The following is a 144,179-nucleotide window of genomic DNA, read 5'->3' on the forward strand; positions in this document are numbered from 1 at the left end:
TTATCACAGTCTCTGAACTGATGGGAAAGACACACAGACACAATACGGATTACGAGCCCCTTTGATGAAGTCTTCCTGATTTGGACTTTGTTTCTCACTACTTCAAGGAACAAGAGATAATCTCCCTGAAATGAATATTTTCTCATTTGAAAAATGACTGAAAAAAAAGATAATTGGCTAGTGCAGGATTTATGAGAGAAATAATAATAAATAACAATTGTGATGTTTGTTAAACACTTACTTGGTGCTAGGCATTGCACTAAGCGTTGGGATAGATACAAAGACTTTTAGACTGTGACTAACTGTGACTGTGACTGTGACTTTTAGACTTTTTAGACTTTTAGACTTTTAGACTGTGAGCCCACTGTTGGGTAGGGACTGTCTCTATATGTTGCCAATTTGTACTTCCCAAGCGCTTAGTACAGTGCTCTGCACATAGTAAGCGCTCAATAAATACGATTGATGATGATGATACAAGCAAATCAGGTTGGACACAGTCCCTGTCCCACATGGGCTCACAGTCTTAATCCCCATTTTATAGATCAAGGAACTGGGTCACAAAGAAGTGCAGTGATTTGCCCAAGATCACACAGCAGACAAGTGGTAGAGCCGGGATTTGAACCCAGGTCCGTCTGATTCCCAGGCCCCAAACCACGGAGAGGAGACAATGATTATGTAACATTGCAACTCAATGAATTCCCAAACAGAATTTCAAAGTTCCAAAGAGACAGAAAGAGAAAAGGTAATGAGCGGAAAACTTCTTGTAATTAAAGTCTATTTCAGACAGATGGATCAATTATAAACTTTCTGGATAGGTTTGATGAGTTCATCTCCAAGTTAAAAACCTTCAAATTTTTGTCTGAGAAATGTAGGTGTTCTTTTACATTGCCATTGACTTCAACAAACTTCATTGGAATTATTTAATCATGCTGTTCATGTACTTTTCTAATTTAGTGTCTCGCCTAAGAACTCTTAAAGAGACATACAATTCATATGACATCCGTTAAACGATGAGAAACCCACGCTACAAAAATCCAACAACAAAAACTGAAATCTAGAGCTCATTTTTCTGCTTTGTCTGAATTTCTTATTGTCCCTTTCTTCTCCTACTGGTTCTAGAAGGGTAAAAACTGTCCCTTATACACATCTTGGCAATCTCAAAATTATTCTGATTTCCTTTTGGCTTTGCTCGTGGTCCCAACCTCACAAAGCTGACAAAGGATTTTCTCAGGTAGAGGCTAGAGAAATGAACTTTTCTTGTAAAAACAATGTGGTGTTTGTTATGGGACAGTAAATATATGAATATATATATATTCCTCGCTGTTGACCAAAAAAACAGTATCCCCAAATTTTGAGGCAATATCTTCTCAATTCAAAATATTAATATAAAAAGTGGCTATCAGGTAAGGCCAGGATATTTTTTATGAGCAGAGATAATGCTTCTCAAGTATGATGGGACCCTTAGTTTTCTCTGATAGGGAATTAATGTCACTTTTACCTCAGCAAGGCTTCCTGTTGCGGTTGAGGAGCCCATTCTTCAGAATGACACAGAGTCTTGTGGCTTAATGGCTAATGATGTCAAAGGGCCATTAATATGCTAAGCCATTCACTTGCTTGGGATAGCTCTATCCTTCCCTGCTCCCAATTGTTAAAAGTAGGATGTGTGGATGGCTGCTGATTTTAGGAGCAGCTTAGGGATTTCGGTAGGACCCCTGAAAAGTCTTCCTGGAGAGCCAATTTTGCCTTCTCAACCATTAAGACAATCTCTCTTTTCAATCCTCTGCCGAAAATTAGGAGCTGTTTCTAGCCAAGTTCCATTAGGTTAGAAGAGATTAAGTGAAGCGTCCGCCAAAATCGACACAGAATTTTCACGTTCTAAAGGAAAACTCTGAGTGGTTGGAAGGAGCTACAGAAAAGGGGATTTTTACCTATTTTCCAAAAACTAAGAATAAACAAGTGACCATTTTAAAAGACAAAAGGGGTCGAAAATCCGATCCAACACAATGAAACCATTTTATCCCAACTGGAGGTGTTTAATAAATAATTGCTGAAGATGGTTTATAAAATTAAATTGCCATTCATCGGACTTGACATTTTCTATTGGGCTATAGCTTTTCTATGTCGTTAGGGTGATCGGGGCCACGATAGAAGTTTTATGTTGCCTAGAATGACAACCTTCTGTGGAAATGCTTTCGAATATTATGAAGAATGTGAATACCTATAAAGCAGATTTGAGTGCCAGAACTCTCTGGAAAACAGGTATTCTAGATTTTTTTCTACTACTTTCCATTTTTGTGATGAGTTGAGTGTGTCACCTAAGAGGAGAAAAGACATAAACTTCCCCGTAACTACAGGATAAATATGCCTAACGGCTAGCGCCTGTCTCTCTTTTTCAACAATATCAGACTCCACCAAGGATACTTAAAAGCCCTTTGAACCCAAGAGTCTTTTAAAAGTCTTGTGAGTTAATGACCATTTCAACAGCAAGAGAGGTGTCTGTTTGCCCTGTTACAGAAACCCTGTAGCTCTGAGTTTCGAGTAGATTAACGGGAGAAACGTAATACCAGACTCTCCTCCGAATGCTAGACTGGTATTTCCACCAGGAATTTTATCTGGGAAAGAGGATTCATGGGGAAGCAGCAGGGGAAGAAAAACCCAGAAAATTAATCAAATAATTGCATTTATTGAGTGTTTACTGTGTGCAGAGCACTGTACTAAAGCGCTTGGGAGAGTGTAGTATTATAGAGTTGGTAGTACATTCCCTGCCCACGATGAGCTTACAGTTTTAGAGGGGGAGACAGTAGAAATAAAATACGGATTGAGAAATCATGAGCTCCAAATCTCCCAAGGAATAAATGGCAGGGAGGGGTAGGGAAATGAGAGAAAGGTAAATTGCTTCTGGCAAACTTCAACATGTGTGGAATCTTACCTAGGGGCAACCTTCGGGAAATTTTAAAAAAAGAAAGATCGGATTGCATGGAAAAATTTCAAAACATTTCTGTTTAGAAAAAACTCCAACAGATTAATCTGTCTTTTCTCAACTTTTTGTATTTATTGCTTGGCTTTATTTTACTATGATGTAGTAAGAATATTTGCAAGGAAGTAGGATCTTTTTTGTTTACTTAGTGCAATTTATTAAAGTTAACATCTCCGGAAAGTGGCATTGACAAATGCCTTCAATCGTGGCATATTGATGTCGCAATTTTACTGAGTGGAGACATCATCCTTATTTTGTTTAGTCGCTCAGAAATTTTTGCTAGGTATTTATTTTCTTTCTACATTTTACGTTTTAATAGAAAAAAAATTAAATAGAAATGAATTCTGAAACTGAGCAGGGAAAACCGTAAAATAACCACAAACTGTAACTTGTTTATTTCCATGTGTTTTATGGATTTCCTAGAAAGGTACTTATCATTCAGTGATATTTATTGAGTGCTTATTATGTGCAGAACACTGTACTAGGCGCTTATGTGAAAGAAGGGAAAATATGGACCAAACAAAAAGGAATGCAGAAATTATAGGAAGAAAAGTTGTGCCAATAGTATAAATGAATAAAATGGCATCACCCTGAAATGCCATAATCATATTTTCTGTCCATATCTGATTTATTTTTATGCTTCAATAAAAAAAATGCAGTCGGAATTTAATCATGAAAAAGATCCCTTCTCCTTATAGGGAGATGTTCTCTCTCCTGCTCCCTAAATCTCTGTTGCTGGGCTATTTGGGTGATGTGGATATCAAATTCATGTTTAAAGGTGATTACAGTTTAAATTCCAGTTTCTCATTTGAAAGAACAGTGAATGCAAAATCAAACTAGAGGGGCCTCGTGGAAAGAATACAGTCCTGGGCATCAGGGGACCTGGGTTCGGATCCTGCTCCACCACTTGCTCATGGTGTGACTTGGGCAAGTCACTTCACTTCTCCATGCCTCAGCTCCCTCATTAGCAAAATGGGGATTAAATACCTATTCTTCCTCTTAGACTGTGAGCCCCATTTGAGGCAGAGGCAGTTTCTCATCTAATTGCATTCCCTCTACCTGCTCAGTACAGTGCTTTGCACATAAATACTTCAGAAATATCACAATTATTATTGTTATTGAAATATAAAGAATTGCATCCCATATATGATACTGGATTTGCTGCATAGCTCTGGTGATTTCATGGGACGGGCATGATAACAGTGTTCTTTTTTCATTTGTTTTCTTTCATTGTATGGAAAACCTGGGTCCAAGGGATAAATTGACACCAGACAATTCGAGCATCTTTGAAAATCCAAATGCACATATGTCTACAAGCTCCTTGAGGGTATGGATCGTGTGTAATAATAATAATAATAATGACAGTATTTGCTAAGCACTTACTAAGTGCCAAGCACTGTTCTAAGCGCTGAAAAAATGTAAGTGCTTACTATGATAATAATAATGATGGTATTTGTTAAGCTCTTGGGTAAATACAAGGTAATCAGATTGTATCACATGGAGCTCACAATCTCAATCCCCATTTTACAGAAGAGGTAACTGAGGCACAGAGAAGTGAAGTGATTTGCCCAAGGTCACACAGCAGACAAGTGGCGAAACGAGGATTTGAACCCATGCCCTCTGACTCCCAAGCGCATTCTCTTGCCATTAGGCTATGCTCCTCCACCAATTCTATTGTACTGTCCTCTCCCAAGCACTTAGACCAGTGCTCTGCACATAGTAAGCGCTCAATAAATTCCGTTGATTGATTGATTGCCTGCTTATTCCATTGGATTGTAAACTCCTTGAGGGCAGCGATTCGTTTTTGAGGATGTTCACAAACATCCAATTTAGCGTTCTACATCCAGGAAGCAACCAGAACCGTGTCATGCCCACAAGAGGCAGAGTGGCCTAGTGGATACAGCACAGATCTGGAAGTTAGAAAGCCCTGGGTTCTAATCCCGGCTCCTCAACTCATCTGCTGTGTGACTTCGGGGAAGTCACTTAACTTCTCTGTGCCTCGGTTCCCTCATCTGTAAAATGGGGATGAGGACTGTGAGCCCCACGTGGGACGACCTTGATTACCTTGTATCCCCCCAGGGCTTAGAACAGTGCTTGGCACATTAGTAAGCGCTTAACAAATACCAACATTATTATTATTATTCTCTGTGCCTCGGTTACCTCATCTGTAAAATGGGGATGAAGACTGTGAGCCCCACGTGGGACATTGGACTGCGTCCAACTTGATTATCTTGGTTATACCTCAGTGCTCAATACAGTGCCTGGCACATAAGAAGTGCTTAGCAAATAGCATTAAAAAGTGCGTAAGCGCTTAATAGATATCCCAGCTCCACTGCTTGTCAGCTGTGTCACTTTGGGCAAGTCACTTCACTTCTCTGTGCCTCAGTTACCTCATCTGTAAAATGGGGATTAAGACTGTGAGCCCCACATGGGGCAACATGATCACTTTGCATCCTCCCCAGCGCTTAGAACAGTGCTTTGCATATAGTAAGCGCTTAACAAATACCAAAATTATTATTATTATTATTATTTCTTGATTAGTAGAGGGTATGAAGAGGGACTTAAGTGCTAACGGGGAGTTTGGAAACTTAGCTGCTTAAGTTTTCACAGTGTGGCCTAGTGGAAAAGTACAGAGCTGGGAGTCAGAGGACCTGGGTTCTAATCCCGGCTCCGCCACCTGCCTGTTCATTCATTCATTCATTCATTCATTCAATCAATCGTATTTATTGAGCGCTTACTGTGTGCAGAGCACCTGTTCTAAGCGCTTGGGAAGTACAATTCAGCAACAAAGAGAGACAATCCCTGCCCACAACGGGCTTCCAGTCTAGAAGGGGGGAGACAGATATCAAAACAAGTAAACAAGTAATAATAATTCTGGCATTTGTTAAGCACTCACTATATGCCAGGCACTGTACTAAGTGCTGGGGAGGATACAGACGAATCGAGCTGGATATAGTTCCTTTCCCATGGGGGGCTCACAGTCTTAATCCCCATTTTCCAGGTGAGGTAACTGAAGCACAGAGAATGAGTGACTTGCCCAAGGTCACACTGCAGACAGCTGTCGGAGCTTGGATTAGAACCCAGGACCTTCTGAATCCCAGGCCAATGCTCCATCCATTATACCATCTTGCTTCCCTGAAATAAATAAATAGAATTATTTATATATATATATATATATATATATATACATCATTAATAAAAAACACACAGAATTATAATTATAAATATGTACGTACATACGCAAGTGCTGTGGGGCAGGGAGGGGGGTTAGAGGAAAGGGAACGAGTTGAGGAGGGGGAGCAGAGGAAAAGGGGGGCTTTCTCTGGGAAGACCTCCTGGAGGAGGTGAGCTTTCAGTCTGTGTGTGACTTTGCGTAAGTCACTTCACTTCTCTGTGACTCATTTATCTCCTCTGTAAATTAGAGATTAAAACTGTGAGTCCCATATGGGACAGGGACTGTGTCCAACCTGATTAGCTTGTATCGACCTTAGCACATAGTACAGTGTTTGGCACAGAGTAAGCACTTAACAAATAAAGAAGCGGCGTGGCTCAATGGAAAGAGCACGGGCTTTGGAGTCAGAGGTCATGGGTTCAAATCCCGGCTCCCCCACTTGTCAGCTGTGGGACTTTGAGCAAGTCACTTCACTTCTCTGGGCCTCAGTTACCACATCTGTAAAACGGAGTTTAAGACTGTGAGCCCCCTTGGGACAAGCTGATCACCGTGTAACCTCCCCAGTGCTTAGAACAGTGCTTTGCACATGGTAAGTGCTTAATAAATGCCATTATTATTATTAATATTATTATTAAATACCATAAAAAATAGAAATAGTATGAAGTGACAGAGCTGGGCTGATGTGGTAGTTGGGGGAGATTTGAGATTCAATAGGGAAGGTCTTGAGATGATGGGATCTCAGGAGGACCTTCATTCATTCAATCGTATTTATTGAGCACTTACTATGTGCAGAGCACTGTACTAAGCGCTTGGGAAATACAAATTGGCTTTGAAGAGGGGGTGGGCAGTAGTCTGTTGGTTATTAAGGGAGAGGGAATTTCAGGCAAGAGGGAGGATGAGAGCAAGAGGTTGGCAGGTGGAGAGAACGAGGCACAGTGAGTAGGTTTTGCTTGAGGGCAATAAAGATTGCAGGTAGGGATGTAGCGGGGTGCCGTGATGTATAACTTGCATCAGCTTGGCTCAGTGGAAAGAACCCGGGCTTTGGAGTCAGAGGTCGTGGGTTCAAATCCCGGCTCTGCCAACTGTCAGCTGTGCGACTTTGGGCAAGTCACTTCCCTTCTCTGGGCCTCAGTTACCTCATCTGTAAAATGGGGATTAAGACTGTGAGCCCCCTGTGGGACAATCTGATCACCTTGTAACCTCCCCAGAGCTTAGAACAGTGCTTTGCACATAGTAAGCGGTTAATAAATGCCATTACTATTATTATTATTATTATTATTATTATCAGAGGTCATATGTTCTAATCCCAGCTCCAACGCTTGTCAGCTGTGTGACCTTGGGCAAGTCATTCAACTTCTCTGTGCCTCAGTTCCCTCATCTGTAAAATGGGGATTAAGTCTGTGAGTGCCAAATGGGACAATCTGATTATGTTGTTTCTCCCCCAGCACTTAGAACAGTGCTTGGCACATAGTGCTGAAAAAATATATCTATAATTCTATACATTCTATTGTGTATCTATAATTCTATTTAGCTATGTTTGATTCAGTCATCGATTCATTCATTCAATCATATTTATTGAGCGCTCACTGTGTGCAGAGTACTGTACTAAGCACTTAATGTTTTGATGCTAGTAATTAATTAATTAATTCATTCATTCAATCGTATTTATTGAGCGCTTACTGTGTGCAGTGCACTGTACTAAGCGCTTGGGAAGTACAATTTGGCAACATATAGAGACGGTCCCTACCCAACAGCGGGCTCACAGTCTAGAAGGGGGAGACAGACAACAAAACAAAACATATTAACAAAACAAAACAGAGTAAATATGTACAAATAAAATAGAGTAATAAATACGTACGAACATATATACATATATACAGGTGGTGATGCCTGTCTATTTGGTTTTTTTTTGTCATTTGTTTCCCCCTTCTAGACTGTGAGCCTGTTACTGGATAGGGACTGTCTCTATCTGTTGTCGAATTGTACTTCCCAAGCACTTAGTACGATGCTCTGCACACAGTAAGCGTTCAATAAATATGATTGAATGACTGAATGAATGAATGAATGACCAAACACCATCATGATTATTAAATGTACCCCAGCGCTTAGCACAGCGGTTGGCCCATAGTGAACGCTGAACAAACACCATCATGATTATTATATGTACCCCAGCGCTTAGCACAATGGTTGGCCCATATAGTGGGAGAAGCAGCGTGGCTCAGCCGAAACAGCCCGGACTTTGGAGTCAGAGGTCATGGGTTCAAATCCCGGCTCCTCCAACCGGCAGCTGTGTGACTTTGGGCAGGTCACTTCACTTCTCTGGGCCTCAGTTCCCTCATCTGGAAAATGGGGATGAAGACTGGGAGCCGCCCGTGGGACAAGCTGATCACCTTGTAACCTCCCCAGTGCTTAGAACAGTGCTTTGCACATAGTAAGCGCTTAATAAATGCCATTATTATTATTATTATTATTATAGTGAGCGCTGAACAAATACCATCATGATTATTATATGTACCCCAGCACTTAGCACAGCGGTTGGCCCATAGTGAGCGCTGAACAAACACCGTCATGATTATTATATGAATGAACCAATCATTATTAACTGTAATTCTTATTATGTCAAGAAATACGATTAAATGAATGGATGAACCGATCATTATTGAGTGTAATTCTTATAATGTCAATAAATATGATTAAATGTATGGATGAACCTATCATTATTAACTGTAATTCTTATTATGTCAATAAATATGATTAAATTAATAAATGAACCAATTATTATTGACTGTAATTCTTATTATGATGTCAATAAATACGATTAAATGAATGGATGAACCAGTCATTATTGACTGTAATTCTTATGTGAATAAATATGATTAAATGAATGGATGAACCAATCATTATTAACTGTAATTCTTATTATGTTAATAAATACGATTAAATGAATGAATGAACCAATTATTATTGACTGTCAGTCTTATTATGTCAGTACATTTGATTAAATGAATGATGAACCAATTACTACTATCTGTAATTCTTATTATGTCAGTAAATAGGATTAAATGAATGAACCAATGATTATTGACTGTAATTCTTATTATGTCAACAAATACGATTAAATGAATGAACCTATAGTGTTTGGTGCTTTACGAGCGCTTAGAACAGCGCTTGGCGCCCAGCAGCGTGGCTCAGTGGAAAGAGCCCGGGCTTTGGAGTCCGAGGTCATGGGTTCAAATCCCGACTCCGCCAATTGTCAGCTGTGTGACTTTGGGCAAGTCACTTCACGTCTCTGGGCCTCAGTTACCTCATCTGTAAAATGGGGATGACGCCTGTGAGCCCCCACCGTGGGACCACCTGATCACTTTGTAACCTCCCCAGCGCTTAGAACAGTGCTTTGTACATAGTAAGTGCTTAATAAATGCCATTATTATTATTATTATTTGGGCAAGTAGCTCAACTTCTCTGTGCCTCAGTTCCCTCATCTGTAAAATGGGGATTAAGATTGTGAGCCCCACGTGGGACAACCTGATCACCTTGTATCCCCCCAGCTCTTAGAACAGTGCTTTGCACATAGTAAGTGTTTAACAAACACCATTATTATTATTTTGTTGTCTGTCTCCCCTTTCTAGATTGTAAGCCCGCTGTTGGGTAGGGACCGTCTCTATATGTTGCCAACTTGTACTTCCCAAGCGCTTAGTACAGTGCTCTGCACACCGTAGGCGCTCAATAAATACGATTCAATGAATGAATGAACAACCCGATCATCATCATCAATCGTATTTATTGAGCGCTTACTATGTGCAGAGCACTGTACTAAGCGCTTGGGAAGTACAAATTGGCAACATATAGAGACAGCACTTGTTGGGTAGGGACCCTCCCTATATGAGGCTAACTTGTACTTCCCAAGCGCATAGTACAGTGCTCTGCACACAGTGAGCGCTCAATAAATATGATTGAATGAATAAATTAATGAATGGTAACCTCCCCAGCGCTTAGAACAGTGCTTGGCACATACTACGCGCTTACTAAATGCCATCATTATTAACAGATGTGAGCCCGTTGTTGGTTAGGGACCGTCTCTATATGTTGCCAACTTGTACTTCCTAAGCGCTTAGTACAGTGCTCTGCACACCGTAGGCGCTCAATAAATACGATTGAGTGAATGAATGAACAACCTGATCACTTGTTGGGTAGGGACTGTCTCTACATGAGGCTAACTTGTACTTCCCAAGCGCTTAGTACAGTGCTCTGCACAAAGTAAGCATCAATAAATACGATTGAATGAATGAATTAATGAATGTAACCTCCCCAGCGCTTAGAACAGTGCTTTACACATAGTAAGCGCTTACTAAATGCCATCATTATTAGCACATGTGAGCCCGTTGTTGGGTAGGGACCGTCTCTATATGTTGCCAACTTGTACTTCCCAAGCGCTTAGTACAGTGCTCTGCACACAGTAAGCGCTCAATAAATATGACTCAGTGAATGTATGAATGAATGAATGGTAACTTCCCCAGCGCTTAGAACAGTGCTTGGCACATAGTAAGCGCTTAATAAATGTCATCATTATTAGCACATGTGGGCCTGTTGTTGGGTAGGGTCCGTCTCTATACGTTGCCAACTTGCACTTCGGAAGCGCTTAGTACAGTGCTCTGCACACAGTAAGCTCTCAATAAATATGACTCAGTGAATGAATGAATGAATGTAAAACTTCCCAGCGCTTAGAACGGTGTTTGGCACATAGTAAACGCTTAATAAATGTCATCATTATTAGCACATGTGAGCCCGTTGTTGGGTAGGGACCGTCTCCATATGCTGCCAATTTGTACTTCCCCACGCTTAGTACAGTGCTCTGCACAGCGTAAGTGCTCAATAAATACGATTAAATGAATGAATGAACAACCTGATCACTTGTTGGGTAGGGACCGTCTCTATATGTGGCTAACTTGTACTTCCCAAGCGCTTAGTACAGTGCTCTGCACACAGTAAGCGCTCAATAAATACGATTGAATGAATGAATGGTAACCTCCCCAGCGCTTAGAACAGTGCTTGGCGCATAGTAGGCGCTTACTAAATGCCATCATTATTAACAGATGTGAGCCCGTTGTTGGGTAGGGACCGTCTCTATATGTTGCCAACTTGTACTTCCCAAGCGCTTAGTACAGTGCTCTGCACACCGTAGGCGCTCAATAAATACGATTGAATAAATGAATGAATGAACAACCTGATCAGTCAATCAATCGTATTTATTGAGCGCTTACTGTGTGCAGAGCACTGTAGGGACCGTCTCTATATGAGGCTAACTTGTACTTCCCAAGCGCTTAGTACAGTGCTCTGCACACAGTAAACGTCAATAAATCTGATTGAATGAATGAATTAATGAATGTAACCTCCCCAGCGCTTAGAACAGTGCTTTGCACATAGTAAGTGCTTACTAAATACCATCGTTATTAACACATGTGATCCCGCTGTAGGGTAGGGGCCGTCTCTATACGTTGCCAACTTGTACTTCCCAAGCGCTTAGTACAGTGCTCTGCACACAGTAAGTGCTCAATAAACACGACTGAATGAATGAATAACCTGATTACTTGGTAACCTCCCCAGCGCTTAGAACAGTGCTTGGCACATAGTAAGCGCTTACTAGATGCCATCATTATTAGCACATGTGAGCCCGTTGTTGGGTAGGGACCGTCTCTATACGTTGCCAACTTGTCCTTCCCAAGCGCTTAGTACAGTGCTCTGCACACAGTAAGCGCTCAATAAATACGATTCAATGAATGAATGAATGGTAACCTCCCCAGCACTTAGAACAGTGCTTTGCACATAGTGCTTAATAAACGTCATCATTATTAGCACATGTGAGCCCGTAGTTGGGTAGGGACCGTCTCTGTATGTTGCCAACTTGTACTTCCCAAGCGCTTAGTACAGTGCTCTGCACACAGTAAGCACTCAATAAATATGACTCAGTGAGTGAATGAATGAATGGTAACCTCCCCAGCGCTTAGAACAGTGCTTGGCACATAGTAAGTGCTTACTAAATGCCATCATTATTAACACATGTGAGCCGTTGTTGGGTAGGGACCGTCTCTATACGTTGTCAGCTTGTACTTCCCAAGCGCTTAGTACAGTGCTCTGCACATAGTAAGCGCTCAATAAATGCGATTGAATGAATGGTAATCTCCCCAGCGCTTAGAGCAGTGCTTTGCACATAGTAAGCGCTTAATAAATGCCATCATTATTAGCACATGTGAGCCCATTGTTGGGTAGGGACCGTCTCTATACATTGCCAACTTGTACTTCCCAAGCGCTTAGTACAGTGCTCTGCACACAGTAAGCGCTCAATAAATACGACTGAATAAATGAATGAATGAACAACCTGATCAATCAATCAATCGTATTTATTGAGCACTTACTGTGTGCAGAGCACTGTAGGGACCGTCTCTATATGAGGTTAACTTGTACTTCCCAAGCGCTTAGTATAGTGCTCTGCACACAGTAAGCGTCAATAAATACGACTGAATGAATGAATGTAACCTCCCCAGCGCTTAGAACAGTGCTTTGCACATAGTAAGCACCTACTAAATACCATCATTATTAACAGATGTGAGCCCGTTGTTGGGTAGGGACAGTCTCCATATGTTGCCAACTTGTACTTCCCAAGCGCTTAGTACAGTGTTCTGCACACAGTAAGCGCTCAATAAATATGACTCAGTGAATGAATGAATGAATGGTAACCTCCCCAGCGCTTAGAACAGTGCTTGGCACATAGTAAGCGCTTACTAAATGCCATCATTATTAACACATGTGAGCCCGTTGTTGGGTAGGGACCGTCCCTATACGTTGCCAACTTGTACTTCCCAAGCGCTTAGTACAGTGCTCTGCACATAGTAAGCGCTCAGTAAATACGATTGAATGAATGAATGAATTTATGGTAACCTCCCCAGCGCTTAGAACAGTGCTTGGCACATAGGAGAAGCAACCTGGCTCAGTGGAAAGAGCCCGGGCTTTGGAGTCAGAGGTCATGGGTTCAAATCCCGGCTCCACCACTTGTCAGCTGTGGGACTTTGGGCAAGTCACTTCACTTCTCTGCGCCTCAGTGACCTCATCTGTAAAATGGGGATTAAGACTGTGAGCCCCCCACGGGACAACCTGTTCACCTTGTACCGTCCCCAGCGCTTAGAACAGTGCTTTGCACATAGTAAGCGCTTAATAAATGCCATCATTATCATTATCATCATTAGTAAGTGTTTAATAAATGCCATCATTATTATCATTAGTAAGTGTTTAATAAATGTCATCATTATTAGCACATGTGAGCCCGTTGTTGGGTAGGGACCGCCTCTATACATTGCCAGCTTGTACTTCCCAAGCGCTTAGTCCAGCGCTCTGCACATAGTAAGCGCTCAATAAATACGATTGAATAAATGAATGAATGAACAACCTGATCAATCAATCTGTCGTATTTATTGAGCGCTTACTGTGTGCACAGCACTGTAGGGACCGTCTCTATATGAGGCTAACTTGTACTTCCCAAGCGCTTAGTACAGTGCTCTGCACACAGTAAGCGTCAATAAATACGACTGAATGAATGAATGTAACCTCCCCAGCGCTTAGAACAGTGCTTTGCACATAGTAAGCGCCTACTAAATACCATCATTATTAACAGATGTGAGCCCGTTGTTGGGTAGGGACCGTCTCCATACGTTGCCAACTTGTACTTCCCAAGCGCTTAGTACAGTGTTCTGCACACAGTAAGCGCTCAATAAATATGACTCAGTGAATGAATGAATGAATGGTAACCTCCCCAGCGCTTAGAACAGTGCTTGGCACATAGTAAGCGCTTACTAAATGCCATCATTATTAACACATGTGAGCCCGTTGTTGGGTAGGGACCGTCTCTATATGTTGCCAACTTGTACTTCCTAAGCGCTTAGTACAGTGGTCTGCACATAGTAAGCACTCAGTAAATACGATTGAATGAATGAATGGATGAATGGTAATCTCCCCAGCGCTTAGAACAGTGCTTGGCACATAGGAGAAGCAACCTGGCTCAGTGGAAAGAGCCCGGGCTTTGGAGTCAGAGGTCATGGGTTCAAATCCCGGCTCCGCCACTTGTCAGCTGTGGGACTTTGGGCGAGTCACTTCACTTCTCTGCGCTTCAGTGACCTCATCTGTAAAATGGGGATGAAGACTGTGAGCCCCCCATTGGGACAACCTGTTCACCTTGTACCGTCCACAGCGCTTAGAACAGTGCTTTGCACATAGTAAGCGCTTAATAAATGCCATCATTATCATTATTATCATTAGTAAGTGTTTCATAAATATCATTATTAGCACATGTGAGCCCGTTGTTGGGTAGGGACCGTCTCTATACGTTGCCAACTTGTACTTTCCAAGCGCTTAGTACAGTGCTCTGCACACAGTAAGCGCTCAATAAATACGATTGAATAAATGAATGAATGAACAACCTGATCAATCAATCAATCGTATTTATTGAGCGCTTACTGTGTGCAGAGCACTGTAGGGACCGTCTCTATATGAGGCTAACTTGTACTTCCCAAGCGCTTAGTACAGTGCTCTGCACACAGTAAGCGTCAATAAATACGATTGAATGAATGAATGTAACCTCCCCAGCGCTTAGAACAGTGCTTTGCACATAGTAAGCGCCTACTAAATACCATCATTATTAACAGATGTGAGCCCGTTGTTGGGTAGGGACCGTCTCCATACGTTGCCAACTTGTACTTCCCAAGCGCTTAATACAGTGCTCTGCACACAGTAAGCGCTCAATAAATATGACTCAGTGAATGAATGAATGAATGGTAACCTCCCCAGCGCTTAGAACAGTGCTTGGCACATAGTAAGCGCTTACTAAATGCCATCATTATTAACACATGTGAGCCCGTTGTTGGGTAGGGACCGTCTCTATATGTTGCCAACTTGTACTTCCTAAGCGCTTAGTACAGTGCTCTGCACATAGTAAGCGCTCAATAAATACGATTGAATGAATGAATGGATGAATGGATGAATGGTAATCTCCCCAGCGCTTAGAACAGTGCTTGGCACATAGGAGAAGCCACCTGGCTCAGTGGAAAGAGCCCGGGCTTTGGAGTCAGAGGTCATGGGTTCAAATCCCGGCTCCGCCACTTGTCAGCTGTGTGACTTTGGGCGCGTCACTTCACTTCTCTGCGCCTCAGTGACCTCATCTGTGAAATGGGGATGAAGACTGTGAGCCCCCCGTGGGACAACCTGTTCACCTTGTACCGTCCCCAGCGCTTAGAGCAGTGCTTTGCACATAGTAAGCGCTTAATAAATGCCATCATTATCATTATTATCATTAGTAAGTGTTTAATAAATGTCATCATTATTAGCACATGTGAGCCCGTTGTTGGGTAGGGACCGTCTCTATACGTTGTCAGCTTGTACTTCCCAAGCGCTTAGTACAGTGCTCTGCACATAGTAAGCGCTCAATAAATACGATTGAATGAATGGTAACCTCCCCAGTGCTTAGAACATTGCTTGGCTCTCCCCCTCGTCCCCCTCTCCATCCCCCCATCTTACCTCCTTCCCTTCCCCACAGCACCTGTATCTATGGATATATGGTTGTACATATTTATTACTCTATTTATTTATTTATTTATCTTACTTGTACATTTCTATCCTATTTTATTTTGTTGGTATGTTTGGTTCTGTTCTCTGTCTCCCCCTTTTAGACTGTGAGCCCACTGGTGGGTAGGGACCGTCTCTGTGTGTTGCCAATTTGTACTTCCCAAGCGCTCAGTACAGTGCTCTGCACATAGTAAGCGCTCAATAAATACGATTGATTGATTGATTGGCTCATAGTAAGCGCTTAATAAATGCGATCATTATTATTATTATCATTAGTAAGTGTTTAATAAATGCCATGATTATTAACAGATGTGAGCCCGTTGTTGGGCAGGGACCGCCTCTATACGAGGCTAACTTGTCCTTCCCGAGCGCTTAGTACAGTGCTCTGCACACGCCTGCCTGACTGACGGCCGCTGAGGAGGCTGACGAGGATGATTGACGGGGAGGCCCCGCCCCTCCGGGCCTCGCTTCCACTCGGCCGTCGTCCGGACGCGGCGGCGTGTCCCTCGCGGGGCGCCGTCGGGGCTGGCGCGCGCGCCCCCCCCCGCCCTCCTCCCTCCCCCCCCCCCCCCGCCGGGCCTGCGCCAACATGGCGGCGGCGGCGTCAATGTCAACGGCGGCGCTGAGGCGGCTGGCGTGGGGGCCCGCAGCCCGGCCGGCCCGCAGGTAACCGAGCCCGACCCGACCCGACCCGACCCTCCTCAGCCCAGCCCGGGGCCGCGGGACGACATCGCCGACGTCGCCGCCGTCGCCAACGCCATCGCCGCCCTTTTGGGGTTCCTCCCTCCTTGACCATGGCCAAGGCCCAGGCGCAGAGCATGCCGGGACGGGCCGGGCCGGGCAGGGCCCAGGAGGGTCGTCTGTCAGCCCTCAGGCCCAAGGCCACCCAGGCCGAGGGAGGGCCGAGGGAAGGCCGCCTCCCCCTCCTTCTCCTCCTTCTCCTCACCCCCTCACCTTTTCCCTTCTCCCCTGACCCGTTCCCTTCTCCCCTGCCCCGTCCCCTTCTCCCCTGCCCCATCCCCTTCTCCCCCGACCTGTCCTCTTCGCCCCCTGACCCATTCCCTCCTCTCCCTGATCAGTTCCCTTCTCCCCCTGACCTGTCCCCTTCACGCCCTGACCCACTCCCTTCTCCCCCGATCAGTCCCCTTCTCCCCTGACCCGTCCCCTTCTCCCCTGACCCGTCCCCTTCGCCCCCTGACCTGTCCCCTTCTCCCCCTGACCCGTCCCCTTCACCCCCTGACCTGTCCCCTTCGCCTCCTGACCCACTCCGTTTGCCCCTTGACCCGTTCCCTTTGCCCCCTGACCCGTCCCCTTTGCCCCCTGACCCGTCCCCTTTGCCCCCTGACCCGTCCCCTTCGCCCCCGACCCGTCCCCTTCGCCCCCTGACCTTCCCCTTCGCCTCCTGACCCACTCCGTTTGCCCCTTGACCCGTTCCCTTTGCCCCCTGACCCGTCCCCTTTGCCCCCCGACCCGTCCCCTTCGCCCCCGACCCGTCCCCTTCGCCCCCTGACCCGTCCCTTTCGCCCCCTGACCCGTTCCCTTCTCTCCCTGACCCGTCCCCTTCGCCCCCGTCCCGTCTCCTTCGCCCCTTGACCTCTCCCCTTCTCCCCCTGACCTGTCCCATTTTCTCCCTGATCAGTCCCTTTCCCCCCCAACCTGTCCCCTTCTCCCCCAACCCATCCCTTTTGCCCCTTGACCTTTTGCCCCTTTGCCCCCTGGCCTGTCCCCTTCTCCCCCTGACCCGTCCCCTTCTCCCCTTGACCTGTCCCCTCTGCCCCTTGGCCCGTCCCCTTCACCCCCTGATCAGTTCCCTTCTCCCCTTGACCTGTCCCCTCTGCCCCTTGGCCCGTCCCCTTCACCCCCTGATCAGTTCCCTCCACCCCCTGACCCGTCCCTATTGCCCTCTGACCCATCATCCTAGGGCCTGTCGTCCTCTCCCCATCACCCCCAACCCATCCTCGTTGCCCCCTGGTCTCCTCCATCCTCAGACCCGTCCTGTCCCTATCACCCTCTGACCCTGACCCTTCTCCCCCTTACCTGTCCCCATCTCCTCCTGACCCGTCCCCCAGCCCCAACTTATCCTTGTTGCCCCCATCCCATCCCTGTCACCCCCTGACCCTTCCTTTTTGCTCCCTGACCCATCCCCCCCAACCTATCCTCATCACTCTCATCTCGTCTCTGTAACCCCCGACCCTTCCTCTTTGCCCCCTGACCGATTCCCATCGCCCATGTACCATTCCTGTAGGCCCCTGCCCTGTCCCTTTCGCCCATGACCCGACCCCATCACCCCCAGTCCTGTCGTCCTCTCCCCTGCCCCCCTTCATCACCTGACCCATCCTGATCGCCTCCTATCCTGTCCCTTTCACTTCCTGACCCTTCCCCCCCGACCCTCCCTCCCATCTCTCCCTAGCCCCGTCGCTCCATCTCTCTCTCTCTCTCCGTGCACCTTCTTATTGTAGATTATCATTTTTGCAGCCATACGGAGAAGCAGTATGTTGTAGTGTAAAGAGTCAAAAGGTCATGGGTCCTAATTCCAGCTCCTCCACTTGTCTGCTGTGTGACCTTGGACAAGTCAGTTCACTTCTCTGAGCCTCAGTTACCTCATCTGGAAAGTGGGGATTGAGACTGTGATCCCAACATGGGACAGGGACCGTGCCCACCCCCATTTGCTTGTATCCACCCCAGTGCTTAGAAAAGTGCCTGGTATGTAGAAAGCGCTTAACAAATTCCATCATCATTATTATTATTATTATTATATTTCTGAGTAGGACAAGGGAAGGCCTTGGCACTCACCTTTAGAAAGGAAAAAAAAATGAGTATGTCACAGGCCAGAGTGTAACGCAAACACCTGGGAAAGATTCTAGAGTAAATTGTTGGGAGTGTGTTCATCATCTATGTAAAGTCTGGGGTGTAAAAAAATAATCATTTGAACAGAGACCATTTCCTGGGCCTGGCTTTCAAAAGTCAGCACTCAATCTTATTTATTGAGTGCTTACTGTGTGCAGAGCACTGTACTAAGTGCTTGGGAAATACAAGTTGGCAACATATAGAGACAATCCCTACCCAACAATGGGCTCACAGTCTAGAAACTAGAAACTGGTTGAGACCTGCAATCCAGACATGTACCCATCTAATAAAAATTATGGTATTTAAGCACTTACTACGTGCCAGGCGCTGTACTGAGCGCTGGGGTGGATACAGGCTAATCAGATTGGACCCAGTTCCTGTCCCACATGGGGCTCACAGTCTTAGTCCCCATTTTACAGATGGGGTAACTGATCCATGGGGAAGTGAAATGACTTTCCCAAGGTCACACAGCATACATATGGCAGCCTGGCATCGAAACCAAGTAAATGAGTCTGGCCCGGACATTTGCTTCATCAAGTTTATGTCGGTTGCTTCCTAGAATCGTTCCCCTTTGTGATTGAAAATAATTGTTGGGATTTTTGTTTAGGGACTCTGGATTTCTGTGTTAAACCTACCCGCCTATATTTACTCAGTTGTCTCGTTGGCCAACCATTATGTCATCAATTAGAGGTTTGGTAATTGAAACCACAGTTAAAACGTAAGCTAGAAAGGATCTGAAATTAACATCATCAGCATGTTCTTATGGCTATTTAATGTTCCAGATTGAAAATAGGGTCATTGTTCTCAATTTATTCACGAGGCAATAGACAAGATGAAAGAGTTCTCACTGGCTTGAATACCTGACAGACTGGCAAAGTCAATTTCCAAAGTCGTGTAACTTTCTGATTCATTCGTTCAATTCATTCCGTCCTACTTATGGAGCAATTACTGGGTGCAAATCACTGGACTAAGCACTTGGAAGAGTAGTGTGGCTTAGTGGAAAGAGCACGGGCTTGGGAGTCAGAGATCGTGGGTTCTAATCCCGCCTCCACCTCGATCAACCGTGTGACTCTGGGCAAGTCACTTGACTTCTCTGCGCCTCAGTTCCCTCATCTGTAAGATGGGAATGAAGACTGTGAGCCCCACGTGGGACAACCTGATTACCTTGTATCCCCTCCAGCGCTTAGAATAGTGCTCAGCACAAAGTAAGCGCTTAACAAATGCCATCATCATTATTATTATTACCACAACACTATAATAGACACATTCCCTGCCCACAATGAGCTTAAAGTCCAATTAGGGAGACACAGGCTTCTAAGGGGACTGCAAAGATACCAAATACTGAAAAAGATGCTAAAATAATCTCTGAGAGAAGCAGAATGGAGGCCTATCTATAGGAAGACTGAGGGGAGAAGGATATGTGCTCCTGGGAGTCAGGAGGGCCTGGGTTCTAATCCCGACTCCAGCACTTGTCTGCCGTGTGACCTTGGCCAAGTCACTTCATTTCTCTGGGCCTCATTGACCTCATCTGTATAACAGGGATTGAAACTGTGAACCCCATGTGGGACAGGGACTGCATCTAACCCAATTTGCTTGTATCCACCCCAGCACTTAGTACGGAGCCTGGCCTATAGTAAGTGCTTAACAAATACCACAATTATTATTATTATTATTATCATTGTTATTAATGCTGCTGCTTTGCCAATCAATCAATTGTATTGAGGGCTTACTGTGTGCAGAGCACTTTACTAAGCACTTGGGAGAGTACAGTAGAACAATATGGCAGAGAGTTGTTAGTGTTCCCTGCCCATAACAAGCTTACAGTCTAGAGAGGGAGAGAGACATTAATATCAGTCAGTGAATTAGTGGTATTTATTGAGTGCTTACTATGTGCAGAGCACTGTACTAAGCACTTGGGAGAGTACAGGACAACAAAATTAGCAGACACGGTCCCAGTGACGAGATTAGATTCTAGAGGGGGAGACGGACATTAATATGAATAAATAAGTAATTTATAATAACTAATTTAAAGGTGTTTATATAGGTGCTGTGGTGTTGGGATGAGGGTCGAGTGTCCAAAGGTCATAGACCGAAGTGCAGAGGTGACACACACAGAAGGGATAGCATGCTGGGGAAAAGAGGGCTTAATTGGGAAGGCCTCTTGGAGGAGATGTGACCCTAATGTTTTGAAGGTGGAGAGCGTGGTGGTCTGGTGCATATGGAGGGGGATGTGGGAAAAGGGTCTTCCGTGAGATAGATGAGATCGGGGCCCTGGGGATTAAACTGGCACTAGAGGAGCGGAGTGTGCTGGCTGGGCTGAAGTAGACGATCAGTTAGGTGAAAGTAGGGTGGTGTGAGCTGTTTAATCGCTTTAAAGCGGATGGTGAGTTTCTGCTTGATGTGGAGATGGATGGGCAGCCATTGGTGGTCCTTGAGGAGTGCGGAGACACGGACTGAACGTTTTTTGTTGAAAAATGATCCAGGCAGCAGAGTAAAGTATGGACTAGTAGGGAGGGAGGCCAGGAGGTCAGCAAAGAGACTTATGCATTGTCAAGGCAATATAAGTAAATAAATAGTGTACATAATAATAATAATAATCATGGTATTTGTTAAGCGCTTACTATGGGTCAAGCACTGTTCTAAGCGCCGGGGGAGATTCAAGGTAAAAAGGTTGTCCCACATGGGGTTCACAGTCTTAATCCCCATTTTACAGATGGGGTAACTGAGGCCCCAGAGAAGTGAAGTGACTTGCCCAAGGTCACACAGCTGACACGTGGCAGAGCCGGGATTAGAACCCATGACCTCTGACGCCTAAGCCCGGGCTCTTTCCACTAAGCCACGCTGCTTGCTGCTTCTCTGTACGTAAGTGCTGTGGGGCATGCAAAGTTAGTGCTCAATAAATACGATTGAATGAAGGAAGGAAGGAAGGGGAATCAGAGATGGGGTAGTTGTAGAGTGGTGGATGGATGGACAACAGCAAGTTTGCCATAGAGGTGGCTAGGCTTTTTTTTTCTTTATGGTGTTTGTTAATCCTATTCCATGTGCCAAGCATCGTACTAAGGGCTGGGGTAGATACACACTAATCAGGTTGAACACAGCCCATGTCCCACTTGGGGCTCTCAGTCTTAATCCCCATTTTACGGATGCGGGAACTAGGCACAGAGAAGTGAAGTGACTAGCCCAAGGTCACACAGCAGACAAGTTGGCAGAACGGGCAATCAAACCCAGGTCCTTCTGATTCCTAGACCTGTGCTCTTTCCATGGTTCTCCATGCGGGCAGTTTACTCTTTGGCATGTGGGAACCTTAACCTCCATCCGCCTCTAAATTCTCGCTTCTCAAGGTCACGGAGATGGGTTTTTTGCTGTCCCGGTCAAATGCTAACTGCAGGGCCCCCCTGAAACCTTTTTTATACTCAAGTCATTAAAGGAAATTCTACCTATGCGTGATTCGTCACAAATAGCTTGCGATGTAGAAAACTTTATAAGGGACTTGGGTATCCGCAGTGAAGTATTACACATTATGGATTGTCAGCTCATGGCCAGGGAGTGTGTCTGTTTATTGTGATATTGTACTTTCCTAAACATTTAATACAGTGCTGTGCACACAGTAAGTGCTCAATAAATACGATCGATTAAATGAATGAATGAAGTTGTCACTAGCAAAGTGATACTGATATGTTATTTAAATTAAAATGAGTTTGGGTTAACGGGTGGGGTAAGAATTCTTTTAGTGCCATCTGTGGCTACTGCAGGTGGATCATGAGCTCACTACAGCAAGGGATAAATAGGTTTTATCAGTGTTTTTGAATATTTCTATCATGCACTTGGCCTCGGTGAGTGACAAGGCAGAGCCTTCTATTATCAGGGGAATGGAGAAGCCAGACTAAAAAGTGGAATCTGAAGAGATCAAGGTTGCGTTGGAGCGTGATCAAAGTCTACAAAACCATGAAAGCTATGGACAGGGTAGATGCAGAAGTTGTTTCATAAATCCCCTATCAGATTGAGGAGATACCCATTGAAGCCGATAGCTGGTAGCTTCAAAACAAAAAGTCCTCCTTTCCCCTTCACCCACTCCCTTCTGCGTCATCCCATTATCCTATCCCCCTCCCAACCCCACAGCACTGTAATTTATTGCAACCCTGTAATTTATTTATATCGATAACTACCTCCCCCTCTAGGCTGTAAGCTTTTTGTGTGCAGGAAATGTGTCAGTTGATTGTTCACTCAGTTGTATTTATTGAGCACTTACTGTTTACAAAGCACTGTATCAAGCTCTTGGGAGAGTACAATATAACAGCAGACAGACACATTCCTTCCCACACCAATGTCACACTGTAGAGGGGGAGACAGACATTACTATGAATAAATAAATTGTTACATTGTACTCAAGGGCTTTGCACACAGTAAGCACTCACTAAATATGAAATGAATGAGTGAAAACAGAGGGAAGGAAACACATCTTTACCCAGTGGTTCGTGAGCTGTCGGCAGGCGTGAGAAGGGTTTGGCTAAGTTTTTGGACAGGTATACCTTTTTGTCTTCTTACAGGGGGAGATTAGGAATGTAGAAATGTTAGGTGGAATATCCGTGAACGGGAAGGTGGACGAAAAGAAGGGCAGTTATCCAACAGTCAGTGATATTTATCGAGCGCTTACCTGTTTGCAGAGCAAGCACTAAGCTCTTGGGAGAGTACAGGACACGATCCCTGCATTCAAGGAGCTTATAATCTAGGGGAGGAATTTACAATCTAATTATCCAAGCTTTCTGTCGGAGACAAGAATGCTGGACAGAGTGGACCATTGGTGTGCTCAGCGATAGCATCCCCTGTATTCTTACTCAGGTTTTGCTGGGAATTCTGTTTCTGCATTCATGTTCTTCAGACAACTCTTCTGCTTGGTCAAAAAACAGTTGTGAACCAGAATACTATTTTTTTTTTAAACATCAGTTTCTCTTTCTCTTCGTTTCATCCCTCCAAACCATCATGCTGTTCAAACGCATAAATCGTCTGAACACTAGGACCATCTCTGCATTTTGGGGGTTTCTCATGATGCTGCCAACAGTGGGGAAATGTTACGTTTTATGGAGTTAATAATAATAATAGTATTTTTTTAAGTGCTTAGTATGCGCCAGGCACTGTTCTAAATGCTGGGGTAGATAGGAGGCAATCAGGTTGGATGCAGTCCCTGTCTTATGTAGGGCTCGCGGTCTTTAATTCCCATTTTACAAATGAGGCATCTGGGATCCAGGGAAGTGAAGTGACTTGCCCGAGGTCACCCAGCAGATGTGGCAGGATTAAAACCCAAGTCCTTCTGACTCCCAGCCCTGTGCTCTAGCCACTAGACCATACTGCTTCTTCAGGCCTATTCTGCGTCTAACAGTTCTGGCCTCGCTCCCTCTGACCTTCCCTCCCACCCCAACATCTCTCCAATATATGCAGAAATGGCAGAGGCATTCCAAGACCTCTAATGGGTGGGAGGTGTTTGCGGACTGGCATAGTGTTCGCAGATGGTGGGGAGAGCGGGCAATTGTTTTGCTTAATGACAGGGGGAATGCTTTATGTCACCAACAGTCTCCGAGATGAAAGACACACATTGATGGGAAACCAAACTTGCATCTTGCCCGTTGACTTCATAAATAGGGACCGAAAATGTTCCCATCAAGCAACTTTCCCAACCATTGGCAATCGAAGAACCCTAATTAGAGACTCACACGTTAGAGCGGAGGCTCTCAAAGCGCCAGAGAGTCAGAGCTGTTTTGGCGGACAATAAGAGAAGCAGCGTGGCTCAGTGGAGAAGAGCACGGGCTTTGGAGTTAGAGGTCATGGGTTCAAACCCTGGCTCCGCCAGTTGTCAGCTGTGTGACTTTGGGCAAGTCACTTCTCTGGGCCTCAGTTACCTCATCTGTAAAATGGGGATTGAGACTGTGAGCCCCACATGGGACAACCTGATCACCTTGTAACCTCCCCAGCACTTAGAACAGTGCTTTGCACATAGTAAGTGCTTAATAAATGCCATTATTATTATTATTATTATTTATTAATAGAAACAGAACTCGGGGGAACTCGGGTCCGTCCAGCTAAAAGGAGGTGGTAGATGCAAGGGAGAAGAAAGTGCACTGCTCAGTAACCCAAGGCTATGGAAGACCTACTGGCCTGGCTTTTGCCACTCTGTTCTCCCTGAAGGTTTCATGGGTATTTCTGTGGCTAAGAGAGGAGGTTGGGATTGCTCCTTGAGGAGGGTAATCTTGAGTCCCGGCTATGCCCATTCTGCACGTTGGTACAATGTGTCCACCAACTCTGCCGACTCGTTGTATCGTACTCTCCAAGTGCTCTGCACACAGTAAGCGCTCAATAAATATGATGGATTGATTGATCGATGGCGCTGTACCGTTCTGGTCAGCCGTGTGCAACGGACACCCAATTTTCAGCGGGGATGTAGCTTCATCCGAGGCTTTGTTTTACCAAGTCTTTAAAAACGCTTCTCCTTGCTCTGTGTTTCCCCAAATCAGCTCTCCCAGCAGCAGCCGTTCGGGTGTCGTGCTGTCACTCATCCTCCTCTGGTGACCTACCCAGGTTCACTGTGTTGAGGTGAAAAGAAGTCCACTGTTGGGAAAATACAGCAGAAGCATGGGACACGTTCTTCGACCACAGGGTGCTTTCATTCTTAAATTGCAGGGGAAGGCAGACCCAGAAATAGGTACAAAAGGGCTAATTGGCATACATAAAAGTGTATAAATATGTAAAGGGTAGGATAGGTAAATAAATCTGTAAGTGCCAACTAGATGAATGGTTGGGGTGACTTAGGTTTTGGGAACAATTTTGCATTTTGGCCCAATCATTTGTGCCGTAATAAGAGTTTTCACTAGCCATTTTGGATCAGATGCGACAAAAGAACAGGAGAATATTCTTCCAGCGGCTCATAGCCACCCAGATACAAACCAGTGCAGTGTCGGGAGAAATAGTTGCGCATAAACCCGTGGTGTCAGACGCAGAATGTTTTTCTCAAAACTTGGGGTTCGGCAAGAATACAACCCCCGAGTTCTAAGGGAGAACTGACTATCATCTGTTTTTAAAAATTGAGTTTAAAATTTAGTATAGAGTCATCTAGGGAAGTGAAATGTCTTTAACATTTTATAAAATGTATTTTTTACCAAAGAAAGTTTCATGGTGGCATCGCTTCTGCTAGTCAGTATGGAATATATGGTGATGGTCCTTTAATGAGCTACTGCTAACTTCTGTAATTTGTGGCTGCCTAAATTTTCATTTGCTCTGTGATGATGTTGCAGAAAAATATTAAGTTTTGACTACTCCAGACAGGCTGTGGGCAGTCAGAGAATTCGTGTGGGCAAGCATTTCATGCAGCTGTTTATAACAATGAAATGGTAATGCATAAGGTTATTTTTATTCAGGACGTTTAGAAACTTAGTTTAGAATTTTTAAAAGTCACCAAGTTGAACCCAGGCTTTTTATACTTTGTTTTTGGTTTTTGAAAATGACAGTCTTAATGTTCACGTCGCTTCTGGTTTCAAATTGAAAGGTGAATTCCAAAATTGCCAACAAGGAAATTGCCAGCAAGCAGGGTCTGCAACTCAATCCATGACAGAAATCTCATTTTTAGACAAATCAGGTGGTCTTCAAGTTAATTACAGTTTTAAAGCAATCAATACAGTCAGTTCTCTTGTAATGTGAGAACTGTGTTCTTAAAGAGCCTCATGTTATGGAAAATTGTGCAAGAGGACTTATGCCCTGGCGTAAGCTACGTTCAAATACCCACTTTCTTTCTACACAGGCAGATGCGTGTTATTGGAATAATGGTTCCTTTAACAGAGATCTCTCCAAAGCGTGTACTGGAAACATGTATTCAGGCAGAATCGACTATATATTTGGTTCTTTTCAGATAATCCAATTTCTTCAATAGAGGAAAATGCTTTCAGAGACCTTGGAATAAGACAATTAAAAGAATCTTTTAAAATGGGTTGTCAACATGACCAATATTGGAAGCTAATTCGTTGTGTGTGTGTTTGTGTGTAGACACTTTGCCTTGCCGTTCTCACTGAATAATAATAATAATTGTGGTATTTGTTAATCATTTACAATGTGCCAAGCACTATACTAAGCTCTGGGAAAGATACAGGACAATCAAGTCCCACAGAGGGCTCACAGAATAAGTAGGAAAGAGAACAGGTATTGAACCCCCACTTTGCAGATGAGGGAAGTGAGGCCCAGAAAAGTGAAGTGACTTGCCCAAGGTCATGCAGCCAAGTGTGAGAAGTAGTGTGGCATAGTGGTTAGAGCCTGGGCTAGGGAGCCAGGTGGTCATGGATTCAAATCCAGGCTTCACCACTTGTCTGTTGTGGGCAAATCACTTCACTTCTCTGCGCCTCATCTGTAAAATGGGGCTTGAGGCCGTGAGCTCCAGTTGGGGCAGGGACTGTGTTCAACCCAATTTGCTTGTATCCCCCCCAGCACTTAATAATAATAATAATAATAATTATGTTTTTTGTTAAGCGCCTACTATGTGCCAAGCATACGGCACATAGTACAGAGCCTGGCACATAGTAAGGGCTGAACAAATACCACTCATAGTTGTGACCTCATCTGTAAAATGAGGATTAAGACTGTGAGCCCTATGTGGGACAACCTGATCACCTTGTATCCCCCCAACGCTTAGAACAGTGCTTTGCACATAGTAAGCACTAAACAAATGCCATCATTATTATCATTATTATTATCAGGCCACACTGCTTTTCCCAGAGAGCTGCGAACTGCCAGCTGACAAGGCAACCACTGGTTTAGGACCTGAGGGTCCCCGCCGCTGGGCTGCTTAGGGCCCAGTAGGAGATTTGGGACCGACTTGGCTTCTTCCTGAGCAGGCGTGGGAGTCGTGCAGCAGCGGGGGTGGCGGGAGGCTGGGAGAGATCTGGGAAAGAGTGTACTTCCTTTCCCCCCGGAGCCGGGCGGCATTCCTCAACCTACCCACATCGTTGTGGATTTGGGCCCTCGTCACGGCCCTTGGAGCAGAGGAGGGGATGCAGCCATGAGGAAGCTAATCGAAAACGCATCCGACCTTGGGCGCTAAGTGCTTTGGCACTGTCGACTGCCAGAGCGCCTCAGCTCTTTCCATTAGTCCTCAGAATATTTATGCTGAAAAATTCTGTCTACAACCCAGCACTCACGCTTCACTCCCCTTAATGCCATCCTACTCACTGTAACCATATCTTGTCCATCTCATCATCGACTACTGGCCCACGTCCTGCCTCTGATCTGGAACTCTCTCTTTCTTCATATTTGACAATGGCTCTACCTGCTTTCAAAGCCTTATTGAAGGCCCGTCTCCTCCAAGAAGCCTTCCCTCACTAAGCCCTCGTTTCCACTTTTCCCACTCCCTTCTACTTCACCCTGATTTGCTCCCTTTATTCACTCCCCCTCCCAGACCCAAAACACTTATGTACATATCTGTCATTTATTTATTTTTATTAATGTCTGTCTCCCCCCTCTAGCTCTCATTAGGGCAGGGAATGTGTCCACCAGCTCTGTTTTACCATACTCTCCCAAGCAGAAGAGCGCTCGATAAAAACGATTGATTGATTGTCCCATTTTATAGGTGACAAAACTTGGTGATCCATCAATCAGTGGTATAAAATCAGTTGATTAAAAATTTCTGTCATTGAGCCCCAGAGACCACCAATCTTTAGCGGAAATCTTGGGGTGGAAATTTCAGAATGTAGGGAGAACGTGGGCCTTACCACTACATCTTTACTTTTATAACATAATTGTTCACTATATTCTTTTTATCAGGGCTCAAGTGGTATGGTTTAGTTCATCAGACTAACCACATTACCTCTCATGAATTGCTGTCTCCTGTGTGTGTTATTTGTTTTTTTAATCTTTCTCCTCCAGTGCCTATATTTGATAATTACACATCATCATCGTTTCATCAACCTTGATTATTCCTATCACTATTATTATTATCACTTACTAGAAGACGAGTGCATTTGTTGAGTCCTAATTTTCATTATGGTCAGCCGGATGGACCCATTGCAAAATTGACTCCTAGAGTAAGCTCGGTATTTTGGAAAGGACTGAAAAGAAAGATTTCTTGGAGCAGGAGATCAAAAATTGGGGGAGAAAACTAAGGAGATTTAAAATGAAATTAAGTGGGAAAGAGCATTTGAAAGAAGTAGTTTTAGTGAAAAAAATATGAGTGTGTTTTGGTTTCCTCTGTACGGTATAATTTTGGAGAGCCGATTTCTTTATACTTGGTTAGTCTTTCATTATTAGTCATTCCCAGAATGAAAACACTTTCTATAATCATAATTCTAGTCCCTTTCTATGTGGTTATTTTTGCCAGGGGTTCGTTCGTACATGTATTCATTCAGTCATATTTATTGAGCGCTACTGTGTGCAGAGCACTGTACTAAGCACTTGGGAAAGTACAATATAGCAATAAAAAGAGACAGTCCCTGCTCACAGTTGTGTAGCATAATGCATACAATAGGCACTCAAATGCTGTTGGTAGTGATGCCTGTACCCCTTTTCTGGTTTGGGCTGCTGCAGGAAGCCTCTCTGGTACCCCCCACTTCCCTGGGTTTGAAATAGGTTCTATGCAGAACGCAGACTTCCTGAAGTTTTGGTCTCTGGGAGGGAGGTGAGCTAATTTTGATTTCCTCTGAGGCGGCCCCAGGAACAGAGTTGACCCAAGGTATTTGAGGTTGTGGATGTGTTTGCTTGTATGTAGAAGGGAAGAAGGTGGGGAGAAAGGTTAAGAAGAGGAGGAATGACACAGATTATTGTTATTTTATTATTTATGGTATTTGTTAAGCCTTACTGTGTGCCAGGCACTGTACTAAGCGCTGGGGTAGATGCAAGCTAATCAGGTTGGACAGAGTCCCTGTTCCACATGGGACTCACAGTTTTAATTCCCATTTTGCAGAAGAGGGAACTGAGGCAAAGAAGCAGCGTGGCTTAGTGGAAAGAGCCCGGGCTTGGCAGTCAGAGGTCGTGGGTTCTAGTCCCGGCTCCGTCACTTGTCAGCTGTGTGACTTTGAGCGAGTCACTCAGTTCCCTCATCTGGAAATTGGGGATTGAGACTGAGCCCCATGTGGGGCAGAGACTGTGTCCAACCTGACTAACCTGTATCTACCCCGGCGCTTAGAACAGTGCTTGGCTAAGTGTGAAACAAATACCCTGATTACTATTATGTAGGAAGCACTCAATACTGTCAAATGAATGACAGTTCAGGCAGATCCCAGGAGATGAACATCTTATTCAACCCTCCCAAGAGAGGAGGTACAATCATCATTGCTTGTTGCCTTTACCTCACGTTACAACCCTCCAACCATCCCCGGGATACAACCATCGTTGTGTGATGCCTCCTCACCCCAGGATACAGCTAATCAGCTCCCAATACAACCACCCCGAGGATACAGTCTGTGTTGTTCGATGCCGAGCCGCACACGGCCACCCAGCCGACCTCACCATTACAGCTGAACAGTCCAGGTAAGTAAATCCCGGCCCTTCCGCCCTTTCCCCGGGCTGAGATTAAACCATCAGCAATTCTTGGGTTTTGAAGGAAACTCGCCTCAGTCTGGGTCAGATTTTCATGGCCTAGGAAGAGAAGAGGTGTAGGAGCAGATAACCAAAAAAGCTGTGGAACTGGGGAGGTATTGAAAAATGCACAAGCCGAGGAATTCAAGTTCCACGAGGGCCTCGTTGAACTTGGACAGTCACGCACATCATTGCAGATGAAGAGCAGAAGAAGCAGCGACGGTTTCTCCACCGTCAACCAAAGTGTGGGGATTAAAGAGGCTTTGCATCAGTTTTCAAGAAGGCAGATGAATTTACGAATGCTACTGATGAAGACGCTGAAGAAGAGAGAAGTTCAGAGGTGTTTGGAAGGAATTAACTTGCTCCAAAGTGTTTTTAGAAGAAAAAAACCCTGTCGTTCAACCAGAATTGACCAGATTCTTCAGTGAAGTTGGAAAACCACCCATACTGTTGTCAGCGGGCCAAGCTTCTATGTCTGCAGCCTCTTGCAGTTTGAATCATTTCATCCTCATCTATATGTGACTCGATGCTTGGCATTACTGCAATAATGACTAAATAATAATTGAGTTACATTTATAATTACAGTATTTAGTATGAAAGGGGAATTTCGTATCCGTTTTCCAGAAGTCCTGGAATCTGTCGTAATTGATAACATGTAAATCTTCGGGAAAGCACATCATGACCCCACTATTTTCAAGGAGCAAATGCAGTTGCAGCAGGGGATATCTGTGGCTTATTAATTCCACTTGCGAGACTTATGGTATTTCTCACACTGTGCATGCTTTCCCCTTGTGATAATATCTCCAAAAATAGATGACCACCAGATTAGATCATTGGATGATGAACTTCGATTTAGCTGTGATTTCTTGATTATTTCTACTGGCAAATGAGAAGCAGCATGGCCTAGTGGCAAGAGCCCGGGCTTGGGAGTTAGAGGTCGTGGGTTCTAATGCTGCCTCTGCCACTTGTCTGCTGTGGGACCGTGGGGAAGTCACTTAACTTCTTTGGGCCTCAGTTACCTCATCTGTACAATGGGGATTGAGACTGTGAGCCCCATGTGGGACAGCCTGATCACCTCGTAAGTACTCCAGCGCTTAGGACAGTGCGTGGCACATAGTAAACACTTAGCAAATACCATCATTATTATTATTGAATGAGGTGGGGGTTTTCCGAGCGAGTTCTTTTTCAGAGGACCTGGGGTCTGATCCCAGCCCTGCCATTTGCCTGCTCTGTGACCTTAGGCAAGGCACCTAACTTCTCAGTGCCTCCGTTTCCTCATTTGTGAAAGGGGGATTCAACACTTGGTCTCCCTCCTACTAAGACTGTGAGTCCCACATGGGGCAGGGATCTAATTAAACCATTTCTACCCCACCATGGTATAGCGCTTGGCACATAGTAAGTGCTTAACATCATCATTATTATTAACAAATACCGGAGTTGTTATTAGCAAGTTCATAGCCCTTCTCTCTTTACCTTGTGTCTGTTCAGCCTGGGGCAGATGTCACTTTGTTTTGTGGTATTCGTTGGAAGCGCTTACTATGTATGAGGCACCATTTTAAGCGCTGGGGTAGATACCAGCTAATCAGGTTGGACACATTCCACGTCCCACCTGGGGCTCACAGTTTGGACACCTATTCTACAGATGAGGTAACTGAGGCACAGAGCAGTGAAGTGACTTGCCCAAGGTCACCCAGGAGACAAGCGGTGGAGCCGGGATTAGAACCCAGGTCCTTCTGCCTCCCAGCCCCGTGCTCTATCCACTAGGCCATGCTGCTTCCCGGTCACCCAGAAGAAACGTCGCCATCCTTCTTTCCCTATCATGTGAAAGTTGGGGCCATTCTTTCTAGCCTCCACCCTTTCCCTTCCCTCTAAGCTACCTCTGTCTGGGAGAGATGGGGTAATACAAGGTTCCTATTACTATGATTATTATTATTAATAATAATAATTTTTAAAACCATATCATCGTGGAGAGTCCGATGTTTGCCCTCAAACTTGTAATGCTCGCCAGAGCCCAGGTCTGCTGAAATAATAAAATGCTTTTGTAACATCTCCGGACTCCGTGAAGTGGCCGGAAAGTTTTGCCCATACTTCTGTATCTGAAATGCAGCAAAAAGCTAGAGCGACATATAGATGCTTTAGCGGGTACAGTTAATGATTTTCTCTAAAAGATGGTCTGGGAAGGCTCTTCTGTATCCACTCTCTTCTCCTATTGCACCACAGCTCGCACTCTTAGTTCCTCCCAGGATTACCTCACCATGTCTTGTTCTCAGTTCTCCCTCTTCTAACCCCAGGCTTCCAGCCTTCCTCGTGCCCGGAATACTCTCTCTCTCCCACGTCAAATCTCCCGGATGTCAGCTTCCCCCATCTTCTAAGCCCGTCTGAAACCCAACCTTTCGGAGACTTTTCTCCATTAGCTCGCTGTGGGCAGGGAGTGTTTCTACCAACTGTGTTGTATTGGACCCTCTCAAGCACTTAGTGCAGTGCTGTGCACACAAGAAGCGCTCAGTAAAGACCATTGATGATGATGATGATGATGAATTATCATTTAGGTATTGCCGCCTTCATGCTTATGCATTCTCGACCATCACTGAACTATTTAAGCACTTCTTCCCCCTCTCGGTAAATTATCTGTCTGACTACCCCATTAAATAGTAAGCTCCTTGAGGGCAGGATTCTTCTTTTCTACCGCTATGGGACTCTTCCAAGCTCTTAGTAAAGTGTTCTACCCTCATTAGGCACTCTGTAGATGCTGATGATTTAGCCAGGTTATTTATTAAACACTTACTCTGCGCCAAAGGTCTGTGCTAAAGGCTGGGGGTGACTAAAGATTGACAGATTGGAAAAAGACCCTGCCCCAGTTGGAGCTAACAGTCTAAGAGGTGGGAAGAAGCAGGTTTTTATCCCCATTGTATTTTTCAATTTTAGTCAGGATCTTTCCAGCAATGGAAAGCAGAGAGCTTCCACCTATTTTATGGCAGCTTTCCTGCCTTTTTCCTTTAAGATTGTGATGATAGGGCCATTTTTGCAATCCCTGGCATTTTTGTAGATGCTACAGACTTGAAGAAACAGTGTGACTTAGTGGAAAGAGCCCAGGCTTGGGAGTCAGAGGCTGTGGGTTCTAATCCTGCCTCCGCCACTTGTCAGCTTTGTGACTTCGGGCAAGTCGCTTCACTTCTCTGTGCCTCAGTGACCTCATCTGTAAAATGGGGATGAAGACTGTGAGCCCCACGTGGGACAACCTGGTTACCTTGTATCTACCCCAGCACCTAGAACAGTGCTTGGCACATAGTAAGCGCTTAATGAGCCCATTGTTGGGTAGGGGCCGTCTCTATATGTTGCCCACTTGTACTTCCTAAGTGCTTAGTACCGTGCTCTGCATGCAGTAAGCGCTCAATAAATATGATTGAATGAATGAATTATTATTATTATTAAACTGTAAACTTGCTATGGGCAGGGAAGCAGCGTGGCCTAGTGGATAGCACATGGTCCTGGGAGTCAGAAGGACCTGGCTTCTAATCCTGGCTCTGCCACATGTCCGCTGTGTGACCTTGGGCAAGTTGCTTAACTTCTCCGTGTCTATTACCTCATCTGCAAAATGGGGATTAAGATGACGAGCCCTATGTGGAACGGGGACTGTGTCCAACCTGATTAGCTTTTAACTACCCTAATGCTTAGTACAGCACCTTGAAATAAGCGCTTAACAAATCCCATAAGAACAAAACAAAAAACTTCATTGTATTGTCCTCTCCCAAGTGCTTAGTACGGTCCCTGGAACTAAGCCCTTAACAATTCCATAAGAACAAAACAAAAAAAACTTCATGGTAATGTCCTCTCCCAAGTGCTTAGTATAGTGCTCTGCACCTAGTGAGTGCCCAGTAAATACAATTGATTGGTTGATTTCCCAGTATTCCCTATGGGAAGAACCTGTGCAAGTGTCTGCATCGTGCTCTTTTTCCGTGCTTGTAACTGTGATAAGTATTCCGTCGAGTCTGGTAGCTTATAACTCTTGATGACTGAAGCTGTGGTGATGTTCAGCGTGGCTCAGTGGAAAGAGCCTGGGCTTGGGAGCCAGAGGTCGTGCGTTCTAATCCCGGCTCTGCCACTGGTCTGCTGTGTGACTTTGGGCAAGTCACTTAACTTCTCTGTGCCTCAGTTCCCTCATCTGTAAAATGGGGATTAAGACTGTGAGCCCCTTGTGGGACAAACTAATCACCTTCTATCCCCCCCAGCACTTAGAACAGTGCTTTGCACACAGTAAGCGCTTAACAAATGCCACCATTATTATTATTATCATTATGTTGTCTTCAGAGTGTGGCGTGAAGACTAGATTTTCAGGTTAGTATGCTCATTATTCATCTTAGTGCCATATCCTAGGTGGTGGTAAGGAGATCATTGAGGTAATAATAATAATAATAATAATAAAATACTGTTGGTACTTGTTAAGCACTTACTATGTGCCAAGCACTGTTCTAAATGCTGGGATAGATACAAGGTTATTAGGTTGTCCCACTTGGGGCTCACAGTCTTGATCCCCATTTTACAGATGAGGTAAGTGAGGCACAGAGAAGTTAAGTGACTTGCCTTATGTCACAGCGGACAAGTGGCAGAGGCGGGATTAGAACCCATGACCTCTGACTCCCAAGCTCGTGCTCTTTCCACTAAACCACGCCGTAATAATAATCATAATATAATGATGGTATTTGTTAAGCTCTTACTATGTGCCAAGCACCCTTCTAAGCACTGGGGTAGATACAGGGTAATGAGGTTGGCCCACATGGGGCTCACAGTCTTAGTCCCCATTTTACAGATGAGGTCACGGAGGCATCGAGAAGTTAAGTGATTTGCCCAACGTCACCCAGCAGACAACTGGCGACGTCGGGATTAGAACCCATGACCTCTGGTAGAGAGGCAGGGCTATCTAGTGAAAATAGCTCGGGCCCGGGAGTCAGACCTGGATGTTCATCTTAGCTCTGCCACTTGTTTGCTGTTTGGCATTGAACAAGTCACTTTATTACTACTTTCAGCGCTTAGAACAGTGCCTGGCACATAGTAAGCGCTTAACAAATGCCATCATTATTATTCTTACACTGTTCCGTAGTTCCCTCATCTGTAAAATGCATATTTAGACTCTGATCCCTCTGTGGGACAGAGACTGTGCCCCACCTGATTGTTGTATCTACCCCAGTGCTTAGTACAGTGCCTGACATGTAGTAAGCGCTTCCTCCACACTGTAAGCCCATTGTGGATCAGGAACGTGTCTACAACTCTGTTGTATGGTCCTCTCCCAAGCGCTTAGTACAGTGCTCTGCACACAGTAAGCATTCAATGAATACCTTTAATGGATTAATTAATTAACAGATACCATTAAAGCCATTTCATTTCATCAGAGAAGCAGCGTGGCTCAGTAGAAAGAGCCCGGGCTTTGGAGTCAGAGGTCATGAGTTCAAATCCTGGCTCTGCCAGTTGTCAGTTGTGTGACTCTGGGCAAGTCACTTCACTTCTCTGTGCCTCAGTTCCCTCATCTGTAAAATGGGGATTAAGACTGTGAGCCCCTCTTGGGACAACCTGATCTCTTTGTAACCTCCCCAGCGCTTAGAACAGTGCATTGCACATAGTAAGCACTTAATAAATGCCATTATTCTTATTATTATTATTATTATTATTATCAGGGAGGCTTCTTCGGAAGATCATAGAAGTCCTTGTTATGTTCTGCGCTGTCTTGAATCTTTTGAGACGTGGGACTTCGTTCCCTATCACACATGCTTCTTGTTTGCCTTGCAGTAAAAATGATTTCATTAAGATCAAAATTAGGGCTTGTAGTCTTCAAAGCTGGCTTAATGCTGTAATGTATTGTCTTCACTCTTTAGCTGATTTGTTAAGTGTATTTTTGATAAGTTTTGAGTTTTTTAATGAAACACTAAAATCTACATTACGATTAATTTTTGTCCATCCATTCACAAGTACAAATTGCCATATGGCATTTAACATTATTTACTGGCCGGGGGAAAATGGGTGATGTGTTAGTGTTGACTGAGAATGGAACTATTTATAAAGGGAGGCATCCTCCTCTCCAGAACTAAGCATTATTCATACATCCCGTGCCATAGGAGGTTGCACAGAGTCTATACATTTATGCTCTTTTAATATATTGTAAATAAAGTTGTGGTTTGACCCGTAAATGAAAAATACTCATTTGAGATTTTTTCCTGCTCCGATGTTCTCCTAAAGCCTTCTTGACACTTCAAGAGCCAACATAGAGAAATAGAAATCACAACCTTAATAATGTGACCCTTTTTCAACTTTTCCGGTTTTATTTGTTCAGTCGTATTTATTGAGCACTTACTGTGTGCAAAGCACTGTACTAAGCACTTGGGAGAGTATCTGTTTCCATATTAGCGCTGCCATTTGGTTGAAGACGGTTGGTTTTTGAGTTCTTACCTCATCTATTTGACCATTCTCTGTCACCATGAGATTTTTTTTTTCTGTTTTGAATTTTCTATTTATACTTCCCGCTTATATTGCCCTACCATCTGGGTTATGGTAGAAATCCAAGTCTTCCTCTTGTCATGCTAAGTTAATATGTATTTTACTCTATTGGCATGTTTCCATTTAATGGAATTCATCTGCAACTTCCATTTCTCGTCTGTCTTCCCTTCGATCAAATAGATAAAGCATGGTAAATACTCAATGTTTAATTAAAAGTAAATGTTTATTTCCTAAAAGGAATCATTTTCTGCAACATAGGCTTTTGTTTTATTTATGGTCTGGTTCATCTTTCCTGTCACGTAAGCTTTTTCCACCTCCTTCTCGGTGTGGTTTGAGGATCCAGATACGTAGGTTAAGGGAATACGTTTGAGGTGCGGTATTCCAATTTTCTTCTGTAGTTCATTAGTGATCAGATTGTGAGCTCGCCTTGTGAACCGTGAGCATGCTGTGGGCAGGGATTGTCACTCTTTATTGCTGTATGGTACTTTTCCAAGCGCTTAGTGCAGTGCACTATACACAGTGTGCTGAAAAAATACAATTGAATGAATCAGTTTATCCTGTTATCGTGACCCAGTCTCCCCTTTTTCAAAACACATCATTTCCCTCCAATTATTGACCAAGAGAGGGTGCTAGCTGATCAGTCAGATAGCTTTCCACTCTAAATATCGATTATAGCTCTTCTGAATTGTCTTCACTTTATTAATACCTGTATCAAAGCAGAGCAGAAGAATCCCTTCCCTTTGGACGGTCAACACAAGTAGAGTTGGTCTTCTGCATGCCAGGAAAGCTCAGCGGTTGGACCTAAGTGTGGACGTTTTGCTTTGCCCTGTGATCAATCAATCAATCAATCAATCGTATTTATTGAGCGCTTACTATGTGCAGAGCACTGTACTAAGCGCTTGGGAAGTACAAATTGGCAACATATAGAGACAGTCCCTACCCAACAGTGGGCTCACAGTCTGAAAGGGGGAGACAGAGAACAATGTGGTGAACAGGGAGTGTCTGTCTATTGTTATGTTGGATTCCCCCCAGTGCTTAGAGTAGTGCTCTGCCCGCAGGAAGCGTTCAATAAATACGATTGATTGAATGAATGCTTGAAAACCCAGCGGCCGTGACGATCACCTCTGCAACTACATCGCAGACCTCCTCGAGACTTTCCTTATTTCCGTGGCTGTTACCTCTTTTCAGGCATATAGTAATACTAATAACGTCATGACGATGGTATTTGTGAAGCGCTCACCATGTGTCAAGCACCGTTCTAAGCGCCGGGATAGATTATCGGGTTGGACACAGTCCCTGTCCCACACGGGGCTCACAGTCTTCATCCCCGTTCTCCAGTTGAGGTAACTGAGGCACAGAGAAGTGAAGTGACACGTCCCAGATTGCACAGCAGACAAGGGGCGGAGCCAGGATTAGATCCCAGGGCCTTCTGACTGCCAGGCTGCTTCCTGCGTGAACGAGGTGCTCCTTTTCTTTCGTTTGTTGGCTCCTTCTTTGTCCGTTAGGTCTGAACGTCCCTAACAGCCCTGGGAATCATCATCATCATCAATCGTATTTATTGAGCGCTTACTGTGTGCAGAGCACTGTACTAAGTGCTTGGGAAGTACAAGTTGGCAACATATAGAGACAGTCCCTACCCAACAGTGGGCTCACAGTCTAAAATCTGGGTTCTGTTTGAGCCTACCCTTAGGGGTCTCAAACTGGCTCCAACCCATGCCACCACAGCCCGGTGTTGATGGTGGCGGCATCCTCAAACCGCTAGTTTCTTGTTCTGTATTACTCTCCCAAGCGCTTAGTACACTGCTCTGCACATCGTAAGCACTCAGTAAACACCATTGAAGGAATGGTAATGTTCGGTATCAATCCGCGTTGACTGGGAACTCACGTCTAGGTGTTGTTTCTTGAAGTGTTTTCCTTTTTTAATGGTACTGGTTTAGTGCTTGGTACGTGCCAGGCACTTTACTAAGCGCTAAGGTAGATAGAAGCTCACCAAGTTGAACACAGTTCATGTCCCATGTGCGGCTCCCAGTTTTCATCCCCATTTTACAGATGGGGGAACTGAGACAGTGAAGTGACTTGCCCAAGGTCACCCAGCAGACAAGTGGCAGAGCCGGGATTAGACTCCAGGTCCTTCTGGCTCCCAGGCTCTTAATTGATTATGGAATTTATTAAGCACTTACTATGTGCCAGGCACTGTCTAAGCACTGGGGTGGATGCAAGCAAATCAGGTTGGACACGGTCCCTGTCCCACGTGGGGTTCACAGTCTCAATCCCCATTTTCCAGATGAGGTAACTGAGGCCCAGAAAAGTGGCATGACTTGCCCGAGGCCACACAGCAGAGGAGCGGGGGAGTGGGGATTAGAACCCAAGACCTTGTGACGCCCGGGCTCTATCCACAACGCTGTGCTGCTTCTCTTCTTAACAGTTGGCCATGCCGCATCTCATAAGTCTGTTTTGTGGAGTCTTTTACGTGCAAGTCCCAGGCTAGTACCATTCATTCATTCATTCAGTTGTATTTATTGAGCGCTTACTGTGTGCAGAGCACTGTACTAAGCGCTTGGAAAGTACAATTCGGCACCAAATAGAGACAGTCCCTACCCAGTGGCTTCAATCTCTGACTGAAACAGGGTCCAGAGACCTATCTGCCACTGTCCCTTGGCGGCACTTAACTTCTCTGTACCTCAGTTACCTCATCTGTAAAATGGGGATTAAAACTGTGAGCCCCCTGTGGGACAACCTGATCACCTTGTAACCTCCCCAGCTCTTAGAACAGTGCTTTGCACATAGTAAGCGCTTAGCAAATATCATCATTATTATTATTATTACCATCTCACTCCACCACAGTCCTTTCTCTGATTCAGATTCATTCTCGGGGTCGAAGACCCCGAGTTCTCAAGAGCATAAATCGAGAGCCTCTCAATGATGTTCTCCTCACCCCCCAACTCTCGCCTATCTCTCTAGGCAACACATACAGATCCTTGATTCTAAATCCGAATCAAACCAAAGCACCATTATTTTGTAGACAAATGTTTAGGCTAGATGCCATCCTCGAGATTCACTCTGAATTTAACCAAAATATTTACAGGATTTTGTCTCCCCAGTTTTCTTTTCTATTAACAAATAATTAGTTACTTGAGATTCCACCTATGTACGGCAGCTCTCGGATCTAGTCGTCGTAGAGTTTACCTCGGCGATGACAGAAAATTAAACTTCCATGAAACGAGTTGAGATATTCGCTGTTTAAAAAAATCCAAGCGAATACACTTAGTTTTAAACTGAGTTCAACCTTAATTTATAAAGACACATGATTTGGGCCAGTGTTTCCTGACTGCTAAGAATAAGGCACGTCTGCTGTAAAGAATGAAAACTTGAGATTATTTTTAGTGTTTTAGTCTTTAAAGCTATATTTTTTTTCTTTTTCGTTGTTTGTTGCAGAAGGAAAGCTAAAGCAGGATGTCTTCCTCATGTTAGTGAGCGCAGTTGTCTCAGGTCCTGCCGAAGTGCACTTCACTGGACCCTAAAGGTGTTGAAGTAGTATTTGTCCCTAATTTATTACCATTGAATGACTTTAGTTAGACAGGAAAACTGAGTTGGTGTGGTTTTTTTGTTGTTGTTGTTTAGCTAGAAAAGTGCAAGAAAATGTAGAGTAACTTTAAAAATAGTACTAAAATAATAAATTGTTCAACCAACCTTGTTTTAATTTACAGCTGAACCAAGGACCTTTTTCTGTGCTTAGAGAACAGATGTCTTGATCTTACTAAATAATAGAACTTGGAAGGGATCTTAAAAATAAAGCTCTTGATGTTAGTGTAGAATCATAATGTGAGCGTTGCGTACTCATTAAAAGGCTCCACAAATAATGCACCCGCAAAATGCTGTTGAAGACTATTTTTTCCAAAGTTGTGCATGACAGAGTATTTGGGGTAGCAAATAAGCCAATTCAGTGCTGCTATAGAAGAAATCATATGTTCTGTGTTGTGCTTAGTGGAATACTTTGGAGGTCTGTTTGAATGTTGCGGTCTGGGATTCGGAAAGCAACTCACCGATCAAGTTGTCGTATGTTGGAAGTCATTCATGATTCTAAAGTATTTTCTTAGTGGGCATAAAAAAGTCTAAATTAGGATTGAAACCTATTGGGGTTGAATTTTAAGGGGTTTTGGGGTAAAAGTGTTCCATTTCCCGTAATCCTCTGCAGTTATATTCAAGAAAAAGAAAATTGGGTTATGTTTGATTTCACAAAAGGAGAATTAGTGTCCATCAGTAAAAGCCTCACCAGTATTGAGTGCCTTCTTTGTGCAAAGTAATGCAAGGGATACTTGGAAAACATAAGGCAAAATCCTGTCTCTCTAGTCGCGTGCAGTTTAATAGGAGAGAAAGTAGCTAAGCTAAGAGAGGGTAGCTAAGAAATAGATGTCAATAACAATGTACAGGTAGAAAAAACCAAATGAAGAACAATTGGGTAAATTCATGAGCAGCGAGGTGATTGAGCTAGGATGATCAGATAGGTGGGGATTCATCAGAGAGATGCTTCTTGGTTGACTTTTTGACATGGCTTTGGTGGAGAAGAGGAACTTGAGTGGGAAAAGCCAATAAAAAATGGTGTAGCAGTGGATCTGAAAGAGGAATTGAAAACAAGGGACTAAACGGGTTTGCTTGGAAGGAGTGAGAAATACTAACTGAGTGTAGCAGGAGAGTCTGTCAGTCATATTTGAGCACTTACTGTGTACAGAGCCCTATACTAAGCACTTTTGAGAGTGGAATGTAACAGAGTTGGTAGACACATTCCCTGCCCACAGCGAGTTCCCATTCTAGAGGGGAAGACAGACATTAATTAAAAATAAATAAATTATGCATATAAATAAATTGGGGAGGAAATGGGAGTGGTGCAGAAGGGAGTGGGAAATGAGGAAATGAGGGCTTAGTCAGGGAAGGCCTCTTGGAGAACATGTGTCTTCAATAAAGCTTTGAAGGTGGAGAGAGTAATTACCGGTTATGAAGGGGAAGGGCATTTCAGGCTAGAAGCTGGCTGTGGGTGAGAGGTGGGCGATGAGATAGATGAGATCAAGGTACAGTGAGTAGGTTGGCATCAGAGAGGCGAACTGTGAGGGCTGGGTTATAATAGGAAATCAAGCTAAGATAGGAAGGGGCAATGTGATTGAGTGCTTGAAAGCGGACGGTAAGGGGTTTTTGTTTGATGTTTGATGTTTTGTTGTTTTGGAGGTTCTTGAGTGGGGAAACGTGTCCTGAACATTTTTTGTAGAAAGTCTGTCCAGGTAGCAGAGTGAACTATGCACTGGAATGGGGAGAGATGCAGCGTGGCTCAGTGGAAAGAGCCTGGGCTTTGGAGTCAGAGGTCATGGGTTTGAATCCCAGCCCTGCCACATGTCTGCTGCGTGACCTTGCGCAAGTCACTTCACTTCTCTGAGCCTCAGTTACCTTATCTGGAAAATGGGGATTAAGACTGTGAGCCCCACGTGGGACAACTTGATCGCCTTGTGTTCCCCCCCCCCCCAGCGCTTAGAACAGTGCTCTGCACATAGTAAGCGCTCAACAAATGCCATCATTATTATTATTAGATAAGAGGCAGGGAGGTCAGCAAGGAGGCTGATACAGTAATCCGGATGGTATAGAATTAGTGATTGGATATACGTGGTAGCAATTTGGCTGGAGAGGAATGGACCCGTTTTAGCAATATTGTGATGGTGGAACTGACAGGATTTAGTGAAGGGTTGAATGACAGAGTAGAGTCAAAGGTAACACCAGGGTTATGGGCTTGAGATACGGGAAGGATGGTGATGGTGTCTACAGCGTTGGAAAAATTGGGGAGAACAAGGTTTGGGTGGGAAGATCGGAAGTTATACCTTGGATATGATAAGTTGCAGCTAACGGCATGACCGTCCAAGAAAAGATGTCTTGAAGGTAGAAGGAAGTGTGAGTCTGCAGAGAGGGAGAGAAAGGAGGTCTGGAGACGTAGATTTGGGAATCATTTGCATAGAGTTGGTAGTTCATTCATTCAGTCGTATTTATTGAGCGCTTACTGTGTGCAGAGCAATGTACTAAGCTCTTGGGAAGCACAAGTTTGCAACATATAGAGACGGTCCCTACCCAACAGCGGGCTCGCAGTCTAGAAGGATGAACATACGATGGTGAAACAAATCACTGTTATAAGGTCATTCTCATCAGCACAGCCAGACAGTAAACTTTCACTGGGGTGTTTTCTGGTATCCCTTTCTAAAAAGGGAACCTTTTTTGGACTTTTTCACAATTATTTTTTTTTTATATTTTTAAATATAAGAGCAAGATTCAAATTTGAATTTGGGCTATCATTCTAGTTGGACTTTTTAAAGAACAAAACCAAGTTCCCACACAAATGTGTTGTGCTATAAATCCTTTGCTGCGGGAACAGACTTTCTATTTGATCAGAATCATAGAACCCATAGTTGAAGCCATGGAAGTGAATGAGTTCTCCAAGGGAGTGGGTGTAGATGAAGAATAGAAGGGGACCCAAAACTGGGCCTTGAGGGACCCTCACAGTTAGAGGATGGGTGGCTGAAGAGGAGCCCACGAAAGAGACTGAGAAGGAACGGCCAGAGAAGTAGGAGGGGAGAACCAGGAGAGGACAGTGTCAGTGAAACAGAGGGTGGATAATATTTCCAGGAGAAAGGGGTGGTCCACAGTGTCGAAGGCAGATGAGAGGTTGAGGAGGATTAGGATGGAGTAGAGACCTTTGGATTTGGCAAGAAGGAGATCTTTCGTGACCTTTGCGATGGCGATATCTGTGGAGTGAGGAGGACAGAAGCCAAATGGGAGGGGGGGGTAGGAGAGAATTGGAGGAGAGGAACTTGAGACAGACAGTGTAGACAACTTGCTCAAGGGGTTTGGATAGGTTACACAACTTCTCTGGGCCTCAGTTACCTCATCTGTAAAATAGTCATGGGGTCTGTTAAGCACTTATATGCCAAGCACTATTCTAAGCACTGGGGTAGATGTAAGGTATGGGGTTGGATACAGTCCCTGTCCCGCACGGGGCTCACATTCTAAGTAGGAGGGAGTGTGTTTTAATCCTCATTTTAAAGATGAAGGGATTGAGGCACAGAGAAGTTAAATGACATGCCCGAAGTCTCATAGCCGACATGTGGCAGAGCTGGGATTAGAGCCCCGGTCCTCTTAGTCCTATGTCTGTGATCTTTCCGTTAGGCCAGGCTGCTCTGTAAAACGGGGATTCAACACCTGTTCTCCCTCCTACATAACTATGAGCCCCATGTGGGACAGGGACTGTGTCCAACCTAACATGTATCTGCCTTAGTGCTTAGAACAGTGCTTGACACAGCACTTAACAAAAATTAGGAGTTTCTGCTTGTGGAGCGGCTTTTAAAGAGCAGGAAGACAAGTGGAGAACGACTTTCTAGAGTACAGTAGAGCAGTGTAACAGACACATTCCCTGCCCACAACGAGCATATAGTCTAGATGGGAAGACAGACTTTAATATAAATAAATTACAGATATGTACATAAATGTTGTGGTGAAGGAGAATAAAGGGAGGAAGTCAGGATGGCGCAGAAGGGAGTGGGAAAGAGGAAAGGAGGGTTAGTCTTGGAAGGCCTCAGAGGAGGTGTACCTTCAATGAGGTTTTAGTGATTATAATATATATATAAGTGAATAATATATTAGTGATTATAATATATCTAGCCTAGTGTGTGTTTTCCTGAACATAAAATAGACGGTCTCAATGAAAATACAAGTCTCAGAATGTGACTATAAAAGAGTAGGAATTAGGAACCCAGAAAGTACTGAAATTATTGGAGGTGATAATATTCTTGCCAGTGGGCTCCGAGAAATTCAGGGTAAAATTCATGATCCAGTTTCACTGGGCAGTAAATTGTCACAACACTGCAAGATTAAGAAATGAGCATGTGGAAATAATGAAGATGTTATCTTAGTGTAATCACTGTAAAATAAACAGTGCTGCAACTTCTCTACTTTTCAGCATTAATTTAAGAGAAAGTTTGAAAAGGATTCTTACACAGCCCTGGTTTTCTTAACATACTCTCCGGCTCAATAAAGATGTAGATTAGAAGCATAATGGATGATATCTGGCCGTTCCTCTGAAAACCCGGATTTTCTCAATTTAACTTTTGCTTTATACTATCCTCGACCTAGAGCCTTGGTAGTCTCTTCCTGTCAAGTCATTTTGTTCCCTCAGCCAAAAAGGAATAATACCGGGTTTGTTTTGTATTCTCTGAAATTATTAGGGGTCGGGACATCATTAAGGATTACCAGTTGGGCAAGGGGGAAGATCTTTCCCTCTATCACCTCATATTTTCATCTCTGAAAGTCAGAGGGTGCGTCTGTTCATTTTGCAAAGATTTCTTAAAGAATCAGAAAGACCTTGTGTAATATGAAACACTAGCAGTCTTTACCTCGGTGAGATCAGTGGCTCTCTTTAGACAATGAATTTGTAGAAAGAGCCCAGGCTGGGGGGGTCCGAGGATCTGGGTTCTAATCCGGGCTGTGCCGATGACCTGCTTTGTGACCCTGGGCAAGTCATTTCACCTCTCTGGGCCTCAATTCCCTCATTTGCTAAATGGAGATGCAATTCCTGTTCATTGTCATATTTATTGAGCACTTACGGTGTGCAGAACACTGTACTAAGCGCTTATTCTCCTTCCTACTTAGACTGTTAGACCCATGTGAAACCTGATGATCTTGCATCTACCCCAACGCTTAGTGTACAGTGCATGGCAAATAGTAAGGGCTTAATAATAGTAACAATGATAATAATAATCTTGAATGTCTCATTGTATCTGCAAGGGAGCACAGCACTGACCCCGTTGAAAGTGGGAAGGAAAAGAAAGGCTTTTCTTTCCTTCCGTTTTCCCCTAATGTTCTGGCTGAAACAGGAGTATCTCTTGGTCTTCAGCTAAATTGCAGTTCCCACAGGGCAGCTCCAGGAAATACATGAGAGGCCTGACTTCTCCCGTATTTAAAATCGGGTTAAGATCAATCAATCTATCAGTGGTATTCACTGAGAACTTACTGGGTGCAGTACTCGGAAGAGTACAATACAGCAGACTCATTAGACATGATATCTGCCCCCAGGGAGCTTTCAGTGAACTGAGGAATCAATCAGTGGTATGTACTGAGTGCTTACTGTGTGCAGAACACCGTAGAGATGTTACGGAGGCAAGAGGAGATGCAAGATTGTAGAGAAGGAGAGAGGTCAGGAATGGAGTTGTAGATTTGGGAATCTTCTGCATTGAGCCGGTAGTTGAAGCCGTGAGAGTGGGTGTTGATGGAGAATGGAAGGGGACTCAGAACTGAGCCTTGAAAGACGCCTACAGTTAGAAGATGAGACAGACGAAGTGCCTGTAAAAGTGACTCAAAAGAAGCTGTCAGGGTGGTAGAAGGAGAACCAGGAGAGGATCGCTTCGGTCAAGCAGAGGCTAGGTAATATTTCCTGGAGACGGAGGCAGCTGAACAGTTAGGGAGGAATAGAATAGAGTAGTGACCATTGGATTTGCCAAGGAGGAGATTGCTGCTGACTTTAAAGAGGAGTGATGGGGGGCAGGAGCCAGGTCAAGGAGAGAGCTAGAAGAGAGGAAGCCAAGTTAGTAAATGTAGAAAACTCCCTCAAGGACGCCCTTTTTATTGTTTTTATGTACTTTCTATTTATTAGAAATGTTCTAAGCTCTGGGGTAGACTGTGAAGATGGGGAGAACTTTATTATTATTATTGATTTGGAGAGCAATAGCCAGTTATTGAAGGTTTTTGCAGAGTGCGAACATGTATGAGAAATGAGGTTTGTTTCATTCATTCATTCATTCATTCATTCATTCATTCACTCACTCTAAATCATTTAGGAAAATGATCCAGGCAGCAGACTGAAGTATGTGACGGAGAGGGGATTGATTCCCAGAGGTTGATGAGTTCCTGCTAATTGATACTGATCCATGGCTTGAATTTGTAAAATAACATTTAAAAAGTAAAACATACTAATGTGCCCACTCAGTATTAGGTTTGATCTGTGAGCTGTTCGTTGCATACCAGAATGTGTTTGTTTCTGGAAAAGTGAACTTCTCAATCCATGGCATAGCTTCAAAGCTTTGCTGACTTTAAAATAATCAGTAATGTTAATAATAATAATAATCCACTACTGCTGTAATTATTATTACAGTATTTGTTAAACGCTTACCAATCTAGGCTCTGGGGTAGACGCAAGGTAATCCGGTTAGACACAGTCCCAATGCCACATGGGGTGTATAGTCTGTCGGAGGGAGGGGAACTTAATCCCCATTTTATGGATGAGGTAACTGAGGCACGGAGAAGTGAAGTGACTTGCCCAAGGTCACAGAGCAGACAACCGCCTCTCGGTACCCACTAGGCCACACTGCTTCCCACGCTGAAAAAATTACAAATCCACATAGTTTATTCATCCAGTCGTATTTATTGAGTGCTTACTGCATGCGGAGCACTGTACTAAGCGCTTGGGAGAGTACAGTATAACACCTTTGCACAGTTTAGAGTTGATCTTTGAAGTAAATCTGCTCAACGTATCTCCCTTTTGAAGAAGGCAAACTTAAAGCTTAAATATAAAAGAGCTTGTAAACCCCGCTAGGGACGAGGGACTATGCCTGATTCTCACCCATGTATTCTTTCCCAGTTCTTAGTACAGTGCTTCCCATACAAGAAGTGCTTAATAAATACCATTACTACTGCTAAGGTTTATGAGACTACGTGTTACACCTTGCTCATATTGGTGACTCTGTGTATGAAATACTATGCCTCTCGTTGTATCAAAAACATATACATCCCTCTAGACGTAGATGGTAAGCTCATTGTGGGCGAGGAACGTGTCTACCAGCTCTGTCCTGTTGTTCCGTTGTACACTTCCAAGCTCTTAGTGCAGTGCTTCACACAGTAAACACTCAATGGGTACAACAGGTGGATTGATTTAGCCTGTTTTCCTTAATACCCAAATGGTAGTTCAACTCATTTTAGACACGCGGAGGTGATCGGAATCCTTAAACGTCACTACCGTAATTTAGGTGGATTAAGGCGTAACCAGACCTGGTCCATCTTCGTTTTGGAATTCCTCCCAACGAAGCCATTTTGTCCCCCTGCCCATCCCGTCACCAAGTCCCCCGACAGAGGTTTGCCCCACGAAGACTATACTAGGGATTCTTTCCCACTGACGCCATAATTTAGGGATCAGAGTTCCCAAAGGGTTGCCGCGGCTTTGTATTTTCCGCCCGTTCGTGACAGACCGGCTACTGTCCATTGACACAGAGCCGTCCGGTCCGTGCCACCAGCCGTCCCTCTGTGAACGGCGGCCCGGAGGCCAACATAAAGTGCAGCCTGTTGTGAACGGCTGAGCGAGAGGGTGCCAGAAACGCAGCAGACAGAACTAATTGGGGGAGAAAGAGGGGTTTTGTGCCTCCATCTCCCCCTCGCTCCAATTTTTTTACAAGACGGATATTGTTAAAGTAACTTGTTTATGTAAGATCTGTCTGCCTCTCTTTTCTCGTGGCATGAATCATTTTTTCACTCGAAGTCTCGCCCGGCAGGTCGCTGACCACTTCCACATGGCTGCTGGCAGAAGATCAAGTAGGAGACACGCAACTCATCACGGTGGATGAAAAATTGGTAAGAGTTTTCTACTACCCACGGCTGGGATTCCGCCTTCGGGGTTATTGCTCCACAATGAGCATTCAGTTTGGCATTCCGGGCTCTGAGAAGAAGACCGGACAACTGCGCATTTTCAGATTGCTTGCTCATAAAAAATGCAACGAGATGCAAAGAGATGATTTGTACATGAAAGCTCTAGTCTCGCGCACACACACACACTCACACACACACACACACACACACACACACACGTATTAAATGAGAAATTGAGAATGACGAAGGGCCCCAAGTTTGTTGAAGAGTTTACTCTGTGGTTGTATTGCAAGTAGGAGTTCTCTTATTTTGGTTACACGTAATTCTATTTTGGAACTTCCCACTTCCTCGACTATTGAATTAAATCGAAAGATTTGCCAATTGTGTCTTAAAGTGTGACTAGCCTTTCCTCTTTCTGAGCCATTCGGTTTTAAAATGCCACCCGGAGTCCTTGCTCCTCTCCACTTCATTTCTGCCTTTGCATGAGAGTGGAGATGACAACTCTAAATAAATGCACAACATTTTTCTATTAATCAGTAGCAGGTTAAAATTCTGGCAACCCTTTTTTTTTTTTTTTTACCCACAAAATTGTGCAAACGTGTGTCCAAGACTTCCGGTGGGAAAGCATCATAGCCGAAGCGTCTTTTTGCTTGCTTTTTTAAGTGTCTGTTTGAAGAGTAAGTTCATTTTTTTTCTTCACTGTTCCACCACCTATTGCCCTAGAATCTTCTTTCGTTTAGATGTGAAAAGCACCTGAAGTCGGTAAAACTGACGGACCGTACTCTAAGTGTACATTATCATCATCACAGTTATTATTGTTTATTATTATTATGGTATATAAGTGCCATTTTTTCTTCACTATTCCACCACCTATTGCCCTAGAATCTTCTTTTGTTTAGACGTGAAAAGTACCTGAAGTCGCTAAAACTGACAGACTGCACTCAAAGTGTACATTATCATCATTATCATTATTATTATTTTTTATTATTATGGTATATAAGTGCTTACTATGTGTCAAGCACTGTTGTAGAACCAAGATAATAGGTCAGATGCAGTCCGTACCCTACATGGAGCTCACAGTCTTAAGTAGGAGGAAAAAGTGGCACTGGGAAACTAAGGCAAAGAGAAGTTAAGTGACTTGCCCAAGATCTCAGAGCAGGCTCATTTCTTTCAGAATTAACTTCAGTCGATTTATTAAATATTCCCAATGCTCAGCAGTCTGCCCAATGGAAGTCACGGAAAGTTCACGTTTCTGGTTCACGTGCCTCAACTGATGTCATCATCATCATCATCAATCGTATTTATTGAGCGCTTACTATGTGCAGAGCACTGTACTAAGCGCTTGGGAAGTACAAATTGGCAACATATAGAGACAGCCCCTACCCAACAGTGGGCTCACAGTCTAAAAGAATGTCTAAATGTCGTTCAGAAGCACACAACAGTCCCTTCAGAGGCGTGATGTCGTGCCCAGGTAGATGTACTTTGTCAGGAGAAGGTTCCCTAATTCCAATATGCATAAGAAATTCATTCAATATGGAAGAATTGTGTGGCCTAATGGGTAGCACACGAACCTGGAAGTCAGAAGGACCTGGGTCCTAATTCCAGCTCTGCAGCTGGTCTGCTGTGTGACCTAGGGCAAGTCACTTCACTTCTCTTTGCCTCCGTTCCCTCATCTGTAAAATGGGGACAACCGTGCCTCTTGTGGGACAATGGACTACATCTAACCTGATTAGCTTGTATTTACCCCAGTACTTAGTACAGTGTCTGGCACAGAGTAAGCACTTAAATACCATTAAAAAAAAAAAAAATTGGGTGTCCTAAAATTTCACAAGGCTACTGCACCCTCTAAGTTTTGACACCACGCCCAATGATTTAAAAAAATGATGATTATTAAATTAAAACCCAGTCTGTTATATTGGACTTTCCCAAGGACCTAGTACAGTATTCTGCACACAATAAGCGCTCAATAAATGTGATTGATTGGAGAGAGCACAGACCTAGGACATGGGTTCTAATTCGGGCTCTGCCAGATGTCAGCTGGGTGACCTTGGGCAAGTCACTTAACCTCTCTGTGCCTCAGTTATCTCATCTGTATAATGGGGATTAATGCTGTAAGTCCCATGCAGGACAGGGACTGTGTTCAACCTTAAGAGCTTGTCTCTAGCCTAGCGCTTGGAATAGTGCATGACACATAGTAAGCGTTTAACAAAAACCGTCATAATAATAATAATAATAATAATGGTCTTAAGTGCGTACTGTGAGCTAGGCACTGCTCTAAGTGCTGAACAGTGGTATTTGTTAAGGGCTCACTACGTGCCAGGCGCTATATTAAGCACTGGGGTGGGTATAAGCAAATCGGGTTGGACACAGTCCCCGTCCCACGTGGGTCTCACAGTCTCAGTCCCCATTTTTCAGATGAGGTAACTGCGGCCCAGAGAAGTGAAGTGACTTGCCCAGGGTCACACAGCAGACAAGTGGCAGAGCCGGGATTAGAACTCAGGGCCTTCTGACTCCGAGGCCTGGACTCTATCCACTTGACTCTGCTCATAGATACATGTGACAATGCAGGGATGTTGGCACAAATACATGTTTTGGGATTTGGAACCCCACCATTCGCGTTTTGGTGCTTCATCCTCCTGGGGAACCCTAAATTACCATTCTTGACCGTTTTAAAAATCTTATCCAGGGCTGATTGCCCAGATGGCGAACCTAGCCAAGGCCATGCCATAAAGTTTAATAGGGGTAGGAACAAAATATCATAGGTACTGAAAATAATCTTCCTTCCGCCCCCCGCCTCACGGTTTTTTCTGAAGCTTATTACTTGAAATGTAAAAATTCCAGGGAGTAGGAAATGGTGGACAGCACTACGAAATAATTAGTGTACATTTGTCCTCAATCTGAATATTTGTCTTCAGTTGGCAAATGGACTGCGCCTTCTAGAATCCTGTCAAAAGTAAGATCACAGAAATCAAAGACTGAGCAGATTTTGTAAAAATTTGTCTTACTTCCTCTACATCCAGCCGACCTGATTAACTTGTATCTACCCCAGTGCTTAGGACAATACTTGTCACATAATAACAAATGCCATAATGTAATTTCTCTTACAAAGAATCCAGACTGTGAAAAATTAGAGGGAAGTCATAGTTAATCGTATGATTAGAAAAAACTTGAAGTTAAGGCATTATTATAAGTATGCTCTAAAACGTTGTGTATAGCTTGGTCCTTTATGTGTTTTCTTGGAAAATAGTGGTTGTAAAAATGTTTAACAAAGTCAACAACTATTTGCTAAGAAAAATTTAAGATAATAGAACTTTATGTAGAATGGGAAATTGAAAGTAGCTTTTCAAATATTATTGGAAGCATAGTTACAGTTGAGTACCAAATCTAGATTGGCCTTCTGAAAAATATCCCAAATGATTAAAAAAAAGATTTCATTTTCCTTCAGGCACATTTTATTACATTGTCGAAGCATCACTTGCATAAATCTGAAAATTGATCAATATGTGTTCATCAAATTGAGGGCACTGTGGAATTGAAAATTCAAAAAATCCACTTAGATTTATGTGTTTTGATTCATAAGTTCCCCAGTGCCCAGGGTACTGCGTTCACAGGGTACCTAATTTTTTAAAATTTTCAGTTGAGACGGAAGAAAAAGAGGTAACAGGCCTATGTAACATCTAGCAATCTGATGGAGTTGGCCGGTAAAATGAATTCCTACCAACTCCATCCTTTTACACTATTTCAGGATCAGTCAGGGCATCTAGGATCAAGCTATCAGTGCGTGCATACTGTGTGCAGAGCACTGATCTAAGTGCTTGGAAGAGTACAATTCAAGAAGTGTTGGTAGACACATCCCTTGCCCACCAGGAGCTTACAGTCTAAAGAATCTGCACGTCAATTCATTCAGCCGTATTTATTAAGGAGAGCACTGTACTAAGTGCTTAGGAGAGTACAGTAGAACAGAGTTGTTAAATACGTTCCTGGTCCATAAGGAAGTTTCAGTCTAGAGGGGAAACAGACATTAATATTAATAAGTCGATTACGGCTACGTACAGAAGTGCTGTGGAAATGTTTGACTAATGATTAGCTCCAGAGTGGATCCAACATGATATAATTTTCAAGTTTCACAGAATAACAATAATAGTAATAATTATGGTTTTCGTTGAGTGCTTACTATGTGTCAGGCACAGAAGACTTCTTTGTTTCAGTCCGTATGTTTCCTTGGGTTTCACTTGAACTCCCAGGTTCGAACACATATGCAATAGCCCAACTTTAAGAATTGGACTTTTGGGTTATGGATAGAAATCATTCGAAGCCAGTAATTCATTTATTCATTTTTATGGGGTTTGTAAAGTGCTTACTATGTGCCAGGCACTGTACTAAGCGCTGGGTTAGATACAAGATAATCAGATTGGGGCTCACCGTCTTAATCCCCATTTTACAGTGGAGGTGACCGAGACACGGGGAAGTTAAATGACTTGCCCAAGGACACATAGCAGAGAGGTGGCAAAGCTGGGATTAGGATCCCTATCCATCTGATTCTTACCACTAGACCATGCGGCTTTGTTGTGGTTCCATCCGGAACTAGAACTTATTCATGATTTTGCCAAAAGATCACAAGTTCCCGAGGAGTTGAATTTATTTTGGGTAAGAAAACAACTGAGCTGAGCAGATGTAAACTTTGGAATTTGACATGAAAAGTATGTTCAGACTGTAATATCTTGTGGATGGAAAAATTGCGTACACTTGTTTTCATCACTCTTAGCTCCTGTTTTAAACTACGAAATTGACTTTTGAAAGGTGGCAATTTGGGTGACGTGTATGAAGGAATCAAATCTAAAAAAATGAGGTTGGGAAAATAAGGGTATTAGCTTTCAGGTAAAACCCCTTTCATCTTTATAACCTATGTTAATAGACAGTGATGAAATGGACATTGAAATCCCCAAATTTCAGTAAAATCATTTATTTCAGCCCTTTCCCACTGGCGGGTAGAAAAGTTCACAGATTTTTTGACACTAAAATTGAGAATTCTCAATGGAGTCTGACCTTCACTCCTTGCCCAACTTATGATGGAAATTCTAAGTGGTAATAAATTAGCCAGGATTCAGACAAGAGTTGAAAGTGAAGCTGTGTGGCCTAACGATTAGAGCACGGGCGTGGGAGTCAGAGGGAACTGGGTTCTAATCCCAGCTCCTCCACTTGTGTGCTGTGTGACCTTGAGCTAGTCACTTCACTTCTATGTGCCTCAGGTACCTGGATTGTGTCAAGCCTGATTAGCGTGGCCCTACCAGAGCACTTAGTACAGTGCCTGGCACAGAGGAAACACTTAACAAGTACCTTTTTAAAAAAAAAAAGTGGTAGGGATTTCTAGAATGAGATTAGAGGGCAAAGAAAGTTGCTTTTGGGAAGTGGGGAGTGAAAGGAAGCTGTTTATTGCTTTGACTGTTCATATTTGAATTGCAAGGATCCCAAAAGTCCCCACACCCAGATGTTAAAGAATGGTTCCAAATTAAAAGCGAGCATGTTTTGATAACGGTCCATAAATGAGTTGTAAACAAACTTAGTGAAAATAAGTTTTTTTTAAAAAAAGTAAGCACACAAGTGAAACAATGCCTAATCCCCATCTTCATGAGGTAGATCATATAGTCATGCCTAATCACTGGTGTGAATCTGTACTAATTTAAATTGTAGATGAGAAAATTAGGGTTTCTTCCACATTCCAAGGCATCATCTTCCTAAGAGAGACGCCAAATTTGAAATGGCATGAAATCCAGGTTTATAGCAAATGGGCATAGTTAGCAACTGTTCCAATACCAGATGTTATTTCTGGCCTTGATCAGTGCTGTTCCTGACTTTAAAATGCAGAATCACCCAAAAGTTATTTATTTGTTCATTTTTTTCCCCTCTTCTCCTTCCTTGTGTAGTACTCTCTTAAGTGCTTAGTATGGTGCTGTGCTCACAGTAAGTGCTCAGTCAATAACGTCGGTTGCTTCTAAAAAGTAAACCGGAGTCTCCAGCTGAATTAAAATTAATTTACCGCAGTTACTTTGGAGTTTAGTAGATTGCGGCGATATTAACAGCCTATGTGAAAGTCAGCCACCTGTTTCACTGGCAAAGGAAGTTGATTTTCTCCTTTTTGTATAGCGAGGCTTATGTTTAATAGCTTTATCCTTCCATCCTCTTTCTCAAATAGTAAAATATGATATAGCCACCATCCTTCCATTTATGGCAAGGACTTTTGCTGTGTTTCAGTGTGTGACTGATACTAAGACAAATTTGTAAAGAATGAAGTAAAATCAACTTACGCACCTGTTTTCCACACACACACATAAACATGCGGATGGTTAGATGTCCACATGTTCTTAAAATCTCCATTTTTCCCCCCATGTTATGTGAACTCTTGTCAATAGTCTCCTTGCCATTATTAAAAATCGTGTCTTTGCTTTGTTTCTGCACTTAATATATGTAAATCTTTTGTGTTTTCCATTCTCAAACCTAATGACCTCTATAAGAAGAGAATAAACCAGCAATAACCAGTCTTTTAAAGGAAATGTGAATTGACAGAGTTAAGTATTTTGCTGTACAACAGGTACGGTATCTCCAATTCCATGCAGCCATTCAAGTCATGCTTTTAAGTAGCTGTGTGTTTGGTTCCTGGTACTTGGAAATGGTGGAGACTTTGCTTTTGTGTTTTACTTGGAGGTTTAACAGTTTTTGTGTCTCTTTTCTCCTCCACCCATGTTTATTCCCCATTTGTTTGGTGAAACCAAATCCCCACATCTTGATGTCCTTTTATCGCCTAGCTTCTGAGAGTATTCAAATTGGAGATAACTTTAAAAAGAAAAGAATTATAAATGTCAAAGTTACAGAGATGTATGTTTAATCATTTGCCTTTTTAATTCTCTCGATTTTAGGCTTGGGTCCTTGTGTGTTGCTAACAGTTGCATTATTTGTTACTTTTAACCATCTTATTTAACCTTTGAATTCGAAAGATAATTTTCAAAACTTTTGCGAATACTCCCAAGCTAAATTCCTTTATTTCACCTGAGACACCTCGTGAATAGCTCTCCAAAATTTTCTCAAGCGGCATTGAAATAATGGTGCACGGTTATTTGGTTATTGCCTTACATGCTTAAATAGACGGTCTTGATTGTCACCGCTTCCAGTTGCTTTCAGTGTCATTTAAATTCCCAATTGTTTAAATTTCTCAATAGTATACGGGTAAAATAGCAAGCTTTTGGCTGTGCAATTTTCAGTAGACCTGCAACATAAATGCAGCTTATTGAAAACGAAACCGTGTGGTTTCGTATTTTTAATTTTCACATCCCTCCCACAGCTCCTAAAATCCGAACATTTTTAGTGGAAAAGGATTTCTTTTGTAGTAGTGAAACTTGGAATGTAAGCTTCCCATAAGGGCAGCGACTTGCTTCTAAAAGATAACCGCTGAGGGTCTTCTAAAAAAACACATGAAACATCCAGTGCCACGATCTCTTTTACTGATATTGCATTTTGTGTGTATTTAACTGTCCGGCAATTAAATCCTCTGTAATTAGAAGGATATGTCTTAGTTCAGGACTTGGTGCTTGTTTTAAAATTGCTTTTCTTAGTAATTACTGTTTGATTAAACAAATAGTCATGATAAACAGGCCAAGTTTATTGGGGAGCGCTTTATTTGTGGCCTGTCCTCAGGGTACAAGTTATCCAAAGATTTTCCTGTCCCCTCTAACAATTCAGGGAGGAAAATAAAAAGCAGTTTGCCTATTACTCGAAAACCTCTTTTTTATGAAGCTCGCTAAAGACCTTGATTTTTACCAGGCCTCCAGAAGAACCCAAAATCGTGAGAGCGCCTGGCGGAAAAGCACATTTGTATTTGGACGGCGTTCGTCTCCTAGTTTTGCAAATGTTTCCCAAGTCATTGAATTTGTTTTAGAAAATTCAGCTACGTGAGCACGGAGAGGTCGATTAGCGAGAGCCGGCTCCCCAAAGAATTCAGAACTAAGTAAATGAGCTACTTTGGCTTTGATGGCTATTTTTTAGGGGTCAGTTTTCTTTGAGTGAGATTGCTTTCTTTTGGTGTGTGGTAGCGCTATCTCTGCTAGGTTATTGGAAGAAGGAGTGTCTGCGATTGGGGTTATACAAACCTAGCATCTCAAGTGTCTGTTTTGTCTGGACTTCCCTCATGCAGCATTCTTGTGCAAAAATTTCAAGGCTTTAGTCTGGAGCACTAGGTCAAAGGATATGTCTCTTTGAAGGGTAGACAGGAGTTTTTTATGTTTTATTCACTAAGTAGTATTTCATTTTACATCAAAGAATAGCAGCTTTTGAGAACTAGCCGTGGTGGTGGTTTAGCCTGTGAGGGATGGGGGGTTTTTGTTGTTTTTTTTTTTTTCTTCCTCTGTATGACTGGCACTAAATATGGAAAAACATTGTTCCTTTTAGTGTTTTCAAACACTTGTTTGTTTCCCCGGCTTCACTGGAGGGAAGCACTATGCAACTAAAGGAAAAAGAAAATGTGGCATGATAAAGTCTTCCATAGACTAATCTACCGGCGAACTGGAATTAATTTTTTTTTTTTTTAGATGTCAGGATTTTTCTTCAAGGTCACAAATCTTTAACCACGCACTTTCTCTCAAAAGATTTCACAGCAAGCAGTTTTAAAGATTTCGACCAAATTTAAACCCTACTGCTTGAAATGCCAAGTAATAAAGTGATATTCCAGGGTGAAAAAATTATTAGTGAAATAAAGGAGGCTATGACTAATTAATTTGTGCCATTATCCTTCCGGGTTTCTTAATGACTGCCACCTTTTTTTTTTTTTTAACCGGGGGAGATTGTGTTAAATATCAAGTGGTTACCGATAAGAATGGTAAATTCCTTTTTTCCTACCCAATCATCCTTTCCTAGTCCATTCACCCCAAAGCGAGACGATATAATCCTAGTAAAAGTGACCGTATTTTCAAACAATTCTGGCAGACTATTGAATAAGAGGATTAGAAACTGAACTGCACATAGCACTTAATAACCAGTTGTAATTCAGAATGATGATTCTAGTTTGTATCACAGAAGTAATTTGAAGAGTAAATTAATTCTTGCGATGAAATGGATTTCCAAATATTTTCTCCTTTTTAAGGAACCCCGTTTCAGAATGAAAAGTAGGCAAATGTTAGTTCCTCATAGTTTACTTACTTTGAAATTTGACTCAATTGACCTTATAATATATTTTTGTGAAAAACATCAAACTTTAGTTTTAAAACATTTTTTTTCCAAAATTAGCTTTCAGAAATTTCAGAGCATGAACAGTGGCCAAGTATGTTGACAGTTAAAGTTTCTTTTTATTGAAGACTCTGACATTAAAGTCAAGGCCACTTTGCACATATCAGCAAATTAGAGAAATGATCAAGAGTCAGGCGACTACATGCCTGAATAAAAAAAAGAAAACCCTTTTGAGAGAGCTGAGCGGCATAAATGTTGTAAGACAGCCTCCAAAGAACCAGTCAGCAAATAGTGTTTTGCATCCCAACTGGAATAAACTACCCTTTGGCGTTTCGAGTAACGACATATTTTGCTACAAAGATTTCAGAAAGAAGCAATATTTTCCCCCCCTCTTGGTGCATTCTGCCACGTTTAGTATCGGTAATACTTAACCAATTAAAGCATTATTTTTTTTTCTTCCATTGTTTCAGCTTGAACCAGTGACACTGTTGGAGAACTGAACCTTCTGGAATGTTTTATCTAGCAAAAGCAAAGAGCTCCTTTGTACCAATTAGCAAAATACAGTGAGAATTTTAACTGCTAATAGCCGCAACATCTTTAATACATAGCCAGACCTGTAGTTTGCTAAGGCTGCATAGCAGTTCTCCATTGTAGATCGCTTTTAATGAGGGTAACTGTGTCAGTTCTTTTCTTGCTTTACTACCTGCTGGGTATGGAAATGATGTACACTACTTGACACTTGCTTTCAACATTTAAAATTCTTGCATATTATTATGGTGGAGATTTGCATCTCCCATTGAAGTCGGCAAGAGATTACTTTTTGCCTGTTGGGTCTCCTTGTGAGGTGACTGCATCTTTCTACTTAGATTGTATTGCCAACCTGTCTCTCCGTGTGTGTGTGTGTGTGTGTGTACACATATATATATATATATATATGTATCCAGCACTTAGAACAGTGCTTTGCACGTAGTAAGCGCTTAACAAATGCTATCATTATTATTATTATTATTATTATTATTGTTATATATGTGGCTTAATGGATAGAGCACCGGCCTGGGAGTTAGAAGGACCTGGGTTCTAATCTCTGCTCCGCCACATTTTTGCCGTGTGACCTTGTGCAAGTCACTTCATTTCGGTTACCTCATCTGTAAAATGGGGATTACGAGTGTGAGCCCCATGTGGGATAGGGACTGTGCCCAACCTGATTAACTTGTACCTACCCCAGTGCTTAGAATAACACATAGCACGTGGTAAGTGCTTAACAAGTATCATTGTTATTATGATGTTGATGACATATGTTATAGTGAGAACCTGGGCTTTTTGCCTCTCTGAAAATTGTTCCTATTCAGTTTTCGTTGTTGTGAAAGATGAAGTAAATTACAAGCCTGCTAATGAGCAAAGAGGGGCTGGAATTTACTTAGCAATTGCAGTTTTGTTATGTATATGTTCATATGTATTAATAATAATAATAATAATAATAATGATAGCATTTATTAAGTGCTTACTGTGTGCAAAGCACTGTTCTAAGCGCTGGCGAGGTTACAGGATGATCAGGTTGTCCCACGGGGGGCTCCCAGTCTTCATCCCCATTTTACAGATGAGGGAACTGAGGCACAGAGAAGTGAAGTGACTTGCCCAAAGTCACACAGCTGGCAATTGGAAGAGCCGGAATTTGAACCCCTGACCTCGGACTCCAAAGCCCGTGCTCTTTCCACTGAGCCACGCTGCTTCTCTGGAGTATTGGAAGGTGGATTTGGGCAGTGTATCTTACTCAGGTTTGAGTGGTCAGCAAGATATTGGCACCACTCAGGAATTCTGCCTGAAACTCTCCCCTAAATGCCCAACCTTCTCTGTCATCTCACAGGTCATTCCAGTTTTGAGGACTTGGAAGGGGCTGAGGGAGAAAAATGACCTCGTTTTCGTCTCACTTCTCTATCGTTCTTCGCGCTGTCTGGCTCAGGAAGTGGGGTCAAGCGAAGAGAATGTAGGATCATGTGAAGTGAGAGACTAGGAGTTGGGGTCCTCCTCCCCCTGTTTAGGCTTCTTGCCCCTACGTGACTGCATTCCCTGCTTTGACCCCACTCTCCAAAATGCCTCTTGCCAAACATGAAGAACATTTGCAGCCAGGCAGTCTTGCGAGTGATTTGGGGAACAGACTGGATAACAGGTTAGCTCAGCTACATTTAAGAGGCAAGAGCATTTTATGGTTTTATAAAAGAGCAATCATTTATTGCAGTTAAAATTACTGACAGGGGATATTCAGAGGAATTACCACAGCGACCGTAGAAATGTGGTGAAGTTTGAAATAGAGTAATTCAAGTGTGCTTGCTCCCCTTCAAGCAAATACCGTATTTCCCCAAGGAAGGGAGAAAGGATAACAAGTTAGTTCCATCTTTTTTTTTATGGCGTTTGTTAGGTGCTTACTATGTGCCAGGTACTGTTCTAAGCACTGGAGTAGATACAAGATAATCAGGTTGGACACAGTCCCTGTCCCACATGGGGCTCACACTCTTAATCCCCATTTTCTGGCCTCTTTCTGTTGGAGGTTCTTGAGGAAACTTGAACTGAAGAATTTTGTAGAAAATTGATCCAGGCAGCAGAGTGAAGTATGGACTGGAGTGGGGAGAGACAGGAGGCAGGGAGGTTAGCAAGGAGGCTGATGCAGTAAGCTTGGATTAACACGGTAGCAGTTGGAATGGAGAGGAAAGGGCAGATTTTTGTGATTTTTTTTTCTTTTTGAAGATTCATCCGTCAGGATTTGGTGACGGATTGAATATGTGGGTTGAATGAGAGAGAGGAGTCCAGGATAACACCAAGGTTATGAGCTTGTGAGACAGGAAGGATGATGGTGCCGTCTACAGTGGCGGGAAAGTCGGGAAGGACAGAGTTTGGGTGGGAATATACGGAGTTCCGTTTTGGACAAGTTAAGTTTAAGCTGTCACCCGGACATCCAAGTAAGAGACGTCTTGAAGGCAGGAGGGAATGAGAGACTGCAGAGAAGGAGCGAGAACAGGGCTGGAGATGGAGATCTGGGAATCATCCCCATTAGAGGACGCTTTGGGAGCAGACGAGTTGTCCAAAAGAGTGGGTGTAGATGGAGAATAGGAGGAGGTTCAGAACTGAACCTTGAGGGACCCCCACAGTAACAGGTCGGGAGGCTGAGGAGGAGCCCGCGAAGGAGACTGGGAAGGAGCGGCCAGAGAGATAGGAGATTGCCTTATATTTACCCCAGTGCTTAGAACAGTGCTTGGCACATAGTAAGCGCTTAAATACCATTATTATTATTATTATTATTATTATTCCCTGTCCACAATGAGCTTACAGCTCACAATAGTAATTCTTACTACGGTCTGGTTAGCACTCCTAATCAGTTTTCCACATATATAGTGACTTATGCGAAAGGGCATCTAACAGAGTTTGCCCTAGGTAATGACATAGTCTAGTGATACATTCCCCAAATCAAAATAATTGATCAAAAGCATGTAAATGTATTTAAAAAAAGGTAGAAAACATAACTATATACACCAAATTTAAGGTTTTTTTGAATTTTTTTATGTACATGAGTATGGTACTTAATTTTCAAAGTATTATCTTTCAGAGCCTATGCAGCAGAAAGACTCCTTATGTTCAAGTATTTTTCATTATCAATGCTAAATAGATGCCAGGGTCTCTTGGCTTTATCAAGTCAGTCATTGTGAGGGGAAGGCAAGTCTTAAACTACGATCCCTATGCAGCGTTGTCTGCAAGTGAGAAAGCACTTTTCTACCTTGGAGAAGCAGCGTGGCTCAGTGGAAAGAGCCCGGGCTTTGGAGTCAGAGGTCATGGGTTCAAATCCCGGCTCCCCCACTTGTCAGCTGTGTGACTTTGGGCAAGTCACTTCACTTCTCTGCGCCTCAGTTACCTCATCTGTAAAATGGGGATTAAGACTGTGAGCCCCCTGTGGGACAACCTGATCACCTTGTAACCTCCCCAGTGCTTAGAACAGTGCTTTGCGCATAGTAAGCGCTTAATAAATGCTATTATTATTATTATTATTATTATTATTACCTCTCACCCACTTCTTGCCTCTGGCCTGCAGTGCTCTCCCTCCTCAAATCTCCCCCCTCTTTCAAAGCCGTATTGAAGACACATCTCCAGGAGGCCTTCCCTGACTAAGCACCCCCACTTTCCTCTTCTACTTGCTTCTGCATCACACCGACTTGTTACCTCTGTTCTTCCCCCCTCCCAGCCCCACAGCACTTATGTAATGTCATTTATTTTTTTTTACATTAATGTTTGTCCCCCCCCCCCTTCCTAGATTGCAAGCTTCTTGTGGGTAGGGATTGTGTCATTTTATTGTTTTGTTGTACTCTCCCAAGCGTTTAGTACAGTGCTGTCCACACAGTAAGCAGTCAGTAAATATGATTGCATGAATGAATACCGGCATTTAAATTCAGTAGTACAATCTCATTATTATGAGGAATAGTTGTGTTAATTGCTGCTGGTGAACCTTCACTTCAGGTTAGCCTTTTGCTTCTTGATTTGTTTGCTTGTGGTCAATTTTTTCTCCTTTTTCTTCTCCCCGAGAGCCAACGATTCTGATGAGTTTTCATTCGTTACTCCTAATATATCTGCTCCGGCATGGTTTTGGTCTAAAGATATGCTAAGAGATCACCTCTTTCAGCGTGAGTTACGATGTCATCATTCATTCATTCATTCATTGTCGTATTTATTGAGTGCTTACTGTGTGCAGAGCACTGTACTAAGCGCTTGGGAAGTACAAGTTGGCAACATATAGAGACGGTCCCTACCCAACAGCGGGCTCACAGTCTAGAAGGGGGAGACAGACAACAAAACGTAACATATTAACAAAATAAAATAGAATAGTAAATATGTGCAAGTAAAATAAATAGAGTAATAAATCTGTACAAACATATATACAGGTGCTGTGGGGAGGAGAAGGAGGTAAGGCGGGGGGGGGTGGGGAGGGGGAGAGGAAGGAGGGGACTCAATTTGGGAAGGCCTCCTGGAGGAGGTGAGCTCTTAGTAGGGCTTTGAAGGGAGGAAGAGAGCTAGCTTGGTGGATGTGCGGAGGGAGGGCATTCCAGGCCAGGGGGAGGACGTGGGCCTGGCCTCATCAAAATACACAACTGTAATTTTGACTTAGGCATATTTAAAGTAAAAAGCTTCCTTCTTGGTGATGTCGAAATATTTTTGTGTAAGCAGAAGGGATCGTTCCCGATGTCTTCTAGTAATTGTTCTTTGCTCTGTGGGAGAAAGTTTTTAGGAAGAATCCTTTGTTGTGAATAACAGGTATAATCACAATAATAGGTATAGTCACTTCTAAGGAATTAGATCAAAGGTTTGTCTTCTATCCTTCCCTTCTAAACTAACCCCTCCTCACTTTTCCATCACAATCAACATCACAATCCTCCCTTTTCCCTGCAGCTCATCACATTGGTATCCTATTCCACTCCTCACTGTCTTTGAACTTTCATGTTCAGTTTGTTGCTAAATCCTAATGTGTTTTTCCCTTCCTCAATATTTCATGACCCTGCCCCTTCCTCCCCATCCAAATGGACAACACCCTGATTCCAATTAGACTCGCCTATCTGCCCTCTCACTGGTTTCCAGCCCATCATCTTTTAAAAATGTGGCCTAGCATATATCTCTCCACTCCTCAAAAGCCACAGTGGGAAGCTTTCCCCTCCAAGGTAAATAGAAACGCCTGATCATTGACTTGATTTCATTCGATCATATTTATTGAGCGCTTACTGTGTGCAGAGCGCTGTACTAAGCACTTGGGAGAGTACAGCATTAAAATAAACCTGCCGGAAACTCTTTCCCCCCCACCTCCAATCTGCCGGACGACAGTTCCTTCCATCTTCAAAGCCTTCCTGAAATCCTTCCCTCTTCCAGGAAGCCTCGTTTGATTAATTTCCACCCCCCTTGCAAGTTGGTGCCATGTGAATAACCACCCTGAAAACTTTCATGTATACACCCATCCTTAACAATTACGTTTCCTGCGGTTCACGTACCCTGTTTAGTCATGGTCTGTGCCTCCGTAATCTGCCAGCTGCATTGCTGCTATTTGTAAGAAACAAAATAGAACATGTCTCCTTATCTCCTTGATTGAATGGTAAGACAGAGCATCTTTTATTTAATGACAGTAATAATAATAACTGCAGCATTTGTTAAACGCTTACTACGTGCCAGGCACTGTTGTAAATGCTAGAGTAGAAGCAATTTAATCACGTCGGGCACAGTCCCTGTCCCACGTAGGGCTCACGGTCGTCATCATAGAACCAAGGACGTAGTGCAATACATTGTACCCAGTAGCCACTCAGTAAATGCCCTTACTGTTACTCAAAATAACACAGTTGTGGCTTTTTGGATATTTCATCATCATCATCATATAGTGGTATTTGCTAAGCACTTACTATGTGCCAAGTACTGCACTAAAAGCAGCGTGGCTCAGTGGAAAGAGCCCAGGCTTCGGAGTCAGTGGTCATGGGTTCTAATCCCAGCTCCGCAGCTATGTGACTTTGGGCAAGTCACTTCACCTCTCTGTGCCTCAGTTACCTCATTTGTCAAATGGGGATTAAGACTGTGAGCCCCCCGTGGGACAACCTGATCACCTTGTACCCCCACCCCAGCGCTTAAAACAGTGCTTCGCACATAGCAAGCACTTCACAAATGCCATCATTATTTTATTATTATTACTAAGCACTAGGGCCGTTTAAAAGGCCAGACATAGTCTTTATCTCCTGGGCGGCTCACAGTTTAGGGGCGAGAGAAAACAAGTATTTAAATCCTCATTTTATAAGTGGTGAAACTGAGGCAGAGAAAAGTGGTATGACTTGCCCAATGTCACACAGCAGGTAAGTGGGAAGCAGTGTTTCTCAGTGGAAAGAGCACAGGCCCGGGAGTCAGAGGACTTGGGTTCTAATCCCGGCTCTACCCCTGGTCTGCTGTGTGACCTTGGGCAAGTCATGTCATTTCTCTGTGCCTCAGTTGCCTCTTCTGTAAAAAGAGGATTGAATCCTCCTCCCTCTGACTTGGACTGTGAGCTTTATGTGGGACAGGTACATTGTCCAACTTGATTATCCAGCATCTATCACAGCGCTCGGTTCAGTGACTGGTACATAGTAAGAACTTAATAAGTACTATTAAAAAAAAAAGTGGCACCTCCCTTTCCCATCATATCCCGGGAAAAACCATGCCAATTGTTAAAGGCAGGGAAATGCTGTTTCAGTAAGTAAGACTGTTCCCTCCCAGCAGTGAGAAAACTGCTCCTTTGCTTGGTTTTTTTTATACCTGTTTTTCCTGAATTTGACCATTTAGTTCCTTCCAGGAATGCCTGTGTCCCATCATTTAATTTTTTTCTTTTTGTATTTGTTAATTATTTACTATGTACCGGGCACTGGAATAGCACGTTAGCTTCGACAGAAGTTAATCAAGTTGGATACGGTCCATGTCCCACATAGAGCTCACAGTCTTCACCCCCATTTTACAAATGGAGTCACTGAGGTACAGAGGAGTGAAGCGACTTGCCCAAGGACACAGCGCAGACCGGTGCCAGAGCTGGGATAATAATAATAATAATAATAATAATAATAATAATAATGGCATTTGTTAAGCACTTACTATGTGCAAAGCTCTGTTCCAAGCACTGGTGGGGGGGAATAGAAGGTGATCAGGTTGTCCCACGTGGGGCTCAGTCTTCATCCCCATTTTACAGATGAGGTAACTGAGGCTCAGAGGAGTTAAGTGACTTGCCCAAGGTCCTACAGCAAACATGTGGCAGGGCCGGGATTAGAACCCAGGTCCTTCTGACTCCCAGGCTTGTGTCCTGCCCACTAGACCACGCTGCCTCTCTAGGAGCCCAACATGGGCTAGGAACCACATCTTCATCCGTATCTTCAGCACATAAGTCTGTGCTGGGCACAGAGCAAGCACTTTACTACTACCAGTGCTTAGAACAGTGCTTGGCACATAGTAAGCGCTTAACAAATATCATTACTATTATCATTATTGTTATTATTACTCCTGTTTCTACAAATCATTCTAAGGAGTGCCCATCTCTTGCAGCCAGATTAGACTGTCAGGAAACATTACTTCCCTTGAGGACAGTGGTAGACAGCCCTGAAGAGGCAGCCTGTGTGTCTGTGTTGGGGGCGGGGGGGGAAGAGGGGTTCTTTTTCGTTGTAACTGTATTTGTGAACCATATGAAGTGTCTGAAAGTTGGACTTTCTTGAAGTGAGCTCTTAAGGGCTGCATCCAAAGGTAACCATTCTTGGCTGAGTAACAGCCAGCGGGGGACATTAGCAAGTGGGATTCTTCCTCTCATCCAGGAGTATTTATTTGGCACTCATTGGATGCAGACCACGGATGTAGGTACTTGGTAGATCATGATCAGCATCAGTGTTTGTCAGATTAAAACTGTCGCTCTCTGCTTTTGAGTTATCTGGAGCAAGATGAATATCAGTTGTTTGGGTTGCCTTCAAGGCGGTGCCTACTTTTCATTTTGGGCTTGGGGCGGAGCATTGACGGGCAGTGGAAATCAAGAGGGCATGAGAGAAAAAAGGAAGGGGGGAGGAAGGAGAAGATTGGGGAAAGAGAGACTAGGGAGCAAAGGAAAAAGGAGAGGGAATGAGGGAAGAAGAGAAAGTAGAGGAAAGAGGGAATTGGAAGAAGAGAAAGTAGAAGAAAGGGAATTGGAAGAAGGGAAAGTAGAGGAAAGAGGGAATTGGGGGAAGAAGAGAAAGAAGAAAGGGAATGGGGGAAGAAGAGAAAGAAGGAAGAGGGAGAGGAGGAAAGAGGGAATGAGGGAAGAAAGGGAAGGGAATGGGGGAAGAGAAAGTAGAAGGAAGAGGGAGAAGGGGAAAGGAGAGAGTGACTGGAGGAAGAAGTGGAAAAAAGAGGATGAGGAAAGGGAGAGGGGTCATAGTGGCAATAGTATTAAGCACTTTCTGTGTGCAGAGCGCTGTACTAAACACTGGGAGAAGCTCACCTTCCCACGCCCCTACACAGCTCTCCAGATTATGGATATGAAGCTCCTACAGCCCTGCCGCTTCCCACCCCGAAGCCTCCCTCTGAAAACCTGCATCAGCGCCCCCAGGAACTCCTTCGCTGGCAGGCGCAGGGTTTTCGCAAAACAGAACATGTTTCTAAGCCCCCCTCATCCAGCGCACAGCACCGTGGCTGGTCTCTGGTGCCCCGGGGGGAATTGAGAGCAAGGTGAAGACTCTTCCTCCTCTGCCACTACAACTTCTCTTCTCCCCCTCCAGACTGTAAGCTCATTGTGGACAGGGAACATATCTACTAACTCCTTTATATGGTAGTAACGATGATATTTGTTAAGTGCTTACTGTGTGCTGGGCACTGTACTAAGCTCTGGGGTGGAAACAAGCAAATCTGTTTGGACACAGTCCCTGTCAATCAATCAATCAATCAATCAATCTTATTTATTGAGCGCTTACTATGTGCAGAGCACTGTACTAAGCGCTTGGGAAGTACAAATTGGCATCACATAGAGACAGTCCCTACCCAACAGTGGGCTCACAGTCTAAAAGGGGGAGACAGAGAACAGAACCAAACATACCAACAAAATAAAATAAGTAGGATAGAAATGTACAAGCAAAATAAATAGATAAATAAATAAATAGAGTAATAAATATGTACAACCATATATACATATATACAGGTGCTGTGGGGAAGGGAAGGAGGTAAGACGGGGGGATGGAGAGGGGGACGAGGGGGAGAGGAAAGAAGGGGCTCAGTCTGGGAAGGCCTCCTGGAGGAGGTGAGCTCTCAGCAGGGCCTTGAAGGGAGGAAGAGAGCTAGTTTGGCGGATGGGCAGAGGGAGGGCATTCCAGGCCCGGGGGATGACGTGGGCCGGGGGTCGATGGCGGGACAGGCGAGAGCGAGGTACAGTGAGGAGATTAGTGGTGGAGGAGCGGAGGGTGCGGGCTGGGCAGTAGAAGGAGAGAAGGGAGGTGAGGTAGGAGGGGGTGAGGTGATGGAGAGCCTTGAAGCCCAGGGTGAGGAGTTTCTGCCTGATGCGCAGATTGATCGGTAGCCATTGGAGGTTTTTGAGGAGGGGAGTAATATGTCCAGAGCGTTTCTGGACAAAGATAATCCGGGCAGCAGCATGAAGTATGGATTGAAGTGGAGAGAGACACGAGGATGGGAGATCAGAGAGAAGGCTGGTGCAGTAGTCCAGACGGGATAGGATGAGAGCTTGAATGAGCAGGGTAGCGGTTTGGATGGAGAGGAAAGGGCGGATCTTGGCAATGTTCCCACTTGGGGCTCACAGTCTTCATCCCCATTTTACAAGCGAGGGAACTGAGGCACGGAGAAGTGAAGTGATTTGCCCAAGGCCCCACGTCGGACAAATGGTGGAGCCGGCATTAGAACCCGTGACCTTCTGACTCCAAGGCATGGACGGTTTAGATTGGGGAGGGGAGAGGCAGGAGGTCTGCATCTCCCCACCCTTTTGCTCCGCCAGTGCCGTTTCAGGACTTGGGGTCTTGCCTCTCCCACCCTCGACACCCCCCAGAAAAATTTGGGTATATATCAGTATACTCAGTTATTTCCCCTGACATGTAATGTATTTTAGTCTCCATCTCCTTCACTAGATTGTAAGCTCACGAGGGCAGGAGGAGGCTAAGACAGTGGACTAGAAAGTGAATTTAAATCGGCAAGGTAGTGGTGTTAGTAACCTGGGCTGTATAGATGAGTATGGAAATCAAGAATCAGAAGTAATCTTTACACTGTTCTTGGCATTGGTCAGACCCCTATTTCATGTTCTTATCTACTGTAGGTAATAATGTTGATATTTTAAGGGCATTCTGTGTGTCAAGCACTATTCTAAGTGCTAAGTGCTGTTTAATAATAATGGTATTTTTAAAGCACTTAGTATGTGCCAAGCACCGTTCTAAACACTGGGGTAGTTACAAGGTAATCAAGTTGCTCCCCCATGGGGCTCACAGTCTTAATCCCCATTTTACAGATGAGAGAACTGAGGCACAGAGAAGTTAAGCGACTTGCCCTATGTCATACAACGGACAGGTGAAGGAGCCGGAATTAGAACCCACATCCTCTGAGTCCCAAGCCCATGCTCTTTTTACTAAGCCATGGTGCTGTTTAACACTTAGAATAATGCTTGATTCATGAATTGCGTAACAAATACCATTATAGTAGTACCGTGCTTTACACACAGTAAGCACTCAGTAGGTATCATTGTCGATCAACTTACGCATGACCATTAATTGAATCTACGAGAGGAGGACCATGGAGGATGTTGCCTAGTTGTTCCCCGTGGCCACTGAGCTAAGTTCCCAACAAAGGTAATGAGCTTAAATTAAAGTTGAAGTAGTAATAATAGACTGTGTATTAGGTGCTTAGAAGTGTGCCAAGTTTATAATGGGAAGTAGGGGATATTTCAGTTGGAAGAAATGGAGGGGGATTATGAAGATAGGGATCTGTACGAAAAGAAGAGCCCTCCAGCTGTCCTTTGTAGTTGACTGTTCATTCTTTCGATCGTATTTACTGAGCGCTTACTCTGTGCAAAGCACTGTACTAAGCACTTGGGAGAGTACATTACAACAGTGATCGGACACATTCCCTCATCTTCCCAAGACCGGGGAGTGTTGGATAAGATTCTCCTCAGGTCCCTCCCAGCTACAACAAGCAACTCTCTTTGCACGCACCTACTTATTGTTCAGTGGGTTGGCAGTGGCACATCGGTCTGTAGTCCCCTGAGCGCTTAGTCCAGTGCTCTGCACACAGTAAGCACTCCATAAATACGAAGGACCGACTGTTCTGTTAAGCCATTCCAAATGCATGGACTGGAATCTCACCATTGGAGGCATCATCTTCAAACATGAAGGTCAGATAATAATAATAATAATAATAATAATAATAATAATAATAATAATAATAATGGTATTTATTAGGCGCTTACTATGTGCCAAGCACTGATACAAGGTAATCAGGTTGTCCCAAATGGGGCTCACAGTCTTCATCCCCATTTTACAGGTGAGGTTACTGAGGTACAAAGAAGTGAAGTAACTTGTCTTAAGTCACACAGCTAATAAGTGGTGGAGCCAGAATTATAACCCATAACCTCTGACTCCCAAGCCAATGCTTTTTCCACTAAGCCACCCTGGTTTTCTAGATCTAGATATTCACATGCTCACATGGGCACACACATACATACACAAATAAGAGGCATATCCCCTTATTCATTCAGTCGTATTTATTGAGTGCTTACTTCGTGCAGAGCACTGTAATAAGCACTTAGCACTGTATTAAGCGCTTGGTACAGTGCTCTGCACGATTCTGCATTATGAGTGTTGGAATTTTCGGCTCTACCAAATAGACCGCTATTTTAAACCCTCAGTGCTGCTGCCTGAGCTTTTCCATTTAAAAATCAACTTTCAGTTCATTCATTCCACCGTATTTATTGAGCACTTACTATGTGCAGAGTACTGTACTAAGCGCTCTGGAGAGTGCAATCCTGCAATGAACAGACAACATTCCCTGCCCACGGCGAGCTTTCAGTCCAGAGGGGGAATCAGACATTAATATCAATCAATAAATGACAGATACGGACATAAGTGGCGTGGGGCTGGGAAGGGGGAGGAATAAAGGGAGCAAGTCAGGGTGACACAGAAGGGAGTGGGAGAAGAGGGAAGCCCTCTGGGAGGAGATGGGCCTTCAGTAAGGCTTTGAAGGAGGGGAGAGTTTAGTACAGTGCTCTGCACACAGTAAGCGCTCAATAAATATGATTGATGATTTGAGGAGGGAGGGCATTCCGAGACAGAGGCCCAGCGAGCAGGTTAGCGGCTCCACAGGAGCGAATGTGTGGGCTGGGTTGTAGAAGGAGAGTAGCGAAGTGAGTAAGGAGGGGGCAAGGTGGTGGCCTGCCTAAAAGTCTCAAAGAAGTCTCGCCCAGGATTGTAAATTTTGTCAATGCTAAGTCCAGACACTCTTGTCTTCTGGCTCAATCATCTCTTTTTGTAAAGCGGACAAGGCCACCCACTTCTGACTTGCTTCAAGATGGCCTCAGAGTTGCCATGGAAATCTATGAAGTAAGTGTCAGAGGAGAGCCGAGAGTTCCTCCTGTGAAAGGTACTAGCCATAACAATACCATTCTTCTCTTTTGTAGTTTCGGGGCTAGGAAGCCCTTCATGGTGACTCCTTTGATTCACATTTTCTTTGCCGCCACCGGCATTGTTAAATAGATCCCGGCCTGGAAATATGGGTGACGTGACATTTTAGTGATTTAAAGCGACTAGGTCTCCAAGCCGCGCTTTAAATACCGATCGTGATTTTAAACAGAGCTTAGCGGACTCTGGAATCTGAGTTTTCCTGCCTCGATTCAATCTGGAGTATTGGCATGAATTGAGAATAAATTTTAAACCTCGTAATCTTGCAGAAGAGACCGAGACTCATCAACGGACGTTACGATTTTAGTAGGTCAGACGTGGGGAAGTACCACCGCTTACAGTGCAACCCCAGGTTTTCCGTTACTTCTTCAGAATAAACCAGAGAGTCTTCCACTTATCACCAGAAGCCTACTAAACTTCGCCTTGAGAGTAAGTGTCCGGAGAAGCCCCGTCTTAAAATTCATTTCAAGCGTAGAAATGTCTCTCTTTCTCCTTTATGACAAATAGAAACTGTTAAGGTTAAGTAGGTGGGGCAACCGGAAGTAATTACTAAGACCAGTGGCATTTTTGTGGTTTAATAAAGGCGGTAGCTAATTATTCCGTTTTTATTTCAGCGAAATGGTGCCAAAAAGGAGGTTCCCGTGGAGCAGCTGCCCTTCTTCAGTGTTCCCCTAATTTCCCCCAGACACAACTGTCACAAACAGAACTTTTAAACTTGATATATAGCCCCGAAAGTAAGGAGCCTTTTGTGACCAGTGCATGCAGAAGAACCCCTTTATACAAATCAACCGGCAGATGACGGACAATGATGAAAATTTGATTCTTTGAAGTCATAATGGTCATTGAAACGTGTGAAATTCTGGTATTGAAAAGAGAGCAGCCGGCAAGACTCTAAATCCTGGGTGGTTGCAAGAAGCTTGCTGGGAGGTTTTTCTGCATTTTGACAACAACTTCCCATTGCTTGTTCAGTGCTTTCTTTGTTTAAAAGAAGAAGGAGGAGAAGAAGTGGGGGGGGGGGAAGAAGGTTGAATCTGCACAAGATAAATGGTGAATAGTTGATAACCACATCATAGTTGTTGTTGGGTTTTTTGGGGTGGGGGGGTGGTTAATAAGAAAGTAAGACAGGGTATCTCCTGGTAATTTGGAGACAAGTGCGGTTTCGCGGGCACCAGATCCATCATGATTTTTTTCCTCTCGGCTCTTCCGTTTGGCAGATGGGTTAGCCGCTGGCCGGAGAAAGGGAAGCCCAGCCAGCCACTAAGCAGGGAGTCGGAGCGCTTATTGAGAGCATCCGTTGGGTGCAGCGCGCTGCGCTTAAGTAAGCGCTTGCAGAATCCCAGACAAGCCCACGAGGAGCTTGCAGTAGCGCATCAGGAAGGGGGTCAAGGCGGATCGCAAAATCCGAAGGCCGAAACTCCTCTTCTCTTCCTCTCCCCCTGTTCCGTTGATCCCTCGTCTCCTCCTGCCCCCCACTTCCTTTCCCTCCCGCTTTCCCTCTCTCCCCTTCTCCTCCTCTCCCCCACCTCGCTTTCCCCCCGTCTCTTCCTCCCCCCCTTTCTCCTTCCCTCTCCCTCCTTCAGTCTCTCCCTCTCTCCCCCCTCTAATGAATTCGCAGTTTGCGGCCTTGGATTCACGAGCCACGATTGGCTATCTTTCTCCGGGCCTGGCATTTAGAGTTTCGGAGAGCAACCCGCAAGGCGGCTTTCTCCTTCGGAACTTTATCCTCTAGGAATACGAACATCTAGTTCAGGAACAGATATCTGAAGGCCATCCCTTTCCACTTGGACGAGAGGTTGTCCGATAGCATATGATTAATATCTGACTGGGATCACGTGGGGGGCTTTAATTTGAACGTAAGGCTTAGCTCAGCTGGCTGGGGTGACACACAGAAGGCTATCAGAGACGGGCCTGAGATAATCGACCTAAATCGAGAGGCTCTTACCTCCCGAGGCGTCACGGATAGCCCTCCTCCCGTGTGGGAGCGTTCATAGTAAATACGTGAATTCATTCTCTTGGCGTGCAGTGAAACGATTGATGTCATGCGAACAACAACCAAGCAGCGGCTTAGAGCAACACCGACACTTTGAAGCGAGACAACCCACCCTTTGCAGCTGATGCCTCACTTTCCGGTCGGGGGACTAAACCACGCGACTTTCCAAATACTGTTAGAGAACCTGGAAGACCCAGGAAAGATCTGGGGGTTTAAAAGTCGCACCTCAGGTAGTCCAGCCGAGAACTGGGACTCCAAACAAAGCATGGAAGACAGAGAGGAGAGTTCAACTTTGAGCAGCCCGGCTCCTTTCAAGTATTATATTGTTTTAATGGAGTTTTGGAAGCGGGAGCGTTAGCCCATTGAAATGTCGCTGAAAGGACAGGTTCTTCTGTCACTAGCCAAAGCTGGGTGGATGAAACGGACACAATAGAGTGTTGTAATGCATTTTCAAAGTGTGAGAAATCAGTCTGTCTAACCGAAGAGTTGTGCCTACGGGGAATAGGAATTTTCGAGCTTCTGGGCCCTTTAGGTGTCAAGTGTGTGATAGATGCCAGGCCTTTTTTCATTCTATATCTTTGGCAACAGTTCAGCTATGCTACAGTACCTTACATGTCTGCTGCAAGCAAAAACAGCGATTCTGTGTCAGGACAATTTGGGCTTCAGAATCTAGCAACTCATTGTCCCGAGAACCGTCTGTTCAGCTGCCAACTCGAGATTGGGGAAGGTATCAATAAACAATTGCTTTCTCCCCAGCAGGCATGGAAACTTTAGTAGTTATGAGTCAAAAATATAAAGGGCTTAGCAACGTGGCCTAGCTAGCTGCTCCCTACCAACACCTCGTTTTAGTTTAAATCTGAAGTTTTCGTAGGGCAGAGGTGAACGTAATAGAGGTCTGGGGCTATCGAGGATAGCCACCGAAGGTTTTGAAATGGACAAATTCTATTTCATCGATTACGTTCCCCATAGAGACGCCTGTTTTTTTTGTTTTTTAACCTGTAGACAGCTAGTTTGACTGGAGCGTCTACTGCCCTTAATGATACCTGGAAGTGTATTTTGAGAGTTAAGGGTGGAAGAGATGAGCAATTTCAAATCTGAATTATTTTCATGGGTAGTATTTTTCGTTTTTACCACGTTGCAATCTTTACCAAAGTCATTCCTCTAGAGAGAGAATACACAGGAGGGGATTTACTCCTTTTTCTCCCCGTAAGTGGCGTGTTTATGATCTCAATCAATAGTTTCCAATTGGCTCATGGTTTTTCCACTTTTCGCTCTATGTGGCAATCTCCAACGTTGCTTAGAGCATGGATCCATTATTTGAATTTGTTTTCAAGCACCACGAAGCTGCAGTGCTTTCTTCCTCCTACATAATGTAGGCGCACACATGCACACACATATACGCAAAGTACATCTTAGGGTAAATATATCATTTTGAGAGTGTCTATAAACAGACAAGCTGTGACAGAGAAGCCACACCTAATTATTTCTGCAGGTGGAAAAGTATTGTGTTAAGCACAACATTTTTGCCAATGCAAATAAAAACTTGAAGGTATCGTGTTTTAATTTTGTGGTTGTGTGAGACTAGCAACAGTCAAATAAATGCCTGTCAGTCTTTTCTGTGTTCCTATTGCAACATTCGAGTATTAGTGGGATTTCTTTTATTCGTACCTTGGCTAGACAGCGATCGAAGATAAATATTACCTTGAAGGAAAAGATGATGAAATGAAGCGTTTGGATAGTTTTTGCTGTTTGGGCTCAGACTTTCCTCAAGGCTGTTGTTTGCAGGGCGAGGTAGTTGCACACAGTGGAGAATATGCCCTCTCTATGGGGGCAGCGGATTATTTATTTGCAAAATCTGGCATCTTCCTTTTGTTTTTTTAATTGTAGGAGTGTTTCACGTTCACTCCGTGGCCTAATTTTAAGCTTACTTCGGCAAATGAATCACAAATTGAGGCAGGTTTCATTTGTGGGAACGATTTGGTGACAGCATTGCGACTTTCCTTTTTACCGAATAAATATCATACCTGTATATATGTATATATGTTTGCACATATTTATTACTCTATTTATTTATTTTGCTTGTACATATCTATTTTATTTTGTAGTATGTTTGGTTTTGTCTCCCCCTTTTAGACTGTGAGCCCACTGTTGGGTAGGGACTGTCTCTATATGTCGCCAATTTGTACTTCCCAAGTGCTTAGTACAGTGCTCTGCACACAGTAAGCGCTCAATAAATACGATTGATGATGATTGATGAAATGGCCAAGTAGGGATGGATAGAGCAAAAGATCGGATGGAGAGAGGGACCGTTCTACTATTTGGGGTCCGATTTGTTCACACTGCCACCGGATGAGCATTTGTTCCCAAAAGGGGCAAGCAAGAAGGTGTCCAAGAAATTCTCATTTAATATCGAGCTCACGTAACTAGAAATTGTGCCATTCCCTTGATCCAGAGGGGCAAGTAGAAGGCTAGAGTCGCTCATTCTGTTGTCATGGAAGTGTTGTTTTGGCAGCTTTTACCCCATTATTTCTTTCCCAGTGTGGCCCGTGTAGTGGTAATAGTAATTGTGGTCTTTAAAAGCTTACCCTGTCCCCAGCACTGTACTAAGCGCTGGGATAGGTACAAAATCATCTGGATTATTCAATTCATTCATTCGTATTTACTGAGCACTTAGTGTATACATATTTGTTACTCTATTTTACTTGTACATATCTATTCTATTTATTTTATTTTGTTAGTATGTTTGGTTTTGTTCTCTGTCTCCCCCTTTTAGACTGTGAGCCCACTGTTGGGTAGGGACTGTCTCTATATATTGCCAACTTGTACTTCCCAAGCGCTTAATACAGTGCTCTGCACACAGTAAGCGCTCAATAAGTATGATTGATGATGATGATGATATACAGAGCACTGTACTAACACTTGGGATAGCACATTCCCTGCGTGGCTCAGTGGAAAGAGCCCGGGCTTGGGAGTCAGAGGTCACAAGTTCTAATCCCAGCTCCACCACTTGTCAGCCGTGTGACTTTGGGCAAGTCACTTCACTTCTCTGTGCCTCATTTACCTCATCTGGAAAATGGGGATTAAGACCGTGAGCCCCACCTGGGACAGCCTGCTTACCTTGTATCTGTCCCCCCCCCCCACCCCCCAGTGCTTAGAACAGTGCTTGGCACACAGTACGTGCTTAACAAATACCATCGTTATTATTATTATTATTATTATTACTCCAAGTTTACAGTCCAGATTACAGATTAGAAGGCAGTTCCTCTGCCCCGTGGGCTCATGCTCTTTTCACTAGGCCACACTGCTTCCCTTGTAGAGGAGAAGCCCCCTGTGAGCTCAGGACCGTGTCTGGGACCATGTCATTTTGCACTCCTTGGGGAAGCAGCACAGCATAACCCAGGCTTGCGAGTCAGAAGGACCTGGGTTCTAATCCGGGCTCCGCCACATGTCTGCCGCGTGACCATGGACGAGTCTCTTCATTTCTCTGGGCCTCAGTTCCCTCATCTGGAAAATGGGGATGAAGACTGTGAGCCCCACGAGGGACAACCTGATTACCTTGTATCTCCCCCAGCACTTAGAACAGCGCTTGGCATGTAGTAAGCGCTTAACGAGTACCATAATTATTATCCTTAATGATTAGAATGTGCATTTTCAGTGCGGCGGGGTTTTTTCTTTCGGTGAGGAGCCTGTTGGGGAATTAGGGGAGCAACCGTCTGGTGGTCCGAGCCTGTTTCACGGGGCGGGGCAGCGAACGCCGGTAGAGGAGGAAACATTTTGTGAGCGCGAGTCTGTCCAGGGTGCAGGAACAGGGTCCTCTTCTAGACTGTGAGCCCACTGTTGGGTAGGGACTGTCTCTATATGTTGCCAACTTGTACTTCCCAAGCGCTTAGTCCAGCGCTCTGCACACAGTAAGCGCTCAATAAATACAATTGATTGATTGATCCGATGATCGGGCATCGCCTTGGACGCTTAGCACACTGCAAGCGCTTCAGAAAAACTACCTCCATTGGAGTAAGCACTTAGTATGGTTCTAAGCGCTAAGTACAGCGTCCCGCCCGCAGAACGCACTCAATAAGTACGACCAAACGAATGGGTGCCAGTTGGCCTTAAAGTGGGATTTTGCAAGAGCCGGAGAGAACCGGGTGTCTTTTCCCCCAGCGGTTAGCACCCTGTGCTTGGTAAACGTCAGCGACAAATATAAGGCAGGTGAGTCACCGTCTCAGTTGTAGGTGTCTCCGTACAGATGAATTCAGATGCCTATTGAGATCATTTAATCGCTTTGCTGATTTTTCAGAGTGTTTGTCTGGCCTTGACAAACCAGCTCCTGCCCAGCAGTCAGACAGAGATTAGGGGATTTAGCGGTATTGTAGTTTTTCTTTAACGGAAGGCAGGTGGGGCAGCCGGAAGTGATTACAGAGTTGCATTTTCAACGCTCTCCAAACTTCTGAGCACTTTCAGTCTCTCCCTGCTGGGAAAAAAAGCTACAGCTGCTCCGGAGACAAGAACTCTCCTACAGCATTCCCCTGGTGCTAAGAAATCCTTAATGTTCCCATCAGGCCAAAAGGTCCTCCCCCATCTTCTTTTCCTCTCCCCCTCGTCCCCCTCTCCATCCCCCCCCCCATCTTACCTCCTTCCCTTCCCCACAGCACCTGTATATATGTATATATGTTTGTACATATTTATTACTCTATTTTACTTGTACATATCCATTCTATTTATTTTATTTTGTTAGTATGTTTGGTTTTGTTCTCTGTCTCCCCCTTTTAGACTGTGAGCGCACTGTTGGGTAGGGACTGTCTCTATATGTTGCCAACGTGTACTTCCCAAGCGCTTAGTACAGTGCTCTGCACACAGTAAGCGCTCAATAAATACGATTGATGGTGATTTTCCCAATTTACAAAAGAAAAAGAAATGGTCACTTTGAGGTGTCAGCCCAGTAAGCGGGGCAAAAGCCAGAACAGGGAATATCTTCAATGAAGGTGGCAGCATCGTTGGATTAAATGTGTCGTTAATGGCGGGGTTGCAAATGCTAAACGTCGGGAGAAAGTTCTGTCGTGGCTAGACCTCCCCAAGATGCTTAAGAATAGACGACCTGAATAAAAGAGAAAGAGACCCACTTCACAAGCGAGGAAGATGAACGGAGTTGCCTGAAGAGCAAGAGGAGGAGAACCAAAAACAGAGGAGTGGGCGTGGAGACTATTTGAAACATGTCGGCTTGCTCATTTCTTTGCAGGATATCACTTCTTTAACCGGCGTTCCAGAGGAGCATATCAAAACGAGAAAAGTTCAGATTTTCGTCCCGGCACGCAATAACATGCAGTCTGGAGTAAACAACACCAAGAAATGGAAGATGGAGTTTGATACAAGGGAGCGCTGGGAAAACCCTCTGATGGGTTGGGCGTCCACGTGAGTGCAGTTTGTTGTTGGTTGCTAGAACTTTCTTTCTGCATGGACTCTTTCCGCATGGTCTTGAACTCTTTTCTGGGAGAAAAGCAGTGTAGTCATCATCATCAATCATATTTATTGAGCGCTTACTATGTGCAGAGCACTGTACTAAGCGCTTGGGAAGTACAAATTGGCAACATATAGAGACAGTCCCTACCCAACAGTGGGCTCACAGTCTAAAAGATCTAAAAGTCTAGTGGAAAGAGCTCGGGCCGTGGAATCAGAAGATTCTTGTCCTGTTTCTGCCACTTTCTAGACTGTGAGCCCATTGTTGGGTAGGGACTGTCTCTGTATGTTGCCAATTTGTACTTCCCAAGCGCTTAGTACAGTGCTCTGCACACAGTAAGCGAGCAATAAATGCGATTGAATGAATGAATTAATGAATGCCACTCGCTGGCTAGATGGCCTTGGGCAAGTCATTTAACTTCAGGGCCTCAGTGTCTTCAACTGCTGAATGGAGATTCAGTAACTCTTCTCCCTCGTACTTAGTCTGTGAGCTTCATGTGGGACAGGGACTATGACTGGCCTGTTAATGTTGTACCTTTCCCAGCGCTTAGTATAGTGCTTGGCACACAGTAAGCACTTAATAGTACCCCAATAAGAGACATATTCCCTGCCCGCAGGGAGGTTACAGTAGGGACCGTCTCTATATGTTGCCAGCTTGTACTTCCCAAGCGCTTAGTACAGTGCTCTGCACATAGTAAGCGCTCAATAAATACGATTGAATGAATGAATTGCACTATCGTAATATTCCAGCCGTGCTACACACAGTAAGCGCCCAATAAGCACCATTGACTGACTGATTCCAAAATGGCTTTTTCAGAATTATCAGGTCAAATTGAGAAGCAGCGTGGCCCAGTGGAAAGAGCCCGGGCTTTGGAGTCAGAGGTCAGGGGTTCAAATCCCAGCTCTGCCAATTGTCAGCTGTGTGACTTTGGGCAAGTCACTTCAATTCTCTGTGCCTCAGTTCCCTCATCTGGAAAATGGGGATGAAGACTGTGAGCCCCCCCCCCGTGGGACAGCCTGATCACCTTGTAACCTCCCCAGCGCTTAGAACAGTGCTTTGCACATGGTGGGCGCTTAATAAATGCCATTAAAAAATGTGCTATTTTTGAATGTGAAGTGCTAAAACACAGAAATCCAGAATTTGGTACTCATTGTTTTTTTGGTAATCTTTTGATACTGAAGAAATAACTAAATGGGCGGCTCAGCCTTTGTTCCGGTTTTAAAGAAAAGATGCATTCAGTTTTGCGGGATCTAAATAATAGTTGAGAAGTGTTTGAGAACGACCCTTCCATTAACATCCCTGCTGAGACCGGAGCTCAGATTATATTCTGGGTTGGGGTGTTTTGGTTTGGTTTTCTTCTGCTCTGCACACAGTAAGCGCTCAATAAATATGATTGATTGATTCTATTGGGAGCTGTTTAAGCGCTTCCTATGTGCCACACACTGTACTAAGCCCTGAGGTCAGCAAAAGCCAGTCAGTTGGACACAGCTATGCCTCATGTAAGGCGGAGTTGGGATTAGAACCCAGGTCCTTCTGACCCCCCAGGCCCGGGCTCTATCCATTAGGCCACACTGCTGGTTTGCCCTGGAGTAGTTTAATGGCATGACGAAACAGCAGATAGATTTTAGGAAAATGTGGAATTCTGCAATTAACAGAAAAATTGTACAAAATTCTTTAGGACTTGAATTTACACCTTGGTATATCAATCAGTGTTATCAATCCATCGTACTTATCGAGTTCTTACTGTATGCAGAGCACTGTACTAAGCGCTTGGGAGAGAACAGTATAATGGAGATAGCAGACACAAAGCATGGCTCAGTGGAAAGAGCACGGGCTTTGGAGTCAGAGGTCATGGGTTCGAATTCCGCCTCCGCCGCATGTCTGCTGTGTGACCTTGGGCAAGTCACTTAACTTCTCAGAGCCTCAGTTACCTCATCTGTAAAATGGGGATGATAACTGTGAGCCCCACGTGGGACAACCTGATCACCTTGCATCCTCCCAGCGCTTAGAACAGTGCTTTGCACATAGTAAGCACTTAACAAATGCCATTATCATTATTATTATTATTATTATTATTATTGTTATTATTATTATTATTATTATTATTAATCCCTGCCCACAATGAGCTTACAGTCTAGCGGGGAGAGTACATTAATTAGAGAAGCACTGTGGCTTAGTGGAAAGAGCCCGGGCTTGGGAGTCAGAGGTCGTGGGTTCTAATCCCGGCTCAGCCTCTTGGCTGCTGTGTGACATTGGGCAAGTCACTTAACTTCTCTGGGCCTCAGTTCCCTCATCTGGAAAGGGGGGATTGAGACTGTGAGCCCCCCACGGGACAACCTGATGACCTTGTATCTCCCCCAGCGCTTAGAACGATGCTTGGCACATAGTAAGCACTTAACAAATATCATCATCATCATTATTATTATTATTAGTGTCTGGATTCTTCAGCAGTGCTTTGACAGCTAACTGGTTTATTAGTATTACAGGGATGACAGTGGTATATTTTGAGTGCCTACTGTGGGCAGAACACTGTACTAAACACTTGGGAGAATACAACACAGTAACAGTGCTGCCAAATGCAGTACGAAATCAGGGAATGCTAATTTCTTGCTGCTGGATATTCACTGTTGGTTAAAGAACTGTTGCATATAACGACAGAAGAATGTTGTTTCCCATTCTGCATCTTTTTAAAAATGGTATTAAAAAGTGCTTACTCCGTGTCAGGCACTGTTCCAAGCACTGGGTTAGATACCAACAGAAAGAATGGTCCATTTTCTCAAATATATTTTAAATAAAACTTAGTCTTCAAGTAGATTTTTCCTATTTGGTAGTTGTCAGCCACAGCTCAATGATCAAAATGATTTTTCTCTCTCCCAGAGCTGATCCATTATCCAACATGACTCTGTTCTTCAGGACTAAGGAAGAAGCAGTTGATTTCGCCGAAAAAAACGGTATGTATTTGGGGGTCGTCTCAGTGGGGCAATATTTGTTTCTAAAACTCTTCAGCGTCTAGCAGAACACCAAAGATTATAGCTAAGCAATTTTCAGAATCCTTCTGAAGAAATTTAGGTTTAATATCTGCAGTCTCCATCCCCACCCCTCAACTTTTAACATATTGAAAGAGGTTCTTAACTTTGGTCTAATTGCCGGAACTTTAAAGCCCGTTATGCGGAGGGAATGTGTCCACTAATTCTGTTGTATTGTTCTCTCCCAGACGCTTAGGATCTGCTCACAACGAGCGTACAGTGTGGAGGCTCTTCGGTCAAGGGGTCGAATCTCAGGCCTCTGAATAATAATAATAACAATAATAATAATAATAATAATAATAATAATAATAGTATTTGTTAAATGCTGGAGTAGATAGAAGCTAATCGGGTTGGACACAGTCCCTGTCCCAAATGGGGCTCACGGTCGTAATCCTCACTGAACAGGTGAGGGAACTGAGGCACAAAGAAGCAAAGAGACTTGCCCGAGGTCACTCAGTAGACAGGTGGTGGAGCTGGATTAGCACCCAGGGCCTTCTGACTCCCGAGTCCGGCCTCTAGCCCAGAGGCCAAGCTGCTTCCCCAGCATTCAGGGCTTCCCTCGGACTTTACGGGAAGGGTAGAATGGCAACCACCTGAAGCACGGCATAGTGGATAGATCGCGGGCCTGGGAGTAGGAAGGTCATGGATTCGAATCCCAGCTCCGTCACTTGTCTGCTGTGTGACCTAGGGCAAGTCACTTCACTTCTCTGGGCCTCGGTTACCTCATCCATAAAGTGGGGATTGAGATTGTGAGCCCCATGTGGGACAACCTGATGACCTTGTATCTCTCGAAGCGCTTAGAACAAACAAATATCAATCCCCCCTTTCCAGATGAGGGAAATTGTGTGTCCAGCCCGGTTTGCTTGTATCCATCCCAGCGCTTAGTACAGTGCCTGGCACATAGTAAGCGCCTAACAGAGGCCATAATTATTCTGTCCAGGCATCGCACAGTCCATAGGAAGAGATGAGGGAAGGCCTTGACATTTGGCAGTGTTGACTCATGTGTTCCACTCTTGAATTTGAGATAGGGCGGATCCGAAGGCCGCTTTCAGCCTATGCTCCGGACCCTCTTGTAATACAGGATTATAGTCTTGCTGGCCCTACGAAGCAATCAATTACTAAGTATGGATTGTATTTCCAGTATGTTGACATTTCCCGATGATGAATGAGCTTTTCACACTTGGCGTGCATTGTCTTCCTGAAGTATGGGCTTTAACACGCTCTGCCTTTTTTTCCTGTTTTCTTGTTTGTTTATTTAAACTCTTAGGCTGGAGCTATGACGTCCAAGAGAGGAGGATTCCAAAACCGAAATCCAAGTCCTATGGGGCAAATTTTTCTTGGAACAAAAGAACAAGGGTGTCCACGAAATAGGTGGACCCTGGCTATATCACTGTGTCTGACTGGGAATAAAGTCAGCTGTGCAGTATTTATAGTCCTTGTATAATACATCTCTTAATCTCCTAATAAATTTGACCTTTAAACTACGGATGCATCTCGTGGTGTCTATTTAAAATGTTTTTGATGTCTCCAATTGAACCTGTTACCAACTTCCTATATATAGAGGAGATTTGGGGGCGTTCATACCACGGGGAAAGGACCGTACTTGGAATCCGTTGAAAGGAATGTCGGAAATCAGCGGCAACATTAAAGATTGCGGCCGCCTCTCATCGTCGCTTCAAAGTTCAATAACGTGCTTCCAACCCCACCCTTCCGCGTCCCACCTCGAGATTAGCCGTTCCACCGCTACTCGGTTTCGAACAGGAGAAATTCCCGACGCCGGGGTCGGCGGGAGCCGACCTCAGACCATCATCGAAGGCCTTTTCTTCGGAGCGGAGCTTCGTGTCGTGTAAGCGTGCCTTAGCCGGAGCGAAGCCAGGGATTGAAAAGCCTTTTCCAGGATAAATATTCCACCGTCCAAGCAACAAATTAACAGTCCGGGGATTTAGCAGGGAGGGAAGATCTTCCGGGCCTGCAAATTGGCCAGCCCTGCTTTTTTGGTACTCCGTGAAGTCGCAATCGAGTTTTTCATTTTGTTGTTCATCAAACTCCGGTAGTACTAAAAGCAAGATATGTCACAAATGCATAAAGTAAGGAAGCAAAACCCTCCATTCTAATCCAGACTAAATTATCAGTCAGCAGCAGGTACCACCCTGGGATTCAATTCATGCTAATTATTACCATATTCCTGAAAACGGAATATACCAGAGTTGAATAGTTTTCACGATGGTTCTGAGGAAAATACCAAAGACGTGATTCAACTTAACTCAGTTGAAGTTTGTGGTGGTTTTTTTTAAATAAAAGCCCCATTCAAATGTGTTCATATTTTATGGCACGGGCTCTAAAACGAGAGATGGTGACAGAATAGAAATTATTTCTACATCATTCTATTCAACTTACCTCTTGCCTTCCTTTCAGATGCATGCCATGTTCACGTAGCTGGTGATTTATCATCGTGATCGTGTATTTAAGCGCTTACGATGTGCACTGAGTCATCCTCCCCGCCATCAGATGTGGGTTCGAATTCCGGCTCCGCCACATGTCTGCTGTGTGACCTTGGGCAAGTCAGTTAACTTCTCTGAGACTCAGTTACCTCATCTGTAAAATGGGGATTAAGACTGTGAGCTCCACGTGGGACAACTTGATCACCTTGTATCCCCCCCAGCGCTTAGAACAGTGCTTTGCACATAGTAAGCGCTTAACAAATGAATCATCATCATCATCAGACCATTCCCCTATGAAGACAGAGTCCTGAGGTGTAGGGGGAACTCCAGTTTAAACTAATTTTAACCAGGCCACGGACGATCAAGCATTAGAACTCAAAGGAATCCTGCTTTTTTTCTGCCCATATTCCCGTTGATTTGGTTTCCTCAAGTCCATTTTTCATTTCTTCTTCCTCTCTCCGACGACTTGAACTTAATAATAATATAATAATTATGGTGTTTAGCACTTACTATGTGCTAAGCACTGGGTGAGCCCACTGTTGGGTAGGGACTGTCTCTATATGTTGCCAACTTGTACTTCCCAAGCGCTTAGTACAGTGCTCTGCACAAAGTAAGCGCTCAATAAATATGATTGATTGATTGATTCTAAGAGCTGGGGCAGATACAGGGTAATCAGGTTGTCCCAGGTGGGACTCACACTTGTAATACCCATTCTACAGATGAGGGAACTGAGGTACAGAGAAGCGACTCACCCAAGGTCACACAGCAGACAAGTGGCGGAGGCGGGTACCATGTCTACCGAAGTAAGCTTTATCAATCAATTGCATTTATGGAGTGCTTACGGTGGGCAGAGCACGCTGTTAAGCTGTTGTACTCTCCTCAGCGCTTAGTACAGTGCTCTGCACACATCAAACACTCCATGAATACAACTGAATGACTCCCAAGCACTCGCTAGAGTACAATATAACAGAATGGGCAGATACGTTCCCTCCCCACAGCGAGCTTCCAGTCTATTTTATCATCATCATCATCATCAATCGTATTTATTGAGCGCTTACTATGTGCAGAGCACTGTACTAAGCGCTTGGGAAGTACAAATTGGCAACATATAGAGACAGTCCCTACCCAACAGTGGGCTCACAGTCTAAAAGGGGGAGACAGAGAACAAAACCAAACATACTAACAAAATAAAATAAATAGAATAGATATGTACAAATGAAATAGAGTAATAAATATGTACAAACATATATACAGGTGATTATAATAATCATATCTGTTAAGCGCGTACTATGGGCCAAGCACTGTACTGAGAGATCACAACAAACACTCCATGAATACAACTGAATGACTCCTAAGCACTCGCAAGAGTACAATATAACAGAATGGGCAGATACGTTCCCTCCCCACAACGCGCTTCCAGTCTATTTTATAATAATAATCATATCTGTTAAGCGCTTACTATGGGCCAAGCACTGTACTGAGAGCTCACAAAGAAGCAGCATGGCATAGTGGACAGAGTACGGGCCTGGGTGTCAGAAGGTCATGGGTTCTAATCCCGCTCTGCCATTTGCAGTGTGACCTTGGGCAAGTCACTTCCCTCCTCTGGGCCTCAGTTCCCTCACCTGTAGAATGGGGATGGAGACTGTGAGCCCCATGTGGGACAACCTGATCACCTTGGATCTCACCCAGTGCTTGGCACCTAGTAAGTGCTTAACAAATACCAGTATCATTATTACAGTGCTCTGCACACAATAAGTGCTCAATAAATACGACTGAGGCAATTATTATCATTATTATTATTACATAGACTGTAAGTCCCATGTGGGACAGGGGACTGGGTCCAAACTGATCGTCTTGTATCTACCCCAGTGCTTAAAACAGTGCGTGGCACGGAAGAATAATATCTGTGGCATTGGCTAAGCGCTCACTATGTGCCAAGCCCTGGGGTGGATACAGATAAATCAGGTTGGACCTAGTAAGGGCTTAACCAATTCCATTTTTTAAAAAAGGGACGATGCAGTTCACCCGAAAGAGGCTTAAAATTAAAATTGAAATTTTAAAATTGAAGCCTTCTAGAAAAACCCCTTCTAGACTGTGAGCCCACTGTTGGGTAGGGACCGTCCCTATATGTTGCCAACTTGTACTTCCCAAGCGCTTAGTACAGTGCTCTGCACACAGTAAGCGCTCAATAAATACGATTGAATGAATGAATGAATGAATGAATGAATGGACTGTGTCCAACCCGACTTGCTTGTGTCCACCCCAGCGTTTAGTATAGTGCCTGTCATAGCCCTTAACACATACTGTAATTTTTAATTATTATCATTCCAAGCTAAGCAGGTTCATTTCTCTATTAGCCTGGCAGATCAATCAATCAATCGTATTTATTGAGCGCTTACTGTGTGCAGAGCGCTGTACTAAGCGCTTGGGAAGTCCAAGTTGGCAACATATAGAGACAGTCCCTACCCAACAGTGGACTCACAGTCTAATAAGCAGCGTGGCTCAGTGGAAAGAGCACGGGCTTTGGAGTCAGAGGTCATGGGTTCAAATCCCGGCTCCACCACATGTCTGCTGTGTGACCTTAGGCAAGTCACTTAACTTCTCTAAGCCTCAGTTACCTCGTCTGTAAAATGGGGATTAAGAATGTGAGCCCCACGCGGGACAACCTGATCACCTTGTATCCCCCCCAGTGCTTAGAACAGTGCTTTGCACATAGTAAGCGCTTAATAAATGCCATCATGATAATAAGGGATCTAGTCGTTGACCTGATGGCTTGCGTAGTACACTGTCAATTATAGAAAAAGCCCACGGGTCTCACCCAGAAAGACGGGATTCTCCTTCTGTCTTCTCCATATTCGTAAAAAATTGAAGATGCCACCCGTGAGGATGGGCCTGGTGAAAGGATTCCTTGCCCAAATCCCAAGTGGTGCCCCAACAGTAGCTTCCAGCCTCTCGTAATCCCGAGGAGAGGGATTTAAAGGAGGAGTCTGTCGTCACACGTGAATGGCTACCCATTCTCCCCGCTATCTAATAATGGCATTTATTAAGCACTTACTATGTGCAAAGCACTGTCCTAAGCGCTGGGGAGGTTATAAGGTGATCAGGTTGCCCCACGGGGGGGACTCACAGTCTTAATCCCCATTTTACAGATGAGGTAACTGAGGCACAGAGAAGTGAAGTGATTTGCCCAAAGTCACACAGCTGACAGTTGTCGGAGCTGGGATTCGAACCCATGACCTCTGACGCCAAAGCCCGGGCTCTTTCACAGTAAGTGCTCAATAAATACGATTGATTGATTTCCACTGAGCCACGCGCGAGCGTCATGTGGGACACAGGACTGTGTTCTGCCTGACTGCCTTGTATCTACCTTGGCGTTTAGTACGGTGTCTAGTACAGTGGCAGTGTGAAATGGGGATATGTTGCCAACTTGCACTTCCCAAGCGCTTAGTACAGTAAAATGGGGATATGTTGCCAACTTGTACTTCCCAAGCGCTTAGTACAGTGCTCTGCACACGGTAGGCGCTCAATAAATACGATTGATTGATTGATTGTCCGGCATGTGGTGAGCGCTTAACAAATGTCCCAACTACTATGATTAGAGCTGTCCGACCTGCAGCGTGGCTTGGTGGAGAGAGCCCGGGCTTGGGAGTCCGAGGACGTGGGTTCCGATCCCAGCTCCCGCCACTTATCAGCCGTGTGACTTTGGACAAGTCACCTCACTTCTCTGGGCCTCAGTTACCTCATCTGTAAAATGGAGATTAAGACGGGGACACGTGGGACAACCTGATTACCTTGTATCCACCCCAGTGCTTAGAGCGCTTAGTACAGTGCTTTGCACATAGCGCATAATAAATGCCATTATTAAAAAAAACATTGCTTAGCACATAGTAAGCGCTTAACAAATGCCATTATTATTATTATTAACAGTGCTTGGCACATAGTAAGCACTTAAATGCCATTATTATTATTATTATTATTATTATCATCATCATTATTATTATTAACAGTGATGGGCACATAGTAAGCACTTAACAAATGTCCCAATTACTATGATTAGAGCTGTCCGACCTGCAGCGTGGCTTGGTGGAGAGAGCCCGGGCTTGGGAGTCCGAGGACGTGGGTTCCGATCCCAGCTCCCGCCACTTATCGGCTGTGTGACTTTGGACAGGTCACCTCACTTCTCTGGGCCTCAGTTACCTCATCTGTAAAATGGGGATTAAGACGGGGACACGTGGGACAACTTGATTACCTTGTATCCACCCCAGTGCTTAGAGCGCTTAGTACAGTGCTTTGCACATAGTGAGCGCTTAATAAATGCCATTATAAAAAACCCAGTGCTTGGCACATAGTGCTTAACAAATGCCACTATTATTATTATTATTATTAACAGTGCTTGGCACATAGTAAGCACTTAACAAATGCCATTATTATTATTATTATTATTATTAACAGTGCTTGGCACATAGTAAGCACTTAACAAATGCCGTTATTATTATTATTATTATTATTATTATTATTATTATCATTATTATTATTAACAGTGCTTGGCACATAGTAAGCACTTAACAAATGTCATTATTATTGTTATTATTATTATTATTATTAACAGTGCTTGGCACATAGTAAACACTTAACAAATGTCATTATTATTATTATTATTATTATTAACAGTGCTTGGCACATAGTAAGCACTTAACAAATGCCGTTATTATTATTATTATTAACAGTGCTTGGCACATAGTAAGCGCTTAACAAATGCCGTTATTATTATTATTATTAACGGTGCTTAGCACATAGTAAGCGCTTAACAAATGCCATTATTATTATTATTAACAGTGTTTGGTGCATAGTAAGTGCTTAACAGATACCATCATTATTATTGTCCATGTCACAGTGGAGAGAGCATGGGGGTCCTGGGAGTCCGAAGGACCTGGGTTCTAAACCCGGCTCCGCCACTTGTCCACTGTGTGATCTTGGGCAAGTCACTTAACTTCACGGTGCCACACAGCAGATAAGTGGCAGAGTCAGGATTAGAACCCATGACCTTCCGACTCGGAGGCCTGTGCTCAATCCACTAGGCCATGCCACTTCCCATCTGTAAAATGGGGATGAAGACTGTGAGCCCCCCAGTGGAACAACCTGATCATCTTGTAACCTCCCCAGCCCTTAGAACAGTGCTTTGCACATAGTAAGTGCTTAATAAATGTCATCATTATTATTATTATAAAAAAGTGCAAGGGCGACAGAAGGGAGTGGGAGAAGTCTGGGAAGGCTTCTTGGAGGAGATGTGCTTTCAATAAAGCTTTGAAGTCGGGGAGAGTGACTACCTCCCCGAGTAGTCACTCAGGGACTAGTGGCTCAGGGGACTAGCAGCGTGGCTCAGTGGAAAGAGCCCGGGCTTTGGAGTAAGAGGTCAGGGGTTCAAATCCTGGCTCCGCCACTTGACAGCTGTGTGACTTTGGGCAAGTCACTTAACTTCTCTGGGCCTCAGTTACCTCATCTGTAAAATGGGGATTAAGACTGTGAGCCCCCCGTGGAACAACCTGATCACCTTGTAAACTCCCCAGTGCTTAGAACAGTGCTTTGCACATAGTAAGTGCTTAATAAATGCTATTATTATTATTATTATTATTATTATTATTATTATTATTATTATTATTATTACCTGGACCACTAGACTGAAAACTTGCTGTGGCCAAGGAGCGAACTCCACCAACTCTGCTTTTTCATACTCTCCCAAGTGCTTAGTACAGTGCTCTGCACATAGCAAAAGTGCTCCATAAATACCACTGATTTTTTTCAAATGGTATTTATTAAGCACTTCCTATATGCTAGGCATTCTTCTGAGCGCTGGTGTAGATATGAGTTAATCAGGTTGGACACAATCTATGTCTCAAGTGGAGCTCACAGTCTTAATCCCTGTTTTACAGATGGGGTAACTGAGGCCCAGAGAAGTGAAATGACTTGTCCGAGGTCACACAGCGGCAGAGCCGGGACTAGAACCCAGGTCCTTCTGACTCCCAGGCTACACTGATTAATCGATCAACCTCGCCCCCCTCTATCCAATCCCATATCTCCAGGACATCTCCAAATGGGCGGTCAATCAATCGATCAATCAATCAATGGTATTTTTCGAGCGCTTACTATGTGCAGAGCATTCATTCAGTCGTATTGAGTGCTTACTGTGTGCAGAGCACTGTACTAAGCGCTTGGGAAGTACAAGTTGGCAACATACAGAGGTAGTCCCTAGCCAACAACGGGCTCACAGTCTAGAAGGGGGAGACAGGCAGCAAAACAAAACATACTAACAAAATAAAATAAATAGAATAGTAAATATGTACAAGTAAAATAGAGTAATAAATCTGTACAAACATATATACAGGTGTTGTGGAGAGGGGAAGGGAGTGGGGCGGAGGGGATGGGGAGGGGGAGAGGAAGGAGGGGACTCAGTGTGGGAAGGCCTCCTGGAGGAGGTGAGCTCTCAGTAGGGCTTTGAAGGGAGGAAGAGAGCGAGCTTGGCAGATGGGAGGAAGGAGGGCATTCCAGGCCAGGGGGAGGATGTGGGCCGGGGGTCGAAGGTGGGACAGGCGAGAACGAGGTACGGTGAGGAGGTTAATAGCGGCAGAGGAGCGAAGGGTGCGGGCTGGGCTGGAGAAGGCAAGAAGGGAGGTGAGGTAGGAGGGGGCGAGGTGATGGACAGCCTTGAAGCCGAGAGTGAGGAGTTTTTGCCTGATGCGTACGTTGACTGGTAGCCACTGGAGATTTTTGAGGAGGGGAGTAACGTGCCCAGAGCGTTTCTGCACAAAGATGATCCAGGCAGCAGCGTGAAGTATAGACTGAAGTGGGGAGAGACAGGGGGATGGGAGGTCAGAGAGGAGGCTGATGCAGTAATCCAGCTGGGATAGGATGAGAGCTTGAACGAGCAGCGTAGCGGTTTGGATGGAGAGGAAAGGGCGGATCTTGGCGATGTTGCGGAGCTGAGACCGGCAGGTTTTGGTGACGGCTTGGATGTGAGGGTTGAATGAGAGAGCGGAGTCGAGGATGACACCGAGGTTGCGGGCTTGTGAGACGGGAAGGATGGTAGTGCCGTCTATAGTGATGGGAAAGTCAGGGAGTTGGCAGGGTTTGGGAGGGAAGATAAGGAGTTCAATCTTGGACTTACTGAGTTTTAGATGGCGGGCAGACATCCAGGCGAAGATGTCTTGCAGGCAGGAGGAGACACGAGCCTGAAGGGGGGAGAGAGAGCAGGAGTAGAGATGTAGATTTGGGTGTCATCAGCATAGAGATGATAGTTGAAGCCGTGGGAGCGAATGAGTTCACCAAGGGAGTGAGTATAGATAGAGAACAGAAGGGGACCAAGAACTGACCCCAGTGCAACAGAGTGGGTATACATGTCCCTAATGCTCTGTACAGTGTACAGTGTACAGTGCTCTGCACATAGTAAGCGCTCAATAAATACGATTGATTGATTGATTGATAATGCATCCAATGGCCACTCAATTTCAACATTTTGGAGCTGAACTTCTCACCTCTTAATAATAATAATAATAATGATGGCATTTTATTAAGTGCTTCCTATGTGCAAAGCACTGTTCTAAGTGCTGGGGAGGTTACAAGGTGATCAGGTTGTCCCACGGGGGGCTCACAGTCTTCATCCCCATTTTACAGATGAAGTAACTGAGGCCCAGAGAAGTTAAGTGACTTTCTCAAAGTCACAGAGCTGACAAGTGGTGGAGCAGGGATTTGAACCCATGACCTCTGACTCCAAAGCCTGTGCTCTTTCCACTGTGCCACGCTGCTTCTGTTCTTCCTTACCTTCATCTTCCCCATCTTCATCCCTCTAGACTTTAAGATTTTAGGGAGTAAGGAACCCTCTCTCTTATACTGTCCAAGGCCGCACAGCAGACAAGTGACGGAGCAGGGATGAGAACCCAGGTCCTTTTTATTCCCAGGCCGGTGCTCTAGCCATTAGACAACACTGCCTCTCTGGATTTCCCTGGATTTCCAACCCATGGGAGATTCTATCCCTGGAATCTTCCTCCCTCTACTTGGGCTCATTTGGGACAGCTGAGGAAAACAGAATCCTTGCAGGAAGGCGAAGCTAGCCAATCATCATCATCATCATCAATCGTATTTATTGAGCGCTTACTATGTGCAGAGCACTGTACTAAGCGCTTGGGAAGTACAAATTGGCAACATATAGAGACGGTCCCTACCCAGCAGCGGGCTCACAGTCTAGAAGGGGGAGACAGACAACAAAACAAAACATATTAATAAAATAAAATAAATAGAATAAGTATGTGCAAGTAAAATAGAGTAATAAATATATACAAACATATATACATATATACAGGTAGATACAAGCTAATCAGGTTGGACACAGTCCCTGGCCCACATAGGGCTCACAGTCTTAATCCCCATTTTACAGGTGAGGTCACTGAGGCACAGAGAAATCAGGTGACCTGTCCAAGGTCACACAGCACACGAGGCAGATCCTTGATTAAAACCCAAGTCCTCTGACTCCTGGGCCCGTGCTCTTTCCACTAGGCCAAGCTGCTTTCTCAGCCTCGTAGCACTTACGTTCATAACCATTATTTATTTTAAAGCCTGTCTCCCGCTTCTAGACTGCAAGCCCCTCGTGGGCAGGGAATGTGCGTGGCTCAGTGGAAAGAGCCCGGGCTTTGGGGTCAGAGGTCCTGGGTTCAAATCCCGGCTCCTCCACTTGTCAGCTGTGTGACTTTGGGCAAGTCGCTTCACTTCTCTGGGCCTGTTACCTCATCTGGAAAATGGGGATTAAGACTGTGAGCCCCACGTGGGGAAAACCTGATCACCTTGTATCCCTCCAGCACTTAGAACAGTACTTTGCACATAGTAAGCACACAAATACCATCATTATTATTATTATTACGGCTACACTGTACTCTCACTATATAGCCAATAACCCCACATACCAGTCATATGCCCCATTCTTACATACTCTACCGCTTTTCTGGAAAAGGAACCTTTTTCAGGCTTTTTTTCCCTTCCTTTCTGAAAGGAAGTTGGAGAATGTAGACTAAGGGAGTTATATTTGGCTTTTCCTGTCTTCTACTCACCACCCCGCCTCACCAATATGTAAAAACAGGTAGGAGCTGGGAGCGCGGAGGCATGATCCTAGTGCTCCGAACATATGACCCATTCAGACTTCTCCATCAGACAAACATTTGGTTGAGTCAAGTGTGAAACACATCACTTCAACCACCAAAAAAAAAAAAAAAGACCTCTAAAATCGGGGCAAGCTTGGACACTGCCTAAGAGCCCCAAATCTTCAGAAGCAGAGGGACTTAGTGGAGAGAGAGCACAATTCCTGGGAGCCAGAAGGACCTGGGTTCTACTCCAGGCTCTGCCAGTTGCTTGCTGCGTGACCTTGGGCAAGTCACGTCACCTCTCTGGGCCTCAGTGACCTCATCTGCAAAATGGGGATTAAATCCAACTTCAGACAGTCAAGCCCACCTCATCAGTCTCAGCAGAAGCTCTTTTGAATCATTCATTCTCCTGAACAGTCTGAATCGGAAAAAAAAAAAAAACCCAGACTCACAATAAGATTAGGGAATTCCGCTCTCTCCATTCACATGACCAGGGAGCCACGTTCCTAAGTAGCATTTAGGACCAGCCTTTGACTTTCTTCAAAAGCCAAGGAACTTGGATAATTGGCTCCAGTCGCTCCGGTTCCCGATCGGAAAGGGATGGAAACTGGAGTTGTTTGGTCACGTAATGAGTGCCAACCATTCCTTCAGGAACACGATCAAAGGGAGACAGGAGACCACCCAGGCTCCTTTCCACAAAACCATTGCCGTGCGGTTGGAGTTAGCCCAAAATCGCTCTGGCTTTACAGACTTCTGCAGGCTCAAGGAGATTAGTGTCAAGACTTTTAGAAATGATGTGTTCTGATGGAATCGACCACGCATTGACTAGATTTTTTTTAAGGTATTTGTTAAGCGCTCCCTATGCATCAAACACTGTTCTAAGCGCTGGGGTACATAAAAGTTAATTAGGTCGGACACAGTCCCCTTCCCACATGGGGCTTACAGTCTTAAGTAGGAGGATTAACAGGTGTTTGATCCCCATTTTACAGTTGAGGAAACTGAGGTAAGAAGTTAAGTGACTTGCCCAGAGTCACGCAGCAAGCAATTGGCAGGGCCGGGATTAGAACCCAGGTCCTCTGTCTCCCAGATCTGTGCTCTTTCCACTAGGCCATGCTGCTTCTCAGACTTCCAAAGCTGAATGACTTTCAGAGCCAACTCTGTAGCTTTAGGTTCACTTCATTCAATTGTATTTATTGAGCACTTACTGTGTGCAGAGCACTGTTTGATTTTATTTTATTTTATTTTACTTGTACATATTTACTATTCTATTTATTTTGTTAATGATGTGCATTTAGCTTTAATTCTATTTGTTCTGACGACTTGACGCCTGTCCACATGTTTTGTTGTCTGTCTCCCCCTTCTAGACTGTGAGCCCACTGTTGCCAACTTGTACTTCCCAAGCGCTTAGTACAGTGCTCTGCACACAGTAAGCACTCAATAAATACGATTGAATGAATGAATGAATACAATTCGGCAACATATAGAGATGGTCCCTACCCAACAATGGGCTCACAGTATTTAGGCGAAGTAAGAAGTGGATCTGCTGCTTTTATTCCTCCCTCACTGACAGTGGCAAATGATCTACCTGGAACGGTTCAATTTACTACAACATCTGGTTCTCTGGCGATTCTCTCAAATTCCAGTTGATTTAGCTGTGGGCAGGGAGCGTGTCTTCCGATGCCATTCCATTAAGCGCTTAGTACAGTGCTCTGCACACAGTAAGCGCTCAATAAATACGATTGAATGAATGAATTACGTTGCACTCTCCCAAGCGCTCAGTCCAGTGCTCTGCCCACAGTGAGCGTTCAATAAATCCGATTGATCGATTGTAATAAGCTCCTCCTCTCTCCTCCTCCTCCCCCTCCTCATCCCCCCGCCTTACCTCCTTCCCCTCCCCACAGCACCTGTATATATGTATGTATGTTTGTACGTATTTATTACTCTATTTTATTTGTACATATTTATTCTAGACTGTGAGCCCACTCTTCTAGACTGTGAACCCACTCTTCTAGACTGTGAGCCCACTCTTCTAGACTGTGAGCCCACTGTTGGGTAGGGACCGTCTCTATATGTTGCCAACTTGTACTTCCCAAGCGCTTAGTATAGTGTTCTGCACACAGTAAGCATTCAATAAATATGATGGAATGAATGAATGAATATTCTATTTATTTTATTTTGTTAATATGTTTTGTTTTGTTGTCTGTCTTCCCCTTCTAGACTGTGAGCCCTCTGTTGGGTAGGGACTGTCTGTATATGTTGCCAACTTGTACTTCCCAAGTGCTTAGTAGAGTGCTCTGCACACAGTAAGTGCTCAATAAATACGATTGATTGAATGAATGAATGAATAAGCATTTGGGAGAGCACAAGATAATGATACAGCAGACACATTCCCTGCCCACGATGAGCTTACAGCCTAGAGGGAGAGACGGACATTAACAGAAATAAATGTGACAGAGGTGGACATAAGTGCTGTGGGGCTGGGAGGGGGGATGAATAAAGGGAGCCTTTCAGGGAGACACAGAAAGGAGAGGGAGAAGAGGAAAGGAGGGATTAGTCAGGGAAAGCTTCTTGGAGGAGATGTGCTCCAGGGATGCGAGAAGCGGGTTAAGGAGGAAGAAAGGAGATAACTAAGCAACCAGGCCAGGCTGGTGGCTGTGATGTTCCATGTCACAATAAAGTGGCTGCTGTGGTGGTTGTGGTTGTGTGTTTCCGGGTGTGTCCTAAACTCCAAGTGCTGAGGAACTTGAATTTCTACTCTTCTAGCCACAGTACTCCCCTCTCAGGGTCACACCTGGAGAGTTTCCAGTCCTCTACCAGTCTCGACTTCAGGAGGGAGAGTCAAGCAGAGGCCCACCCATTCCATTCCTAGCTTGGCCAGCGGCTAGCGAGTGGCAGGAAATCTGCTACAAGTCAAAACTCACCCTTGCTGGGCAGCAGCGGCACGGCAGAGAGTCGAGGGCGGAGACTCGAGTTTACTGCACGGAAGGACGCAATGGTAAACCGCTTCCAGATTTTTGCCAAGAAAACTGTGGATCCACTACCAGAATGATTGCAGATGGAGGTGGGGCGTTCTGGAAGAGATGTGTCCGTGATGTCGCTATGGGTAGGAAACGACTCGACAGCATAAGACAAGCCACAGTACCCTGCTGACCTTGCTTTCATTTTGCGTATTTGTCTGTGTTGTGTTTTAATGTTTCATCATTCCTGATGCATATTCAAGCCTATTTAGTGAGCGCTTACTGTGTGCAGAGAACTATACTAAGCGCTTGGAAAGTACAATTCGGCAACAGACGCAGTCCCTACCCAACAACGGGATCACAGTCTAGAAGGGGGAGACAGACAGCAAAACAGAACAAGTAGACAGGTGTCAATACCTTCAAAATAAATAGAATTGCAGATAAACACATCATTAATAAAATAAATAGAGTAATAAATATGTACAAATATGCACAAGTGCTGTGGGGAAGGGAAGGGAGTATGTCTCCATCCCTTCTCCTGACTTATTCTCTTAGGCTGTGTGGCCCCAAAAAGACAGGAATCAAGTCTAATTCCAAGAGCTTAGTAAAGTGCTCCATAAACAGTAAGTACTAAATAAACAGCAATCAATGTCACACTTATTGAGCGCTTACTGAGGTCCACTCTGGTCTACAATCTGTAAAATGGGGATTATTATAATTAATAATAATAATAATTGTAGTATTTATTAAGCGCTTAGTATGTGCCAAGCACTGTTCTAAGAGCTGGGGTAGATACAAGGTCATCGGGTTGCCCCACGTGGGGCTTACAGTCTGAATCCCCATTTTACAGAGGCAGTAACTGAGGCCCAGAGAAGTGAAGTGACTTGCCCAAGGTCACACAGAAGACAAGTGGCTGAAGCGGGATTAGAACCCAGGTCCTCTGATTCCCAAGCCTGGGCTCTTGCCACTAGGCCATGCTGCTGTGACTTTCAGCCCGATTTGCTTGCATCCACTTCTATTCTATTTATTCTATTTATTTTGTTTTGTTAGTATGTTTGGTTTTGTTCTCTGTCTCCCCCTTTTAGACTGTGAGCCCACTGTTAGGTAGAGACTGTCTCTATATGTTGCCAACTTGTACTTCCCAAGTGCTTAGAACAGTGCTCTTCACACAGTAAGTGCTCAATAAATACGATTGATTGATTTATTTATTGATCCACTCCAGCGCTTATCGCAGTACCTGGCACCTAGTAAGCACTTAACAAATATCACAATTATTATTATTATTATCAACCGATAGATCAGTCGTATTTATTGAACACCTCCTCGGCCAGGCTCGGAAATGCCTCCCGAAAGACGCCCTAACATTAGCTTGTTCTACCCCCGGCCGATAGCCACCCCGTTACTGGTTGGTCGCCTAATCCTTCCCCCCTCCTTCTGGCCCGCCCCCCATTCCCTGGCAGATTCTCATTGCCTGTTCATTCATTAATCCATTCAATCGTATTTACTGAGTGCTTACTGTGTGCAGAGCACTGTACTAAGCGCTTTGGAAGTACAAATCAGCAACATATAGAGACAGTCCCTACCCAACAATGGGCTCACCCTTTTTAGAACAAACGTAAAAATCGCCTCCAAAATGCAATGTTTTAAAGAGAAAAAAAAACTATACAAACCCATTTGTTCTGTGACCTCTGGGGATCTCACGTTAACCAGTCAGCACTGATATTTTCATTCATTCATTCAATCGTATTTGTTGAGCGCTTATGGTGTGCAGAGCAGTCGACCAGTCTAGAAGGGGGAGACAGACGACAAAACTAAACAAGTAGACAGGTGTCACAGTTGCCTATCTCCTCCTCTGACCAATCTCCATTATCTGCTCCAACAAGAGGCAAATTAGAGAAGCTTCAGAGTCCCTGATTCCTCATTCTCTTTTAAGACCGTAGCCTTCCCTACCAATCTCACTTTTCTGTTTCTTCATTCAATCGTATTTATTGAGCACTTATTGTGTGCAGAGCACTGTACTAAGTGCTTCAGTCCCTTCTGTATCACCCTGAGTTTCTCCCTTTAGTCATCCCTCCTCCCAGCCCCACAGCAATTATATACACATCCATCATTTTATTTATTTACATTAACATCTGTCTACCCTTTCTAGACTGTAAGCTCACTGTAGGCAGGGAATGCATCTGTTATATAGTCATTCAGTCAGTCATATTTATTGAGCGCCTACTGTGTGCAGAGCACTATACTAAGCTCTTGGAAAGTACAATTGAGCAACAGAGACAGTGAATCGTATTGTACAATCCCAAGTGCTTAATACAGGGCTTTGCACACAGCAAGTGCTCAATTAATATATATGTATATATGTATACATATGTATACATATGTATATATATCTGTATATCTGTATATTTGTATATATGCTTGTACATATTTATTACTCTATTTTACTTGTACATATTTATTTTATTTTGTTAATATGTTTTGTGGTCTGTCTCCCCCTTCTAGACTGTGAACCCACTGTTGGGTAGGGACCGTCCCTATATGTTGCCAACTTGTACTCTCCAAGCACTTAATACAGTGCTCTGCACATAGTAAGTGCTCAATAAATACGACTGAATGAATGAATGAAAATATCAGTGCTGACTGGTTAACCTGAAATCCCCAGAGGTCACAGAAAAAATGGGCTTGTATAGTTTTTTTTTTCTCTTTAAAAGATTGCATTTCGGAGGCGATTCTTACGTTTGTCCTTAAAAGGGTAAGTTTCACTGCAATGAGAGTAAAAGGTTCTAATATTGTTCTAGCAAAATCTAGACCCTGAAAATGCATGTACTGGGAAAGACAGGCCTCATTCCAGCTCTATAACCACCTGACCAAAGAGTTGGTGGACTATTTGAAGTCAATCGGCCTCGTAAGCAGTATTATGAAATGGAAAATTAAACATCTTTATCTGCAACGTTTTGGATTGGGGGAGGAAAATGGGAAACAGCCTCCCTGAGATGGCTACTGTTTTGTCCTCAAAAAAGTGAAGAAACTGTCAGGCTATGAATGCACGTTCAGATCAGAGCAAATAACGGCAGAGAAAATCAATGCTAACCCTAATTCCTTTATGCTTATGGACAACTGGCTTTTTTTTTTTTTTTTTTACATTTCCTGACATCTTCCTATTTGAAATGAATAATTAAGTGTCCCTGGCTCTGTACCATAAGGGGAAGAAATCTCAGACTCAGATTTTTTTGCCCTTTTCTGTAGAGCACATGGAGGAGTTTGTGTCGGTTAAGGAAATCCTTCTCGTAGCATTGAGAGGAACTCTAGGGGATTTTATTCCTTTTCCCAGAGTACCTTTCTGATTTGTTTCCACTTGCTTCCCCTCATTTCATGGGAAGCTTCTCGAGGGCAATCCCTGAGTCTCTTTCTGCTAAAGTCTGCTGTGTGACCTTGGGCAAGTCACTTTTTTCTCTGTGCCTTAGTTCCCTCATCTGTAAAATGGGGATTGAGACTGTGAACCCCACGTGGGACAGGGAATGTGTCCAACCTGATTTGCTTGTATCCACCACAGCACTTAGTACAGTGCATGGCACATAGGAAGCACTTAACGAATACCACAATTATTATTATTAATATTAGACCCCCAAGATCACAGTGCACTGTACAAAGTTGATCCTCAGAGAACACAAATAAATGAATGAACGAAACTGGAGTTCTTGTGCTTAGAGAGGCTCGGAAGCTAGTTAATCTGGTCATGGAAGTAATAAGTGACTCAGAGTGAGCGGAAAATGCCTTACGGTGGGCAAAGAATAAGATTAAGCTTTGGCGAGCGGCAAGAAATGGCTTGTTAACTTATAGCTCTGACAGCGCTTTGCACACAGTAAGTGCTCCATAAATACGATTGAACGAATGAATGGAATTTCACAATCTCTTTGCTTTCACTCACTACTGGGGTATTCACTCGGGGAGCCCCAGCCTGAACTCTACTTCTCTAGCCACAATATTGTATACTCAGCGTTGTGTTTTATATTGCTGCCTGTGCTTTCATTATTTCATCCTTATGTGTTTGTCACCCATCCCTGCTCTCTTTTTTCTTCCTTTAATGTGACTCTCTGGAGGACTCGGGACTCGGTCTAATTTTCAACCAATCAATCAATCAATGGTACTTATTGAGCACTTAATGCAGAGCACTGTACTAAGCACTTGGGAGAATACTTTACAACAGAATTAGCAGACATGTTCCCCTCCCATAACACGCTGGCAGACTAGAGGGGGGAACAGATATTCATAAGAAAAAACACCTGTGAGTTTTTCCTTTCCAGCTCTTACAACAGTTTTCTGCACAAAGTGCTTAATAAATGCCATTATTCTTACTGAAGAGGAAAAGCCAGCTTCTAACAAATTATTCAGTCATATTTATTGAGCGCTTACTGTGTGCAGAGCACTGTACTAAGCACTTGGGAGAGTACATTACCACGTTCCCAAATCAAATTCAGAAACAGAGGAAGGTTGGGGTGGAATGTGGGTTTTTATGTTTGCATTCACATCAAATAGCCAAAATAAATTTAAAAACCAGGAAGACCCACGTTTTTCTGTCTTTCAGGCAGAGGTTTTAGCAGGATTTGGCAAAAGGAAGGACAACAGCATGTGATTGTCTATTTGGAGCAATTCCATTTGGAAGTGGTGGCTTTAATTTACAATGATTTAAACATGGACCCTTTCTTAAATGGAAAAATAAAGTGCAGTTTCAAACACACTGTTCCAAAGACATGGTTTCTGATGAGCATAATCTGATAATAGTCATCAGAATTGTGGTATTCATTAAGCGATTACTCTGTGCCAAGCACTGGGGTAGAACCAATGCAGTCAGATCAGACTCAGTCCCTGACCCACACGGGGTTCAACCTCTAAGGGACATTGAGAACAGGCAAGTAATCCCATTTTACAGATGAGGAAACAAAGGCCAAGAGAAGTTAAATGACTCGCCCAGTGTCACACATAGCAGACAAGTGGCTGAGCCGGGATGCCCCAGTGAAACTGAGCCATACCTTCAAGAATATGCTCAAGGGGGCTGAAATCTGGGGAGAAATGCTGTGTAGACTTAGAGGAATTATCATCCAGACAGTAGACTGTCTAAACTACTATCCCTCTAGACTGTTCAGCACATTGTCGGCAGGGAATGGGTCTGTTATAATATTATAATATTATTATATTATATTTCAGATCGTAGGCCATTTTAATGGGCAGGTGACAGATGCTGGAGAAGCAGCCTGGCGTAGGGGCTAGAGCTCAGGCCTGAGTCAGAAGGTCATGGGTTCTAATCCTGGCTCCACCACTCATCTGCTGTGGGACCTTGTGCAAATCATTTCACTCCTCTGGGCCTCGGTTCCCTCATCTGTAAAATGGGGATTGAGACTGTGAGCCCCATGTGGGACAGGGGCTGTGTCCAACCTGATTTGCTTGTATCCACCCCAGTGCTCAGTACAGTGCCTGGCACATAATAAGCGCTTAACAATTACCATATTGTAACAATTATCATTATTATTATTCAGCAACCCAGTGAGAGGGCAAGTAGCCCCATGGCATTCAGTCTAAATCTGAAATTATGTAGACTGTTCCAGTGGGAATCTGACTTGGTAATCGTTCCACAACTCTGTTGGATTGTACTCTCCCAAGCGTTGGTAATCGTTCCACAACTCTGTTGGATTGTACTCTCCCAAGCGCTTAGAACAGTGCTGTGCACTGAGAAGCAGCATGGCCTAGCGGATAGAGCACGGGCCTGGGACTCAGAGACCTGGGTTCTAATCCCAGCTCCTCCACCCTGTGACCTGGGGCAAGTCACTTCACTTCTCTGTGCCTCAATTATCGCATCAGTAAAATGGAGATTAAGACTATGAGCCCCATGTGGGACAGGGACCGTGTCCAACCTGATTCTCTTATATCTAACCCAGCTCTTCGTAGAGTGCCTGGCATTTAGTAAGTGCTTAGTAAATACCAATATAAACCAAAAAAAAAGTATATAGTAAGTGTTTAGCAAATACTATTAGCCCCCTCCCTCTAAAAATAAAAGAGAAATGTTTTTAAAACTCAATGAATCAATCACACAGTTCTCTGACATAAATGTTGACAGAAGCAGAGAGGGTAGTCTGATGCTGAGCAGTGGGGAAACAGTATGGCCTTGTAGATACAGACCGGGCTTAGGAGTCAGAAGGACCTGGCTTCTAATCCCGGCTCCACCACTTATTTGCTGGGTGACCATGGGCAAGTCACTTCACTTCTCTGGGCCTCAGTTCTCTCATCTGTCAAATGGGAATTAAGACTGTGAGCCCTATGTGGGACAGGAGCTGTGTCCAACACGATTACCCCACATCTACGCCAGCACTTAGAACAGTGCCTAGCACATAACAAGCCCTTAACACATATGACTATTATCATTATTACTATTACTAATTACCTTTTCACTAATCCAAGCGGGTTCTTCCCTACTTTTGGCTCCCACCCCTGAATTTTCAGCAGTTTCATATGAAACTTTTAAAAGAGCCAAACTGATGAGGGGTAAATAAGTGGTGTTCAAACTGTGTGTTGTTTCCTTCTGGTAACTATTTCCATGTAGCAGAAAATCAGCATTCCTTTAAGAGGACATATCAGGCTTCATTATTTACTGTGGAAGCGGAGACCAGAAAGCAGTTCACCTTTTCAAGGAGACCAAAATCTAAGGAAACTCCTTTTTAAGTATGGATCCTATTCTCCAGTCAACATAAAGTCAACGGAAAACGGGTTGAAGTGGCTGGGTGTAACTTTGAGTTCAAAAAGAAGAGGAGATTTGTGAAAAGAAGTTGGATTTATCCTTTTAATTGACAGGTAGTCAGTCAGTTCAGGACAACTCCTAGCAAATGGGCATTGTTTTTGTTTTTTTTAACAGGGTGACCATATTCATGAAGGGGATTATTCTTTACTTGTTTGTGTTCCAACTGATTAAAAGATAGGTCAGAGGTTTGCCCCTGACCTCCTAATTTGATTGCTATTTGGGTGTAATTGCAAATGAGATGGAGCAGATAAGAAAATGAGTCAACAGAACTGAAAAAAAAAATGTGGTGTGACCATCAGGGGAGGAATGCCAACAACTGAAGAAACAAAAAATCAAAGTTGAGACCAAATGGTGATATGAATGGGGAAAGGTTGGAAAAATGTCAACGCCGATTCCATGAAGGCGAGATCACAGGGGATGGGGAGAAAGTCTTCTAACCCCGTTTAGGGGAGGTTCAAACCGCACATCACCTGAGATCAAATTTACGAAAGGAAAATGAATTTTGTCCATCAGTGCGACTTGGGTGTTCATTCATTCAGTTGTACTTTATGAGCACTTAGTGCAGAGCACTATACTAAACTCACAGAAAGTACAATTCAGCAATAAAGAGAGAAAATCCCTGCCCACACCGGGTTTACAGCCTAAAAGGGGGGAGACAGAGATCAAAATAATTAAACAGGAAGCAATTTAAATGAACAGAATTATAGATAGGTAGTGACGATCTGCAGCCTGGAATATGGAAAATGACTGAAGGGTTCATAGGAAATCTCAGAATGCATTCAATCGTATTTATTGAGTGCTTACTGTGTGCAAAGCACTCTATTAAGCAATTGGGAGAGTATACTACAGCAACAGACACATCCTCTGCCCTCAATGGTGTCTAGCAGTCTCACAGTCTAGCATATGACTATAATAATGATAATAATAATAATAATAATAATAATGGTATTTGTTAAGCACTTACTATGTGCCAAGCACTGTTCTAAGCGTGGGGGGAGAAAACACAGTCAGCAGGTTGTCCCATGTGAGACTCAGAGTCTTAACCCCGACTTTACAGATGAGGTCACTGAGGCACAGAGAAGTGAAGTGATTGGGAGAAACTAGACCATTGAGAAAAGTAGTTAAAAATAATTTCACAGCTATTATTATTATTATTATTACTAGTCATATTTATTGAGCACTTACTGTGGGCAAAGCACTGTACTAGGTGCTTGGAGAGTACATTATAACATCAGACACATTCTCTGCCCACAATAAGCTCACAGTCTTATATACGAACTACAAAGAGGATTTAGTATGCAGTTTGTTCTTCTGAAGAAGAACTTATTTTCTGAAGGAAATTGTTCTTCAACAAGTGGACTGCCTTCTTACAGAATCCCATGGTGAGGAGATTCATTCATTCATTCATTCAATCGTATTTATAGAGCGCTTACTGTGTGCAGCGCACTGTACTAAGCGCTTGGGAAGTACAAGTCGGCAACATATAGAGACGGTCCCTACCCAACAATGGGCTCACAGTCTAGAAGGGGAGACAGACAACAAAACAAACATATAGGCAGGTGTCAAAATTGTCAGAATAAATAGAATTATAGCTATATGCACATCATTAACAAAATGAATACAGTAGTAAATAAGTAAAAGTAAAATAAATAGAGTAATAAATCTGTACAAATATATACAAGTACTATGGGGAGGGGATAATAATAATAGTAATAATAATAATACTTGTTAATTGCTACCCCAGCGCTTAGAACAGCATCTCTTCTCCAAGATACCTTCCATTCATTCATTCATTCACTTAGTTGAATTAACTGAGTGCTTTCCGTGTGCAGAGCACTGTACTAAGTGCTTGGGAGAGTACAATAGAACAATAAACAGACATTCTCCTCCCACAACGAGCTTTCAGTCTAGAGGACTTATTCCTTGATTATTCCTTATTCCTTATCTCCCTTCTGTGTCATCTATGCACTTAGATCTGTGACCTGCAGAAATTTGGTATCTGCCCAATCCCCAACCCCACAGCACTTACGTATATAACTAAAAAATTATGTATTATAAATTATTCACTTTTACTAATGTCTGTCTCCCCCTCTAGACTGTAAGATCATTATGAACAAGGAACATGTCTACCTCCTCTGTTATATTGTTCTCTCCCAAGGGCTTAGTACGGTTCTCTCTCCACCGAAAGCGTTCAAATACCAGTGATTGATCGATCGATTAAGGAAAGTCTACGCTATAGCTATAGTCTACTGTTTTGAAATGTGGTGTTGGAGAAGGCTTTTGCGAATACCCTGGACTGCCCGAAACACAAACAAATGGATTTTAGAGCAAATTAAACCAAAGTGGTCTCTGGAAGGCCAAATGACTTGACTCAGATTAACATATTCTGGACACAATCAACAGAAGGACTGATTCTCTGGAGAAGACACTAATGCTAGGAAAAGTCCAGGGAAAATGTGGAAGAGGCAGCCCGGCAGCTAGATGGATAGAGACTATAACAACGATAATGGAAGAACCATTAGAAAGGTTGCGGATTATGGCAGAGGGCGGGACGTTCTGGAGAAAGTATATCCATGGATTCGCTATGAATCGGAAATGACTTAATGGCACTTAATAATAATAAATGCTATGGCATGCACTGCAGACCCAGGATCTTACACACGGCCTGTTTCTTCCGACAGAGTGACTCTGTATCCGGAGAGACTCACATTTTCCCTGATTCCGCCTTCGAATTCTATCAATCGATCATATTTACTGAGCACTTACCGTGTGCAGAGCTTGGGAGTGTGCAGTATAACAGAGTGGGAAGACACGTTCCCTGCCCACAACAAGCTTAAAGTCTAGAGAGGGAGACAGATGATAGAAATAAATAAACAACGGATAAGGACGTAAGTGCTGTGGGGTTGGAGGGGGGGGGGGCTCTCAGCACCTGCCATCCTCCTCATCATCCATCAATAATGGGTTTTCAATGTCAACCAGATCCCATGTTGGCCTCTGATATAGACGGCAGTCTGGAAACATCCGCTGGCCCCCCTGGGCTGCTGTAGATGACTACTTGGTTCCTTTGTAAGGAAGATGATGATGATGATGGCATTTGTTAAGCGCTTACTATGCGCAAAGCACTGTTCTAATGGTTGGGAAGGATGGATTTAGGTGTCCTTTAGTCACTGACAGACCTACTTTCCCCTCTCAGGGTGGCACCTGAAGAGTTTCCAGTACTCTACCAAGCTCAGCTCCGGGACTGTAAGCTCGTTGAGGGCAGGGAATGTGTCTGTTTATTGTTCCTTTGTACTATCCCAAGTGCTTAGCACAGCGCTCTGCACACAGTAAGCACTCAATAAATCTGATTGAATACTGATCACACTCCCCTCTCAGGGTCACACCTGGAGAGTTGCCAGTCCTCTACCAGTCTCGGCTATGGGAGGGAGTCAAGCAGAGGCCTGTCCATTCCACTCCTAGCTTGACCAGTGGCTAGCGAGTGGCAGGGAATCTGCTACAAGTCAAAACTCACCCGTGCTGCATGTGAATGACTCGAATTGACTGCGCGGAAGGAGGCGATGGTCAACCGCTTCTGGATTTTGACAAGAGAAAACTCTATGGATCCACTACCAGAACGATTGCAGATGGAGAGCGGAGCGTTCCCGGGGAGATGTGTCCATGGCATTGCAATGGGTCGGAAAAAAGTCTGCGGCATAAGACAAGAACTACTTTAAAAGCAATTGACTGGGGGTTTTTTTGGTTTTAGGCCTTGGTTTTTTTGAGTGCCTTTTCAAAGAATAATTGTAGAATTCATTTTATGGTAAAGTAGGATTTTTTTGTTGCCGTTTCAAGTGCTGTAATTTAAAAGAGAAGCAGCATGGCTCAGTGGAAAGAGCCCGGGCTTTGGAGTCAGAGGTCATGGGTTCAAATCCCGGCTCCACCACTCGTCAGCTGTATGAGTTGGGGCACGTCACTTCACTTCTCTGCACCTCAGTTCCCTCATCTGTAAAATGGGGATAAAGACTGTGGGCCCCCCGTGGGACAACCTGATCACACTGTAACCCACCAGCGCTTAGAACAGTGCTTTGCACATAGTAAGTGCTTAATAAATGCCATTGAAAAAAATAATTTAAGTTGTGTTGAAAAAGCAGTGATAAAAATGTACTGCATTTTTGGCTGTAATTGACTGTAATGTGAACCGAATAATTTTGTCATAGGTTTTCAATTTTGCACATTTGGTTTACTTTTATGCTGCTGATCTTTACTGATTTAAGATTTAAGATTTGTTTTATCAAAGCAATTATAGGGTGACCTGCCCCGATCATGAATTACTTCAGATTTTTATAGATTTTCTGATTCCATATTATTTATATTGCCTGTCTCCCTCTCTGGACCATAAGCTCCTTGTGAGCAGGGATTGTGTATACCAACTCTGTTATACTGTACTTTCCCAAGCACTTAGTATGGTGCTCTGCACATGGTAAGTGCTCAATAAATAAAATTGATTGACTTATTGATTGATAGAAGGTAAAGAAAGGTGAATTCAGGGATGACATGACTCTATCCGGATACAGAGTGACTCTGTGTCAGAAGCAACAGGAAGTGTGTAAGTCAGGATTAGAACCCAGGTCCTTCTGACTCTTCAGCCTGGGCTCTATCCACTAGTCCATGCTGCTTCTCCAGGGAGTTTGCTCCAGGTGGGCACATTTCATTCATTCATTCATTCAATCAAATTTATTGACTGCTTACTGTGTGCAGAGCACTGTACTAAGCGCTTGGAAAGTACAATTTGGCAACAGATGGAGACAATCCCTACCCAACAATGGGCTCTAATGACCTGGAAAAACGCTACTGCTGTGCTCGTCCCAGCTCCGCCACTTGTCTGCTGTGTGACCTTGGCCAAGTCACTTCACTTCTCTGTGCTTCAGTTGCCTCCTCTGAAAAATAAGGATTGAGACTGTGAGCCCCACGTGAAACATTCATAGCATTTATTGAACACTCACTGTGTGCAGAGCACTGTACTAAGCGCTTGGAATGTATAATTCCAAGTAGAAAAGTAGAAAAGCAGCGTGGCTCAGTGGAAAGAGTATGGGCTTTGGAGTCAGAGGTCATGGGTTCAAATCCCAGCTCTGCCAATCATCAGCTGTGTGACTTTGGGCAAGTCACTTCACTTCTCTGGGCCTCAGTTCCCTTATCTGGAAAATGGGGATGAAGACTTTGAGTCCCCCCATGGGACAACCTGATCACTTTGTAACCTCCCCAGCACTTAGAACAGTGCTTTGCACATAGTAAGTGCTTAATAAATGCCATCATTATTACAATTTGAAAGTACATATTACTATTAGGGACAGGAACTGTGTCCAACACAATTGGCTTGGGCCACCCCAGCGCTTAGTACAGTGCCTGGCACACAGTAAGCGCTTAACAAATATGACAATTATTATCATTATTATCATGACAGGAGTGGGACCCACTTTCGCCCGGCCGCTTTCACATGAAGAAGGCATTCTTCATCCATCCCCCCATCCTGAAGTGTTTCCGAGGTGCCACCTCGCACCCAGGCAGAGAGTTTGTTCCGGTGATGGATAAGATGAATGAGTCCTAGGTATCCTGTGGAGCCGGTAATTAGTTTGAGTCTTTGGAATCTCTGGATAAAAGGCAGTGAGCCCCAATGCTGCCGCTATGGCTTTGGGGGGCGGGGGGTTACAAGGCATTATGTTAATGACACAAGTTAAAATAAATGTATCTCCAGAAGACAGAAGCAACAAACAGAAAAAGGGGATCAGAGAAAGCCATTAGGGTTGCTCCCAGAAGCATCACTATAATTAAGATTCTATCAGTGTTGACATTATAAACCCCGTTTTCTCAGAGGTTAATAATTTCAAGGCAAAAATATGCTCCGGGCTGAAACCCGGCATACAAGTTTATTAGCCTGTGGGCACTTTTTTTTATGATGATTTTTTTTTTTTTTTAGTAAAACGCAATTAAGTCAGAGGAGGAGAGAAGACTGGTGAGAAACCACAAAAAGACCTTTTTTCATCTTCTTAGTCTTGTTTTATCATGTCCAGCTGTGGAAGGGAAGCCTTCTGCTTCATCATGGCGACTCTCTCTTCCCCACCCATCTTCAGTCCCGAGCTGAGATAATCCAAGGTCGGAGACAACATCCTCTATTTATCTTTGTCGGACTGGCTATACTATTTGGAGGACGGAGGTAAGGCGTGGACAGCACAACTGTAGCTCCCACAAAGTCCTGGAGGGTCAGTGGTAGTGAGACAGAGATGTCAAATGCACACTGAAATAATGATAATTGTGGTATTTCTTAAGCACTTACTGCCAGGCACTGTACTAAGTGCTGGGATAGATACAAATTTGTCAGGTTGGACGCAGTTCCTGCCCCACATGGGGTTCACAGTCTTCATCCCCATTTTTACAGATGAGGGAAGTGAGGCACAGAGAATGATAATAATGATGGTATTTGTTAAGTGCTTATTAAGTTCCAGGCACTGTACTAAGCTCTGGGGTGGATACAAGCAAATTGGGTTAGACACAGTCCCCGTCCCAAGAGGGGCTCACAGTCTCGATCCCCATTTTACAGATGAAGTAACTGAGGCCCAGAGAATAACAATTAAAATCATTGTGGTATTTGTATTTGCTCTCCCAAGTGCTTAGCACAGTGCCCTGCACACAGAAAGCACTCAATAAATACGATTGACTGAATCATTCAAAATGCACCCACATTTTTGAAAAAACATATTACATATGGATCCGGGGCTGTGTCTGCATTTGGCATGTTCTATTTTGTTTTACTTTCTCTAGATTTGAAATAGTAGTAAGCATCGTAACTGTCTTGAATTTCTATTTGGATTATGGTTTTCCCAAGATCTTTCAGGAATAGATTTTGCAAATGATCCAGGCTCTGGCTAATCTGGGATCCGCACAGCACTAGGGCATAATAATAATCATTGTGGTATTTGTTAAGAGTTTACTATGTGTCAGGCAACGTACTAAGCACTGGGGTGGATACGAGCAAATCAGGTTGGACACAATCCCTGTCCCACGAGGGACTCACAGTCTCAATCCCCATTTTACAGATGAGGGTACTGAGGTCCAGAGACGTGAAATGACTTGCCTAAGGTCACACAGCAGACTTGTGGTAGAGCTGGGATTAGAACCCAGGTCTTTCTCCTAGGCCTGTGCTGTATCCACTAAGCCACACTCCTCCTCAATGGCTATGTATATTTAAGTGCATAGTATGTGTTCAACCTGGTTACCTTTTACCTAATTCAGTGCTTAGAACAGTGTTTGGCACATAATAAGTACTTAACAAATGCAATTATTATTATTATTATTATTATTATTATTATTATTATTATTATTATTATTTCAAAGACTGCCCTTAAAGCATCCATTTGCCTACTTAAAATCTCCCTCCCTTTGATGATACCTTTTTTTCTAGCATTCGGGAATCCAAAATATAACGGTGTGGATTGTCATCTATGTTATGTTATGTTGCTGACTTGGACTTCCCAAGCACTTAGTACAGTGCTCTGCACACAGTAAGCACTCAATAAATACGATTGAATGAATCTATAAGCACCTTAAGCTTTGACTCAGAAACTAGGGTCTGTCAGTTAAGTGATCAAAACAAATATGGGAATGGAAATCTAAACAGGGACCATTTTAAAGAAATAAAATTACTCTGGACCTTCTGGGTCAAACCCTGTCAATCTGTGGAACCCCAATTTTATCTCCTAGTTGTCAAATACATGGTGTTTTTTGAATGCTTGCTAGTGCAGAACACTGCACTAAGAACTTGGGAGATAATAATGCAACGTTGGATACTACTCCAATGCTTAGTACAGTGCCTGGCACATAGTAAGCACTTAATGTATACCTTTAAGAGAAAAAAGAGGAAGAGGGGAGGAGGAGGAGGAAAGAGAGAAAAGGGAGAAAGGAGTGGGGTCTACTCTTCCATTAGGTTGTCTCTGAATGAGCCTAGCAATGTGAATTCATTATTTCTCTCTAAATGTCAGTTTAATTATGAGTGTAACTGCAAGCGCTTAGTACAGGGCTCTGCATCCAGTAAGCGCTCAATAAATACAATTGAATGAATGAATGAATGAAAGCAGCATTCCCTAGTGGAAAGAATACAGGCCCGGGAGTCAGAGGACCTGAATTCTCATCCCAGCTCTGCCACTTGTCTGCTGGGTGACCTTGGGCAAGTCACTTCACTTCTCTGGACCTCAGTTCCCTCACCTGTAAAGTGGGGGAGAAGACTGTGAGCCCCCTGAGGGGCAGGGACTGTGTCCAACCCAATTGGCTTGTATCCCAGTGCTTAGTACAGTGCCTGGCACATAATAAAGTGATTAACAAATATCATAATTATCAAATGACAAAAGAAGAAGACCTGGTCATGATCAATGGTATTTACTGAGCACTTACTATGTACAGAGAAGAGCACTAAGTGTTTGGGAGAGAACGCCACAACAGATTTAGCAGACACGTTCCCTGACCGTAACCAGCTTAAAATCTAGAGGGGGAGACAGACATGAATAGAAATCATAAATTTATAATTTAAAGATATGTATGGGCATAGTGGATAGATAGAGAAGCAGTGTGGCTCAGTGGCAAGAGCCTGGGCTTAGGAGTCAGAGGTCATGGGTTCTAATCCTGGCTCTGCCACTTCTCAGCTGTGTGACTTTGGGCAAGTCACTTAAGTGTCTCTGTGCCTCAGTTCCTTCATCTGTAAAATGGGGATGGAGACTGTGAGCCACCCGTGGGACAACCTGATCACTTTATATCCTCCCCAGCACTTAGTGGACTCCCCGGCTCAGTGGAAAGAGCCCGGGCTTTGGAGTCAAAGGTCATGGGTTTGAATCCCGGCTCCACCACATGTCAGCTGTGTGACCTTGGGCAAGTCACTTAACTTCTCCGAGCCTCAGTTCCTTCATCTGTAAAATGGGGATTAAGACTGTGAGCCCCACGTGGGACAACCTGATCACCTTGTATCCCCCCAGCGCTTAGAACAGTGCTTTGCACATAGTAAGCGCTTAACAAATGCCATCATTATTATTATTATTAGAACAGTGCTTTGCACATAGTAAGTGCTTAACAAATGCAATTATTATTATTATTATTATTGGGCATGGACTTTGGAGTCAGAAGGTTGTGGGTTCTAATCCTAGCTCTGCTACTTTGCTGTGTGACCTGGGGTGAGTCACTTAACTTCTCTGTGCCTCAGTTACCTCATCTGTAAAATGGGGATTAAGACTGTGAGCCCCACATGGGACAGGGATTGTGTCCAACCTGATTGGCTTGTATCCACCTCAGTGCTTAGAGAAGAAATGTGCCTCAGTGGAAAGAGCCCGGGCTTGGGAGTCGGGGGTCATGGGTTCCAATCCCTGCTCTGTCACTTATTAGCTGTGTGACTTTGGGCAAGTCACTTAACTTCTCTGTCCCTCAGTTCCCTCATCTGGAAAATGGGGATTAAGACTGTGAGCCCCCCGTGGGACAACCTGATCACCTTGTAACCTCCCCAGCACTTAGAACGGTGCTTTGCACATAGTAAGTGCTTACTAAATGCCATTAAAAAAAACCAGTCACTTAACTTCTCTGTGCCTATACAATGGGGATTAAGCCTGTGAGCCCCACGTGGGTCAACCTGATTACATTGTATCTACCCCAGTGCTTTGAATAAATAATAATAATAATAATAATAATAATAATAATAATGATGGCATTTATTAAGCGCTTACTATGCTCAAAGCACTGTTCTAAGCACTGGGGAGGTTACAAGGTGATCAGGTTGTCCCACGGGGGGCTCACAGTCTTAATCCCCATTTTACAGATGAGGGAACTGAGGCCCAGAGAAGTTAAGTGACTTGCCCAAAGTCACACAGCTGACAATTTGCGGAGCTGGGATTTGAATCCATGACCCCTGACTCCAAAGCCCGGGCTCTTTCCACTGAGCCACACTGCTTCTCCAAGAACAGTGCTTGGCACATAGTAAGTGCTTAACAAATACCATTATTATTATTAGAGTGCCTGGCACACAGTAAGAGCTGAAAAAATCCTAGAATTATTACTCATTCAGAATATGCTTTGATTGACGTGCATTTTGAATGCAGGGTTTCAGGAACATTTGGTGACGAACAGTATTAACCCCGTTGGAAGATCACACCCAGAGACATGTTGTTAGTGGTTTAACGGCATTCTGGCAGCCTGCACTAGTTAGACCTGGCCGCGGTTCCATTACTGTTTATCGACGCCTCCTTCAGTTTGTAGACAGTGGCATATTGGTAAGGATGGCTACCAACTGGAATCCTAGCTTGCCCAAAGGCCCATGACTGGTTGAAAGAGCGGTCAGAAACCAAAAATAGAGAAGCAGCGTGGCCAAAAGGAGAGTCCAGGCCTGAGAGTCAGAGGACGTGGGTTCCAATCCCGGCTCTGCCAATTGCTCTCTGCGCGACCTGGGGCGCACCCCTTTCTCTGTGTCTCAATTATCTCATCTGTAATCAATAGCAAAGGAACTAGTAGCCAAGAAATACACCGAAGATTAATGTGAGGAAGACTTGCTCTGACAAGCCTGGAAAAAGTCATGAAATCTGCTGACGGAACGACTGCCACAAAAATACAAATTGTCAACTCTATGGTGTATCCAGTGACAATGTAGGGATCTGAAAGCTGGACAGTGAAAAAACAGGATAGAAAGAACATTGATTCTTTTGAAACGTGGTATTGGAGAAGGCATTTGCAAATACCATGAACTGCCCCAAAGACAAACAAATGGATTTCAGAACAAATTGAACCAAAATGATCTTTAGAAGGCCAAATGACTCGATTTAGATTAGTGTATTTTGGACACATTTATCAGGAGGACTGATTCTCTGGAGAAGGCGGTAATGCTAGGAAAAGTCCAGAGAAAACACTGAAGAGGCAGACCGGGAGCTAGATGGATACAGACCATAACAACGACAACGGAAGGACCATTAGAAAGGTTGTGGATTATGGCAGAGGACAGGATGTTCTGGAGAAAGCATATCCATGGAGTCGCTATGAATCAGAAATGATTCGACGGCACTTAACAATAATAATAATAAAAACGGGGATGAAGACTGTGAGCCCCATGTGGGACAGAGACTGTGTCCAACCCGATTTGCTTGTATCCACTCTAGTGCTTAGTATAGTGCTTGGCACATAGTAAGTGCTTAACAAATACAACAATTGTTATATTAACATATATAATATATTAACCATTATATTATGGCTATTAATAAAATAATGAAGGTGAAATTAGGTACTTTCAAGGAAGATCTCTGCACTTCCCTGCAGAAAAGTTAGGAAGAATGCTGACTCTACACAACTTGTATTTTTGTTTTTAAAAATGGTATTTGTTATGCACTTATTCTGTGCCAGGCACTGCTCTAAATGCTGGGGTATACATGATAATCAGGTTGGACACAGTCCCTGTCCCACCCAGAGCTCACAGTCTTAATCCCCATTTTACAGGTGAGGGATCTGAGGCACAGAGAAGTCAAATGACTTGTCCAAGGTCACGCAGCAGATAAGCAATGGAGCTGAGGTTAGAACCCAGGTCCTCTAACTCCCTAACCCATGTTCTTTCCACTAAGCCCGCTGCTGATGTGCCTGGAAGGAATTGCTAGTAAAGAAAAGTTGGATCCAACAATCAGAAAGCAATCCTGATCCTCAGATGTCAAAAAAGTAGCTTAGAAAACATAGAGATTTGAAAAGCAGTGTAGCCTAGTAGAAAGAACACAGGGCTGGGAGTCAGAGGACCTGGGTTCTAGTTCAATTGTATTTATTGGGTGCTTACCATGTGCAAAGCACTGTACTGAGCACTTGGGAAGGTACAATATTACTACTCTTGCTCCACCATTTGGCAAGATTAACTTGCCAAACTTAACTTCTCTGTGCCTCAATTCTCCCATTCTCCTCCTACCTAGCCCAGAAGTCACATGTGGGACAGAACTTGTGTCCGACCTAATTAACTTTTATCTACCCCAGCACTTTGAACAGTGTTTGATACATGGTAAGCACTTAACAAATAACATCACTAAGATCTTTCCTGCGTACCAAATGAGACTAACCTAAAGTCAAGAGGCACCGGTGAAGGGTTCAGAGAAGAAGGGAGAGGGAGGAGGGTTGGTAGCCTCGGTAGCCTTAGAGTTAGTGGGGTAAGAATCTGCCAAGATCCCTGGACACCAAGAAGGATGCTGAAATCCTCAAGTTATTCCTAGTCGGTCCCCTCTGGGACCCAGGATCCTCTTGTCGAATGACACTCGGTCCATTTGAGCTTTAATTTGCTTCCTTGGCCCCGAGAACAGAAGAGCGGGTGGTTTTCATACCATAAATAAAACAGCCCATTAAGGCAAAGCCACCGCCTGACTCCAACGGGATTGAAAATGGGACACACTCCCGGTTTGGTAACTTCTTTTCCCCCGACAAGAGCCCTGCAGGGGCAGGCCGCTACCTCGTGATTAGCTTCGGTCGTTTCACGCAACTTTTATTTGCCGATGAACGGTTTGTTTGAGGAGACCCGGTGAGTCACAGCCCAGATGCGAACCCCGGGATGAGCACATGGGAGGCTGAGGCCAAGTCCCGGCCTGCACACTTTCAAAGTCATCCATGGCGTTTCCCGCTCTGGGGAACGAGGAGCGACTTCAAGGGAAACACGTCTTCCTGTTTCGTTTTGACTTTGTTCAGCCTGGATTCCCTTGGAAAGGAACTAACGGGGGAAGAGCCCGGACTTGGGAGTCAGAGGACGTGGGTTCTAATCCTGGCTCCACTATATATCTGTTGTGGGACCCTGGGCAAGTAACTTCACTTCTCTGGGCCTCAGTTACCTCATTTGGAAAATGGGGATGAAGACTGTGAGCCCCATGTGGGAGAGGGACTGTATCTAGCCTGATTATCTTGTATCTATCCCAGTGCTTAGAACGGTGCCTGGCCCTTAGTAAGTGCTTAACAAATACCATAATTATTATGAATTATTATTATTATAGAAGCTGAGAGGGCAAGTCATCCAGGCTTGTGATTTGCTGGACTTGACAAGAAGTCTGTTCACTCTAACACTCTAGCCTGGCCTCAGGGGTGACAGAATAAAACCCCGTGTCTACAGAGAGACTTTCTCCTTCCCCTTCTGTTATGCCATGCCTTCCAGACAGGTAGAGGCAAAGATGAGCCTCATTTTTAAGGAGCATCATGGCCGAGAAGCAGCGTGGTCTAGTGGATAGAGCATGGGCCTAAGAGTCAGCAGGCCTTGGGTGCTAATCCCGGCTCCACCAATTGTCCATTGCATGACCTTGAGCAATTCACTTCACTTCTCTGAGCCTCAGTTCCCTCTTCTGTAAAATGGGGATTAAGTCTGTGAGCACCTCGTGGAACGGGGACAGTGTCCAACCCGATTAACTTGTATCCACCCCAGCCTGGCACAGAATAAGTGCTTAAGAAATGACACAATTATCATTGTTATTATTCTATTATTATTATTGAGAAGACCTGACTTCCAATCCTAGCTCCACCACTGGCCAGCTGTGTGATGCTGGACAAGTTACTCAACTACTCTGTTCCTTGAGTTCCTCATCTGTAAAATAGGGATTCAATGCCTGTTTTCTGTCCTACTTAGGTGGTGAACCTCACGTGGGACAGGGACTGATCAACTTGTATTCCTTCAGTCGTATTTACTGAGTGCTTACTGTGTGCAGGGCAATAAGCGCTCAATAAATACGACTGAATGAATGATAGCACCATGATGCTGCCTTTGAATGAGAGGAAGAGTCATCGATGGATCTAGCGATGGTATTTATTGAGTGGTTACTAAGTGCGGAGCACTGTTGTAAACACTTGGGAGAGTACAATCTGATAGAATGAGCAGACGTGTTCCTTGCCCAGACGAGCTTAAGTTGAACATTCAGAGGGGCTCTCGGGAGAGGTGATGGAATCTCCTCCTCTAGACTGTAAGTTCATTGTGGGCAGGGAAGGTCTGTTTACTGTTCTAGTGCACTCTTCCAAGCGTTTAGTACAGTGCTCTGCACACAGTAACCACTCAGTAAATACAGTTGAAGCAGAATATCTTCAGCCCCTTCTGACTGTAGGAGGCTATTATTTGGTCATCTCCCTGGGACACCCAGAACCAAAATTAAATCCCATTAGGGTTGAATGCATTTTGCCCATTTTCTACACTAGTTCTAATTTGGTAGAAACCCTGGGACCTTTTTAAACTGTTGTTTAAAGTGTTGTTGTTTTTCAACTGTTGTTTTCATGAACATAAACCTCTCCTATGGCAGCTTCTGCAAGGGACATAATGTGAGCCCACTGTTGGGTAGGGACCGTCTCTATATGTTGCCAACTTGTACTTCCCAAGCGCTTAGTACAGTGCTCTGCACACAGTAAGCGCTCAATAAATACGATTGAATGAATGAATGAATGAAGTGACTCAGAGCAGATGCCAAATTTAAGTGTATTTTGAGAGGAGATTCTTAAGAGTCTCATCAACTGTATTTATTGAGATTATTTTGCCTAGCGTAATGGTTAGAGCACAGCTTGGGAGTCAGAAGGACCAAGGTTCTAATTCCGGCTCTGCCACTTGTCTGCTGGGTGACCTTGGGCAAGTCACTTCACTTCTCTGGGCCTCAGTTCCCTTATCTGTAGAATGGAGATTAAGACTTTGAGCCCCATGTGGGACAGGGACTGTGTCCAAAGCAATTTGCTTGTATCCACCCCAGCGCTTAGACCATTGCCTGGCATATAGTGAGAACTTAATTATAATTTTATAATCAGGGTATTTGTTAAGTGCTTACTGTGTGTCAGGCACTGTTCTGCGCCCTGGGGTAGGTAGAGGATAATTGGGTTAATCGGCTTAACAAATGTCAAAATAATTATTATTGTTACTATTATGTGCAGAACAAGTGTTACCACATTATAAATTTATTAACAATTTATTTATTATTTCAATCATGAGATTGAAAGGCTGAATGCATTGTTGTTTATTATTATTATTAATAATAATGATAATAGTTGTGGATTTTACATTCTGGTCAAATAAGCTCTTGTTTTCCTTACTTTATTTTAGAAAAAACAAATCAGCTCCTCTGAAGGGCAAAGATTCACAAACAGAACTGAGTAAAGTCTTTAATCTCCGAGAAAAAATAGGTTACAGTGCAAAAGAACTCAAGTAAAGGTATTTGGAAGTAGCAGAGAAGCAGTTATAGTCTAGTGGTTAGAGCCCAGGCCTGAGAATCAGAGGACCTGGGTTCTAATCCCAGTTCTGCCACTGCTGTTAGACATCACTTCACTTCTCTGTGCCTCAGTTACCTCATCTGTAAAATGGGGATTAAGACTGTGAGCCCCATGTGGGACAGGGACTTCTCCAACCTGATTATCTTGTATCTACCCCAGCGTTTAGTACGGTGCCTGGCACAAAATAAGTGTTTAACAAATACGATAAAAAAAAAAAAACTGTTGGAGATTGGGATTACCTTTAGCATAGCCCCTATGTTCCCAAAGAGTTTTTCTCCCAAGCTGAAAGGAAAAATCCACCTTTATTCATTTTCGATTTGAACTAATCCCAATGCAAAACATAAGCAGTCCCAGTGTTGGAAGACCTTGAATTTATAAAACATATCTTGGTGGATATTAAGTGATTATTTTGCAAAGAGGCTTTCAAGTTTAAAATGGTCATTCTTTCTGAACATCAACCCTATAAAACAATCTTCTTTGCCCGTCTACCCTGGAAAGAGTCCCTTTAAAACACGAAGATGATTTAGGGGATGTCAAAGTCACCTGGTCTCCTTTTTTAGGAGGAGCGAGGCTAAACTCCACTGTTGATCTTCTCCCTGACCTATTAAAGTAAATTTCTTTGCAGTGCATGTCTCTCATAGTGACGGATGATCCGTTTGTTTTAAATGAGTAAGCTGAACTTCCCTTGCTTATTTAGCTCTCGTATTATACACTCCCTGACTGAAAATCTTTACTTTTATTCTGAAAGGAGAGAGGCTGAAGAGATTGGATTCTTGGGGTAGGGGAAATATGAGTTGAGTCCTAATGACTTCTAATGCAGCGTCTTGAAAATGGACTAACCAGTCAAGAGTAGAAGGGTCCAATATAATGGTAGAGGGAAAGGAGGGGTTAATCATAGTAATTACTGTGGTACTTGTTAAGCACTTACTTTGTGCCAGGCAATGTTCTTAGCACTGGGGTGGACTGGAAATAATAATAATAATAATGATGGCATTTATTAAGCGCTTACTATGTGCAAAGCACCGTTCTAAACTCCGGGGAGGTTACAAGGAGATTAGGTTGTCCCACAGGGAGGCTCACAGTCTTCATCCCCATTTTACAGATGAGGAAACTGAGGCACAGAGAAGTTAAGTGACTTGCCCAAAGTCACACAGCTGACAATTGGCAGAGCCGGCATTTGAACCCTTGACCCTGTCTCTAGAGACCGTGCTCTTTCCACTGAGCCACGCTGCTTCTCTGGAAAGAGCACGGGCCTGCCAGTCACAGGACGTGGGTTCTAATCCCAGCTCCGCCACTTGTCTGCTGTGTGACCTTGGGCAAGCCACTTAACTTCTCTGTGCCTCAGAGGGATTAAGACTGTGAGCCCCATGTGGGACAGCCTGATTATCATGTATCTATCCCGTACTTACAAGCAAATCAGGTTGGACACCGTCCCTGTTCCCCTCAGGCCTCACAGTTTCAATCCCCATTTTACAGATTCACTCATTCATTCATTCAGTCGTATTTACTGAGCGCTTACTGTGTGCAGAGCACTGTACTAAGCGCTTGGGAAGTACAAATTGGCAACATATAGATGGTCCCTACCCAACATTGGGCTACAGATGAAGTAACTGAGTCCCAGAGAAGTGAAGTGACTTGCCCAAGGTCACAAGGCAGACAAGTGGAGGAGCCGGCTTTAGAACCCATGACCTTCTGACTCCCAGCTTCTTCTCTATTCACTACGCTACGCTAAATTATTCATTTATAATAATTGAATAAATAAATAAATAAATAGAAGCAGTGTGGCTCAATGGAAAGAGCCCGGGCTTGGGAGTCAGAGGTCATGGGTTCAAATCCCGGCTCTGCCACTTGTCAGCTGTGTGACTGTGGGCAAGTCACTTAACTTTTCTGTGCCTCATTTCCCTCATCTGTAAAATGGGGATTAAGACTGTGAGCCCCCTATGGGACAACCTGATCACCTTGTAACCTCCCCAGTGCTTAGAACAGTGCTTTGCACATAGTAAGTGCTTAATAAATGCCATTATTTTTCTTTTAGACTGTGAGCCCACTGTTGGGTAGAGACTGTCTCTATATGTTGCCAACTTATACTTCCCAAGTGCTTAGTACAGGGCTCTGCACACAGTAAGCGCTCAATAAATACGATTGATTGATTTATATCAATGTCCGTCTCCCCCTCTAGACTATAAGCTCCCTGTGGGGAGAGAGCATATCTACCAACTCTTTTGTATGACTCTCTCAAGCACTTAGCACAGTAGCTGTGCACCCAGTAAGCACTCAATAAATACGATTGATGATGACGCTCTCCTCCCGAGAAAAGAATGTGAGATGAGAAATCTGAAATATGGCAAGGCATGAAGGATTACCCTAAGGTTTCTGACTTCTGGAACAGAGAGGATAGGAGGAGAGATAGGGAAGTTGGGAAGAGAGGAGAATTTAGAAGGGAAGGTGAGCATAAAAATAATAATAATGGTATTTGTTAAGTGCTCCCTATGTGCCCAGCACTGTTCTAAGCACTGGGGTAGATACAAGGTAATCAGGTTGTCCCACGGCAGGCTCACTGTTTTAATCCCCATTTTACAGATGAAGTAACTGAGGCACAGAGAAGTTAAGTGGCTCTCCTCCTATCCTCTCTGTTCTAGAAGTCAGAAACCTTAGGATAATCCTTCAGCTTTGCTGTTTTTCAGTTCTTCATCTGTAAAATGGGGACTGAGACTGTGAGCCCCTCATGGGACAGGGACTGTGTCCAACTCCATTTGCTTGTATCCACCCCAGCACTTAGTACAGTGTGTGGCACATAATAAGCATTTAACAAACACCATCGTCATTATTATTTAGTATTATTATCAGAGTTCAACATTTTGCAGGAGTAAAGGTATCGACAACGGTCAACTGAGATCCCCCGTTATCTTCAGCCTGGGAAAAAAATCAGCCTGAACTTATTTAGTCATTCTAAATTCATTCATCCATTCATTCACTCAATCATATTTATTATCATAATTAACAATCATGGTACTTGTTAAGCTCTTACTATGTGTCCAACACCGGTCTAAGTGCCGGAGTAGCTACAAGCAAAGCGGATTGGACATGGTCCCCGTCCCACTTGGGGCTCACACTCTAAATTCCCATTTTACAGATGAGGCAATTGAGTCCCAGAGAAGTGAAGTGACTAGCCCAAGGTCACACAAAAAACACGTGGCAGAGCCAGGATTAGAACCCACGTCCTTCTGACTCCCAAACCTGTGCCCTCTCCACTAAGCCACTCTGCTTTGTTTACTGTGTGCAAAGCAATGTACCAAGTGTTTGAGAGAGTACAATATAACGGTAAACAGACCCATTCCCTGCCCATGACTTAACGGGGAATGTGGCCCAAAGCAAAGGACAAAGGAGCTCGTCTCTGGATAAGCAAAGGCTCTGTATCGCAGTTGTTGTTTCACAAAGCTAAAATTCATCTGGGGAAAAACAAAATAGATGCATTTAGATGTTCTCATCCATTTCCAGGAAACAAGCAGAACCATCTGGCTTTCTAACTCAGTGGAAGAACGTTTTTTACGAGATGGTGTACCAACAAGCTAATTCTGTCTGATCCTGAGAACAGGTTCAACATGGCCCCAGTGCTTCTCACAAACAAACCTTTCGAAAGATGGGATGGGTTCGATCTTTGGGAAGTTCTTGCTCAAGTACTCCATGTGAAATTCCGCACACTGCCTTAGGATATGCCAAAGGATCTTCAGCCCCCAGAGGGAGTTCACAAAGTTTTATTATTTAAGAACAATCCTCCTCCACACGAGTGGCGCAGCCTATTTCTCCTCTGCCCTGCCTCTTGTCTGCCTCAGATCTGACGCTCTATGGGTGGGGAAGACCCAAGAATGATGACTCCAAGATCCACCCTTTTCCCTCCATCCAAACTGCTACCACCGCAATCACTCATCACATCCCTACCGGAGTACTGCATCAGCCTCCTATCTGACCTCCCAACCTCCTGTCTCTTCCCCTTCAGTCTATACTTCATTTTGATGCCTGGATGATCTTTCTATAGAAACGCTCTGGGCATGTTACTCCCCTCCTCAAAAATCTCCAGTGGCTGCCTGTCAACCTACGAATCAAGCAAAAACTCCTCACTCTCGGCCTCAAGGCTGTCCATCCCCTCGCCCCCTCCTACCTCACCTCTCTTCTCTCCTTCTCCAGCCCAGCCCGCACCCTCCGCTCCTCTGCCACCGCTAACCTCCTCACTGGGCCTCATTCTCACCTGTCCTGCCTTCAACCCCTGGCCCACATCCTACCTCTGGCCTGGAATGCCCCTCCCTCCTTACATCTGCCAAACAATCAAACTTCCTCCTTTCAAAGCCCTACTGAAGGCTCACCTCCTCCATGAGGCCTTCCCATACTAAATCCACCCTTAGCTCCCCCTCCCCTATGCATCACCTGGACTCTCTCCCTGTGCTCTACCCCCCTCCCTACCCCACAGTACTTGTGTATATATGTACATAGCTATAATTCTATGTATTTATATTGATGCCCGTTTGCCTGTTTGATGTGTACATATCTATAATTCTATTTATATCGATGCCCGTTTACTTGTTTTGATGTCTTTCTCCTCCCTTCTACACTGTAAGCCCAGTGTGGGCAGGGATTGTCTCTCTTTATTGCCGAATTGTACTTTCGAAGCACTCAGTACAATGCTCTGCACACAGAAAGTACTCAATAAATACGATTGAATGAATGAATGAATGAATGAATGATGACGATAATAATGGCCTAGTAGATAGATCATAGGTCTGAGAATCACAAGGACCTGGGTTCTAAACCCTTCTCCTCCACTTGTCATCTGTGTGATCTTGGGCAAGTCACTTCCCTTCTCTGGGCCTCAGTTCCCTCTTCTGTAAAATGGGGATGAAGACTGTGAGCCCCACATGGGATTGGGACTGTGTCCAACCTGATTTGCTTGTGTCCACCCCAGCGCTTAGAAGAGTGTTTGACATGTAGTAAGCGCTTAACAAATACCTTCATTACTAACACTGATCCTGTTGTTAAGCATCTCCTAGGTGCCAAGAACTGTAATAGATATAAGGTCATCAAGTTGGTCCTAAGTGGGAGGGAAAGAACAGGAATTGAATCTTCATTTTATAGAAGAGGAAACTGAGGACCGAAGAAGTTGTGACTTTCCCAAGGTCACCCAGCAGGCTTGTGGTGGAGCTGAAATTAGAGCTCAGGTCCTCTGATTCCCAAGCCTGTGATTTTTTCACTAGGACATGCTGCTTCTTGGTTGGTCATGTTCATTCCTAGCCCACCCTGGGGTAATCAGTAATGTTTGCAAAGTGCTTACTATAATAATAATAATAATAATGTTAATATTTGTTAAGCTCTTAGTATGTGCCAAGCAGTGTTCTAAGTGGGTAGATACAAAATAATCAGGTTGTCCCACAAGAGGCTCACAGACTTAATCTTCATTTTACAGATGAGGGAACTGAGGCACAGAGAAGTCAAGTGGCTTGCCCAGACACAGCTGATGAGTGGCGGAGCTGGGATTAGAACCCATGACTTCTGATTTCCAAGTCTTGGCTCTTTCCGCTAAGCCACGTTGCTTCTCAGTACCTCCCAGAGTAGCTTCAAGAACAGAGGGAATTTGGATGAAGAATGAGGATGAGGATGAGAACTAGGAAGATGATGGGGTATACAGGACAGGCCACGAATTAAATTGTCTCTACCCCAGCTCTTAGCACAGTGCTTGACTCACAGTAAATGCTTAACAAATACCACACTGATTATTCCATGTTAAAGGAACCCCTCTTAGGGTCGCAGCTGCAGAGTTTCCAGTCCTCTACCAGTCTCGGCTATGGGAGGGAGAGTCAAACAACCCATTCCATTCCTAGCTTGGGCAGTGGCTGGCGAGTGGCAGGCAATCTGCTACAAGTCCAAACTCCCCCATGCTGGGCAGCACCGGCATGGGAGAGAGTCGAGGGTGGAGACTCGGGTTGACTGCGCAGAAGGAGGCAATGGTCAACCTCTTCTGGATTTTTATCAAGAAAACTCTCTGGATCCACAACCAGAAGGATTGCAGATGGAGGTGGGGCGTTCTGGGAGAGATGTGTCCATGGCGTCGCTATGGGTCGAACATGACTCGACAGCATAAGAGAAGAAGAAGATGTTAAAGGAAATGGAGTTCAAATCACCACTGGTTAGACATAAAGAAGAACTTCCTAACCATTAGGGTGGTTAAATATGGAACAAAATTATCAGAGGAAGTTGTGGACTCTCCACTGACTTGGAGTTCCTTAAAAGTAGGCTTGACCTGTGTTGCACCTAAGATGAGTTCATCTGAAGTCCTCTGGGATCTCCCTCTAGCTTTAATAATAATAATAATAATAATAATGGCATTTATTAAGCGCTTACTATGTGCAAAGCACTGTTCTAAGCGCTGAGCTTTAAGCTTTAAGCTCATTGTGGGCAGGAAACATGGTTACCAACTCTCTCCCATGTGCTTAGCACAGTGCTCTGCACACCGTAAGCCCTCAATAAGAAGCAGTGTGGAGTAGTGGTTAGAACATGGTCCTGAGAGTCAAAATGTCGTGGGTGGCCCAAATCCCATTCATCATCATCATCATCATCATCAATTGTATTTATTGAGCGCTTACTGTGTGCAGAGCACTGTACTGAGCACTTGGGAAGAACAAGTTGGCAACAAATAGAGACAGTCCCTACCCAACAGTGGGCTCACAGTCTAAAAGGGGGAGACAGAGAACAAAACCAAACACAGTAACAAAATAAAATAGAATAGATATGTACAAGTAAAATAAATAAATAAATAGAGTAACAAATACATACAAACTTATATGCATTATATACAGGTGCAGTGGGGAAGGGAAGGAGGTAAGATGCCACCATGGCTCCCTCTCCCATATCTCCAATGCACAACTCATCCCTGGATCTCCCAGCTATCCCATGCTGTCGTTTTGCACTTTTATTCTACTGGTCCCACCGAAGGGCTCCAGGAGGCCTCAACCAAAGCACTCCAGAATTCCTCGACAAACAACCCTGACCAAAGAGGTCCAGAATGTTTCAACAAATTCCAGATCACCCCAACAAAGAGTTCCAGATCACCAGATCACAAAGAGTTCCAGAAAGTCTCAGCAAAGAGTCCCAGAATGCCTCAGCAAAGAGCTCCAGAAAGCCTCGACAAAAAGTTCCAGAATAACTCAGCAAAGAGCTCCAGAACGCCTCAACGAAGAGGAGGTCCGAAATACCTCATCAAAGAGTCCCAGAAAGCCTCAATAAAGAGGAGTTCCAAAATACCGCAGCAAAGAGCCCCATAAAGCTTTGATGAAGAGGAGTTCCAAAATACCTCAGTAAAGAGCTCCAGAAAGCCTCGACAGAAAGTTCCAGGATACCTCAGCAAAGAGCTCCAGAACTCCTCGACAAAAAACTCCACAATGTCATGACAAAGAGCTCTGGAATATCACGACAAAGAGCTCCAGAACACCTTGGCGAAGCGCTCCAGAATGCCATGACAAAGCATTCCAGAATGCCTCAAGAGAGAGCTCTGGGATTCCTCGACAAAGAGGTCTGGAATGCCTGAATAAAGCGTTTGACAGAACAGCCCCAAGGCTGACAAAAAAAAACCCAAAAAACATAGAAACCAGAGGCCTGGGACAACAGGGATTTGAATTTGATTCAATTAATTCAACATGTGAGGGATCGTGGAAGGGAAGGAGCCTTACTGTAATGAGGATTTAATGTCCAAGTCTCCCTCCCTCTGCATCACCCCGCCCCACCCTTTCCTGTCGCCCACCCCAGCCCACACTAAAATAATACCATGGAAGTTTATTTTGTTCCCGTTCGCGGAACTTCAACTTGCGGTGGCCATGTGGTCAGGGTTGTGGATGGGTCTGAGAACCACATGGGTTGGTGGTGGCTGAGGAGGGAGGCCGACCTTCCAACTTCCGCTCCAGAACTCTCCCCGCGCCAGGTTCCGAAAAGAAAGGAATATCCTCACCCCAGATCCATCCATCCTGCAGACTCACGGGGTGGAGCCCGTCAAATTTCTTCTCCCCTTTCCACAGTCCTCCTCCTGGGGTTTACCAGGAAGAGGCAGGCTTCGTGGTCCAGTGGGTGGCCTGGCCTCGGCGAGTCTCTTCACTTCTCTGTGCCTCAGTTACCTCATCTGGAAAATGGGGATTGAAACTGTGAGCCCCACATGGGAAGTGGACTGTGACCAACTCGATTTGCTTGTATCCATCCCAGTGCTTGGCACATACTAAGCACTTAATGAATTCCACTATTATTATTATTATTATTCATTCATTCATTCAATCATATTTATTGAGCGCTTACTGTGTGCAGGTGACTGTACTAAGTGCTTGGGAATTACAAATGGACAACATATAGAGACGGTCCCTATCCAACAACAGGATTTTTAGTATTATTATTATCATTATTATTATTATGACCGTATTGTGAATTCAGGGAGTTGTCCCATATGACTTGAGCTAGAGCCAAACTGTAGCATATGGGTTTATTTTGAAGCCCAGGATCTGTTTTTTGGTTTTTGTTTTAAATGGTATTTGTTAAGAGCTTACTATATGCCAGGCACTGTACTGAGTGCTGGGGTAGAGGCAAGATAACTGGGTTAGAGACAAAGTCCATGTCTCACGTGGGGCTCATAGACAACTGGAGGAGTCAAAGTTAGAACCCAGGACTCCCAGACCTAAGGTATTTTCACTAGGCCACACTGCCTGTGTCTATCTCTAGTCCTCTGGCTTAAGGACATGCTCTTTTTAACCAACTACAAATGTGCTGGTAGTTGGGTTGCTCACTGTGTCAGCAAAATCAATCAATTGGTGGTACCATTCGTCTGCTGTGTGACCTTGGGCAAGCCACTTAACTTCTCCGTGCCTCGGTTCCTTCATCTGTAAAATGGGGATTAAGACTGTGGGCCCCACGTGCGACAACCTGATTACCTTGTATCTACCCCAGTGCTTAAAACAGTGCTTGGCATGTAGTAAGGGCTTAACAAATACCATCATTATTATTATGATTAACTTCTCTGTGCCTCGGTTACCTCATCTGTAAAATGAGGATGAAGACTGTGAGCCCTCTAGACTGTGAGCCCGTTGTTGGGTAGGGACCGTCTCTATATGTTGCCAACTTGTACTTCCCAAGTGCTTAGTACAGTGCTCTGCACACAGTAAGCGCTCAATAAATACGATTGAATGAATGACTGTTGTTGGGTAGGGACCGTCTCTATATGTTGCCAACTTGTGCTTCCCAAGTGCTTAGTACAGTGCCTGCACACAGTTAGCGCTCAATAAATACGATTAAATGAATGACTGTGAAACTCACGTGGGACAACCTGATTACCTTGTATCTACTCCAGTTCTTAGAACAGTGCATAGCCCATAGTAAGTGCTTAACACCATAATTATTATTACTATTAGTATTATTATTATCGTGAGCCCCATGTGGACAGAGACTGTGTCCAACCCAATTTTCCTGTACTCAGCACCTCAGGGCTGAGAAAAGCATTAGACACATAGAAAGCACTTAACAAATATAATAATAGTAACAATGACAATAACATTAATAATAATAATAATGAAGATAATTCACACAAGAAGCAGGATAGACGGAAACTTTTCTAAAATGGATGTCTCTCCAATCAGGAGACAAACCCTGCTGAAAATATAGTGACAGGCTGAAGGAAGAGGGGAACAGCTGGAAATCCGAGAGGGAAAAACTCACAAGTTCCTCAAAGTAACCAAAACCATCCGAACCATGTCATCCCGGGGTCTTTCTTCTTTTCTTTTTCTGAATGGCTTGTTCAGCTGGGGAAAAAATAATGATACGGTGGAAATTGGGCTTCTTCTCCGAGCCACAAACATAAATACGAGGTTGTGGGGAGAACGAAGAAAATTCAACCAGGCATTCCGGGTGAAGAGTTCAGCGGCACTTTTAAAGCTGGGGTTGGAGCTCAGGGGAGAGTGAAGAGAAACTGGAGGCTAATGAGAACCATTCCACATGTCCTAATTCAGAGCCTCAGGTCTCACTGGGAGGGGTCTCCTCCTTTTCTAGCTGGAATTCCATATCTAACGCAGGATGTATTCACCTCGGCCACCGGACGCCAACCGTCAGATCCCGATTAATGTATAAATACCAGAAAATACCAATTAAAAAATGTAAATTGAGCTAGCGGCTCAATCTGTGGTATCTACTGACTGTCTGCTGTGTGCAGAGCGCTTGGGAGACTGCAGTGGAGTCGGTAGATACGTTCCCTGCCCACATAGAGCTTACAGTCTAGAGGGGGAGACAGAAATTCATAGGAATAAATTATGGATTCAATTGTATTTGTTGAGCACTGACTGTGTGCAAAGCACTGTACAAAGTGCTTGGGAGAGTACAACAGAAATATTCCTGCCCACCACGAGCTCACAGTTAAGATGGGGAGACAGACATTAGTATAAATAAATAAATAAATTCATAAATTACAGATCTATACAGATCTATGCATATGTGCTCTAGGAATGAGAGGGAGGATGAAGGAAGGAGTGGCATAATAGGGAGTGGTAGAAGAGGAGAGAAGCAGCATGGCTTAGTGGAAAGAACACGGGCTTGGGAGCCAGAGGACGTGGGTTCTAATCCAGGCTCCACAACTTGTCTGCTGTGTGACCTTGGGCAAGCCACTTAGCTTCTCTGGGCCTCAGTTACCCCATCTGTAAAATGGGGATTAAAACTGTGAACCCCACATGGGACAATCTGATTACCTTGTATCTACCCCAGCGCTTAAAACAGTGCTTGGCATATAGTAAGCGCTTAACAAATACTATTATTATTATTATTATTATTATTATTATTATTATTATTATTATTATTATTAGGAGAGGAAGGCTTAGTCAGGGAAGGCTTCTTGGAGGAGATGGGCCTTCAGTAAGGGTTTGAAGTAGGGGGAGAAATTATCTGTTTATGGATATGGACATAAGTGCTGTGGGGCTGAAGGTGGGGTGATTATCAAGCGCCCAAAGGTCACAGATCCAAGGATAACCCGTTCATTCACTCATTCATTCAATCATATTTACTGAGCGCTTACTGTGGGCAGAGTACTGTACTAAGCACTTGGAAAGTACAATTTGGCAACATAGAAACAGTCCCTACCCAACAGTGGGCTCACAATCTAGACAGGGAGACAGACAGCAAGACAAAGCAAGTAGACAGAAGTCAATACCATCAAATACAGTTGTTGGGAAGGGATTGTCTCTATTTGTTGGGTAGGAATTGCCTCTATTTGTTGCCAAATTGTACCTTCCAAGCGCTTAGTACAGTGCTCTGCACACAGTAAGCACTCAATAAATACGATTGATTGAATGAATGAATGATAATATCAGGGCAATCCCATGAAGTAGATTCTCATCTGTCGGTTCCTCAGACTCTCCAAGGAGTCTGGCTTCCAAGAAAGGGAACATGGCAAGGAAGATATTGTGGGCTGACTGTAGATTGTAGATTGTAAACTCGTTGTGGGCAGGGAATATGTCTGTTATACAAGCGCTTAGGACAGTGCTCTGCATACAGTAAGCACTCAATAAATAGCATCGATTGACTGATTGATTTCAGTTCTACCCTCCTTGCAGTTCCCATCTGTGAATGAGAATAGCATCGATCCATCTACGGAAGAGGTGGCTAGCCACTGGATTATTTCCCAAAGACCGTAAGGAGGTATAGCCGGGAGCTGTTGAATGTCAAAGGGTCATTAGTGGTAATGATAATAATTCTAATAATTGGAGAGGCAGCGAGGCTTAGTGGAAAAAGCCTGGACTTGGGAGTCCGAGGAAGTGGGTTCCAATCCCAGCTCCACCACTTGTCTGCTGTGTGACCTTGGGCAAACCACTTAATTTCTCTGTGCCTCAGTTCCCTCATCTATAAAGTGGGGATTAAGACTGTGAGCCCCATGTGGGACAACCTGATTACCTTGTATCTACCCCAGCTCTGAGAACAGTGCTTGGCACATAGTAAGCACTTAATAAATATCATCATTATTGTCATTATTATCCTACCATATTTATTGAGCTCTTACTTTGTACAGAGCACTGTACTAAGTGCTTGGGAAAGTACAACACAACAATAAACAGTGACAATACCTGCCCACAAAGAGCTTACACTCTAGAGGAGAAGGGAAACTCAGACGGAGAAAAAAAATGGCCCCAGCCCCCCATAATCCACTCACCCCATCCGAGGACTCAACTTTTAGATGGTTCAGGAAAAGGTGCCTTAGGGCAGATGTCAATTAGAACCTTTTTCAACTCTAGATGTCCGCCCTGAAAAAGAGATCAAAATTAAAAAACAAACTCTCAGGGACCTGTTCATTTATGCAACTGAACATCTAACTTGTAATTCAGGTTATCCCCGGAGCATCAAAGGAGAAGGAATAAATGAACCAACCTTGTTTGCAGAAGAGGTTACCATCAGAGCCGTCTTCTTACATTTAAAACAGAGGAATGTTTTGTGGTTTTTACTGCGTGAAATGACTTGACGTCTGGTCTGGGGCAGGGAGACTCTATGTGCGCCGTCTCCCGCACCCATTGCGCCCTAAACAATAGTCGCCACTATAAGTCAGTTTCCATCTGGCGGTGCTGAAGAAATCCACCCCTTCCCATTTTGGGAGACTGGGGAAGCAGCGTGGCATAGTGGATGGATCACGGGCCTGGGAATCAAAAGGTCCTGGGTTCTAATTCAGGCTCCACCATTTGTCTGCTGTGTGACTTGGGGCAACTCACTTCACTTCTCTGGGCCTCAGGCTCAGTTTCTGCCTCTGTAAATGGAGATTGAGACTGTGAGCCCCACATGGGACAGGGATTATGTCCAATTTGACTTGCTTGTATCCACCTCTGGGCTCAATACTGTGCCTGGTACATAATAAGCACTTTACAAATACCATCATTATCATTATTATTACTATTATTAATGGCCCAAGGAGGAGGGTCTGTTGGCGATTCCTAATTCACCGGGGTGGAGGGTGTGGGGGAGATGGAGGGGGAGGGGGAAAGGATATTCCGAGTGGGGGAATGGGGCATAAAATAATAATAATTCTGGTATTTGTTAAGCACTTACTATGTGCCAGGCACTGTACTAAGTGCTGAGGTGGATACAAGCAAATTAGGTTGGACATAGTCCCTGTCCCACTTGGGGCTCACAGGCTCAATCCTCATTTTACAGATGAGGTAACTGAGGTCCAGAGAAGTGAAATGACTTGCTTAAGGTCACACAGCGGACAAGTGGCGAGCCAGAATTAGAGCCCATGACTTTCTTACTCCCAGGCCCATGCTCTATCCACTAGGTCATGCAAAGGGGGGAACAAATATTCTAAACCAGTGGAAAGTAGTGATGGGGAGTATTTCTGTTTCTAGAGAATTCCTCTCTCTCTTCCCCGGGACGGCAGAAACCACAAAAAGCATGCTGAAACTGGAGGACGGATGTTTCGCATTTCCAGGATTGTGTTGAAAGGTGACTATTGTTTTTTTCAAGATAATAATAATGATAATAATAATAATAATAGCATTTATTAAGTGCTTACTATGTGCAAAGCACCGTTCTAAGCGCTGGGGAGGTTACAAGGTGATGAGGTTGTCCCACGGGGGGCTCACAGTCTTCATCCCCATTTTACAGATGAGGTAACTGAGGCCCAGAGAAGTCAAGTGACTTGCCCAAAGTCACACAGCTGACAAGTGGTGGAGCCGGGATTTGAACCCATGACCTGTGACTCCAAAGCCCACCAAGCCAGAGTCTTATCACTGTAGGGAGATACTTCTTAAATAATAATAATAGTAGTATTTGTTAAGGTATGTCAAGCACTGTTCTAAACACTGGGCTAGAAACAAGTTAATCAGATCAGACACAGCCCCTGACCCACATGGGGCTCACAATCCGAGGGGGAGGGAGTACAGACATTTAGTCCTCATTTTTCAGATGAGGAAACTAATCAAGCGATCAATCAATTGTATTTATTGAGAACTTACTTTGTGCAGAGCACTGTACTAAGCGCTTGGGAGACTACAGTATGAGAGTTGGTAGATACAGTAGCAACTAAGGCAGAGCAAAGTTATGTGACTTGCCCAAGCTCACCCAGCAGGCAAGAGGTGGAAGGACCCAATGTCCCAGGAGTTATTTCTTCTGAAGATTAATATTTTTCCCAAACAGGGAAATTGAGCAAGGCAGGGCCATGCCAAGTTCCTCCCCTTTGCAGCCCAATGTATTCTTGGACCAGTTCGAGTCAGGGGAAAAGGCTGAGGTTGATGGTGGGGGGTGGGGAGGGGCGAGGATTTGAGGAGGAGGAGGAAGAAGAGGAGGCGAAAGAGGAGGAGGGGGAAAAGAAGAGGAGGAGGAGAAATAGAGGAGGAGGAAGTAGAGGAAGAGGAAGAGGAGGAGAAGGAAGAGGAGGAGGAAGAAGTAGAGGAGGAAGAGGAACAGAGGAGGAGAAGGAAGTAGAGGAAGAAGAAGAGGAGAAAGATAAGGAGGAAGAAGGGAAGGAGGAGGAGCAGAACAGGAGGAGGAGGAGAGGAGGTGGAAGAAGAGGAGGAGGAAAAAGAGTAGAAGGAGCAGGAGGAAGAGGAGGAAGAGGTGGAGGAGGAAGACAAAGAGGAGGAGGAGGAAAAAGAGTAGAAGGAGGAAGTAGAGGAGAAGGAGGAAGAGGAGGAGGAGGAGGACGAAGAAGAGGAGGAAGAGGCAGAGGAAGAGCAGGAAGAAGGGGAGGAGGAGGAAGAAGAAGAAGAGAAGGAGAAGGAAGAGGAGGAGGAAGAAGTAGAGGAGGAGGAGGAAAAAGAGGAGAAGGAGGAAACAGAGGAAGAAGAAGAAGAAGAGGAGGAGAAAGATGAGGAGGAAGAAGGGAAGGAGGAGAAAGATGAGGAGGAAGAAGGGAAGGAGGAGGAGCAGAATAGGAGGAGAGGAGGTGGAAGAAGAGGAGGAGGAGGAAGACAAAGTGGAGTAGGAGGAAAAAGTAGGAGGAGGAGGAGGAGGAAACAGTGTAGAAGGAGGAGGAGGAGGAAGAGGAGGAAGATGAAGAGGAGGAGGAGGAAAAAGAGGAGGAGGAGGAAGTAGAGGAGAAGGAGGAAGAAGAGTAAGAAGAGGAGGAGAAAGAAGAGGAGGAAGAGGAAGAGAAAGAAGATCACGTTGCTTCCTGAATCCAACCCCCAGAATGCCATGGGGCACCCGGCACAGAGCACATCTTTACCAAGCTCCAGGCCGACATTCCAAGTAGTCCATGCTGTGGAGGGTCAAAGCAGGTCGGGCAGTTTAGCCAGGACAATTCCAAAGCAGGAACACATAGCTCTTTTCTTAAAATCGCCAAGGCCCAGCTCAGAAATTCTGGACTGTTCCTGGCAAGCCAGGGTGTAAGATCACAAAGCACCATGGCCTAGTGGATAATAATAATAATAACAATAATAATAATAATAATTTTGGTATTTGTTAAGTGCTTACTATGTGCCAAGCACTTTTCTAAGCACTGGGGGAGGTACAAGGTGATCAGGTTGTCCCACATGGGGCTCACAGTCTTAATCCCCATCTTTCAGATGAGGGAACTGAGGCACAGATAAGTTAAATGACTTGCCCAAAGTCACACAGCTGATAAGTGGCAGAGCCGGGATTAGAACCCATGATGCAGAAGGTCTTGGGTTCTAATCCCGACTCCACCGATTGTCTGTTGTGTGACCTTAGGCAAGTCACTTCACTTCTTTATGCCTCAATTCCTTCATCTGTAAAATGGGGATTAAGACTGTGAGCCCCACATGGGACAGGGACTGTGTCCAACCCGATTTGCTTGTATCCATCCCAACTCATTACAGTGTCTAGCACGTAGTAAGCGGTTAACAAATAGCACAATTATTATTATTATTAAATCTGGATCACTTTGTCTTCTCTAATGGCCGAAGGCAGAGATGCCAGGAAAATTCCCTGACGGCTGGACCGGGAATGACACTTCGGGAGCGGAGGAAATATTGATGCTCCTTACAAATGTTGACCCTTTCCTGAAAATGAAACAGCAGGGGGAACTGGGGAAGTATCAGTAAATGTGGATAAAATTACGTGTGGTCAATGTTTTTATTCCTTAACTACTTTATTGTGTTTAAGCATGCAGAAGAAAGCCGAGAAACCCCAACAAATGTCTAAGGACCATTACCACGTCAAGCTGAACTGGCAGCTTTGCATTAAGCTTAGGGCTTCCCGGCAATGTGGCCAAACAATAATAATAATAAAAGTAATAATAATTATGGTATTTGTTAAGTGCTTACTATGTGCCAGGCACTGCACTAAGCGCTGTGGTGGATGCAAGCAAATCGAGTCGGAAACACTCCCTGTCCCACTTGGGGCTCATGTCTCAGTCCCCATTTTCCAGATAAGGTGACTGAGGCCCAGGGAAGTAAAATGACTTGCTCAAGGTCGCACAGCAGACAAGTGGCGGAGCAGGGATGAGAACCCATGACCTTCTGACCCCCAGGCCCGGGCTGTATCCGACGCCGCTTCTCTAGTGGAAAGAGCAGCAGTCGGAAGACCTGGGTTCTAATGTTGACGCCGGCGCTTATCTGCAGTGTGACCTTGGGCAAGTCACTTTGCTTACTGTGTGCAGAGCACTGTACTAAGCGCTTGGGAAGTACAAATTGGCAACATATAGAGACAGTCCCTACCCAACAGTGGGCTCACAGTCTAAAAGAAGTCACTTCTTTTAAAAGAAGTGAAGAAGTCACTTCACTTCTCTGGCCCTCAGTGACCTCATCTGGAAAATGGGGATTGAAGATGGTGAGCCCCATGTAGGACCAGGACTGTGTCCAATCTGATGAGCTTGTAGCTACCTCAGTGCTTAGAATAACAATAATAATAATATTCATTGATTCAATCGTATTGATTGAGCTCTTACTGTGTGCAGAGCACTGTACTAAGCACTTGGGAAGGACAAATTGGCAACATATAGAGATGGTCCCTACCCAACAACAGGATAATAATGAGAAGACAGAAAGGAAGAGTCTTTAGACTGTGAGCCCACTGTTGGGTAGGGACTGTCTCTATATGTTGCCAACTTGTACTTCCCAAGCGCTTAGTACAGTGCTCTGCACACAGTAAGCGCTCAATAAATACAATTGATTGATTGATTGATTGATTTTTGCATGGATAATGTGGGTGGGACTGTGAATTTTGCACCACTCTTCCTAGTCACATGCACTCCTAACTGAATTTCACCCTCACTGCTGCCTCTATGAGTACAAAGAACAATTATTCATTCATTCGATTGTATTTATTGAGCATTTATTATGCACAGAACACTGTACTAAGCGCTTGGGAGAGTACAGTAGAGAAGCAGCATGGCATAGTAGCAAGAGCACGGGCTTGGAAGGGGTCAGAGGTCATGGGTTCTAATCCTGGTTCCACCACTTGTCAGCTGTGAGACTTTGGACAAGGGACTTCACTTCCCTGTACCTCGGTTGCCTCATCTGTATAATGGGGATTAAGACTGTGAGCCCCTCGTGGGACAACCTGATTACCTTGTATCTACCCCAGTGCTTAGAACAGTGCTTGGCATATAGTAAGCACTTAACAAATACCATCATCATCGTCACCATCATCATTACAGTATGACAATAAACAGACGCATTCCCAGCCCACAATGAGCTAATTACATAGTCGCTCCCTGGAAGACTGTGAGCCCGTTGTTGGGTAGGGACTGTCCCTATATGTTGCCAACTTGTACTTCCCAAGCACTTAGTACAGTGCTCTGCACATAGTAAGCACTCAATAAATACGAGTGAATGAATGAATGACTAAACTCAGTGTGGGCAGGGACTGTGTCTACCACCTCTGTTGGAATTTACTCTCCCAAGCGCTCAGTACAGTGCACAGTTAGCGCTCAATAAATACCACTGATGAATTGATTGTGGGGAGGGGGTCTTTCACTTTTCGACAGTCGAGTTTGGGACCCAGTGGGAAAGAATATCTTGCTCTCCCCAATTTGCCAAACCCTCTCCTCCAAAATCTTCTAAAAATCCATTCCCTAGTGATTCCCCACCACTTTCTAATCATGCCATCCCCTCAGCCACCTCTGAACTAGCTTGGCCTAGTGGATAGAGCAGGAGCCTGGGAGTCAGGAGGACCTGGGTTCTAATTCCGACTCCACCACTTGTCCACTGTGTGACCTTGGGTAAGTCACTTCACTCCTCTGTGCCTCAGATACTTCATCTGGAAAATGGGGATTAAGACTCTGTGAGCCCCATGTGGGACAGGGATTGTGTCCAACCTGATTTGCTTGCATCCTCCCCAGTGCTTAGTACAGTGCCTGGAACATAGTAAGCACTTAATCAGTCAATCAATCAATCGTATTTATTGAGCGCTTACTGTGTGCAGAGCACTGTACTAAGCGCTTGGGAAGTACAATTGGCAACATATAGAGACCGTCCCTACCCAACAGTGGGCTCACGGTCTAAAAGGGGAAGACAGAGAACAAAACCAAACATACTAACAAAATAAAATAAATAGAATAGATATGTACAAGTAAAATAAATAAATAAATAACTAGAGTAATAAATATGTACAAACATATATACATATATGTAGGTGCTGTGGGGAAGGGAAGGAGGTAAGATGGGGGGATGGAGAGGGGGAATGCCTTAATGAATGCCACAGTTATTATTCCTGATGATTTATTGATACAATTTTTTAATGGTAGTCGCTAAGCGCTTACTATGTGTCAAAAAGTGTTCTAGGCAAGTCACTTAACGTCTCTGTGCCTCAGTTCCCTCATCTGAAAAATGGGGATTAAAGGCTGTAATGCTAATACAGCCTTCTAGACCGTGAGCCCGTTGTTGGGTACGGACTGTCTCTATATGTTGCCAACTTGGACTTCCCAAGCGCTTAGTACAGTGCTCTGCACACAGTAGATGCTAAATAAATATGATTGAATGAATGAATGAATAACAAAGAGAGACAGAGAGACAGAAAGCAAGAGAGAGAGGGAGACAGAGAGAGGAAGGGAGACAGGGAGAGAGATTGAGGGAGAAACAGAGAGGGAGAGACAGAGTGAGAGAATGAGAGGGAGAGACAGAGAGAGCAAAAGAGAAAGAGAAAGAATGACCACATTCATTCAATCGTATTTATTGAGCGCTTACTGTGTGCAGAGCACTGTACTAAGCGCTTGGGAAGTACAAGTCGGCAATATATAGAGACGGTCCCTACCCAACAACGGGCTCATGGTCTAGAAGGGGGAGACGAAGACGAAGTCGCCCAAGGGGGAGACTTGGGAAGTTGCACAAAAAGAGAGAATTAACTCAGTGGACCAGGAAGTAAAAACAACCTCCTAAGTCATATATAGTTCAACCTAATTACCTGAAGTCAAGAACCGTGTAAATAGCGCTTAGAACAGTGCCTGGAACATGGCAAGTGCTTAACAAATGCCATAATTGTTGTTATTATGAATTTAAAAGACAGAGCAGGAGACACCATATACCAACATCCGCCAGTAACTTTTATGCTGGCTAAGTAATTAGAAATAGCTTTACTTCCTGGGACAAGAATAAATGAAAGCATCAAAATTATATTATCATGGGAATGTTACATGCTCTTGCTTTCTAGGAAATCCAAGGTAGCAAGGTTCGAGAAGCCTAAAATCAATGGAATGAGCAAACATGTGAGCAGGGAGCATCACCTTCAAAGAGGGAAACTGAGAGGCCTAGGAGTTTCAAGGTCCCTGGCAGGTTCTGGCAGACCCAAGGCAGAGTTCCAGCTAAAATTAATACCAATAATAATCACAATAATAATAATGACGACGTTCTCTGAGTTCTCTCTCCAGTGCCTTTCCCCCCAGAGCCCCCGGCCCCCCGGCCTCTGGCTGTGGCAGGGGTGAGGGCGCGGAGGTAGCGGCCATTCCCACCAACTCCGAGGAGCCCGCGGCTGACGGGCCCAGGAAGCCTCTGCCAGATGTCATGGCTTTCGGAACGCCCTGCTGGTTTCCATTTGCGGCGGAAAATGTGGAGCCTTTTAAGGGGAATCTATTCCTCTCACACTCCTTCCCTCACCCTCAGCCGCCGGCATTATTGCGCGGGCCAAGGCGGACTCGAAGCCGTTGTGACTGGAAGAAAGGGGCGCTGGGTGCCAAGTATTTTTCCAGTAAAATGGTTTGAACCGAGAGGGCAGGAAAGGCAAGAAAACAGAAATGATGATCAGAGGAAGAGACAGATCTTGAAGAAGTCATCGGAGAAGACCGCGGTTGCTAATCCCAGGGAGAGAAATATCGGAAACAGGGCCTGGTGTGAGGACTGACTGGAAATCGGGCCTGAAAATGGAGGGTAGGATATTAAGGAGGGAGAGAGCGGGTATTTGGGGATTTTTCCGGGGGGACAGATGGGATCCGGGGATGGGGATGGGGGAGATCTTGGAGAGGGGGACGGGGACGCGGAGATGGATGGATTGTTGACATCTCGCCAAAAAAATAGCTAATTTCCTCAAATATTTCTCCCATTCAAACTTCCTCATCCCAGGCTGGAAATGGGCCCGTAGACAACCCAGATCATCGTCATCATCAATTGTATTTATTGAGCGCTTACTGTGTGCAGAGCACTGTACTAAGCGCTTGGGAAGTACAAATTGGCAACATATAGAGACAGTCCCTACCCAACAGTGGGCTCACGGTCTAAAAGGGGGAGACAAAACCAAACATACTAACAAAATAAAATAAATAGAATAGATATGTACAAGTAAAATAGAGTAATAGTAAAATAAATAAATAAATAAATAGAGTAATAGTAAAATAAATAAATAAATAAATAGAGTGTAATGAGAACGGGACTCATTTTCTTCTGAGAGACTTGAGCTCCTCTCAAGATGAAAACCAGCCAGTGGGTCTCCATCCTCGCTTCCCAACATGTTCGGATGATTTCCAGCAAGTGCCCTGGCTGCCATGAGAATGCAAATGGAGCCAAAACTCGTCTTCTATACATCAAAATGGAAAAAAAAATGGATCCACCCCCGACCCCAAATGCCAACGTACCGAACAGAGACGCGATGCCAATTCCATGTGATTAATCCCGGAACGCATCGCGTTTTTACTATCAAGTAGTCCTCCAGGCCCCTTTCAGATAATTTATCCAGTTAAACACGCAGTCGGTGATACAGTCAAGATAGTAAAACACGCTCCCCTCCACTGCCAGAGACCGTAAACAGGCCTGTGTGTTATGGGTTATGTGTTTGTTTTCATTTCTTTTATCCTTCAGAACAAAACTACTTTAATTTTAAATGGGGACTTTTTGCAGCACAAAACTTGCGTCATCTGTTTAAAAGCTGTAGCACAAACAGCACTCTTGGCAAAGCTGTTTAGACTTAGACACATCGCGCCCTTGTATTTTTCCCTGGACAGCTAGAGAATGCTTGGGGAGATTTACAATATGTTACAGTGGATCGCCAGGCTGGTTAATTTTGCGTTTGGAAACTGCGAACCGGGGCTGATGTTTTAATAAATAATAATGATGGTATTTATTAAGTGCTTACTCTGTGCAAAGCACTGTCCTAAGTGCTGGGGAGGTTACAAAGTGATCACACGCCTCCCCACAGCACCTGTATATATGTATATATGTTTGTACGTATTTATTACTCTATTTATTTTATTTGTATATATTTATTCTATTTATTTTATTTTGTTAATATGTTTTGTTTTGTTCTCTGTCTCCCCCTTCTAGACTGTGAGCCTGCTGTTGGGTAGGGACCGTCTCTAAATGTTGCCAACTTGTACTTCCCAAGCGCTTAGTACAGTGCTCTGCACACAGTAAGTGCTCAACAAATATGATTGAATGAATGAATCAGTTTGTCCCATGGGGGACTCACAGTTTTAATCCCCATTTTACAGAGGAGGGAACTGAGGCTCAGAGAAGTTAAGTGACTGGCCCAAAGTCACCCAGCTGACAATTGGCAGAGCCGGGATTTGAACCCATGACCTCTGACTCCAAAGCCCGGGCTCTTTCCTGAGACACGCTGCTTCTTTAGACGCTGGAGGAGGCAGGCTTGTCCTCCCCAACAGGTTTCTCTCTATCCCCGTTCTAGACTGTAAGCTCGATGTGGGCAGGGAACCTATCTGCTAATTCTATTGTCCTCTCCCAAGCACTGAGTGCTCCATAAATAGTAAGCGCTTGATAAATACCACTGACTGATTGATTGGCATCAAACTATTGCAGTGCACTCTCCCAAATGCTTAGCACAGTGCTCCATGTGTAGTGAGCGCTCGATAAATACCACTGACTGATTGATTGGTATCAAACTCTATTGCATTGTACTCTCCCAAGTGCTTAGCAGAGTGCTCTGTGCATAATAAGTGCTCAATGAATACCACTGACTGGTATCAAACTTTATTGCGTTGTACTCTCCCAAGTGCTTAGCACAGTGCACCGTGCATAGTAAGCACTCAATAAATACCACTGACTGATACCAACTCTCTTGTACTCTCCCAAGTGCTTAGCACAGTGCTTTGTGTATAGTAAGCGCTCAATAAATGCCACCTGACTGATAGCAACTCTGTTGTATTGTACTGTCCCAAGCGCTTAGCACAGTGCTCTGCACATAGTAAGTGCTCAATAAATACCACTGACTGATTGATACCAACTCTGTTGTATTGTACATGGTACAACTTTTTTGTTTTATTGCACATAGTAAGTGCTCAATAAATACCACTGACTGATTGACACCAATTCTGTTGTATTGTACTCTCCCAAGTGCTTAGTACAGTGCTCTGTGCATAGTAAGCATTCAATAAATACCACTGACTGATTGACTGATGCCAACTCTGTTGTATTGTACTCTCCCAAGTGCTTAGCACAGTGCTCCGTGCATAGTAAGTGCTCAATAAATACCACTGACTGATTGATACCACTGACTGATTGATTGATACCAACTCTGTTGTATTGTACTCTCCCAAGTGCTTAGCACAGTGCTCCCTGCATAGTAAGTGCTCAATAAATACCACTGACTGATACCAACTCTGCTGCATTGTACTCTCCCAAGTGCTTAGCAGAGTACTCCGTGCATAGTAAGCGCTCAATAAATACCACTGACTGATTGATTGATATAAAAATCTATTGCATCGTACTCTCCCAAGTGCTTAGCACAGTGCTCTGTGCATAGTAAGCGCTCAATAAATACCACTAACTGATTGATCCCAACCCTGTCGTACACTCCCAAGCAATTAGCACCGTGCTCTGCGCATAGTAAATATTATTATTATCATTAAGTGCCGTGGAGATGTTTCCAATTCAAAGCGACTCCATGGATATACTTTCTCCAGGACGTCCAGTCCTCTGTCATAATCCGCGACCTTTCTAATGGTTCTTCCATTACCGTTGTGATGGTCTCTATCCAAGCACTGAGGTAGATGCAAGGTTATCAGGTTGTCCAGCTTGGGGCTCACAGTCTTCATCCCCATTTTACAGATGGGGTAACTGAGACCCAGTGAAGTTAAGTGCCTTGCCCAAAGTCATTCATTCATTCATTCATTCAATTGTATTTATTGAGAGCTTACTGTGTGCAGAGCACTGTACTGAGTGCTTGGGAAGTCCAAGTTGGCAACATATAGAGACGGTCCCTACCCAACAGCAGGCTCACAGTCTAGAAGGGGGAGACAGACAACAAAACATATTAACAAAATAGAAAGAATAAATATGTACAAGTAAAATAAATAGAGTAATAAATACGTACAAACATATCTACATATATACAGGTGCTGTGGGGAGGGGAAGGAGGTAAGGTGGGGGGATGGGAAGGGGGTAGAGGGGGAGAGGAAGGAAGGGGCTCAGTGTGGGAAGGCCTCCTGGAGGAGTGACCTCTCAGTAGGGCTTTGAAGGGAGGAAGAGAGCTAGGTTGGTGGATGACAGGTGGCAGAGCGGGATTAGAACCCAAGACCTCTGACTCCCAAGTCCGAGCTCTTTCCACTGAGCCATGATGCTTCTGAGGATAGTTGAAGTCATGGGAATGGATGAGCTCCCTAAGGGAGTGGGTGTAGATAGAGAATAGAAGGGGCCCCTTCTATTCTTACCTGTAAATATGTATATATGTTTGTACATATTTATTACTCTATTTATTTATTTATCTTACCTATCTATTCTATTTATTTTATTTTGTTAGTATGTTTGGTTTTGTTCTCTGTCTCCCCCTTTTAGACTGTGAGCCCACTGTTGGGTAGGGACCATTTCTGTATGTTGCCAACTTGTACTTGCCAAGCGCTTAGTACAGTGCTCTGCACACAGTAAGCGCTCAATAAATACGATTGATTGATTGATCTAACTGCTTTCACGTTTTCCCTGGACTTTTCCTAGCACTAGTATTTTCTCCAGAGAATCAGTCCTGATTATGTGCACAAAATCTGCTCATCCACGTCGAGTCAATTGGCCTTCCAAAGAACACTGTGGTTCAATCTGCTCTGAAATCCATTTGTTTGTCTTTGGGGCAGCCCATGGCATTCGCAAAAGCCTTTTCCAACACCACATTTCAAAAGAATCGCCGTTCTTTCTATCCTGTTTTTTCCGCCCACAGTAAGCGCTCAATAAGCGCTCCTCCTCCTCCCTCCCTCTCCATCACCCCCCTCACCCTACCTCCTTCCCCTCCCCACAGCACTTGTGTATATTTATACGTATTTATTACTCTATTTATTTTATTAATGATGTGTACTAAGCTGTACTAAGATGTGTATAAGCCCTTGGGAGAGTACGATAAGGCAGAGCTGATAGCTACGCCCCTGTCCACAAGGAGCTTACAGTCCAGAGGGCTTCTAATACAGGGAAATCTCATTTTCCTGGAAGGACAAAGCAGCTCTCCATCTCATTCCTCCTCCTTTCTCTCTTCCCATTCTTCTTCTCTTTCCCAGTTAGGACAGGACACTCTCTATCGTATTCTCCCAAGTTCACCAAAACCTCTAAATAAATAACAAACAGTACTAAAAAAGTGGACTAAACTCAAAACTAAACTGGTGTCCGTTCTGTCCCACTCGCTGTGGGCAGGGAACGTGTCTGTTTATTGTTGTTTAGTATTCTCCCCAGCGCTTAGTACAGTGCTCTGCACACAGTAAGCTCTCAATAAATACAGCTGATTGATTAGTACAGTGCTTGGCACACAGTAAGCACTCAATAAATGCAACTGATTGACTAGTACAGTGCTCTGCACATGGTACGTGCTCAATAAATACAACTGATTGACTAGTACAGTGTTCTGCATGCAGTAAGTGCTCAATAAATACAACTGATTGACTAGTACAGTGCTCTGCACATGGTATGTGCTCAATAAATACAACTGATTGACTAGTACAGTGCTCTGCATGCAGTAAGTGCTCAATAAATACAACTGATTGACTAGTACAGTGCTCTGCATGCAGTAAAAGTGCTCAATAAATACAATTGATTGATTAGCACAGTGCTCTGCACACTATAAGCACTCAATAAATACAACTGATTGGTATGTGCTCAATAAATACAACTGATTGACTAGTACAGTGCTCTGCATGCAGTAAGTGCTCAATAAATACAACTGATTGACTAGTACAGTGCTCTGCATGCAGTAAGTGCTCAATAAATACAACTGATTGACTAGTACAGTTCTCTGCATGCAGGAAGTGCTCAATAAATACAAGATTGACTAGTACAGTGCTCTGCATGCAGTAAGTGCTCAATAAATACAACTGATTGATTAGTACAGTGCTCTGCATGCAGTAAGTGCTCAATAAATACAACTGATTGATTAGTACAGTACTCTGCACCGAATAAGTGCTCAATAAATACCATTGATTAATTGATTCCAAAGCAGTGGTGGTAAAGACCCACCTCAGAGTGACTTCAAAGCAGCAGCTGCTCTGATCATCACACAAATCTTTTCTGGCTTTTTCAGTTTAGGAGCTTTGAAATCTTCATCTCCAACAACTCCACAGCCTGCCAACATCATCATCATCATCATAATAATAATAATAATAATAATAATAGTATTCATTAAGTTCTTACTACATGCCAGGCACTGTGCACATAATAACAATAATACTAATGATAATTATGGTATATGTTAAGCGCTTACTGTGTGCCATGCACCGTACTAAGCGCTGGGGTGGATACAAGCAAATCGGGTTGGACACAGTCCCTGTCCCATGTGGGGCTCACGGTCTCCATCCCCATTTGACAGATGAGGGACCTGAGGCCCAGAGACGTGAAGTGACTCGCCCAAGGCCACAGAGCGGACAAGCAGCAGAGGCGGGATTAGAACCCATGACCTTTTGACTCCCAGTCCCGGGCTCTAGCCACTACGCCACCGTGACAATTTTCTCTCTCCACTTCTAGGAATTTCCAGAGGAGGCGGCGGGTTTGGCTGATTGTCTCTCTTTATTGCCATATTGCCCTCTCCCAAGGGCTTACTACAGTGCTCTGCACACAGTAAGCGCTCAATAAATACAACAGAATGAATGAGTGCATGGCTGGAAAAGGGATTCTGCGCCCGGCGGCGCAGGAGGATGGGAGGATATAATC

General features: G+C 44.1%; 1 protein-coding gene and 2 non-coding genes across 3 annotated transcripts; all 3 read left to right on the forward strand.

The window, feature by feature from the left end:
* Positions 1 to 16,340: 16,340 nt before the first annotated feature.
* Positions 16,341 to 82,616, forward strand: NDUFS4 (NADH:ubiquinone oxidoreductase subunit S4). The gene is made up of 5 exons (XM_038765946.1): positions 16,341 to 16,424; positions 48,200 to 48,278; positions 77,884 to 78,056; positions 80,980 to 81,053; positions 82,396 to 82,616. The coding sequence occupies exons 1-5, from the start codon at positions 16,348 to 16,350 to the stop codon at positions 82,497 to 82,499; spliced, it is 507 nt and encodes a 168-aa protein (XP_038621874.1). The 5' UTR covers positions 16,341 to 16,347; the 3' UTR covers positions 82,500 to 82,616.
* Positions 82,617 to 95,467: 12,851 nt separating this feature from the next.
* LOC119944868 lies at positions 95,468 to 95,605 on the forward strand. The gene has a single exon (XR_005456013.1). It is a non-coding gene; the product is annotated as a small nucleolar RNA SNORA7 (small nucleolar RNA).
* Positions 95,606 to 105,806: 10,201 nt separating this feature from the next.
* LOC119944960 lies at positions 105,807 to 105,942 on the forward strand. Its single transcript, XR_005456098.1, has one exon. It is a non-coding gene; the product is annotated as a small nucleolar RNA SNORA7 (small nucleolar RNA).
* The last annotated feature ends 38,237 nt before the right edge of the window (positions 105,943 to 144,179 follow it).

The sequence above is a fragment of the Tachyglossus aculeatus genome, chromosome 23, assembly GCF_015852505.1.
Source record: "Tachyglossus aculeatus isolate mTacAcu1 chromosome 23, mTacAcu1.pri, whole genome shotgun sequence".
Taxonomy (NCBI): Eukaryota; Metazoa; Chordata; class Mammalia; order Monotremata; family Tachyglossidae; genus Tachyglossus; species Tachyglossus aculeatus.

Coding starts and splice junctions, on each gene's coding strand:
- NDUFS4 (XM_038765946.1), top strand. CDS start 16,348: ATGGCGGCGGCGGCGTCAATGTCAACGGCGGCGCTGAGGCGGCTGGCG. Junction 48,279..77,883: donor TCACGGTGGATGAAAAATTG/GTAAGAGTTTTC, acceptor ATTTCTTTGCAG/GATATCACTTCTTTAACCGG. Junction 81,054..82,395: donor TGATTTCGCCGAAAAAAACG/GTATGTATTTGG, acceptor TTAAACTCTTAG/GCTGGAGCTATGACGTCCAA.